General features: G+C 41.9%; 1 protein-coding gene across 1 annotated transcript; it reads left to right on the plus strand.

Annotated features, from left to right (window-relative positions):
- The first annotated feature begins 24,572 nt into the window (after positions 1-24,572).
- Positions 24,573-90,271, plus strand: LOC126485998 (CD63 antigen-like). The gene is made up of 5 exons (XM_050108917.1): positions 24,573-24,726; positions 61,400-61,588; positions 65,872-66,042; positions 88,855-89,079; positions 89,953-90,271. The coding sequence occupies exons 1-5, from the start codon at positions 24,661-24,663 to the stop codon at positions 90,016-90,018; spliced, it is 717 nt and encodes a 238-aa protein (XP_049964874.1). The 5' UTR covers positions 24,573-24,660; the 3' UTR covers positions 90,019-90,271.
- Positions 90,272-144,179: the final 53,908 nt, after the last annotated feature.

A 144,179-nucleotide genomic window follows, 5' to 3' on the forward strand; every position in this document is an offset into this window, starting at 1 on the left:
TGAGACCAAAGAATAATCTAAACAATGGGTTACCAAGGGAGAGTCTGCACCAAAAAAGGCGAAGACCATTCCTTCGGCCGCAAAGTTTATGGCGACTGTCTTTTGGGATTCGCAAGGGATAATCCTCATCGACTATCTGGAAAAGGGTGAAAATATTACAGGTGCATATCATTCCTCGTTATTGGACCGTTTGAAAGACGAGCTGCAAGAAAAACGCCGGCGATTGGACAGCAAAAAAGTTCTTTTCCATCACGACAATGCACCACCACAGACCTCAGCAGTTGTGGTCGCAAAATTAATGGAAATAGCATTCCAACTCGTTTCACATCCCCCTCTATTCTCCAGACTTGGCTTCCTCGGAAGAAATGGCTGGCGGGACAAAGATTTTATTCAAACGAGAAGGTGATTGCAGGCTTGGACAATTCCTATTACTCGGAAGGGATCAACAAATTATAACAGCGTTGGACGAAGTGTATAAGTCTAAAAGGAGACTGTGTCGAAAAATAGAAAAGGTTTACCCCAAACACGTAAGTAGTTTTTATTTTTGCACGGACTTTTCAAACGCCCCTCGTAAATTTTCTGAAAATACTGACACCAGAAGAGATACACGATTCAAATGTCCCCGTTGCTTCCCGCCTCGTACTCTTTCTGAACGATACCGCCATCCTTTGGGACACTACTCAGAGGCCCGAGTAAACTACCAAACTGCTGTCCAGCTCTCCTCGTACTTCACAATTTACACGTAAGGGTTGCCAGCCTCACTTTATTTATTGCTTGTTTAGTCCGACAAGATCAGGGCCTTAAAGCCCTCTCTTATATCTGATCAGGAAACAGACATACACAAAATATTATGTAACAGTCACAATAATAATAATTCGAATTATAAATGAAAATAATAATTGCCTATAATAATAATAACAACAATAATAATAATAGTAATAATAGTAGCACTAATAACGATGATAAAATAATGGAGGAATTAGGAATGATATTAATTAGTTATTACATAACAAACTCAACAATAGTAATTTGCGTTACTAACAAAAGAAATAATTTGCAATAATAATAAAAATAAAATAATGGAGGCACTAAGAATGATATTGATTAGTTCAGCATTTTTGAAGCCTTGTTCGGCATTAGAAGAAGTGGAATAGATAATCAAAGAGAAGAAAATCGAAATGAAAGTCACAATGGTTGCGACAGTAGAAGAGAATTTCTAAAGAGAACTCCGTAGAAAAGGAAAAGGGAAAATTTTTGGAGAGGGAGGGTTGACGAGATTGAGCTGCAAGAAGAGATAGCTGTTGTGATACAAGATCAGCCATTAGTTGTCTTTTGAGTTTGAGAGGATTATAATGTCGCTAATAGCTTGAAGAAGATTGTTCCAAAGTCTGGCTTCTGATGGAGACAATGATTTCGGGAGCTTGGCAGTGTTGTGTGGTGGTGTAGAGAGGATTTTACTTTGTTGGGAACGAGTATTTCTGCTGTGTTGTTCGGTTTGTAGTGTAAGGGTTGAAAATAGCTTGGAAGGATTGCAGTGACTGAGCAGACGATACGGCAAAAACAGGACATGATGATGTCTACGTTCATCAACTCGTAGCTATGGTAACTGTTCAGAGGCAGGAGTGCTATGGTCGAAATAGCGTACATCAGAAATGTATCGCACACAAGCATTCATTGCCAGTTTGAGCTGACATGAGCTCTCACACGAGAGTCCTTGGAGAATAGGAACACCAAAATCAAGGATGGGAAGTATTAGTGACTCTACGCGTCTCTTTTTAAGCTCGAAAGGAAAAACTTTTCTATATTTCTGAAATGAATGAAGTGATGCTTGTAAAGTCCCCCTTCCTAATCGGCCTACTGGATTGCGATATAACTGACCGTGATCGCATATGCCTAATGAAATTTTACAGTGAGTAAGGCCATCGTTACCGAAGGAAAATAACACCGGTTAGTTGGAGGAAAGTGTACAACAGACTCTTCGGAAGGAAGAATCCATTCTAAACTTAAGCTAAATACTGATGATAATTTTGAAATGAGTGGAATATAGTGCAATCGCTGCAAACCGCACACGATGGAAAAAGGGTAGCACGTAATGTTTACTACAAAAACCACTGATAACGCAAAGAAAACACTGATTAGCGAAAAAGCGGCTAATGAAAACCTCTCCAGCATGCTGGGGCAATGACTCACCAGAAACGTGAGAATGGTAATGGCAAAGAAATTTAAGCAAATAATCACTGGCGTGGCAACAGAAGTTTGTCACGCTTTTCCACAGCACTGTCGGCCGCTGTGGCCGAGCGGTTCTAGGTGCTTCAGTCGCGAACCGCGCGACTGCTCTGGTCGCAGGTTCGAATCCTGCCTCGGGCATGGATGTGTGTGATGTCCTTAGGTTAGTTAGGTTTAAGTAGTTCTAGGGGACTGATGATCTCAGAAGTTAAGTCCCATAGTACTCAGAGCCATTGAACCATTTGAACCACAGCACAACAGTTGACGAGAAAGTAAATGAATCAGAAACCACTGAGTTTGCAGTTACTTATTCTGAAGTACTAAATTTTGAAAGTACAATGAATGGCTTAACTTTGACTCTGTTATGCAAAACAAATTACTTTCAGTAACCTCAGAGTAATGTACTGCAAGATTTAGAAAGAGGCAAGCAATTTACTTTTGATTATTGAAAGACTAAATTGAATTTAAGCAAATGAGCAACTGATTTTACTTTTAAAATAACAATAATAAAACACATACCAAGCCAGTAGAAGTCACGCGCTAAGCTAAATACGGAATTAATGAAATTGTGCACTCTTAATTTGTGTTGTATCTTTAGTTACTAGTTTTGCCAGTGAAATTTTGCTTTAAGTAGCCTCTGTGATGCAATACAAGAATGAACAATTACTGAGGCAGAATATTTGGGCTGAAACTGGTCACTAGCAAACACAAAACTGACAGTAAATAGTAAATAAATTTTCGTATACTTACAATACTCTGTGATTGCCTGGAAAGGAAAGGGACCCTGCTTGGTAATAATATCTGAGGTCAATGGCAACACAGGTGCCCTACAAATTTTAACTATTGCAGGTTATTATTCAGCTTAGCCATACTTTGTGAAGGAAATCTGGCTGGGTAATGCCTACGTAAGTTTATAATTTTTTGCTTAGCATTCTTATGATGTTGTAGCTGTGCGGACGATGAAGAATGTAGCCGACAACAATGCTGAGCTGACGTCGTTGCTGCTCCTGCTGTTCGATGAGAAGAACCCCGAGTCGTCTCCAGAGCCACGCATAATTACAGGACAGTCAATAGCTGGAATTGTAGCTTCCTCCTCCTATCCACTCCTACCGTGCGCTCCATACTCGCAGGTTAACGAATCAGGCCCATTGAAGCGAGCATAGCTGCACACCGCATCGGCGGGAGCGCCCAACAAACAGTTCCGCACTCTTTCATAACTCAAGCTGCCATGCCCGCAACGCCACAGACTCTCCATACGCAAAGATAAACAACGGCACAGCTACTACAATTTCGTCGTTGCTATCGATACATTTACATAAAGTTCTCTTGGCTATTACCCAGCAGTTTACAAGATTTTCATTATAATTACAATCAATTATATACAGTAAATATAAAGTACAATCACCCACAATGCGACAATCTTCCAAAGAAGAAGGACCACTAGCCTTCACCCATAAGTGAATGCAACAATCAGAATTTATCTTACAACGTCTACGACAAGACAAAGACAAACTCCCGTGCGGAAAAGGGTAGGAACCCTCACTAGCAATAATAATCTCAGAAACAGGAATAGTACGGTAAGCTAAGATTTCCCGAGTTTCAAAGGATTCCAAACCTGCTCTTCCTGCATTGTTACAAGCAACGACGGTTCAGGCGCTCAGTCCGGAACCGCGGGACTGCTACGGTCGCAGGTTCGAATCCTGCCTCGGGCATGGATGTGTGTGATGTCCTTAGGTTAGTTAGGTTTAAGTAGTTCTTAGTTCTGGGGGACTGATGACCTAAGATGTTAAGTCCCGTAGTGCTCAGAGCCATTTGAACCATTTGAACAAGCAACGAAAGCTACAGTTAGCCATCCGTTACCCAAACTGGAAGAAGAAGAAGAAACTTTCATTAAAGAGAAATTTAACCTCGCACCAAAAAATAAAGTAGGTCCATTAATAAGAACAAATTGAGTAGTCTTACCAGCTCCTCGTATTTCGTTCTTTTTACCCTTCGCAGAAGATGTCGGAGCACCAAGAGTGCCGTCCACATTGACAAGTGATTTGTAAACCAGCTTACAGCTTCAGAATCAAAAGTACAATGCAAGTGAACAACGGATATTAAACGACGAAAATTGTTTGTTGGTGCAGAAGGTATTTCACCTGCATTTTCTATGTTAACACGCTGACACCTTCTTACAGACTGTAGTTGTGTGTTCGGTCCAGTGTAGGTGACGGTCCAGATTTATCCCCAAATTCTTTGCAGAAGACGAAAAGGCGATTTCTGTGCTGTTTGGGATCAACCGTGGAATATGTTCTTTGAACTGAGGATAATACGTCTTTTGTGAGAGACGAAGATTGATTGCGTTTTAGATGGGTTAAGTTTCAAACCTATGTTCTGTGCCTGTTCTGATAAAACAAGTGAGTCAGCATTTGCGTTCTGGATGGCTGTGGCAGATTTGTAGGTCTTGCGCTCAGGTATAATTGAAGGTCATCGACGTATAAATGATACTTATAATGGGAGATGATAGTCGATACATCATTAACATATAATGAGAAAGTAATGAGCAAAATACTGGTCCCTGTGGGATTCCTGATACTACATTCTTCCACTGTGACCTCATTGTTTCGATCATTACACAATGTTGGCGGTATGTAAGGTATGAGTGGAACCATTGTGCAGCACCTAAGGAAAAGTTTTGACTTTTGAGTTTAGCAATTAGAATATCAAAATCTGCAGTGTCGAAAGCTTTGCTGAAATCCAAAAATGTCATAATCGTTGCCTCTTGTTCTTCCATAGCTTGTTTCAGTTCGTCAGTCACTTTTGTAAGGGCAGTCGTCGTGCTCCGATTTTTCCGGAAGCCTGACTGGTATTCATTCAGGAGGGTATTTGAGGTTAAGTAACTGGTACGCTGATCGTGAACTAGCCGTAGATAGTGCCTGTAGACAGTATGTTCTTTGGCAGATTCCTTTTTGGGTAGAGGCTTAATGAGGCTCTTTTCCCTGGCCACTAGGAAAATGCTGAAGGTCAGAGAATGGTTAAAATATACTTTATTGTCTCCAGTAATGGGCTGACGAGGAAACTGATCATTTGTATTGTAGTATTGTCGTGTACTGTAGCAACAGAACGAATTCGGGCAATTGACTTCCTGACTGTGTTAAGGCTTACCGGCTTCCGAAAAATATTTTCTTAAGATGCTTCAAGGTATTCTATGGCTTGCGTCCTAGTGCGTTGGTTAAGTAGAGTTGTAAAACCGTGTTGCAAAAGGATTGGTTCAAATGGCTCTGAGTACTATGGGACTCAACATTTGAGGTCATCAGTCCCCCTAGAACTTCTTAAAGCTAACTAGCCTAAGGACATCACATACATCCATGCCCGAGGCAGTATTCGAACCTGCAACCGTAGCGGTCGCGTGGTTCCAGACTGAAGCTCCTAGAACCGCTCAGCCACACTGGCCGGCTGCAAAAGCATTACTAATGTACTAGACTTCCTTAGGTCCTCTGACTACTTCAGTCTCGAATATCTACTGCTCGTTCTTTGGATCGGAGGAATGATGGGAAATTATCAACTGGACGAGCTCGGCCACAATAAAACATTTAAAAATGGTTAAGGGAATCAAACACGTATACTAACTACAACGAAGGAAAGGCATGAATAGAAATAGAAGCAATAAATAAATTTTATTTATTTTAACCGGAGGAAAGAAATGAATAGAAATAGAAGTACAAAATAAGCTATAGTCATTTTAATACATCGGGACTCTGCTTCCATTTAGCAACATGTGATCAAATTTCAGCACATTTAGGTAACGCCACACCATGACTGGAAGCCGGCCGCGGTGGCCGAGCGGTTCTCCAGTCCGTAACCGCGCGACTGCTACGGTCGCAGGTTCGAATCCTGCCTCAGGAATGGATGTGTGTGATGTCCTTGGGTTAGTTAGGTTTAAGCAGTTCTAAGTTCTAGGGGACTGATGACTTCAGATGTGAAGTCCCATAGTGCTCAGAGCCATTTGAACCATGACTGGAAGCATATGTACACTGCAGTACGTCACTCTCCACTCCGCAATCGAAAACTCTGCTACTCCATTTTCTGTAACTATACAGGTATAGATCCAGGGTTCGATTCTGGATGGCGGCGGGGGGCAGGTGTTCACAGCTACTCTTCATAGCCTACCTCTCTCCTCCTCCGTCAAACAAAACTTGCCGGCACGCTCAGTTTTTATGTGCCACTGATACCTATGAATTTAATAGTAGTAACAATAAAATTTTTAAAATGTTTTATATAAAAATAAATTGTTTAATTACAGTAAAATACATAAAACAGTTTAATATAATCAAAATACTAATCTGTATACTTCAGCTCCTAGTAAATCGCTTTGGCATAGGTTTCAAGAAATTTCGAGTCAGAGAATACAGCATGTAACAGCATTCGTCCGAAAATTTTAGAAGTAGATGAGATGTACCGTGCAGTTTATGTAAAAACTATAACAGCAACTATCTCGAGCAGCCTTGGGAACGTCACAGTTCGCACAACATAAAATCGTATTGTGCACGATCGTAATCGTAAGTTTGCGCGTTACGGCTATGTCACCCTATAGATGATTCTCTCAGTTGTTCCGCTTAAGTTTGGGAAGCCATTCTATTATTTTTCTATTTAGTGGAGGACTTTTTCCATTATGTTTTGAATTCGTGAACATTCTGTTGTTTGACAGTTCTATCTGCGCACCCGCGAACCGTCTCGGATGGGTCGTAGACGCAGGTAGGGTCAGACTGCGAATGGGCGCCTTTCCCTGGCTCGTCACGACCCAAGCGCTGACACTTGGGCAGCCCCTCACACAACCAACTGGAAAGTATCCTGTGCTGTGTTTTACTAGAATTCTTTGCTCACCAAAAGTTAGCACTGAAATTTGTAAATTTATGTACAGGGTGTAACTAAATTCCCTTTACAAACTGAAGACTTGGAGTGCGGACCCTAAGTTTAGCATAGGACTCGTGTCCGGAAACGTAGGTTTTCCCGCTACACACAAATATCATAATACACGATGTTATCTAACTCCTGCTGCTTGTTGTCTGAGTCCGCTTACATGTAGGGTTCGATCTGTACCTTCTTATCGTGTTCCGGTACACACGACCACCAGTTCCTGGTCCTTCAGCATCCTCCAGAGCCATAATCCGGTCTTACTCGAATACCAGAAGGCGTCTCAAAACACAAGGATTTCTTATCACCCCACAGGTAGTAGTGGGCATGAAGCATCAGGTGATCGTTCAATGACGCACATATAGCATAGTCAATGGCGCCGAAAATGCAGGAGAGTTGAAAGGGAGTTGTGGTATTTTGCATGTAGCGAGAAAATGGTACGTTTTCGGATATGAGCTGCTGTCCTAAACCTAAATGCCTTGGTCCCTACTACAAGCCCCCGACGTCTGCAATCGGAATTTAGTTACACACTGTATACATTCAAAGCAAAGGTCAAGATACCCACGTTTCAGTATTTTCAACCCAGCCGCACTCATCCAGCGCAGATGAAATGCATCAGTGTATCTCCTTTTCGCCGGCCGGATGGCTGTTGGCTGCCCAAGCCTGCACTCACCCACCACACATCCAGCGCCTTCTTTCTCTCGTCACTCGTGTCCTCGACTTTTCGTCTGCTTTCCAAGTCCCTCTACTCTCCCCCCTCCCCTCCCCACCCATACGCCCAGCTATCCGACTGGCTGAGTCAGAATTGTTGATTACAAACCTCTGGGAATGGTTTGAGGGTAAACCGAAGAAAAATGAAAATCATAAGGAGTAGCAGTAGAGTAAATTTAACATCAAAATTGGTCACCGCAAAGTAGACCAACCGAAGGAATTATTCTACCTTGGAAGCAAAATAACACATGACGGACGAGGCAAGGAGTACGTAAGGAGCAGACCATCACAGGCGAAGAGAGCGTTTCTGACCAAAAGAATTCCATCTAGTCCGAAACACCGGCCTTAATTTGCGAAAAAAAATTCTCATAATGTGCGTTTGGAGGGCAACATTATATGGAAGTGAGCAAAAGTGGTAAAAACGAAAATCGAAGAACTTAAGCTGCGGTATTATAAAACGATGTTGAAAATTAGGTGGACTGATAAGAAAAGAAATTAGGTTCTCAGCAAAATCGGCGAGGAAACGGAAATGTGGAGAAAAGTTACAAGAAGGAAGGAGCGGGATGATAGGACATGTGTGAAGATATCAGGAACAACTTCAACGGTACTACAGGTAGCTGTAAAGGATAAAACATGTAAGGCAAGACAGAGACTGGAATGCATCCAACAAATAATTAAGGCGTTGTGTGGAAGAGCTACTTTGAATGAATAATTTCTCACAGGACGGGAAGTCGTGGCAGGCCCCATCATACCAGTCAGAAGACAGATGACCACAAGAAAGAAGTTAATGTGTGTGTTATCTATAGTATTATAAAAAGTAACTGTACAGTGTGCGTGCCGTTAAAACTCTGAAACGAATGCCGGTACTATCAAGGGAGTTATATGGTGTGAAAGCCCTCTATCCCCCATTCATGAAGAAGGTTCCCGTTTTTACCTGAAGGGCATGCTTTTGAAGATATAAGGGCTGGGAAGTTTCGCCCTTTAGAAATTTCTGGAGCATTCCACAACATTCTAGAGTATTCGAAAACTTTCCACGACATTCGAGATCAATCCAAAACACACTCGAATGTTGTGGAATGTTCCGGAACATTGTGGAACATTCGAAGCCTTTTTTGTATGTTCTGGAATTCGCCACTGGTAGGGTTATCCATTAGTAGAGGTATACAAAGTAAGACCCGTCGTGGGTTCGAACGACAGTTTCTTATCAGTGACGAAAGGAGAAGTCGAAGAACTATTGCAGTGAGTGAATAAAAACAAATAGTGAAGTGTGAGTAGGCAAAGTGGTACACTGACTGAATATAAATCGAAAATAAAGTGTTTAAAGTTTATTTCTTGATAAAAATTGATTTTATTTATAATTTAGACAGTGCCCAAACGTAAAAGAGGAGGAGATCTTACCAGTCCTGGAGCAAAACGGCGGAAAAAAAAAGAACAGCGAAGAAACGAAACAGACGAAGAGCGCAAGTTCCCAACGAACGGCAATGAGCACCGTGAGAAGTAGAGAAAGCGAGGAACAATGAAATGAACGGATTGAAGAATTAGGAACTGCGACGCAATCTTATAATAGCAGACTGTGAAATTAAACTAGCCACGAAAATATTACACTACGAGAAGCGCGGATGAGGACAAGTAAACAGTACAACCTTACACATGAAGCATACCACTACAACCCGACGAAAGCATATAACAAACACCATTATGTCGTAATCGGAAAAAATGGATAACAAATGCTAATTTTACAACGCGAAAAAATTCAGTAGAGAAACACAAGAATTCTGTTCAATGGAAAAATTGGATTACCGTCACTGGAAACACCTCCGCAGGATTTGTTACATTACATCACCGAGGAAACTGCAGAGCCGAAACACTTTCTTCTAAATATAAAAGCGTGCAATGCCTACTTCCAAATGACTTCTTTCGGTGTCACTTCGATCAACACTAACAGAGATGATATCGATTGTTTTTTTTTATCCAAGCACAGCTCTATCACAACGTGGGATCATTACTATGACTACCCAACAAAAACCATAAATTTCTGCAAGTATATTTCATCGGAAATGAAGAAACAGAAACTTATCAACCTTGCACAAGTATCAGTGGATTGATACGATAAGTAGTCCAAGATGTACAGAGGATCCTATACAAATACAATCATTCAAATATTCAAAACAGCACTAGATCGAATGATTTATGAGACTATAAAGCTAAAATTCGAGCCGACAAATGATCACTTGGAAAAAACGAACGTCTGTTTAATGCACCTCAGATAGACGAAGTCGCCATCGTAATTGTGGACAATGAAAACTCAAGTCGTGACGTAATTGTATAATGGACAAGTGAAAGACTAGAACGCATTGCGCAGACCAACTATTTATACGATGCACTCCAATATCCATTAATATTTCTCCATCGAGAGAACGGATATCATTTTAAGGTGAAACAAAACCAACTTGAAACAGGAGCAGAAAAAAACAAAAAAACAAAATATTTCCAGGGGGGTTTTATGCTTACCGACAACGATCAGAGACAATGGAACATACAGTCTCAACACTCGCCGTTCATTCCAACAGTTCCTGGTACATGTGTATACAAAAATAGAAGCGGAGCGGAAGCTTTAGATAAGAGTGAATCAGAAAAAACTACGCACGGAAGAATACATCCACCTTCGAGACGCGATCATAAATGACGGAAACATTGACGATATTGGAACAGTGGTTATCTTACCCTCACACATGGGAAGTCCGACACACATGCACGAATACATTCAAAATCCTCTTCATGGCATTCGCATGCAATTCGTCGCGGCCGGCCGCTGTGGCCGAGCGGTTCTAGGCGCTTCAGTCTGGAACTGCGCAACCGCTACGGTCGCAGGTTCGAATCCTGCCTCGTGCATGGATGTGTGTTATATCCTTAGGTTAGTTAGGTTTAAGTAGTTCTGAGTTCTAGGGGACTGATGACCCCAGATGTTAAGTCCCATACTGCTCAGAGCCATTTGAACCAATTCGTCGTGGCCAGAAATCAAAGAACAACTAAGATATGGCCAGTCCCCCATGCATCGACATGACATAATACCTAGAGTTTACCACAAAAACAAATGAGATTTACTGAAGTCATCACAAAATACCACCTCTTCAAAATATACTGGCTCACTCAATCTCATATGGGTGCGCGACAGAATTTATCCCACAACAGTCGACAAAACTATCCAAACTGAATTTCCCGAGTCGCAAGAAGATCCGGAACTGTACTACATAGTAGTGAAAAACATGATTCACGGACCATACGGGCCATTAAATCCCAATTCGCCATGTATGAGTGATGGAAAATGTACAAAAAATACCCAAAACCATACTTGGACGACATGCACACCGGTGTTGATACCTATCCCAAATACAAAAGATGATCAGCCAAAAACAGTGGCTTCACAGCAAAAAGTAAAATACGAGGCAGCGACGAAATAAATAATCAATGGGTAGTACCAAAGTGTTGCAAGCACACATAAACGTAGAATGCTGTAACTTCAGTGAACTCCTTCAATTACGTCTGTATGTGGACAAAGACAGTGATATGGCAGTATTCCAAATAGCCAAAGGTAGCGAACAACAAAACTAAAACGACGAGCTCCTCATCTCATCAACAGTAGCGAAGCAGTGTGGTAGATTTTCCGTTCTCCCATACTCGAACACGAACTGTCTGTACAACATCTAGCAGTACATTTGGCGAATGGACAGAGAGTTTACTTCCCAAAAGGCGCCGCCAGAAAAATTGCAAGCGAACCGCCTCAGAACACAACATTAACAGCTTTTTAGGAATTGTGCCAAACAGATCCATTCGTAAAATTACCATATGTCGACGTTCCTACTTATTACACGTAGAACACAATAATAAAAACTTATCAACGACGAAAACAAAGAATTCCAGTAGAACATCATCCAGGAATCATGAAAACTGACGCATTAGGCCGAGTATACAACGTACATCCGAACAGCGCTGAATGTTTCTGTCTCCAGATGTTGCTACACAACGTAGGGGACCAACATGGCTCATGGGCTGTTGACGGTTACCTATGACAGACGCACAGAGAAGCATGATGACGATTAGGATTACTGGAGAAAGACAACCAATGGCAATTAACAGTGCAAGGAGCCTCACTCACAGCCTCACCTGAACAAATGACTTACTCGTCATAATTCTAACAACATGCAACCCATCGAATCCAAAACAGATATGGGACTCCTTCAAAGAGAGTATGAGTGATGACGTATTGTACCAACAAGCTCATCCTGAACTGACCATCGAATTCAATGACGACGCCCTCAATGAAACACCCATCTGTCTAGAAAGTAAATGTTTAGTAATAAATAACCAGACCTTAGTACTACTTGGGATGCGAGCACCAGAAAAAGATGCTACAGTGTGCTTAACTTCGAGATTACAAATGAAAAAAGCAACAACATCAACGAACAACTTCAATACATTATCCACAACAAAACATTCCTCAATGACAATCAAAATGAAATTTACAACTTTATCATGGACCAGATCGACAACACTGGCGGAATTATTTTCTTGGACGACCCAAGCGGCGGCGGGAAAACGTTTCTAATAAATCTACTGCTGGCGAAAATAGTGCTAAACAACACATCGCACTTGCACTGGCATCATCCAGCACTGCAACCAAGCTTACGGAAGGGGGGGGGAGGAGGGGGGGGGGGAACAGCCTATTCCGCCATACAACTACCGTTGAAAGAAGCCAAGAACAATTCCCGGTATGTAAAATCTCAAGAGCATCTCGACAGGGTGGACTTCTAAAGCAAGCTAAAATTATCTTTTGGGACGAATGCACAATGACACACAAGAAATCACTCGAAGCCACTGTCATAACATTACAAAACTTGCGAGGAAACTCTGAAGTGTTTGGAGGAGCCCTACTTATACTCTCAGGAGATTTTCGACAAACACTTCCAGTTATCCACAAATCAACATCAGCAGAAGAGAGCAATGCATGCTTTAAAAATATCACATCTCTGGCCACGCATGCAAATACTGCGACTAACAAAAAAAATGGGAGTTGCTCAACAGCTTTTACAAATAGGCGAAAGCACACACCTTACTGATCAGACGACCGGGCGCATTAAACTCAACAGTGATTTCTGCAACATGGCCTTTGCCCAAAACGAACTCATCGCCCAAATTTATCCAGACATTGTTCATAACTATACCTGTTCTGACTGGCTATTTGAAAGGGCAATTTTGGCACCTACAAATAATATTGTCGACAATATCAGTTTTAATGTTGTTGTTGTAGTCTCCAGTCCTGAGACTGGTTTGATGCAGCTCTCCACGCTACTCTATCCTGTGCAAGCTGCTTCATCTCCCAGTACCTACTGCAGCCTACATCCTTCTGAATCTGCTTAGTGTATTCACCTCTTGGTCTCCCTCTACGATTTTTACCCTCCACACTACCCTCCAATGCTAAATTTGTGATCCCTTGATGCCTCAGAACATGTCCTACCAACAGATCCCTTCTTCTAGTCAAGTTGTGCCACAAACTCAACTTCTCCCCAACCCTATTCAGTACCACCTCATTAGTTATGTGATCTACCCATCTAATCTTCAAATGGTTCAAATGGCTCTGAGCACTATGGGACTTAACTTCTGAGGTCATCAGTCCCCTAGAACTTAGAACTACTTAAACCTAACTAACCTAAGGACATCACACACACCTATGCCCGAAGCAGGATTCAAACCCGCGACCGTAGCGGTCCCGCGGTTCCAGACCGTAGCGCCCAGAACCGCTCGGCCACTCTGGCCGGCCATCTAATCTTCAGCATTCTTCTGTAGCACCACATTTCTAAAGCTTCTATTCTCTTCTTGTCCAAACTACTTATCGTCCATGTTTCACTCCCATACATGGCTACACTCCATACAAATACTTTCGGAACCGACTTCCTGGCACTTAAATCTATATCGGATGTTAACAAATTTCTCTTCTTCAGAAACACTTTCCTTGCCATTGCCAGTCTACATTTTATATCCTCTCTACTTCGACCATCATCAGTTATTTTGCTCCCCAAATAGCAAAACTCCTTTACTACTTTGTGTGTCTCATTTCCTAATCTAATTGCCTCAGCATCACCCGACTTAATTCGACTACATTCCATTATCCTCGTTTTGCTTTTGTTGATGTTCATCTTATATCCTCCTTTTAAGACACTGTCCATTCCGTTCAACTGCTCTTCCAAGTCCTTTGCTGTCTCTGACAGAATTACAATGTCATCGGCGAACCTCAGAGATTTTATTTCTTCTCCCTGGATTTTAATAGCTACTCCAAATTTTTCTTTTGTTTAAATTTTCTAACCTACCTGCCCGGTTAAGGGATCTGACATTCCACGCTCCGATCTGTAGAACGCCAGTTTCCTTTCTCCTGATAACGACGTCCTCCTGAGTTGTCCCCGCCCGGAGATCCGAATGGGGGACTATTTTACCTCCGGAATATTTTACCCAAGAGGACGCCATCATTTATCCATACTGTAAAGCTGCATGCTCTCGGGAAAAATTACAGCCGTAGTTTCCCCTTGCTTTCAGCCGTTCGCAGTACCAGCACAAAAAGGCCGTTTTGGCTAGTGTTACAAGGCCAGATCAGTCAATCATCCAGACTGTTGCCCCTGCAACTACTGACAAGGCTTTCAAAAGAAAATTCGTCGTGAGAGAGAGAGTATGCAAATCGATCGATACGAGCTTGAACGTTGTAGGAAAGTATGAACTTGCCTACAGAGTTTCTAAACTCATTGCAAGTACAAGGAATGCCATTACACTTCCTGCGACTTAAAATTGGATCGCCCATCATACTGCTCAGAAATCTCAACTCATCAAAACTATGCAATGGACTAAGGATGATCGTCAAACAGATACGAAATAACTTCATCGAAGCCGAACTTATGAGTGGAAAGTACAAAGGACATATACTATTTAGCCCCAGAATACCACTGTTTTCTTCTACACTGCCAGTCCAATTTAGAAGAGTGCAATTTCCAATCAAATTAGCCTACTGTTTTATAATTAACAAAGCGCAAGGAAAAACTTCATAATATTTCGGCATCATCCTCAAATTCTTCTGCTTCTCTCATTGTCAACTATACATATTGTAAATAGCTAGAACATGTTTTCAATAAAAGAAATTATCTCTTACACTTCGAAGTTTATCGTTTCATTCGAGCTACCACACAACCTCATATCAACTCCCCGAGCGAAGCCGGGTACCCTAGCTAGTCCATTATAACTGAGCCACGCCCTGCCCATCCCGTTGTTTAAGTCCTCTCGACCATGGGATACCTGCAGTGGCGAGAAAATTCACCTGCTACGGTAATCGTGTTACCCGTGCTACATATTATAGTGTTAGAGCTCACAGAACTCGCTAAGCTCCTACACTAAGCCGGCTGCAACATCCACGAGCCTCCTTGCCCAGCTTATCTGATATTTCCAGTACACCTCCTAGCTAGAGCAGCCACATACCGAAAATACCAGTGTTTCTTCATTTACACTTTCTGTCAATCGTTTCCTTTCGAATTTCTGAGGGCGAATTGCTTCATCTCCCTTATAATAAGACTGAGGTGGTTTATGTTAGCAAAATGAACTTCATACCACAGACGAGGTACATGACAAAAAACGAACGAGTATGTTTACAAAAATGTGTATGATCTTTGAATTTTAAAATTCAGTGCCCTGTGAAGCCATGGTTTTTACAGATATGGCACACAAACTTCGTTGATTGGGGTCTTGTGGCTGTGGCTGTGGCTCTCTTTTTGTCCACTTTTACTTCATAATACGTAATATGGAGATGCTGTTCTGCCGTGAACAAATACAAATTCTTCTTGTTTTAATACCCAAAATATTTAGGAGAAGTTTCTCTATCTTCATTGGGTTTGTAGTATTAGATATCAGATATTGATGTCCAGGCAGGCCGGCCGAGGTGGCCGAGCGGTTCTAGGCGCTAGTCTGGAACCGCGCGATTGCTACGCTCGCAGGTTCGAATCCTGCCTCGGGCATGGATGTGTGTGATGTCCTTGGGTTTAGTTAGGTTTAAGTAATTCTAAGTTCTAGGGGACTGATGACCTCAGAAGTTAAGTCCCATAGTGCTCAGAGCCATTTGAACCATTTTTGTTCAGACAGCTATCTGACATTGCCGCACGGCTGTTATTTTGCTCCAGTTTGTTGTCTTGGAACCTGCTGAAACGGGTGTCCCATCCACTTTCTCATTTTCAACGCAAGCTCTTTCTTTACATTGCATCATTGCAGGTGTAAGCTTGAGTGAACTTGAAAGAATGCTGTACGAAATGTTTATATTAAAAATCATATTGATTTTGCACTCATAAATGTTAATAAAGACAGTTCACACACATTTCTGATGTTTACATTAAAAGTCATATTGGTTTTGTACTCACTGGTATTGATAAAGACAGATCATACATATGTTTTATTCTCATAAAAATACTCTCCTGTAGCACTCGTCGATGAGAATTTAAAATAATTTAGACTCGTGTTTTCTTTAAAAATAATTGTTTTGTCATTTTTGTGTTTTTTGTCGTTTTATCATCCACTCATGTTCTTATGCAGATCGAAGCTACTCAGTTGGTGTCTCACACATTCCTCAAACTAATAACAGAGATGTTGCGTTCCATGCACAGTGAATCTATCCGTGGCGTGGTAACCTCATCAACAAACATGCAAACGTCCGTCGTTCTGATCGGTTAATCACTCATGAGCGACGATTATTTAAGTTTCAGTTTCAGTGAAGTCATAGTAATATTTATTGTCAATATGAATAACCGGATGGTATTTTTCCAAGATTTTTTTAACTATGTGGTATTTCGAAGCAGAAGCTATACTACAAGGGCTTTCTGCTTTAATACAGAAATTTCAGGTTACTGAGTCTTACAGGTAAGTCTCTTGGGAGGCCATAAAACGCAGATAAGCAGATGCTCTGTGGATTCAACCGACTTTCTGTTTCTTGTTGGTGCTTATCCCTAAATTTTCATATCCTCCGCAGCTTAAAGTTTTGTATCTGAAATTACTGGTGCGTGACGCTGTCAAATACAAGACCGGTGTTCTTTGAGAAATTTCTCGCTAAGATATTCCAGCCTCTTGAAATAGCCAGCTTATTGGTATTGTTATAAGTAAATCACCTAGTAATGTGTAATTTCCAGGAAAACGATATCCATGGATTAGAATTAAAGTAACGAGAAAATATTGCTCGAAGACAACTTTCTGTTAATGTAATAAAGACTGCACAGGCACTCCTCGAAAAGAAAAATATGTTCAGTATATAAATATTTCGAAGTAAAGCTCTAACAGATGTACGTTTATAACGTCCCTATATCAATATGTAATAATAATTTTTTTCAAGTGAAGTGACACGTAGAAAAACCATGAGAGAAATAATGATTTATTTGAAAAATAAACGATGTCCTAGTACTGATAAGTATTCATCTGCGGTCTTCGACCGATTTATATATGTAAAGATTCTCTCTCTCTCTCTCTCTCTCTCTCTCTCTCTCTCTCTCTCTCTCTGGTTGTCTTCCGAAGATTTATTACGTATACCGCTTATCAGGTCTGTAATGCAATTTTTTGTTTATTTTGGTTTTAGGGCGCAAAACTGCTATGGTCATTAGCGCACGGTCCGTGACTTAGGAAACGGTAAAAAACCGAAAATGGAAACCAGCAGCAATGGGAACGAAACTCAAAAAATTGGAGAAACTAAAAGCAGAAGGAAGGCTTAAAAATCCACTACAGAAAGGGGTTGATTGTCCCCAAAAAAAGCTTCAAATGACTGACGTCATTTCACTGGCACTAATGAACTCGAGAACGCGATCGGCCGAGCGCGTATCATCTGCTAAAATTGACGATATATCAGGCGACAGCTGTAGACGGGCGCGTAACGGAGTAAAATAGGGGCACTCAAGTAAAAGGTGTCTTGCCGTCCACAGTTGAGAGCAGTGGGGACAGAGTGGGGGAGGATCGCCGCTTAAAAGATGTCGATGGCTACAAAGACAGTGCCCTATCCGGAGTCGAGTTAAAATTACCTCCTCCCGACGACGCGTTCGGGAGGAAGAGGTCCAAGCACAAGGAAGAGCTTTCACGTCCCGCAATTTATTATGGGGAAGTGTCGACCAATGTGCGTGCCATAAAAGAACAACACGACGACATAAAACGCTCCGTAGATCGGCGAAGGGAATCGATTGAATAGCTGGCCGAAGAAGAGAGACTGCAGCCTTGGCCGCTATATCGGCCGCCTCATTTCCACATGTACCAACGTGTCCCGGGAGCCAGAGGAACGCCACCGAGACGCCCTCCAGGTGGAGCAAGCGCAGACAGTCCTGAATCCGGTGGGCCAGAGGGTGGACAGGATAAAGAGCTTGGAGACGGAGGAGAGAGCTGAGAGAATCTGAGCAGATAACATACTGTATCCGCTGATGGCGGCGGATGTAGAGGACAGCCTGGAGAACAGCGTAAAGCTCCGCAGTATCTGTAATGCAATGTAATGTAGTTTACTGAGCTTATGTCAAATAGACAATAAGTTAAAGTGTGAGCTTAGTTTTATTTCTATAAGCGTTAAACGTATGTCAAATAACCCCAGTTTTCAGAATTATAGCACTGTCTGCAGCAGGGAGAAAACGGCAGTGCTGTAACGCTGCTGTCCACAGCCATTACGCGACACATTTGAAATTTACATTCTTGCTTCATAGGCGTGTTACTTCAGCTCAGATTATTTAATAATTTTTCTTCTAGCAAAGCTGAAGACTTGGATCAGGCAGTTTAATGACGAATTTGCCATTCATTTTAAAAAAATTGTGTGGAATTAAGCCTTGGCTCGTACTACGTCTAAAGGACGACGACTTACATTACAAAAAGTTTACATTATATTTGACCTAGCACGTTGGAAAGCAAAGTGACAGCTAAAATCATATTTATTTTCACGAATACTCATCAAGGTGCATTTGCTTCTGTTTTAATGTGTTCGTAAGATATCGATCTTATGTGGCCTAGAATTTGCATAACGTTGCTAGATTGCTTTTACTGTTTTATCAGTCGCAGCAATATTAATCCACATGTAGACTATTTCACCTAAATAATAATAGTAATATTTAATTAATTGGTGATCAGGGGTTCGTACTGTTAGCCAGTCAACAGATTTTAATAACACGTAGAAAGTTCATCTTGTACTAAAATACATTTTTTAAATGGAACAATGCCTGTTGACATTAACAAACTAAAAATAGTTTCTACTTCGACACTTGTAGAGTACCTATGGTAGCACACAAAGAACAACCCAAACAACCCAAGTGCATACACTGGTTATGTGTATTCTGACCACTAACGAGAAAACTGACCATCATAGACTGTGTTTAAAATGATCACCACGCTTCCAGCCTGCTATGGAATAACTGCTGCACGCATGCTAGCATTTCGGTAGAGATGTCCGCGCAGTCTGCAGTAATACGTCGTTCAAAAACATTGACAGAGCACAGAGAAACTGTGTGATCGTGAAACTATTGCGTGCATTTGTTGCAGCTTATGTGACAAAATATGTTTTCATCATTTCCTTGTGAATATTCACATTCGTACGAAGACCTAGATCGGGCAAGGACGCATATCTCACAAACTTACCAGTCGTCAAAATTATATTCTAATCGACGCACATCCTATCATGACACGTACGGTCACCAGATGTGTTTCCCAGTGGAGGATTCGGTTGACTTGTCGCCTTGTCGTCAAACGTTTGCGATTCCCATTCGAAAGCCGCTGCTGATAGAATGGTGATGCAGAATCAGCTGTCATTATAGGTCCCTACCTTATACCTCGCTGTTGCGAGCGGACGTTACACCACGACACAGGCATAAATTTGAATAAATCGAACAGCAAAAAAGAAGTGGCTCGGTGGAGGTTTGAACACGGCTCGCCCGCCGGCCCGTGTGGCCGAGGGGTTCTAGGCGCTTCAGTCTGGAACGGCGCGACCGCTACGGTCGCAGGTTCGAATCCTGCCTCGGGCATGGATGTGTGTGATGTCCTTAGGTTAGTTAGGTTTAAGCAGTTCTAAGTTCGAGGGGACTGATGACCTCAGTATTTAAGTCCCATAGTCTTCTGAGCCATTTGAACCATTTTGAACAATCTTTCTGTGCTACACACTGCTGAGAAAGGAATACAGATGGACCTCCTTGAACAATTAGAAATTTTCATCCACAAACTAAAATCACCCCAAAAAAATTCTGCATGAACAGATAGAGTCAACACAAACTTTTCTTCCAGAATTTCCAGGATATCCCGGCACCAAAACAACAAAACTGACAATAATTCATCTTCCTGCATAAATCTTGTTCTTCTTGGCATGTAACGACTATGGTACTCCGTAATTTACAAAACGTTTTTAATTATGAATTAAATATTCCATTCTAGTTGTTTGCCCTTTGTATAACTTTTAACCCGTATTAAAACTTTTTGCCAATATAAAGACACTCCTGTAACTAGCAACATTTACTTAAATGTAAAATCTGTACTAGTAATATTTGTACCATAATACAATGCATCTCTTGCCAAAGACTATTTTTTAGTAAAGTCATATCCATATTCTTTGTAAAAACATCAAGTATTTACATCCTGTGAACCAGTTGAAAAACCGACTGTAGCTACATACTGTGTTTATTGATGCACATAGCTTAATAATGCACGTTATAAGAAGCCATTTGACGTGGATGCCGTAAGGAAGAGCACTGTAAGTACCTGAAACATAAAAAACTTTCTGGTTCGTAAATGTTCGTCAGCGATTACTAAATTTCTGTCATTCCCGCTAGCAGCACCTCCATCTGATGATGAGCCTGCAGTGTCTCGAAAACATGTTCATGGATGAATAAATCGTAAAAAAGCGACTGGTTGCCTATTTATTACCAGATAAACCCCAATTAACACTGGTTTTATCTCAGGAAAAGGCAGATGTATCACGTCGAAATTTATGTCAAACACTGAGGACTGCAACCCCTTAGTGGCGTAAAAAATTAAGCTTGTAAGCCAATGCAATCAAAAGATACGGCCATTTATTTCACGTATTTTGATACTCCCAAACTCATTCATCAAAACCTATAGATGACCTAGCTAATAATTATATGTAAAGTTTGTATGCATCCCACAGAGAAAGAATTCTACTCGCACTTGTCTCTTTTTTTTTTTAATATTGTCTGTTTTAGGGTTCCGTACCTCAGTCGGTAAAAACGGAACCCTTATAAGATCACTCCGTTGTGTGTCTGTTCCTCCGACTGTTAAAAAACCTTTTTCTCAGCAATATGTGGACGTATCACGTCAATAGCTTCAAAGTCGGTGCAGTCAAACGATACGGCCATTTATGTCAAATATTTTGATATTAGCAAACACACTCCTCGAAACCTATAGGGCACTTTCCTTTAGCCTAGAATCATGAAATGTGGCAAGAACCAAGGTTTCACACTACAACCAAAAGAAAAATTCCTAAAATTGTAAATCTGTAACAATATCGCACGAAAAACATTTTTTGTCACCTGTTATCTCACTGTCTTTCCGTCCATCTGCTAAGACACCTTTTTCTCAGGAACGGCTAGAGCTATCAAGTTGAAATTTATGTCACAGACTAAAGTCTACAGACCCTTAGCGGTGTGATAAATGTAAGGTTCTAGGTCAATAAAGCCAAAAGATACGGCGTTTTATGTCACATATTTTGACACTCGGAAATTCACTCATCGAAACCTATACGGTAACCCCTATGATCTGTTGTTGTTGTGGTCTTCAGTCCTGAAACTAGTTTGATGCAGCTCTCCATGCTACCCTATCCTGTGCAAGTTTCTTCATCTCCCAGTACCTACTGCAACCTACATTCTTCTGAATCTGCTTAATGTATTCATCTCTTGGTCTCCCCCTACGATTTTTACCCTCCACGCTGCCCTCCAATGCTAAATTTGTGATCCCTTGATGCCTCAGAACATGTCCTACCAACCGGTCGCTTTTTCTTGTCAAGTTGTGCCACAAACTCCTCTTCTCCCCAATTCTATTCAATACCACCTCATTAGTTATGTGATCTACCCATCTAATCTTCAGCATTCTTCTGTAGCACCACATTTCGAAAGCTTCTATTCTCTTCTTGTCCAAACTATTTATCGTCCATGTTTCACTTCCATACATGGCTACACTCCATACGAATACTTTCAGAAATGACTTCCTGACACTTAATACTGGATGTTAACAAATTTCTCTTCTTCAGAAACGCTTTCCTTGCCATTGCCAGCCTACATTTTATATCCTCTCTACTTCGACCATCATCAGTTATTTTGCTCCCCAAATAGCAAAACTCCTTTACTACTTTAAGTGCCTCATTTCCTAATCTAATTCCCTCAGCATCACCCGACTTAATTAGACTACATTCCATTATCCTTGTTTTGCTTTTGTTGATGTTCATCTTATATCCTCCTTTCAAGACACTGTCCATTCCATTCAACTGCTCTTCCAAGTCCTTTGCTGTCTCTGACAGAATTACAATGTCATCGGCGAACCTCAAAGTTTTTATTTCTTCTCCATGAATTTTAATACCTACTCCGAATTTTTCTTTTGTTTCCTTTACTGCTTGCTCAATATACAGATTGAACAACATCGGGGAGAGGCTACAACCCTGTCTTACTCCCTTCCCAACCACTGCTTCCCTTTCATGTCCCTCGACTCTTATAACTGCCATCTGGTTTCTGTACAAATTGGAAATAGCCTTTCGCTCCCTGTATTTTACCCCTGCCGCCTTTAGAATTTGAAACAGAGTATTCCAGTCAACATTGTCAAAAGCTTTCTCTAAGTCTACAAATGCTAGAAACGTAGGTTTGCCTTTCCTTAATCTTTCTTCTAAGATAAGTCGTAAGGTCAGTATTGCCTCACGTGTTCCAGTGTTTCTACGGAATCCAAACTGATCTTCCCCGAGGTTGGCTTCTACTAGTTTTTCCATTCGTCTGTAAAAAAACAATCCGTAAATTGTTAATTCATATCTTCAACAAACGAAAAAGTATTTTTCGTTATTTGTTATCTGACTGACTGTCCTCCTGTAAAGACAACTTTTTCTCAGGAATAGGCAGACGTATAATCTTGCTTGTATCGATACCAACCAAAAATGGTCTAGATTCGCGATTCCGGGGATGGATGAACTATCTGCATATATAATTAAGTTTGTACGGAACATCCGGTGCGCGAGTCCTACTCGCATTTATTTGGTGTTACAAAAAGGTACGGCCAAACTTTCAGGAATCATTCCTCAAACACAAATAAAGAAAAGATGTTATGTGGACATGTGTCCGGAAACGCTTAATTTCCATGTTAGACCTCATTTTAGTTTCGTCAGTATGTACTGTACTTCCTCGATTCACCGCCATGATTTCATACGGGATACTCTACCTGTGCTGCTAGAACATGTGCCTTTATAAGTACGACACAACATGTGGTTCATGCACGATGGAACTCTTGCACATTTCAGTCGAAGTGTTCCTACGCTTCTCAACAACAGTTTCGGTGACCGATGGATTGGTAGAGGCGGACCAATTCCATGGCCTCCACGCTAGCCTGACCTCAACTCTCTTGACTTTCATTTATGGGGGCATTTGAAAGCTCTTGTCTACGCAACCCCGGTACCAAATGTAGAGACTCTTCGTGTTCGTATTGTGGACGGCTGTGATACAATACGCCATTCTCCAGGGCTGCATCAGCGCATCAGGGATTCCATGTGACCGAGGATGGATGCATGTATCCTCGCTACCGAAGGACATTTTGAACATTTCCTGTAACAAAGTGTTTGAAGTCACGCTGGTACGTTCTGTTGCTGTGTTTCCAATCCATGATTAATGTGATTTGAAGAGAAGTAATAAAATGAGCTCTAACATGGAAAGTAAGCGTTTCCGGACACATGTCCACATAACATTTTCTTTCTTTGTGTGTGAGGAATGTTTCCTGAAAGTTTGGCCGTACTTTTTTGTAACACCATATATATATATATATATATGCGTAACCCCTGTAAAAACAGAATGTGAGTTTGAATGTTCAGGACTACCCTACAAAGTCTGCTGCATGTTTTCTGTGCAGAAACTAGTTTAGCAGGATTACTAAACCCTCGTAAAATTTACGATTGCAGTTGGATATGAAACAGGATATTTGTACTTAATTTAGTATGTAACATACCACTGAGGATCTAACAATTGTAATTAACTAGTGCATAATCTATAAATTATGACTTCCTTTCAATAAAATGTGGGGTTAGTAAACTTTACGACAGTTTAGTAGCAACGTGACATGCCTCCCCCTTTATTTAAGTGTTCTAGAGTTAAGAAAGAACCCGTTGTTGCTGTTTAACAGGTATTCCAAAAGCAACAGCATTACTGCTCAGCGATGAAATGCATTTCATCGCCAATGTACTCTTAATTACCGACGTCTGTTTCTCCTTAATTTTCGTCACAGTAAAGTGCAGCTTTTTCTAAGTATTGTCGACCGCGTCGAAACAGAGCACCTACCTGGGGACTATCGTCAAGAGAAACAAATGGTGTGCCAACGTGTTCTGTGATAACGCGAGAGCCGTCAAACAACAGCACTGTACGTAGGGACGTGTCAACACGGAGCGGCGCGGCGTGGTGCGCTGCGCTGGCGCGCCGGTCATCCCCTCCACCGCCGCCACCCCGCGGCCCGGCGGCCACGTCGGCTGTGCAAGGCGCCAGTCTCCAGTTGGCCAGCGTGCAGCCGCCGCAGTGGACGCGCAGACAGCGACTCGGACACAGCGACAGCGCAATGGGTCTCCGCGGAAGCTCCGCCTGCGTCAAATACCTGCTCTTCATCTTCAACCTCATCTTCGTAGTGAGTGCTCGCATTTATCTATCGCTCGCGCCGCCGCCCGGACATGAACAGGAAGAAACAGCTATGTCTCGTGCCGAGGTTCATCGGGGTAAGGTGTCACTCGGATTTCACTGCGCGGCATCGTCACGGCCACCTGCACCCGCAAGTTCGTCGGATCGGCCTACTGCTTCTCTTGTGTGGTGTCACTTTAAGCGCGCTCGGCGCGTGGGCCATCGACTTTCCCTTGTCGCCGCAAATCTGCCCCGCCCCTTTCCGTGTCGCCGCTTTCTTCAGAAATTGTTTCCGGTTCTGTGTATAAATCTAGATGGTAAACGCTCTCAAGAGTTTGCTGGTCGGTGATTTGCCACTCTTTATCAGGAACTTTGGAACCACACACCACGCGGAAGTCTTGTCCACCGCTTTTCCCTGTTGCAAGCACGTGAGTGAGCAGCTTGTATCGGGCAGCGCTGACACGTTGGCCCGCCTGAAGTGAAAGTGTCCGTGGCAGCAGACCGCAGCCTCAGTATTACTAATGTCAGACGGTATTCCAATGTAATTGGTTTTCTTGCATGGTAGTGACGAATGAGGCTTCCGGAAAGTTAAAGTTGGATCAGATGGCGTGTTCGAATTATGTTAGCTATAGCAACCTGATATAAACATACGGTTACTTACACTCGTGCATTCTCTTGTTGAATTTGTAGCGACCAGAAGTTTCTTGGTCTTCCGTAAGAGCGTACTGCAGTCAAAATCTTTCAGTGTGTATAGCGTATGATCTGGCTGCAGAACAAGAGCTGAACAGGCACTTCAAACTTTATTATAGTTTGTATCGAGAAACTTGGTTGGTATCGCTTCAAACTCGGGCATTCACTGTTCGGGACAGTTTCCTAACTTTTTAGTCCATATTGTGTCCGGGTAGATATTAATACAACAAAATCTCGTCGTGAATGTCCATTACTTTCTCGTGGACTGACAATGGTACTGCTGTAGTATGCTTCACGACCCAAAATTGTCAATTTTAGCCATTTTATTCAACCGTCTTTCAGGCGACACCCAGAAGGGGAATATTTCAGATATTATGTTCAGTAACCATACTGCCATCTTCAGAGTCGGTGATAATTAAAACCACTTGCTATAATCACTACTTATGAACATGAGGCACTTGCCTTAGTTTGTCACATGTGAAAAATACCCGGGAATGTTAAGTGATGTCTAATTAAAAAATTGCGATGGTACCAAGCAAACTGTCATCTGTCTGGAAATTGCCACTGAATAAAACCTAAATTTCGGTCACGGTTGCAGTGCGCAACGTCTTTGTATTCGGCGAGTGACTTTGACACCTTACAACACTGACGAAAGTTTTATTAACTGCTATGATCGCAAAAACATAGGCATTTACGTGAATGAATTTTCTAAAAGACGAAGCTATTTGCCAGAAAGTTATCCGCCCATTTTATATCCATTAATTCTTCCGCCACTGTAACAAAGGGTATTATACCTAAACGTAATTTAGATTTATCCATCTTTTTGATTTGCAGTTACTTGTATTGGCCGTGTTTGCAGTTAAAATTTTTTGGATTTGAGGTCCGCCAGTTATGCAAAACAGTTTTTCTCAGTACCCAAACATGTTTCGGAACCACTGTGCCATCATCAGTGGGTTTTCGTTTTTTTTTACATTTGGTGAGCATGAATTTCCTGGACCACTTTTGTTATGACAGGCAGCTTGTCATGTTTTCGTGTGTCAAGCACTTCCCTTCTCCGGTTCATGCTGAGATGTTGTGATGCATACGTAGCTATAACATTTATTTTCCACAAATAACGTAGTAAAACGGTTTACACTAAACCAGAATAGTGTTATTGTGGTTTGTGAAAGTGGTCCAGAAAATTCATGCTCACTAAATGTAAAGAAAAATAAAAACGAAAACCCACTGATGGCACAGTGGTGCCGAAACATGTTTGGGTATTGAGAAAAATGGTGTTTTGCATAACTTGTGGACCTCAAACCCAAGAAAGTAATTTAGATTGCTTGAAGCTAATAGACTTAAGGTATCGTTCCTACACGATACCGTAGAGCACGTACAATGCTGAAAGTTTTGTGCTGGCAAGCTTGCATGGCTAGAACAAGCGCTCTACCAACACCTGGCTCTGCGCTTGTAGCCAGGAGCGCGCGCTCGAGGCTCGCCTGTGGCGTAATGAGCAGAGTCTGATGCTAGGTAGGCCGTTTCCACGGAGAGACAGGGCCTGCTTGTCCCCTCACTGCTCTCCATTTCATGGAGGCCACACTGGGTGCTGTTCGTACGGCCGGCCGAAGCAGCTGATAGGCAAAATCCCTGCAAGCGTCTCGACACCAGTGTATACATAGCGAAGGTAAGGACGCGTGGGCTACGGCGTGGTAGTGGACGAACCACGAAGTCTTTGTTATGATTGGTTAATCTGTAGAGTAGGTAAAGGTCTGCCCTAGGTTGGAAGGTACCTGGTTGAGATGAAGCTAACGAATGTGAAATAAAGGATGTTAAGTGATCTGTAGCGTAGCTCAGTGACAAAGTTCACGCCACATTTAACGCACATTTTAGTGTAAAAATTAAACGTGTAAAGCCACAAAAGCTGCATCAAAAATCTGAGTATTTTGATGCTACCGCTACGGTCGCAGGTTCGAATCCTGCCTCGGGCATGGATGTGTGTGATGGCCTTACGTTAGTTAGGTTTAAGTAGTTCTAAGTTCTAGGGGACTGATGACCTCAGATGTTAAGTCCCATAGTGCTCAGAGCCATTTGAACCATTTTTGAACGAAAAAGGCAAGGCGGTCACTACTTAGATCGTACCGACGAGTATAGTCTAGTTTGGAGTTTTGTGAAGCTGTGCCGACTAAAGTAATTTTTGTTGCGTTTGCATGAAGAGTTCAAAGTATTAGAAACAGCTGTGGTGTTTGGGAAGAGCATTCCTCGATGGAAAGCTTTCGGTGAGATTTGTCTGCTATGGCTTACATGGTATGATGTAGACACCGATGACACGGTAACCTAAAGCACACAGGGCAGGCAGGGAGGGGCTGGAGCAAGAATTAAATCTGGTTCAGGTTAGGGCCGCTTTCACCAGCATTCCGCGTCTAACATCGCTGGGTTGCGATTACGAAACTAGCCAGCAGGTGGCGCGTGCTATCAGCTGCCAGCAGGTGCTAACACTTCAATTTCCTACCTGCAAGAACAGCTTACTAATCTTGCCACAAACCAAAAGGCGGTCTAGGACTCGACCAGCTTCGGAAAGCTGGTAAAGTTAAAAGACTGCATAGGGAATAAAGCACTGAATACAGTTCAAAATATTTTATAGAGGTGTTGTACAGCTTCAATGAATGTTAAGAACTGCATTAGCAATACAGACCTGTAACGGTGTAGTCTGTTACAGACGATCGATTTCGGTCTAGGTTCGTATCACCGGGTCCACTGTACCAAAGTACAAAACATGCGTAACATTTAAATATGCAGCTGTTACGCGAAACCTTAATCACATCTTAAATTACTGTACCAAAGTACGTACGTTATGTAGTAACCAAAAAATGCAAATGGTTCGTAATTCAATTATTAATGTAACATGCATTTCGAGTTTACACAAACTTACTGATCATTCTATTCACTAGCAGGTACAGCATTTACAGTGCCTTAAATGCTTCATTGAATATTTGACCTACTTTGTTCAGTGGATGCCTGGGCAGTTAAATGGACGTAATTTCAATGATGGAACAATGTACATCTGACAACTTACTCCAATTACGCAAAAACATAGGTGGTATGCTTTCGTAGGTGTTTTCTTCGTGTAAGTGAAATGTTTAGCAAATGCGTATCTGCAGAATGTGACATACACAAAGGCAAAAATAGGTAAGGTAGTAACATGAATATGTACAAACTGCGCTACAGGTACTCAGAAAAATAAGTTGTATTTTTAATAAAAATTGAATAAATACTTCTATAACCACAGAATTATTCACTAGAATCACCGAGCATACATCAGTTATTAGAAAGAGGCCAGATTTTACAGCAAAAGTTTCATAGCTTTGTCATTTAAGGTATCGCGTAGTAATAACTGATAAGGGTCATTTTTCAGCCTCAGGTCGCTAAAGTGTAGTGTGGAGCGATGTTTTCTTAAGGCAGTATGTCTGTTTCTAAGTAGGAATGTATGAAGTAAAGATGAAATAGCTATGCGTAATTGGTAGAAACTTTCCAGGATAATGGTTAGTTCGAAAACTGATAGTGAAACATTTTTCGTCTGTCGCACGAGATGAAACAATTTTGTTAAATGTTTTTTCTGCAGCGTATATTTTAGGGAAATAATTTGCCCAGCAAAAGCACTGCATTATAAAATAAGAGTAGAACAGCACAGGAAAAGATCCCGGAAAGGAAATAGTGTTCAAGGAAGCTGTTGGTATTTAGTTTTGGCTCCTTGATAGCATGTACTTGCTAATACCTTATATGGCGCAGTATCACACGAAATTCAGGAAAAACTAAGTGCGGTAGGTAGCATGCAGGTACTATAAACTTTCTTTGCGCCGGGAAATGCACCGACAGTTTCTCAAAATTGTTCATGCGCTCTATGGCCAGGCTGGCAAATATAACACGCTGTTTTATTGAGCAGAGAGAGCGCCGGTAAACAGTCGAACACTGAAATCGCTGTGGCAACGAAGCTTGATTGAAGCTAGCCGGCCCTTGACGCCGTATTGGAGCCGAACACTTGTTGGCCGGTTTATGTAACAGGATTCGAGTCAGGAGCATCACTCTTGACGTATTGTCACATGTGCACTTATCGGATTCTTGGCACGAATTGCATTGTTTCTGTAGCTTCAGTGTATATCTCGAAGATACCAATGCTTAAAGACAGCAGAAAAGATTGGTCAGTTAAGTCTGGATATTTTTGTCCGCCCATGAAACAAGTGCAGAATTTGCAACAAGAGTAATATTACATTTTGTTAAAGTTTAGATTTGCGGTTTCGAAGTTGTTTGTAGCATTTTCCAGTGTTACGTTTGGAACATTACTTCACTCGTCTTTCCGAAATCGTTGTCCTGAACATAACAGGGAACTCGTCAGAGAAAGGAATGTGACTTGTGACCTATACAGTAAAGTGGGACCTAAAAGGTGGAAACAATGAGTTTTACTCAAGAGGTAAAAGATGTACTTAAGAGCAAATCATTATTAGAAACCGAACCGTATATTTGAACGAAAAGTTCCCAGTGGCCTTGAGTATGCATCTGAAGTTCCAAAATGCACTGTTATCACTATATTAAAACCGAATAGTGTTTGGTTAGATTAAAATGGTTTACCTGTGCTAAATTGTAGTTTCGTGGTTGTATGGTAGTGTTCTATATTTGTGCTGCCAGTGCGTGTTAAGAACGCGTGTCGTTAGTAATACCTGCCTATTTGTCAGTGCTAATGGTGTTTCGCTTTCTCGACTCTCACGTGACTGTGCTAACAGAGGCACAGAATACGCTGGCGGTACCAACGCCGTGTGTAGCGCTACAGGAAATATGCAAGTTTTCATAACTTACGTGGGGCTCTTGGAGAGGCATCATGCCACTTTAAATATTCAGTAATTGATAAATACACCCTGTAAATGCAATGTAGCTGCTTAACAAACTGTTCGAAACTGCTGAAAGTAATGTTTTAAAAATATAGTATCAGCTTAGTGGTTATTATAAAACGTAAACTTCGTATTACTAAGTTATCTAAGGGTATGCACGGACACAAATCACGTAATGCTGAAAATGCTCGTGCGTTTCAAAGTTCCACATTGGCCAACAGTAATCAAATATAAACGTAGAGAGCAGCGATCAGTCGCTTATGAAACATTGTGATGGACTAGTTTCTTCAGACTGATATTCAGGTGACATGCAGAAACTTGCATATTTATAGCAGGGCGCTGGGAACTCTACATTTGTTCATTGTGGTAAGAAAGGAAACGCTTTCTCACCTCGTATGTTACGTGGCAAGTTGTTAAAAAATAAATTCCTTCACTTGCTGTAGTGCTGTGGGCGACTTGGTGTTAACAGGAGCTACCATTTTGATCACGCCGAAATCATTCTGCCACAGTAAGTAAATAGTTTTTGACAGCCTTCCATGTAACCTGAGGCGATACGTTAGTGTTTCCCATATCGTCGCAGTGAAGAAACCTCCAGTGTCCAACATCGCTGTATAGATATGCAAATTTCTGCCTCATTTGAAGAGTCGGATGCCCATGAAGCTAGTTTATGAAAACAAATATTTCATAAGTAGCTGGTCACAGCTATGTTTTCATGTAGTTTACAGTATCCACAGTGGAGAAGCTTAATTTATTTTATCCGGTGTTCCACGCAACTTGCAGATATTTGCTTATTTGCTATTAACCATAGTGTTTGTGGCAGGGTGAAAAACATCTGGAAATGATTTTTGTTTGTAGGTAACTCCGTTCTGCAGATAGGCATATGCTAAACATGTTACTTCTTACAGGAAGAAAAAGAAACCTACAGATATTGACTTTGTCTGATTTCATAAATATCTTGTGGCACGGTAGATAGGTTTGTAAATGTTAGGAACTTTACAATGCGATACGGAGCTGTAACGGTATATTTTGTTAGACGATCTATTTCGGTCTAAGACCAGGCCATCACTGGCGTCACTATACCAAAAATTGTGTAACACTAAAGTATGCAGCTGTTCCGTGAAACATTAAATAGATATCTTATGTCACTGTAACAGTCATTACACAACCATTTCAGCTAGGCATTTGCGTAATTGGAATAAGTTATAGATGTACATTGCTCCATCATTGAAATTAGTTGATACTTAACATTGTCCGTTTAACCTCTTACATTTGTGTGGTATATTCATCCACTGTAGAAAGGTCAAACATTCAATGTATTGAAGGCAATGCAAAGAGATACAAACTACTGAATAGACATGTCACTTAAGTTTACATGACCATTATTTCAAGGGAGATGTAATCGCAATAAATTTCAATTGCACAGCTACATCGTATTTCCTTGGAATGAGTGACTATGGGTATAAACATGAAAAACTGGCATACTTTATTTTTACTCTTAACTCATATGGTATATTTCGTGGTAGCTCCACAATTTTGCGAGTCTTGTTGATAACTTTATACCACCCCTGCCGATCGGTTCGAGACGAACGCATCCGTTGAATGCCTATACTGACCAAATCAAAAAATGGTTCAAATGGCTCTGAGCACTATGGGACTCAACTTCTGCGGTCATCAGTCCCCTAGAACTACTTAAACCTAACTAACCTATCACACACATCCATGCCCGAGGCAGGATTCGAACCTTCGACCGTAGCGGTCACGCGGCTCCAGACTGTAGCGCCTAGAACCGCACGGCCACTCCGGCCGGCTATACTGACAATTAAGCAGCCCTCTCTCATGATCTCTCCTATACGCATAAGCTGTCAACCTTTCTCCACTCCTCGCATTCCCTCGAGCCAAACTGTCTACTTCCCATAGGAACAGGCAGAGCGAAGTGGCGCAGTGGTTATCACTCGACTCGCATTCGGTACGACGACAGTTCAAACTCGCGTCCGGCCAACCTGATCTAGGTTTTCCGTGATTTCCCTCAATCGCTGAAGACAAACGCTGGGATGGTTCTTTCGAAAGGGTACGGCAGCTTTCCTTTACCATCCTTCCCTAAAGTGAGCTAGTGATCAATCTCCAATGACCTCGTTATTGACGGGACGCTAAACACAAATTTCCTCCTAAATAGAAGCACGAAGAGACAATAGTATGGATTAGAATATGAAAATTCTTGGAGATCTGTTGGGCAGGGAATTTGGTCTATAGTACTTCGCGGAATTAGTGATCACTTGCAAAATATGAAACAGGCGGTCAGGAAGGGAGCTGGGAAATTGTTAAAATGGGAGATTCCGGGAATACGGGACAGTTGGTCACTTTAGCTGGAGATAGCATCTGGCTTAGGACTGCGTTCAATCAAATCGCTGGGAACAGTTTTCGTGCGCATAGTTCATCACCGTTCCATCATTTTGATATTTCATTACAGACGTTTTACTATCTCGGATAGTCTAAACAGAAACAAATTGCAAGTTTGTATATGGACTCTCCTGCCCTTCTGCTTGAGAGTTCTCCCGTTATTTTCCTGTTGAGATTACGCAATGGCTATGGCTGACATGTTTTACGAATTACTGACACGTAGCAGTGTCGATTGAACCCACGCGAACGTATTCAGGTGCCTTCAGACAGAGATGGTTTTCAAGTGAGCTTGGGCAGTAGCGTTTGGCAGCGGCAGCGGGCCTCGGGCCCGCGGCTGCCAAACCAGTTTGCTCGCATAGCAGACAAGGCGAGGCTGCCGCCGCTTAGGCGTAACGTAACGCAGCGGGGCACGCGTCTTGGGCTGCGATACTCCCCGGCACTCGCTCGTCACCGAGAACGCGTGTTGAAGCGCCAGTTAGGAACACAAACGTTCAACCACCACGGTATCCGGAAAAATGTGATTGCACTGGACGTTAATGGATCATCACAGAAATACGTCCTCAAATGTTGCTCACTCAAGGTGGAGCACCAGCTTGAGTCGCAGGTCAACCCAATACTGAAGGTTGAGGGGAAGTTGGCATTAGTGTGTGAAGTTCAGTATTAAGGAGCTAGCAAAGGCAGTTCATTAATGACCAAATGAGATATTAGAGCATGTATGAAGGTGTATAGTCATTGCCCCCTCGCTCAGTTCGCGAATGAAATAAGACAGAAAATCTAAAATACTGGTACTCGGCGAAGCTCTGTGCCGTGGCTTGCGGAGTGTATGTTGCAACCGGACAAGAACAGTGACGCAACTCAGAAATGCAGTACTCGATAAAACTCGACTTGAATTCAATGAAATTGTATTAATAGTTAACCTCCCTTCAAAGTAATTTTGGCAGTGAATTCCATTAATTCTGTAGAACAGTAATATGGACATGCAGTTCTCCCTCGTCGAATGTTACCAGTTAATTATTAGTCCGTTGAGTTGTTACTTTCTTGCCTTTCTAAACGCTTTGACTCCTCGTGTAACAAGTCTTTTTCCACCACAAATACTTTTTACTTAATGTAATGTCATAAGACATTCGAACCTACATCAGACAAAATTAGTACTAAAGTCAAACGAGAAACGTAAGAGTTAAAATGTTCCATTATGAAACAGGAATGTAAAATGACACTGATAAAATTGGACAAGTAACATTAAGTAAAATTTAAGGAACACAGCAAATCATAAATTGCCTAATACCAGATAGCAATAAATTTCGCCGAAAAAGGGTTTCAATGCCAGCTTTCTTTATACCAGAACTTCAGTTTATTGGCTTTCAGACCGTGCTCATCCACCCACCTCAACAGTGTAATGGCAGCTGTGACGATACGAAGGTAGGGACAACACAACAGACCGCAAGTGGAGAAAAATCTCTGACCCGGCCTGAAATCGAAAGCGGACTCCTTCGCTTAGCAATCCGCCGCGTTGACCGCGCAGATACCGAGGCGGACGTGCAAAAATCTTTTACGATGTAAGCACTGCCGTGCAGGGATATTATTTTCTGTTGGTGTTGTTGGCGATGATATGAGCATATGCTTTTTGCTCGTATGTAGTTTACACAAGACTCCTTGGTCTCTCTCCTGCACTTTGCGTACTTTGATCAGGTTGTCCATCTCTTATGCTCGCATTTGCGACTCCGGCACAATTGGAGGAAAAACTTCTACCATTATCGTTTAAGTCTATCGGGGAATCCATACCTGACAATGTGCTTAGTGTCTGAATCTTACAATACCCTTGAGCCATGCATGCCTGAAAAAAGTTTTGACGTGGCATTTAAAGAAAACTTTACCTTGAACAACTCGAAAGTTGTGGTGCTTAGCCAAAATGTCTCCCAGTAAAAATTAAACTATATCAAATTTCTTTCAAAGATACTATTCATTTTTATCTAGGACTAATAGTTGTCATAGGTTCCACGTTCCAGGGTATCGGAAAACAGCAGCTATTAAAGTGGTTTAAGGGGATGTACGTAAAATTGGTAAGTTTTTTGCCAGCGGCTAGTTCTGCAGCATTTTAGAATGTCTCAATTTTTCAGAGTTCAATTCGTGCTACAAATAATAGAAAAGCTCTTGTTTCAACCAATGCGCAGACCACGCCCCCACCCTCCCCCTCTACATAACTCATTGTTTGTGAGATTTTATGTCGTGCCATCAGAGAAGGCATCTGAGAGTAGAGCTGTGAGCCCATTTATTTAAAAAAAATGCGCACTTCACAACACACAACCCAAACGAAAACTTCCATAACATCATTTAGAAGACCCAGACACTACGCTTATGTACTGTCGTTGAAATTTCGTCATGTCATGCTTGTCTGGCGTTCATTGATGGTAACACTGGAAGAATTACCACCCTTACGAAACTAGAATTTGATGCCAGTTGCTTCACTGAAAACTTATTGAAGACTGATGTCCATATTGCTGGTTCCAAAATCAGTGATCAATGCCAAAAGGGCACGCTAGAAGCATCACACTAGAAGAGCTACGTGAGGATCAAAAAGAGCAAATAAATCGGGACGGCTAAGGCTGAAGTTTTTCTAGCATAAAACATAATGAAATCTTTTTACATTTTCCACTGCTCCCATTTCTCAGTGTGTGACGAAAATTTTTTGCTGAACCATTCCAGGTTAAACGGTGAAATTTGCTACAGTCTTTGTGCAAACTGTAACAAAACTTCCTGTGGTACAAAATTTTTCAAAGTACTATATATTTAAATTTTTGTGAAATAAAAATTGCTGTCATATACATAAATTTATAAAATTATTGCGAGAGTTCAAAGACTGATATCAAACTGGTACAGATCTGTTCACCTAATTACTAAGAATAACTTACATTTTGAAAATAAGTAAACTCTGAGAAAATGTTCATCTGATCGCGGGATCAGAAAGTATCTAGCTGCGTCCTTATCATATTACCAGAACAAAATTGAAAAATCCAGATTATAGCCAATAACCCAATAAGTGGGGTTTGGTTTCTCTAATAGTGAAAATTACATTAGCTATTATGTACCAGTGTATTTTCTCATGTCCCACTTTAATGGTATAAAATGTTTCCTGCCAAATGAAGTGGATTGAAAACAAACATTAAATGGGTGTTCCTACTCAGCATTCCCTGTCATGTTCACTAATGTGGGCAGACCAAATAACCTCACCTAGCTACTTTATTTCCACTGGTTAACTAGCTTTTATTTACAAAACGTAAGCAGCTGGAGCGGTCAACTATGTAACACTGAAGAGCCTGTCCCAAGTGTTAGTCAATGTCGGTTTCATTGTCTGACGTGTCCAGAATACTTCCTGCAGCATGAAGAGTATCCACTGCATCACTCCAGCCTCAGCTCTCCCAATACCTGCAGAGACTCAGAGGCAAATTTACTGTCTGCAACAGAACTAGGTCCCCCCTAGGTGTCGTGGAAATTTACATTTCAACGTAAGTCAATGGCTTACAGCAGAGTACTGTTCTAGAGTTAAACATGATCAGTCCTATTCCGCCAGACATTGATACCCACATCGCAATACACGCTGTGGATGCGTGGTAAATGGCGCCACTCATTGCAGCCCACTCTAAAAGTGCCAGGAATTTCTTAATGAAAAAGTTGTGCACTCTACCAGTAACACAAAGGTGAAAGAAGTGCGGTAACTGCTTGGTTATTAATTCGTCACAAAATGACATGGGTACACAGCTTTACTATGCGATCTCAACGATAGACAGCATCGACGTAGTGCACTTACGAATCCTATCAGATCCCCACCAACACTACGAAGCAATGACAAAATAATACTTCCATATGCATTTCGCAGCCATTCTTTAGAGGAACGTAACTCTAAAAAAGTTCACTGAACTGTAAATATGTATTGATTTAATGAACTGAAAATAACTCCTATATAAACATTCAGTTACCTTCCTTTGTCTGCTCAGGTAAGAGAAAAGCCCGGAAAATGGTGGTGGGGTGTAGCCTCCGTAAACTGAAAAGCGAGCAGCAGTAGTTGTGGGGCAAGTTTGTTCCGGAAGAACATTAAAGCTGTCGTACAGGACGACTGAGAACAAATTTCCCCTGCGGCCGTATAGATCAGTGTGCAGACACACTCAGATGTTAAGTTTCATGCAATAGTTGCATTAGCTCAAATGTTCCATGTAGTGCTGACGCACTTCGTCGAAAATGCACCCCAAGGCAAGTCTGCGTGCTGAATCACCAGTGATTTGTAAGTCGCGCTGCGGAGGCTCGGTATAACTTTGAAACATCTTTCAGTTGCTTCTTGTGATGTGATGGGGTAGACGGTGGGGAATCTGCTTGCTTTCTGGTTTGCAGAACGGAGTGGGGAACTGTATGATCACAATCCGGCGACATACCCTCACCTGCCCTTCTACTATTCACCCCAAAACACAAATTATCCCTTAATGACTCTACTACACTATTAGACGTGGTGATCTTTTAATATTTGTTCTTAACCTGATTCATTTAACAATAAACATTAATTTTATACCGTTAACACTTTTAATAAACCGATTTTTCGACCCCTTCAACGTGGAACTATTAGTCCTAGAGAAAAACGGGACTTTTTTTGTAGGAAATTTAATGTAATTTTATACAGTAAAATATTTTCGATAGGAATCGCAGTTTCATTCTTAGCGAAAATGTTCGCGACGCTCCCTCCTTCCATTGGGCGACTAGAAAATGTTTTCCCCTAATTTTGCTTCGTTGACTGGACTACACCGGATAGGTTCAGTGATAGTTGGCCGCTAGCCACGTCATTCAGGTGTCCCCGAACGCGCTGCAAAAGTGACGAAGACGGCAGCACCATCACAGCAGTTCGGCAGTCTGCGGATTGTCGTATTACTCTAGTTCGTGTTTGTACGTTGTGGTGGTTGTAATTTACAAGGATTTTTCACTGTTGCCATTGTTAAAACAGAAAGAGGCAGTTAGGACAACAAACCGAACAAATCGTAATTATTCTGTAACGAGTCGCCGGAAACAGTGGTCCTTTATATCAAATTTGTTTATTGCTGATTTAGCCTGACCAGATAAGGGCCTGAAGGTCCTCTTAAACATTACCAGGAACGACACGTATAAAACATATTAACGTATAAAAAATAATACCTCACAATAATTTGCATTAATAACTAGCTTAGTGCCCATTGTTTCGCACGCGTAGACTGCGCATCTGCAGGTTTTTCTCTAATCGAATTTTCACCGATTGCAACGTCTAAATTTTTCACGCCAATTAAGGTCATAGAAGCATGAGCTGCTCCGAATGTACTCCTGACCAAAAAGGCATTCTGGTAACTGGAGTCGAAGGTTTCTGTTAATCATGCCTGTTGCGTTCTTGTGGTGAAATTTCCATAGAACCTTTAATCACCTAACACATTTCTTTTATATCTAAGGGAGAAGTGTAATGAGTTTTCATAGATTTAGCTTTTTGATATACCGAAATTTTCTTCAAAATTTTCATCACACATTTCACCCCATTAGGGTTAAATTTCCAGAAATGCTGAAACACCTCTTTCTGACCAAGAAACAAAAGACCAGTTTTCATAGGTCTAGCCTCAAAATTGCGTTAATAGCGAAATATTTTCAAAAACTTCCGTTCCCTATTTCACCCACTTAGGGATGGATTTTCAAAAAACCCATTCTTGAACGTCTATAGTATACAATAAACACCCTCCGCAAATTTAAAATTTGTTCTTGATTGTTTGGGCTGGGTGATGTCAGTGTCAGTAGGGACATTGTCTTTTATATACAGAGGCTAACAGTAACATTAAGACAAAACAATCGGGACATTAAGAATATCGATTAGTTTGAATCTTGCGAAGCCTTGTTTGATATTAGAAGTGGTAGGGATAATGAAAGAGTAGATTGACATGAAAATGACTGGCTGTTAGTAAAGAAGAGCATTTCAATAGCGCTCTGTAGATGAGAGGGGAAAAGTGGAGGGCGGGTTGATAAGAGTGGGCTGCAAGAAGAGAGCTATTGTGGTAGGTGAACCATTAGCTGTCTTTCAAAGTTTCAAACGATTTTATGTTCTCTAATCTTTTAAGGAAGATTGTCCCCAAGTCTGGTTCCTGATGCAGAAAATGATTCAGAAAACATGGCAGTGTTGTGTAGTGGTACAGAAGATTTTCTGCTGTGTTCAGATAGTAAAGGTTGAAGAGAACTAAGAGTGTAATGATGAAGGCGACGCGTCAGAGGGCATGATAATTTGTACGCTTATCGGCACGCACCTATAATCGTTCATAGAAGTTTTTCACATTGATTCTACAGCCTGCAATGAAATACCGCATGCTATACCCATTAGCTGAAATCTAACGGGTACATTTCACATATTAGTTTATGAAATTCTACTGTGAGAGACTTCCCAAAAGAAAACCATTCTAAAGCTCGAGGTTATTTTGTCTCCAAAGTGCTTTAAAGGATCGCTTAGACGAAGAAATGAAACGTTAACGTCTTTGATGATCAAAATCAAAGCTAGAACTTGTTAAGCAAACAGCGTGGGATAATTTCAGATTTCCGGATTATCTGACTCTTCAAAGCATCAAACGGTAGCCGTATGAGTCCTACAGCACCTGTATACTGCGTGATAAGGGACATACTGTTCAGCTACCATAGTTTTCTCGCAGCTATACCAGATTCGCTCAAGGGTGCGCTGATATTGTGGTTCACTCCGTGTTTGTATTTCATCCAAATACACAATGTATCAGGCTAGCGTCAATCGTGTTTACAAGTATTTCTAATGTAATGTCGCGCGAAACTAGTGTTATTAGGTATAATGTAGGAACACTCCATTCTCTGCCGATAGTTTCTAGGCTTATTTATCAAGTATTTCTTTCAACTATTAAATAGCATTTTTGATGTGTTAAGAAGTGATCAGGTGAGTCAGAAACGAGCAAAATTTGTTTGTAGGAGCTTGAGGGAAATGTAATAGATTTGCAAAAGATGTGAACGTAAAGGCTCTCAACGCCAATTCGTGAATGCTGTACGCCTTCCAGATTTAGACAACGCGAGGTGCAACCGAAACGGTTTACCATGCGTAATGGGATTGTCAGTTCTGCATCTACGGTTGAACTAATATGGTAAAATTTTACAGTGAGCTTTTCACGTAGCTAGTAAACAACATATTCATGATACTTTTATTTCTGATACAAATAATTCGGTCAGAACGCGTTCGAAAACTGCCATTCGCTCCTAAACCACACAGCTGCTTACGGTCGTAGCATAAGGCCATGCAGTGCTGTGTAGATTAAAAGTTGGCTCATTCAGTAGCCGGACAAGGCAGTCGCGATTTTCATTCGGCCCTCTGTTACGTGACGATTCAGTCACTTGTTCAATACATCTCTACCCCCACCCCCGTCATTTCCTCGTCTCGTCTCAAAGTATTTTCAGGAATATTAGAAACGGATACGATGAGCAACCATTTATCGTCATATCAGAGCATCCTCAATTAAATTTCCGGTACTATTCCTATGAAGCAGACTGTGAAAAAAATTCCTTAGATACTGCAAGGTGTGCGCCGAAGCTGAACCGTGCCTTACGTAACTAAATGTACCACTGCAACTTGGAGGGTAAGTCAGATGAGATGTCAAAAGAATTGCGCGCTGCATCCAGTAGATCCATCCCTAGTAAATTACCAACGTTGTGGTTGAGGACAGCTTTGCCCTTTTTTGCTGGTTTAAGTTCGTGCCAACATTGGTTAAATCCCTTGGATACTCCAACATAAATATCACTGAACTTTATCAGGATAGACAAATTTAATTAGCGGGCTGACACGAACTTGCCAGTTATATGAAACGTAATTTTAATATCGAACAATAGTTTAACGGTAATTGCCTAAGAACACAGGTAATGAATCTCTTACAGTATTAGCTGTTCACTAAGATTTTGGGATTAGATTTTGTGTAACTATCAAATTTCGTTGCCCAACTTCGGCATTGGGGTCGCACACAAAAAGCTGTCGCTTGAATATTTAAAACAATTTCCTGTAGCACGAAGTGCTACGTTAAAACTGCAGTGATTGAGCTTTTCAGCGTGAGCTGGTACATGTTCATTCCAATGTAACTTTTTATATCTTTCTCTGGTAAAGTTGCCGCCATATATGGAGCCAGTACTTGTTAGACAATGGGAAACTGCTCTCCGTTTCTTGTGCAATGACTGCAGCAACCGCTCACACTACGTGTCTCAGAACGCGTTTGCCGTACTAATTTCAGCAGAAGACCTAACCTCGCAGTATTTTTCGAGAACAAGCACGGATAGAAAGTTAGGATGTTACACTCTCTTCAAAAATAGTCACCTTTGAAGCCTTGAGCGGTTCTTTTAGTGTTATATACTGCCATTTTTCTTTTGTAACCCACTAAAAACAATAGTTATTTCGTTAAAACTAGGGAGAAATGATGTAAAAGCCTATTTTCAAAAAGCTGACTCAAAATTGTGTAAAGTGTTTTAAAGTTTGCGGTTCTTGCCGTGACTGAAAGGCTTCCTTGTAGCTGTGAAAGTTTAAAGCCGTGTTATGTTTGACAACCTTTCTTTATAAAACGTTCTATAGTTACACACTGTTTCAAAAAGTTTCTGTAATTGCCCTCGTACAAAGTACGTAATTGTTGGGTTGGGGAAGGGAACATAAACTTCATTGTTACACAGCCCATTTTTGAATGGGAGATACTCTCAACATTTGTTACACGTAGCACAAATGTATTAACGCTATTTTCAGTTTTCTAGTGTATGGTCAAGACTACAGTGAAAATATAGGATTCGCCTTGAAGAGGAACCAGCTTAAATTGGCCGAGGTGTAAGTAGTTCTTAAAGAAATTGTCTTCGTTGCTGAAAGGGCAAGCACAAGTTTATCACTAACAGCTATATTATTCGCCCAACGGGAATCTCTCCCTATTTACCGAAAGGCTGCCGACCTGTAGCTGACAGTATGAAATTTACTGCAAAATTTTGTTCCTCAGGTGAATTGGGAGATATGCATTGACGAAGCTTTGAAGGTTACTGTACTGGATTAAAATGTTGCCTTTCGGAATCCATTCAAATAACATTGCTTATCCTTCAGCTGTCACAATTCTGTGGGGGGAAAAGCACGGCTTTTTTTGCCCGACAAAAATGACGTATAAGACGTGGGAGTTCACGGAGTGCTGTGACGTCTCACTATTGTTGGCAATGTAACTCCAGGTTAGTAATAAGTGAGAATCGTGCTGCTGGTACTTGTTACACCAGTCGTTCTGGTACATTGGAAAGTGTGACGTGTGTGTTGCCAGATTCAGATTCACTAATCTTAATAGAGCCGGCCCAATTTCGGCATCAACTGAATATTCGCCACACTGCATTTTTCTGACAACTAGGAACCATTGCGATACGTCACTTCTTGAACTTGTCTCCGATGGAGAACATTAAAAATAATTTTTCTGTTAAGAGGATAATGCGTGTTCTTATATGGATATGGTGTCTGATCTTTCCGACATATCCATATAAGTACATAGTTCTGGCAACACCGGCCATGACCTTCTGTGCGGATGCACACACATTCCCCGACCTCTTACGGGACTTGGTAAGAACGTTTTCCACTAGTAATGAGCGTTCGTGTGGGACACTGCGAGTGTAGTGTGTGGACATAAAAGGTGAGAATGTGGGTCTCGCGGGGGGCGTGTGCGAGATATTCCCTAGTCGCGCTATCCTCTGTGCCCTCGGTGGCTCAGATGGGTAGAGCGTCTGCCATGTAATCAGGGATCCCGGGTTAGAGTCCCGGTCGGGGCACACATTTTAAACTGTCCCCGCTGACAAATATCAACGCCCGTTGGCAGCTGAAGGTAGTAATGTAATTCTAATAATGCGTATGTCTGAGTCCATACGAGGTCATTGTCATTCCATCGGCTAGCATTCTGAACGAATATGATTCAAATTCCCGTAATTTTTTTCTGTTCTGAGACAGCTATTCCTTCTAGCATTAGAAACCGCATGCTGGGAAGTTTATTACGGTTGCATCCCGAATGAGCTCAGTCCCTAAGTTCACTACTGGTACTGACAATTTCTTTCCTCCTGTCGACGAATGTGACTTCTCTGACGTGAGAAACAATTTCACGTATTTGTAATAGACTGAAAGATGTTAGTGTTAAGTCGACAGAATTCTATCAGTAGAAACTAGAGTTCTTGGGAGCAGTCCAGAGAGAAAGCTGTCATACTGAACGAAAAATACCAGAGTGTTAGTCTTCCTAATTGATAATAGTTAAAAATTCTTGGATGTTCACATACTTATTGCGACTGGATGAAAGCTGAGTTTCATATCAGGATGTGCATCTCATTTAGTCAAGTTTTTTCGACAGCAAAAGTTGCTTTTTGATAGCGAGCGTTAATGTTTGCTTCATACCTGCAATGTTTTAAGCTCCCGAAAATTCTGAGATAGTTTGGCTCTCTTCAGTATCTAGTCTCAGCAGTCATTAATTTTTGGGCACGTTGACCTCGGATGACCGTTGAACAGGACAGCATGAAGGGCATGCGGGACACGTGTGTGCCCAATCTGTTTTATTAACCTCGTAGCTAGTAAACGTAGCTTGTTAGGACCGCTCGTGCAGTGCAATGGAGCCAAGATTGCTATATATCGTAGCACCGATTTGCGCACACAACTTACGTGATGTCACAGTTCTCACCACGGTCTTCCCAGTGAATGTTCCAAAATACTTAATAAGGACCGATTTAAACTAGAGGTAGAAGCACTAAATACGTGAGCAGTTTCTCGTCTTAAGCCCAATACGCAGACGCAAAGATTTTAGTCCAGCGAAGTAGACACTGGACGTGGACGTCTTTTTCACGATTTCTGACGGTCTCCGCACATTACAGGATAAAGTGAAAATTTCAAGGCTCGGCAGAAATAGTTTGCTTTGTGGTCACATAATATTCTTTCGAATGCACTTTGCCCAACTGTCTGTTTAGGGAGTATGTTCCAAGCCTGAAAAGCAGAATCTGTCTGCAGCATATCCATCTGCGGCTTCCATGACCTCTTCATTGGCCTCAGTTTTCCTGCCACATGTTTGAAAAAGTTGGAAGTAAGAGTATCGCGTATGATGCAGCTGGATGTTACAAAAATGCGAGCATTGAATGTTTCCCTCACTGCCAAAGCATTTTCCTGGTGATGTATCTTCTTTCCATGTATTTTAATGCAATTAATTCTGAGTACTTCAGTAATATCTGCAAGTTGTTTAAAGTGTTGCTATGTAAGGAGGTAGCCATAAAACTACAATCTTAGTTTTGCTAGCATTTTTGTCACACAGTTTAAATTCTGATTTGCTACTGATAAAAATGCGAAGTTACATCGTAGTTCGGAATCAAAATTAAACCGTTGGTTCTCTTAGAAATGGCCGGGTATGGCAGTTCAGAGGCGTAAGGCAGGGACACACTGTCGTAGCCATTCCAGGATCATGCATAGCAAAGCACTTACTCAAACCAATCTTCAGACTGCAAGCTTTACGTATTGCATTCCAGGGAACTTTGCTGGTAGATGAAATCGATTTTTGTGTGGACCGCCGATAAATATCAAGATTAACAAATTGGTGTGAACGTTGTTTCCATTTTAAAGTGGTTCAAACTTTGGTGAAAAACTTGTTTCAGCATATACTATGGGTCAGTGGTAAATAAGTGGGGTGCAAATCCTGCAACCCACTGAAGTGAATGGCAAAGAGTACTTAACATTTTACCACAAGGTTTCTTCCACTTGCAATTGCATAAGGAGCATGGGAAGAAAAACTGCTGAAATGACTGCTGTAATGAATCTGATGTGGGCTTCATGGTCTCTGCAGGAGCGATACGGAGAGGGCTGAAGTAACGTCTGATTCCTTCACATAATGAGGGTTCCTGAAATTTAGTAACGATCTCGTGGGACAACTTGCATCTGTTTTCGAATGTTAGCCATTACAGGTTTTGCAGGATTGCTATGGTGCTGTTCCGTAAGGTCAACCTGTGACATTGACTCCTTCACTTCTTCGAATACGTTCAATACACCCTATTAGTCATATTTGGTATGCGCCCACACAATTCAGCCATTGGGACACGTGTATTTTGTAAGCAGTCTCCTTTGTAGAATGACTGCACTTCAAGTATGCCAATGAACTTAAGTTTGAAACTTCCTGACGGATTAACTGTCTGCCGCACTGGGACTGGAACCTAGGACTTTTGCATTCTGCAATATCCTTTCTTCCAAGCGTGGTACTGTTGAAAGATCTGTCTGTGAATTCGGAAGGTGGGATATTAAATACTGGCGGAAGTAAATGTGTGGAGCATGTGTCGTTAGCTGCGCTCAAGTAGCTCAGTTGAAGCACTTGCCCACGAAAGGGAAAGGTCCCAGGTTAGAGACCCAATCAGGCACACAGTTTTAATGTACCAGTAAGATTATCAATGCACGATCCGCTGCAGAGTGAAAATGCACCCTGGAAATAGAACTCTACCACCTGTTTTACCCAAGACTGGGTTTGTGTTTATTGCACTTCATACCTCTACAAATTGTTATAACCAGATATCAACAGGCATTGATTGTCTAAGAGATGGTTCTTCTTAGGCCACTAGATAAGCTTGGATATTTGAGCATATTTTCTCAGCTAGTACTTCATTATAGACAAATGATTAATCAACAATGTAAGAGGTTACATTAATATAGATTGCCAGGCCAATATTTGTCTCAAGACCTTCTGTCTGTTATTGTTTAGCAGGTCGTACATTGTGCGATATGTTATGCTACATCAACAAATTTATTTTTTTTACAAGAAAACTTTCTGTTGAAAATTTTAGAAAAGGATAAAATTAAAAAAGCAAAGTATAAATGCTTATACACGTTTTGTTTAAACTTGTTGCCATCTTAGATAATAATGATACATAATAGGTTGTGGATGTTTTACATTGAAGTGTATTTAATGGAAGAAACAAGACAGAAATTTTCTTTAGACATGACAGTTCTCCCCTTCATACCTTCTGCGTGTGTGGTTACATGTTATATTGACAATGGCAATAATTTAATGTATTGATCAGTTAGGTTATGAGTTTCCGAACTTAAGTAACAGTGGAGATTGCGAGTTTATTTAAAATGTCAGCTGTATCAGGTGCGAGGGCACGGTAAAACTTCAAGCCAGTCACACCTGATCCAGCGAAAGAAAGTCACATCTTCAGGTGGTATTACAAGCTACGAAATCGTACAAAAACAGCTACATAGTTAAATTTTCAGAGTTATTCGATTTAGAGTTGTAGAAGCTTCGCTTACTTTTGCTATGTTTGTATGTTCGTTTTCGCTTCCTGTGTGTGACAGCATCTGATTCCGTGTCTGTGTCGTTTACTGTCTCTTGGTGATCTCTCATGTGGAGCCTGTTACTCTAGCATACGGTCTCCCCTGTTTGTGTGCTGCATATGGTGCGTGAGATACTTCGTCTGCTATGTTGCTTATAGAGGTTGTGACCTTGTCGGGCGTGTTTCCTAAACTCAGTCTTGTGTGTCGTAGGACCAGTAATGTAAAACATAGACTCCTACATTTTCCTGGGGCACAACTGAAGCAACTTCATCTGTCGATGACTTGTAATATGCTGTGTCCTCCCTACCAAGATATCCTAAAGCCAGTCATAAGCTTTGTTTGATATCCAATACGATTATACACCCCCTCCCTTCTGCACCTCCCCCTGTGGGTCCGGGGGTAAGAATAGACCTGAGGTATTCCTGCCTGTCGTAAGAAGCGACTAAAAGGAATCTCACACGTGTCCCCTGTAGGTTTTGACCTTAATTTTTTAAAGTTTTCCCGAAGAGCGAGCCAATTTGGGAAGGATGCCCTACATGGTGCATCGTGTCCATCATGCACAGAGACCTGTCGCATCCTTCGTCGACTTGGATCTGCACTTCCGCTCATTCTCCAACTGATGGCGAGGTCACCGTAATGGGTGCGTATTTTTCCATCAACTGGGCGGTATCTTTTTCTACGCTGACGATAATGGACTTTTGCTTGTTTGCACCTGATATCCAGCACGGTAGCCAGTCTATTGTGGTGGGGCTGCCGTGTACCCTGTTGGTTGTAGCCCCTTCACCACACAGGGATCACTCTGCTGATGACTGCACTGCAAACTACCCATGTATGCCAAGGGGTAGATGCCCATTCCCCTGGGGCATCGGGACTCCCGGCAATGGCCATCCTGCCAGGTGGCCTTTGCTGTGGCTGAGTGGCGCCTGTGCAGAGGGCCCCTGGTTGGAGTGGGTGGCATCAGGCTGGATGACACAATGAAGCGTAGGAAATCATCTCATGTTGGTGGCCAAACAGTGTCTCTAAGTGATCAAGGTCTAACTTCAATGCTAAGAAATACAACCCCAAATCGTCGTCCACCCCTCCCTCTGGCCACACCATGGGAGGAATGCCAGGCTAAGGATGGCAACGAAGCTTGTTCAACCTGGTGTTGATGGAAAATATTTCTTGTTAATCAATCCTCAGTTTTTTTGGAGCATTTAGAGGACAAGTTTGGGGAGGTGGAGGGATTAGGGTCAGTCTTGATCAAACCAGCATCCTCTGCCCAGTTGTGGGCACTACTCGCATGTGATAAGCTGGGGATGTTTCCATCATGCCCCATAAGAGCTTAAATATGGTCCAGGGTATCATATTTCACAGGGACCTTCTTTTGCAGTCTGACGATGAGCTGTGTGCCAATTTAGAGTGGCGAGGTGTCCATTTCGTCAGACGCATCCACCGGGGTCAGAGGGATAATCACGTTGCCACTAGTGCCTTCATATTGGTCTTAGAGGATGACGGATTACCAAAGGAGGTCAAAGTGACGTCTACCACTGCGACGTAAAGCCATATATCCCTCCCACAATGCAGTGCATAAAGTGCTGGGAGTTTGGCCATGTCTTCCTGCTGTACTTCCAGTGTCACACGCAGAAATTGTGGATGCCCATCACATACCAACATTCCATGTGCCCCGCCTCCCATCATGTCAACGGCGGAGAGCACCATTCGCCTTGCTCGCCTGACTGCAGGATTCTTCAGAAAGAAAGAAAAATAATGGAATAAAAGATCCTGGACAGACTGACCTACACTGAAGCTAAGAGAAAATGAGAGGCTACATCCTTTACATATGACGTCAACCTATGCCGCCACTATAATGGTTCTACCATCATCCATTCTGCCGTGTACATTGGCTCTGAGCTGTCAGATTCCACCTGCCCCCTTGATGGTGGACGGCACTTTCCTCGCTGTTCCTCCTGCACGGAGAAGTGAAAGTCTTTTTCGGCTCTTCTCACCAGGAAGGGATCACCTGGGTCACTCCCTTCCCAGGTTCCTACCAGTGGCAATGCTGACACCTCCAGTGGCCGAAGCAACCACATGTAGCTGGTTGTAGGGCTTCACGGTCCTCCTCAGTCTCTGAGACTGAATCAGTGAAGCCCTCCCATCTGGACAAACCTAAGGAGCAGCGAGAGAAACCTAAAAAGAACAAGACCCCAAGAACCAAGGCACTGCAGTGGCACCCATACCACCACTACCTACAAGCTTTGCTTCGGAGGATGAGGTGGAGATTCTGGCATCTGCTGATGACCTGGCTCTCACTGGACCTCAGACACAATGGATGTCGATTGCACAGGTAATCATCTTGTGGCAGCAGATGACCCTGAGGCATAGACTGCCTCATTGTTTCATGCCTTAGCAGTCTTACAATCATGTAATCCTCCAGTGGAATTGTGGCTGTTTTTGCCACCACCTGGCTGGGCTACGGAAATTGTTAAGCTTTACACCTGCTTTCTGCATTGCCCACGAGGAAACCTGGTCCCCAGCAATGCAGACCCTACCCTCCGCAGCTATAAGGGATATTATAGGAACTGTAGCGACTATAATAGTATCAGGTGGAGTTTGCGCCTATGTCCTGAAATCAGTATGTGCCCCTTTGAGAGGGGTTTGAAGCTGTGGCTGTCAGGAAAAGGACGACACAGTAAATAACTGTTTGCAGTGTATATCTTCCTACAGATGATGCAGTACCCCTGAACATATTGGCTGCACTGATTGATCAACTCCCTAAATCTTTCCTACTTCTGGGAGATTTTAATGTGCATAGCCTCTTGCGAGGTGGCGCCATGCTTACTGGCCAAGGTAGGGAGGTAGAAAGTTTACTTTCACAACTTGACCCCTGCCTCTTAAATACAGGTGGCCCCACACTTTTCAGTGTGACACATTGCACATACTCGGCCATTGCTATCTCGGTTTGCAGCCCTGGCCGTTTCGTATCTATCTGCTGGAGAGGACATAACCTGTGTGGTGATGACCACTTCCCCATCTTCCTGTCACTCCCCCAGTGTCATGCCCACGGACTCCTTCCCAGATGGGCTTTAAACAAGGCAGACTGGGAAGCCCTCACCTCTGTTGTCACCACCGAATCTCCCCTGCATGGTGCCATCGATGGTTTCGTTGAGCAGGTCGCTACAGCGATAGTTTCTGTGGCGGAAAACCCAAACAGGTGTCCGTGGTATTAACACCAATGGCGTGTTATATACTGATGCAACCGAGATTGCCAAGCACTTGGTTGAACATTATGCTCGAGCCTCTCGGTCGAACTACCCCAACCTTTCGCACGCTCAAACGGCGGACGGAAAGTCCTCTCGTTCACTACACGCAGCAGTGAACCGTATAACGCCCCATTTACAAAGTGGGAGCTCCTCAGCGCCCTTGCACATTGCCCCGACACAGCCTGGGCCGGATCGGATCCACAGTCAGATGATTAAACATCTCTCGTCTGAGTACAAGCGACATTTCCTCTTCTTCAACCGGATCTGGTGCGATGACGTCTTTCTATTGCAATGGCGGGAGAGCGTCATTCCAGTGCTCAAACCTGGTCAAAATCCGCTTGATGTAGATAGCTACCAACCCATCAGCCTCACCAACTTTCTTTGTAAGCGGCTGGAACGTATGGTGTCGGCGGTTGGGTTGGGTCCTGGAGTCACGTGGCCTACCGGCTCCATTTCAGGGCGGCTTCCGCCAGGGTCACTCTACCACTGATAATCTTGTGTCCCTCGAGTCTACCATCTAAAAATCCTTTTCCAGAGGCCAACATCTGGTTGCTGTCTTCTCTGACATATGTAAAGCATACGACACGACCTGGCGTCATATCCTTGCCACATTGTATGAGCGGTGTCTCTGGGACCCACTCCCGATTTTTATTCAAAACTTCCCGTCACTCCGTACTTTCCGTGTCCAAGTCAGTGTCTCCAATAGTTCCCACCGTATTCAGGAGAATGGCGTTCTGCAGGGCTCCGTATTGCCTATTTTTAGTGGCTATTAACGGTCTAGCAGCAGCTGTAGGGCCGTTGGTCTTACATCATCTGTATGTGGATGACTTCTGCATTTCGTACTGCTCTTCCAGTACTGGTGTTGCTGAGTGGCCTACAGGGAGCCATTTGCAAGGCGCAGTCACGGGCTCTAGCCCATGGATTAGTTTTCAGCCGTGAAGTCCTATCAGGTATTTTTGTTGGCGTCACACCGTTCGTCCAGAACCAGAACTTTCCCTTAAAAACGATCCACTTGCTGTAGTGGAGGCATATAGATTCTTAGGACTGGTTTTCTACGCCCGATTCACTTGGCTACCTCACCTTCGTCAGCTTAAGTGGGAGTGCTGACAGCACCTCATTGCTCTCCGCTGCCTGAGCAACACCAACTGGGGTGCAGATAGCTCTACACTGCTGCAGCTCTACAGAGCCCTTGTTCAATCCCGCCTTGACTATGGGAGTCTGGTTTACGGTTTGGTGGCGCCCTCAGCATTGCGTTTACTCGACCCAGTGCACCACGGCGGTGTTGGCATAGTGACGGGAGCTTTTAGAACGAGTTAGGTGACCAGTGTCCTGGTGGAGGCCTGAATGCCTCCATTGAAGGTCGGGCGTGCACAAGTGCTCGCCAGTTACGTTGCACACGTTCGTAGTCCTCCCGCGCGTCCGAATTACTCTCACCTTTTGCCAACCATGGCGGTTTCAACTCCCTGCATCGGCGGCCCAGGTTAGGGCTTATGATTGCGGTCCGCGCCTGGTCCCTTCTGTCTGAACTGCAGTCCTTGACGTTATCTCTCCGCGAGGTCCACTCACGTACACCTCCATGGTGAACACCTAGGCCGCAGATTCTTCCGGACCTTTCGCATGGCCCTAAGGACTCGTCAACCCTGCAGCTCTCTGCTACCACTTCATCTCGATTCTCGACATATACTGGGGCCATGAAGTGGTTTACACAGACGGCTCGATGGCTGATAGTCACGTAGGCTTTGCGTGTGTTCATGGAGGACACATTGAGCAGCACCCCGTGCCAGTTGGCTGCAGTGTTTTCACTGCAGAACTGGCGGCCATATCTCGTGTTCTTGACCACATCCGCTCATGCCCCAGACTGCCTACTTTTAGAAGCTCTGCAGTGGGCTTTTAACTTCCCAGCACCCTACCTTCGGTGTTGGGCGACAATGCCTCAGAAGCAGCTTTAGTTCATGTTTTATTCGTGAGGGTGGATTTATCATTTGATCTGAGTTTTAGCACATGTCCTTCGTCCCTCTGTGTCCTCCATCCTACTGCTTTAAGGGTGGAGGTTTTAATGTGTTGCAGAGTGGCTGCCTTCTTATTCTCATGGTCAGCCAGCCATGGTAATCTGCTCTCTTGTTTTGATCTCTTCTACATGTTTCTTGCATCTCTGTGGTTTTCTTGTCCTATTTTGTTCATTTTAGTGTTTGTTGCCCTTCTGTCATTCTTGTGATTTTTCTCTTTTCTTCTAGCTGTTCTGTATGTCTCGATTATTTTATTCCCACCATTGTGGAATTATTTTAATTGGAAAAAGGGACTGATGACCTAGCAGTTTGGTCTCTCTCCCTCTTTTAAACCAACCAACCAGTTTTTGTTACTCTTTTCTGTTTAACCTTCCCTTTCTGGTATTTTGTTCCCCATCTGGGCTTTGACCCCTTTCTAAATTCTCTTTCTGTAGCATGATCCAAAATATAGAAAAGTCAAAACAACCTTTGGAGAAATTAAAATGTAGGGTGGTAACACTGAGTGCACTGGAAATGACTGTTAATTGCAGAAGACAGTGGATAAGTGTAAAGTGGACACTGAAGTCCTCTGAGCGGAAGACTTGTAAGATGTGATAGAAGAAACAGGAGTCGAGCTAGGGATCCAGTATTAGAATCAAACATTAAAAGCTTTGGAGACAAGGGACAGATAGCATTCCATCAGAATTTCAAAAATCACTGGGAGAAGTGGCAACAAGACTTTTAGTACACAGAATGTGAGATTCTTGCAATACACAATCTACACAATTGCGAAGACTGCAAGAGCCAAGTGTGAGAATTAAGGCACAAAGTTCTTGACAGCTCATTGCAACAAAGTTGCATAAAATAATATGCAGAAGAGTGGAACAGAAAATTGATAATGTGGTAGATGATCAGTTTGACTTCAGGAAAGGCAAATGCACCAGAGGCAGTTCTGACACTGTGGTGGTAATAGAAGCAACACTCTTTCGTAGGATATGTCTACCTCGAAAAAGCATTAGACAGTGTCAAATGGCGCAAGATGTTAAAAATTCTGAGAAAAATAGGGGTAAACTGTAGGGAAAGAATGGTAGTATGTGTGTCAAGAGGGAATAAGACTGGATGACCAAGAACGAGGTGCTCAGATTAGAATGGGTGAACATCTATGCAGTCTTTTGCCCCTACTGTTCAGTCTCCATCAAAGAACCAATGACACATAAAAGAAAGATTGAGTGGAATTAAAATTTAAGGTGAAAGAATATCACTGATAAAATTTACTGATGGCATTGCTATCTTTAATGAAAGTGAAGAATTAAAAGATTTGCTGGATGGAATGAAGTCTGAATACAGAATATGGATTTCGAGTAAATCGAAGAGGCGAAAGTAACGAGAACCAGCAGAAATGAGGACAGTGACAAACTTATCAGGATTGGTGGTCAGAGTAGATTAAGGAACTCTGCTGTCTAGTCTGCAAAATAACCTGTGATGGGCGGAGTGAGGGTGACATGAAAAGCAGACTAGCACTGGCACCAAGGACACTCCTGTCAGAGAAGTCTACTAGCATCAAACACAGGTCTTAAAAGAAGAAATTTGAGGAAGTACATTTGGAGCACAGCATTGTATAGTAATGAAACATGAATTGAAAAAAGAAACTGGAATAGAATAAAAGCATCTGAGATGTGATCTTACAGAAGAATGTAGAAAATTGTTGACTGATCAGGAATGGGCTGGTTCTCTGCAGAATTGGCAGGGAAAAGAATACATTGAAATCATTGACAAGGACAGGATGGTAAGATATCTGTTAAGACATCAGGGAATAACTTCCATGGTACTACAGGGAGCTGTAGGAGGTAAAAACTATAGGGAAAAACAATGGAATACATCCAGCAAACGGAGGATGTAGGTTGCAAGTGGTGCTCAGATGAAGACTAGCAGAGGAGAGGATTTCGTGGCAGGTTACATCAAACCAGGCAGAAGACTGACAAAAAGCAAACAACTGGGCTGGAACACCTTACTTAGTGTCTTAGCCGTGTGGCCAGACTGCCTTCCATCTCCTACTCAACGGCGTTTTCATTCAACGTTAGATAGCCAGGGCATTAGCCAGTCTACGTGGTGGAGTCATGCCCCCTGTATGCTTAACGGTTGGCTTGTCAGTCCTGTCCTGTTCACAAAACAGAGCAATGGGAAACAGTATCTGCTTGCTTGTCTGAGCCCTGATCTCTAGTTTTTTGTGATAGAGTGAAAAAATATTGACTTGAAAAGATTAGCATTTCAAAGCTTTTATAACTTTTTTGTACAGTTTGCATTGCACAAGAACAAATCTGGCAACAATCCTTTGAATTATTTGTGCCTTCTTTTAATGTAACAGTTGAAATACTTGAAAGATGTGTATGTCTGGACTGGGTGACACGAGAATTATACCAGTAAACCAATCAGCCACTGTCATACATAACTGATTGGTCAAATTCATATCATTTTGCAGCTTTTGTAGCTCATTTACGGGTCTGAGATAAACAGGAAGCCAATAATGCTGATATTACATTTAAATATTATAGAAATTTTACTTCTACCTATGTGCTCTAACTCTGATATATCTGCATATACAGCAAGCTGCCATTCATTGCAACAAATGACAATTCAGCCCTGTTTAAGCTAGTCTTAAGTCTGTAATGGCTGTGATATATACCAGACATTACATGATACTCACCCCTCCCCAGGGGACTGACTGCTCTTTGGTGGGTTTGATTTCTGTGGGGCCTCAGCCTTTGCAGCATCTTTTCCCTTCTGTGCTGCACATTTATCCTCATGCTATTCTTTATCCTCTCCCCTGGGGAACTTGTATTGGCTGTTAACGAAAATGTATTCTGCATTTTCAGTGATCAGTAAAAGAATATTCTCCACTGTTTATCATTACCTTCTTCTTCATTCGTCTTCTATCACTCACTTGCTTCGACATCTGAGATTCTTCTTTTTCTTCCTCTTGGTGCACTCCTGAAGCCTGGCCCACACGTCTGATGCATAACAGGTGACTGGGTAATGCATAATTTTGAACCTTGAGTCGACAGGTAGGGTTTGCACATACTGCTGGTACAGGCCGGGCTCAGGGAGGGGTGATTGCCTGAGCTGCTACTGTCCCAAACTGCTGATTGATCTGTTGTTAGGGAGGTTTGAGCCGATATGTGAAGTCACCTAAGGAAGGTGCAGCCCCTTCTGCAGCCCCCCCCCCCCCCCCCCCCCCCCAGTTGGAAGGAGCACTCCATTGGAGGCACTAGAAATTGTGAGGATTTTCTCACAATGAGCCAATCTTCATTAAACGTCTACTACACGTAAATGGAATTACACTAACAGTTCAGACCCTCCCAGCTGAACCATGGTTCCTTTCCTTAGGGAGGAAAGAGAATTAGGTTGATAAAGTGTTAGTTGTGCTGGTAGGTAACTCAGTTAGGGTAAGAGGTGTCCACCTGTTTGTGAAGCTAAAGGGTGAAAAGATAAAGGAATCAGAATAAGATATAAAAGATGATACATGGATAAGCACTGTGGCAGCCTGTCCACATGTGTAAGGGTGGAGGGAGAAACAAATATGGACATATAGGCAGGTAAGTGGAATGCATTGTGCAATTAAAAACTGAGGAAAGGGTGAAAGATAGGGAAAAAGTAGTTACCCCTACACCAAGATACTCACTGTTGCAAGTATTGCCACATAAACGTGCTCTATGCATACCTGCTACCACCTTCTTTCAGTTCCGCTACTGATAAATTCTAAAACATAAGACAGACGAATGTGATATAATAAATGTTATTCACAAATTAACACATGTTCACTGCATGGTGTCTTCTGTAGGAATGATAATCCCTAAACTGGCTGAGGGCATGAAAGGAAATAGGCCTTGACTCGGTACCTCACTACTGATATTGCTCTGCAGTGTGACTGAATGGACCTGAGTGCCTGGCCAGTGATACAACAGTTCCCTGAAGTTTGGTGATACGCTGTTGGCTTCATTCTGGTTTGATGCAGCTCTTCATACTTCTCTATCCTGTGCAAGCTTCATCTCCAATTAACTACTGCAACCTACATCCTACTGAATCTATTTAGTGTATTCATCTCTTGGTCTCCCTCTACGATTTTTACCCTCCATGCTGCCCTCCAATACTAAATTGGTGATCCCTTGATGCCACAGAATGTGTCATACTAACTGATCCCTCCTTCTAGTCAGGTTGTGCCACAAATTTCTCTTCCCCTGATTCTATTCAGTACCTCCTCATTAGATACATGATCTACCCATCTAATCTTCAGCATTCTTCTGTAGCACCACATTTTGAAAGCTTCTATTCTCTTCTTGTCCAAACTATTTATCGTCCACATTTCACTTCCATACATGGCTACACTCCATACAAATAATTTCAGAAACGACTTCCTGACACATCTGTCCTCTGTTAACAAATTTCTCTTCTTCAGAAACACTTTCCTTGCCAATGCCAGTCTATAGTCATATCCTCCCTACTTCGACAATCGTCAGTTACTTTGCTCCCCAAATAGCAAAACTCCTTCACTACTTTGTCTCATTTCCTAATCTAATTGCCTCAGCATCACCTGACTTAATTTGATAACATTCCATTATCCTTGTTTTGCTTTTGTTGATGTTCATCTTATATCCTCCTTTCAAGACACTGTCCATTCCGTTGAGCTGCTCTTCCAGATCCTTTGCTGTCTGACAGAATTAAGATGTCAATGGCGAACCTCAAAGTTTTTATTTCTTCATGGATTTTAATTCCTACACTGAAATTTTCTTTTGTTTCCTTTACTGCTTGCTCAATATACTCCCTTCCCAACTGCTGCTTCCCTTTCATGCCCCTCTACTCTTGTAACTGCCATCTGGTTTCTGTACAAATTGTACATAGCCTTTCACTCCCTGTATTTTACCCCTACCACCTTCAGAATTTGAAAGAGAATATTCCAGTCAACATTGTTGAAAGCTTTCTCTAAGTCTACAAATGCTAGAAATGTGGGTTTGCCTTTCCTTTATCTTTCTTCTAAGATAAGTCATAGGGTCAGTATTGCCTCACGTGTAACAACATTTCTATGGAATCCAAACTGATCTTCCCCAAGGTCCGCTTCTACCAGTTTTTCCATCCGTCTGTAAAGAATTCGTGTTAGTATTTTGCAGCTGTGACTTATTAAACTGATAGTTCGGTAATTTTCACATCTGTCAACACCTGCTTTCTTTGGGATTGGAATTATTATATTCTTCTTGAAGTCTGAGGGTATTTCACCTGTTTCATACATCTTGCTCACCAGATGGTAGTTTTGTCAGGACTGGCTCTCCCAAGGCTGTCAATAGTTCTAATAGAATATTGTCTACTCCAAGGGCCTTGTTTTGACTTAGGTCTTTCAGTGCTCTGTCAAACTTTCCATGCAGTATCATATCTCCCATTTCATTTCATCTACATCCTCTTCCATTTCTGTAAATATTGTCCTGAAGTACATTGCCCTTGTATAGACCCTCTATATACTCCTTCCACCTTTCTGCTATCCCTTCTTTGCTTAGAACTTGGTTTCCATCTGAGTTCTTAATATTCATACAAATGGTTCTCTTTAGTTTTCCTGTAGGCAGTATCTATCTTACCCCCTAGTGAGATATGCCTCTACATCCTTAAATTTGACCTCTAGCCATACCTGCTTAGCCATTTTGCACTTCCTGTCAATCTTGTTTTTGAGACATTTGTATTCCTTTTTGCCTCCTTCATTTACTGAATTTTTATATTTTCTCCTTTCATCAGTTAAATTCAGTATCTCTTCTATTACCCAAGGATTTCTACTAGCCTTTTTATGTACTTGATCCTCTGCTGCCTTCACTATTCCATTCTGAAAAAGCTACCCATTCTTCTTCTACTGTATTTCTTTCCCCCATTCCTGTCAGTTGTTTCCTCATGCTCTCCCTGAAACTCTGTACAACCTCTGGTTCTTTCAGTTTATCCAGGTCCCATCTCCTTAAATTCCCACCTTTTTGCAGTTTCTTCAGTTTTAATCTACAGTTCATAACAAATAGATTGTGGTCAGAATCCACATCTGCCCCTGAAATGAAATGTCTTAAAATTTAAAACCTGGTTCCTAAATCTGTCTTACCATTACATAATCTAGCTCAAACCTTTCAGTATCTCCAGGCCTCTTCCATGAATACAACCTTCTTCCATGATTCTTAAACCAAGTGTCAGCTGTGATAAAGTTACTCTGTGCAAAATTCTACCAGGCGGCTTCCTCTTTAATTTCTCATCCCCATTCCATTTTATCCACTTCATTAATCTCCTCACATTCATCAATCTCTTCATCTGTGGAGTTAGTTGGCATATAAACTTGTACTGCTGTGGTAGGCGTGGGCTTCATGTCTATCTTGGCCACAATAATGCGTTCATTATGCTGTTTGTAGTAGCTTACCCGCACTCCTATTTTCCTATTCATTATTAAACCTACTCCTGCATTACCCCTATTTGATTTTGTATTTATAGCCTTGGATTCGCCTGACCAGAAGTCTTGGTAGACCTGCCACTGAATTCCCACTACATCCAACTTCAACCTATCCATTTCTCTTTTAAAATTTCCAACCTACCTCTCCAATTAAGGAATCTGACATTCCACGCTCTGATCTGTAGAGCCCCAGTTTCCTTTTTCCTGATAAGGTCCTCCTAAGTAGTCCCCACCTGGAGATCCAAATGGGGGACTATTTTACCCTTGAAATTTTTTACCCAAGAGGATCATTTAGCCGTACAGTAATGCTGCATGCCCTCAGGAAAAATTATGGCTGTAGTTTCGCCTTACTTTCTGCCGTTCACAGTAATGGCACAGCAAGGCCGTTTTGGTTAGTGTTACAGGGCCAGATCAGTCAATCATCCAGACTTGTTGCCCTGCAACTAGTGAAAAGGCTGGTGCCCATCTTCAGGAACCACACGTTTGTCTGAATCCTCAACAGATACCCCTCCATTGTGGTTGCACCTACGGTATGGCTGTCGCTGAGGCATGTGAGCCTCCCCACCAAAGGCAAGTTCCATGGTTCATGGGGGGAGGTGATAGGATACTGTTCTTAAAAAAAAATCCTTGAATCCCACCACTGTCCTGGACTAGATCTCCATTAACATAAAATCACCCAATCCTATTATTTACTCAGTTATCTATTTTTCCCAGTTTGAAATTGCATTATTATTTTACTTCATGCTTCCCTTTATCTATTTTTTCTCTCTCTCTTTATATCATCTCCAGAGTAAACAGAGCATTTATTTCACCATCTACCCTCTGATATTTCCCCGTTCATCTTTGTTTCCCTCATCCAAACAACAGGTGGGTTCCTTTCATTTTGGTTTCTAATATTCTCAGAATGTCACTCTTTCCTCTGAGGAAGGAAGAAATTGTTCTGAAAGCTAGGAACAGTTGTTTCTCTTCCAACTGTCAGCATTATTGAAATTTTCACTTAGAGCCAAGTATTGGCCATCCATTGTCTTTGCTTTTGTTCTACAAAAGTTGGATTTAATCATTGAACACCATTCCTGTAGGTTGAGTCTAATAAATGTAAATCTGCTGTCAAAGTACCTTGTGTGAGAAATAGAAGAGAGCTTTAACACAGTGTAATTCTAATCACAACTTAAACAGGCACTATGAGCAAAAAGAAAATTATCCCCAGAATAGGTGTTCGGTGCAAATCATTGGCTGCTAAGTTAAATGAATTACACTTAAAATTAGTTGAAAATACAAGGACAAAAATGGGCAATTGGTGGTAGTTTATGTAGACACACCACATGCTCTAACAGCACACACATCATATATGAAAATGAAGGAAGCTGCAGAAACTGTTTGCTGGCATACCCATGCATGTAAAACTGCTCATTTTGTTTCTTCTAGTGAATGTTTCTTTTTGCAGGTATTCAAATTTGCATTTAGGTCATATAAGGTGAGTCAAAAGTTGCAACTACATTATTTGTGGAGATGCTGAAAAACAGAGGGCAGAGTTGTTGCAAATGGAATTATACATCATGTACTTAATTGTTGTGACACACAATTCACCATTTGAGGTGAATGACAAACTGAAACAAATCAATGTCATATCTGTACACCATTTAAGACTTAATAAAACTGACAATTGCAAAAGCACTTGCAGAGTGGCAAACTGAAACAAATAGTTAAACTTCTATGTCCTGCAGTTGCACTGCTTGGACGAAACTGGAGGAATTGTTAAATTTGGTTGCCATCTTGTTGAAGCCACATCCAAATCAGATTCACATAACTCTTCTGCACTTCATGTAATACTGTAGATGTTATTGCTGCACAGACTTGTCTGATGTTTCCCTGTGGTGTGCTTCTGTACACTACAGATTTGAGATGGCCCCAGAGGAAAAAGTGGTGTGAAATCTGGTGACCTATGTGGCTGTTCCACTGGATCCCTTTGACTTATCCAGTGCTCAGGTGAAACTTCATTAGGAATTAGTGTTGCTCATCTGAAATGTGGCGGAGGCCCATCTTGCTGAAAGAAAATACTGTTGATTTGATACGGGGTACATCATACATATAGGGAAGGGGTAATCTCTCTAGATGCAATCTGTACAGTCCAGCAGTGAGCTGTTCATTAAATACAGGATCTATGACATCATTCCCATGTATGCCACATCACACATTTACCCTTGGTCAGTCTGATAAGCATCTGCAACAGTGAATAGGTTCACAGTGGCCAAATAAAGAGGGTTGTCTATTCAGTTCCATTCAGATGGAAATAGGTCTCATTACTTAAATGAATGAAAGTTTAAATGTGTGGCTGGTGCATTCATCTTCCTGTAAACAACTCACAGGACTGTGTCTTTGCCATATCCATGAAGCTCCTGGACAAGAGTGCCTGTCACATTCTTGAGCTACTTACCGTGTTGACTGTGTTGGACTGTCAGCTAGTATGCTAGCTGAGATTGGATGATCTGTTGCTGTACATGGCTGCCCAGACCATTGTTTGTCATGGATAGTGCTTCTTGCCTTGAACAGCTTCAGTAAATGACCAATGGTTGTGTAATGTGGGGGTGGTTGATAAGGATGCTGGCTGATATTTCTCCACAGATTTCTGTAGATTGGCAGCATAGAAAAGAACAATTTCCAACCTTCCCTGCCGGCCGTGGTGGTCTCGCGGTTCTAGGCGTGCAGTCCGGAACCGTGCGACTGCCACGGTCGCAGGTTCGAATCCTGCCTCGGGCATGGATGTGTGTGATGTCCTTAGGTTAGTTAGGTTTAAGTAGTTCTAATTTCTAGGGGACTAATGACCACAGCAGTTGAGTCCCATAGTGCTCAGAGCCAACCTTCCCTGAATTATGTAGTGACATTGTTGGGTAGTGGAAAAAAAAAAATCAACTGCGAGGTCATGATTTAAAACACTGAAAATTTTGTCCTCTATCATTTTTTTTGTATCTGCACAAATGAGTTGTGGCATGTTGTGACTTTTGAATCACCCTGCATTAAATCATGGATAAATATCAATGTGGTCATTGAAAAATGTCAGTTATGTATCTGATGAAGTAGTTCTTTGCTTTTTGTTAAACTTAAGTTGAATAAGCATGAGTAGTTCATAGCAATTGACAGCCAATTACTAATACAGAGCACAGAATTAAGTTTCTTTGTGAATTGACTAGCTAAAAATGAAGCCCTTTTCCATGGCAATCAAATGGATTGTGATGAACTATAATTCTTTTTATTAAGTTCTGTTATTTTAAACATTCAATGACCACAAGCTGAAATTCACTTACAGTAACAAAGGAAATAAGAAACCTTAAACTATTATTAAATCACAGCTGGGGAAAGATTTTAATATTAAAGTTATTGAAAAATATCTTTACGGAATTTTACTCTAGGAACATGACTGATAGTCAGCTATAAATGTTTGAATTTTTGCTTTGTTAGCTAATGTGCTGAGAGGTTATTTTCTTAATGAGGCATTTCACTTTCTTTCAAATTACTTGATTTATACATTACTGAAACTTATCTACAGATCATGACAGCGGGATGATTACAGAGGCATACATCAAATTAATTCCAGCATTCTCACTTTGTATTGTTTAGGTACAGCTTATTTGAATTTACTTACTCTTGAGTCAGCTACCTTGGTCAGGTGTAACACAAATCTTGTTAAGAGGTGTGTAATTCTTTGTGTGTTCTTTTCTTTTTCAGATTACAGGAGTAATTATCCTGTCAGTTGGTGCTGTCATTCAGGGAGTTTACTACAAATATGAACACTTTCTGGATAATAGATTCTTTTCTGCACCTGCACTGCTTATTGCTGTGGGAACAATTGTGCTGATAATATCATTTTTTGGATGCTGTGGTGCTGTGAAAGAGAACCACTGTATGATACTTACTGTAAGTTAGAAATTTGAAAGTGACTTTTTAAACGTTAGTTATAGGGGTTGTAATACACTCCCTTTTAAAACAGTAAACTGCTCAGTTTCTTTCCACCTGTATACCTATGAATTTAGTGGTGCATAGATTAAAGGGCTGAGATAATGAAACTAATAAATAACTTTACTGTGAAATAAAAAGAACCAAAATAAAGGCAAGGTGGTTTTCACATCTGTGATTACAAAATCTGCTGCTTGGTAAGTTTGAATAGTGTTGCCCTACATTGTGCATTGTAATGTTTGGCTGTTCCTTGGTACGTTGTCTGAAAGCTGGTACACACATTGCTGCTGAAGTATATCCCATTCTGATTGGCCCTCAGGTCATCCATTATGTAAGCAGGCTTACTGCTATGACAATGCACATTTCAACTGGTATTATGTTCTTTCAGGTTTGTCTGGTGATACTGCAGACATTCCATTTGTTCAACTCCTCATGGGAAGTGTTCACCAGGAAGGTGTAGTTACTCCAGCATTCATCTTGAAAGATGAATCCACTGTCAAAACTTTGGTGGTAGCTGGACAGTTGGTTGTAGGATTCTTTCCTGGGATTGTGCAGCCCTCAAATTACCCTTGATGACATTGGACATCCATATGTGATAAGATAAAGTGACTAAACAGTCTCCCTGTTGAACCCATGGAACTGCATGCCTGGCAACCTACTCTTCTCCATTAATTGGGTGCTGCATACATCATGCAGTTATTGGTGACAAAATAGCAATTATATTGTTCCAGGTTTCTTTGCAGGTGCTTCCTGCCCTCTGGTCTTCTTTCCTCATGCACCCGTGCTGAGCAGATCTCCTGTTCATAATGAAGCTACATTGATTGTGTGGAGAGGGTTGTGAACTTTCTGGGTTGAAAAAGCCCTCAAATTACCTTCAAGAAGGTAGCACACAGTTCTGTTGCATTCTTATGGAGTACCTGAAAGCAATCAACTAGAATTATGAACCATAATTGACCATTGCAAAGTAGAACTTCACTGCTTTGGCTCATGGTAATGGCTGAATACTTAACTGACAGCACTGTGGTGGGCAATGTACTATACTGATAACCTCTTTCCAACAATGCCCAACTATCTAACTTCAGTGACCCTTAGACACATACCAATAGACTGAAGTGTATACAGGCTGCACTCAGATAAGTTTTAAGAGGTATTTATAATTTTTGTGCTTTTAAAGAACTGTTATTAAAATGAACAGGGTGAGTAAAGTTCTAGTATACTGTGCTTAATAAGAGCTTGTTCAGTATAAACCTATTTAATAGAGCCTTAGTGTTAAGCATAACTTCTGGCTATGAAATCTTCATGTAAAAGGGTACTGTTTATCTGGCTCTTCAGTGAATTACATAAATATTAAATCTTGCTATTTTGCAGAGCCAGTTGTGTATTAAAGTAGTGGATTGTATATATAACTGTCAAGTGAGAATAAATAAAACTGAAACTGCTTTTGAGAACTTCATTAAAATTTATTTAGATTTGTGGTATTCTTGTTCTCTTATAAAAATTAATCATAAAAGCCAACATATAAAGAAAAACATTAAGTGGTACACAGATGAACTTACCAATATGAGGGAAAATGTTATCATTGTACCACATGTATAAAAATTCTCTTAAATATGGAATGGAGCAGAAATATGAACTGTACAAAGTGTATCTTGAATGTAAGAGAACCTACAGAACTAAGCTTAGAATGGCAAAAAGAACAGCATATGAAAGATTCATTGAAGGGGCTCCTAATAAGTGCAAAGCTGCATGGAATGTTGTGCAAGAGCATTGCAGGAATGGTGAATTTAGCATTGCTCTTGACCTGGATAAAGTTGTTTTTTCATGGACTCTTTAAGTGAGATTAGGAACAAAACTGAAACACACTAATGCAAGTGATCTACTTAAGCAACAACCACCTGCAAACAATACCTTTAAGTGGAGATTACAAAGATAGTGGCAAAGTTCTCAAACTCTAAGAGCATGGACTACTCTTATTATCCAGTTACATAATTAAAAAAACAGTGCATATAATTAGTGAACCATTGGCTTTTCTGTTTAATAGGTATCTAGAGTTTGGAGTCTATCCTACAACTTTAAAAATATTAAAAGTTATCTCAATGTATAAAAAAGGGACAAACATGATCTCAAAAATTACCGACCAGTTTCAATAGTTCCCATTTTCTCGAAAATATTTGAATCTCTTATAACCAACTAAACTACTACTTTGAGTCACGTAACTTACTCTCTAATAGCCAATTTGGCTTCTGCAAGGGAAGAAATACCACCACTGCTGTTCTTTCAATTGTGAATAAAGTAATAACGGCCTTCAAGAATAAAAATAAAGCCTCACTTCTTTTATGTGATTTAAGTAAGGCATTTGACTGCATTTCTCATATCATCTTACTTGCTAAACTCAAATTCTATGATGTGCAAGATTCTGCATTGGCAGTAATTGAATCATACCTAAACAATAGGAATCAGTTTACCTCTGTCAGCAACTCTTCAATTGCTAGAAGTAAAGACAAGAGTCCCACAAGGTTCTGTCCTTGGATCCTTCTTTTTTATAATTTCAGTCAATGATTTACCCCATTGTATCCCCAATACTGTTATTTGTTATGCTGACACAACTTTGCTTGCTCAGCATGAGAACATCAGTTCTGCAAGATATGATGCAAGATGGCCTGGAAACAGCACTAAATTGGTTCTCATCAAATACACTGCTTTGTAATCCTGATAAAAACCAACAGATTATACTAGCGTTGTCAAGAGATTGAGGTGAAAGCAGTTGAAATTCTAAGAATTCATGTAGACTCCAAGTTAATGTGGGAAACACACCAACCATACCTGCACAAAATTGCCTCTAGTTACGTATTTCATGTGGAAACTGAGAAGCCTGGTGACAAAAGAATATTTAAGTGTTATTTATTTTGGACTCTTTCAGTTACACATAAAGTATGGAGTGCTGATATGGGGACATGCTCTTAACATCCCTGAAGTTCTAAAAATTCAGAAGAAAGTGATATGGGCAATGAGCAATTCTGGTAGATCAGAGCACTGCTGGCCATTGTTCAGTCAGCTGAAAATATTAACAGTTACTAATCTTTTTATATATGCCTCAGCATTGTATGCAAAAAACAATATAACAGATTTTGAAATGAGGGAAAACATACACCACAATAATACCAGAGCAAAACAAAATTAGATGTACCTAGGCACAGGCTGACAAGAACAGGGAATTCCCATCTAATCAATAGTTTAAAAATATTTAATAAACTTCCATTTTCTTCTCGGTCACCTCACATAAGTAGATTCAGGAGCAAGCTACTAAACTGGTTACTATAAATCCTTTTTACAATATAACAATTTATGAATATAAAATCAATTGACATTAATTTTTAAGGATTTCATTATGTGATGTCACTGAATGTATTTCTTATGTTAGGGTCTATGTTATCATCTATGGGCACTATTTGCAATGCTCATTTAGCTTTAAGTTACTGTTCAAGGAAAATATTAAATTATCAATGTAAATTGCCTATTCAACCTCAGGTGGTCAATGGTGAATAAAGAATCTGAAATCATTGTTCATTAAATGTAAACAGCTAGTTGGTCAAAGAATGTTACTCTTAATACATAATTATATTTATTTAAATTAAGACTACAGTACTACTAACAGCCTGCACTGACTGGGTGAGAAGAAACTCCTACAGGCCTTTCCAAAAATAATTCCTACAAATTTCAAACATTCTGGCATTCCAAATAAAATTACTGTGGAATTAAATGTTAAGTTTGTTCTTATGAAATAATGTACTCAAGAGGGGAGACAAATACATGCTCCATGGATACACACTGTGACTGAGAGCTCAGATTTCTTGTGGAACTAATCTGCTAATATCATACCTTCAGGCCTGAGGTACTATCTAAGAGTTTACAATGATATTGTAATGTTGCAGAGCCAATAAGAAAAAGGACAGAAAGATATATTGTGGATTCATGAGTGTGACTGACTTCGGAAATGAATACCATGACTGAAACAGTATTGTTTTGAAAGAGATTAAACTTTCCCCTCAAATAATTAGTAAATAATGATCATTAATCCATGCAACAGTTACCCAACTGTGTGTATAGAAAAAAGTAAGAATTATGATGTTTAGTTAATGGGTATTTCAATATCTAATACCCTCACAAATATTACACATATTCATACATATGCAATGTTTCTCAAGTGTAAGATTACTGTTAACTTTGTATACAATGTTTTCCAGTTTTCTGCATTGTTGGGAGTTATATTCATCTTAGAATTGGCAGCTGGAATAGCTGGTTATGTTCTTGAAGATGCAGCTGTGGAAGTAATAAACAAGAGAATGAATGACAGTATGGTGCATTATAGAGATAGTCCAGAAATAACTATTGTATGGGACAGCATTCAAAAAGAAGTAAGTACTCTGACTTTTACACTACTGTTGCAATTTTGGTCACATTGACTTTTCATTTGGAATTAAAACATATGGTTTTCTGGGGACATAAACCACTGGTTCTACTCTCCCCCGCCCCCAATAATAGCACTAGTCTACTGCAGGAACACCAACTGTATCTTCGCCAGATCAGTTATCTGTAGTATGTGCTCTATGTGACAAGCACTGTGTATATGTTGCGAGAATAAAAGTATTCATAGTGACAGGAGTGAGTGATTATTTATCATCGTAATTATTATGCCCACTCCCCACTCCGGTGATTTGTTGATTTGATCCTTTGCTTCTGTGTACAAAAAATATCATTCAGCATATTTAACCTCTATTTGTCTGGAGTAGTGATCTGTTCTTTCAGTATATTTTCATTCATAAAATTTCTGATTACTAGTAACACAAGTAATGTTGTGCAGAGCGTCTATAATACAAGCAGCAAAATATAATATAGTTGGGTGATACACAACTGTTCTGATAGTTTTGTGCATTTCTACATTATAATTATAATGATGATGAAAACAATATTTTCATAGAAATTGACCAATGATCAAAGTCAAGCAGAACCTAAATCCTTAGACTAAGACAAGTACACAAAGTAAAGCTTGTGTAAAGGGTATCACAGTACTAAAGTATATAACTCCTGTTTTCATATGGTACATGTTTAAGAAGCAAATTTTAGAAAAGAGAAAAGAAAAGCTGTATATTAAGACTAACATTAACAAAGCAGTTCTGGCTGTCAGCAAAACTGGGTGTACCTTTGGAATGTTAAATTTGGGGCAAATCCAGATACTGGATGGTAGTACTCATGGACCAAAATTTTTAAATCCATTTAGTATTAAAGTACTGACACTGATATGGCCATAATTAAAATACATAGAAAAAATATTTAATGTGCAAAAGATAACAACACTACCAGTGTTCAAATACTGGTGCTGTAAGGTGGTGTGAATGTAGACCAGTCAAGGTGTGTGGCTGGTGGATACTTTAACCAGTGGCAAGTCAAGCATCCAGGCTTGCACCTCTAGTCTCACTAAAATTACTGCTGTAGCAGTCTAAATTGAAATATTCACTCATTTGAAAAGAGAGATATTTACCTCTTCCTTCTTGGAGATGCAGTATCATCCAGCTTTGTGATAAAGAATGCTGTGTAATAAATCATGCCACAATGGCTTCCAAAGTTACCATATTATGGTATATCCAGGTATCATTTTCAGAGGATGTACTGTAAAGACCTTTATGCAAGTATGTATGCAAGTATGTATGAGAAATTCTGCCGAAATTTTTACAAAGGTACAGACGGTGTTTAGAAAGGATAGATTGTATGCAACCGGTGGTGGAGTGTTCGTCGCTGTTAGTAGTAGCTTATCCTGTAGTGAAATATAAGTGGATAGTTCCTGTGAATTATTATAGGTGGAGGTTACACTCAACAACCGAGCTAGGTTAATAATTGGCTCCTTTTACCAACCTCCCGACTCAGCAGCATTAGTGGCAGAACTGAGAGAAAATTTGGAATACATTTCACATAAATTTTCTCAGCATGTTATAGTCTTACGTGGAGATTTCAATTTACCAGATATAGACTGGGACACTCAGATGTTTAGGACAGGTGGTAGGGACAGAGAATCGAGTGACATTATACTGAGTGCACTATCCGAAAATTACCTCGAGCAATTAAACAGAGAACCGACTCGTGGAGATAACATCTTGGACCTACTTATAACAAACAGACCCGAACTTTTCGACTCTGTATGTACAGAACAGGGAATCAGTGATCATAAGGCCGTTGCAGCATCCCTGAATATGGGAGTTAGTAGGAATATAAAAAAAGGGAGAAAGGTTTATCTGTTTAGCAAGAGTAATAGAAGGCAGATTTCAGACTACCTAACAGATCAAAACGAAAATCTGTTTCGACACCGACAATGTTGAGTGTTTATGGAAAAAGTTCAAGGCAATCGTAAAATGCGTTTTAGACAGGTACGTGCCGAGTAAAACTGTGAGGGATGGGAAAAACACACCGTGGTACAACAACAAAGTTAGGAAACTACTGCGAAAGCAAAGAGCTTCACTCCAAGTTTAAATGCAGCCAAAACCTCTGACAAACAGAAGCTAAATGATGTCAAAGTTAGCGTAAGGAGGGCTATGCGTGAAGCGTTCAGTGAATTCGAAAGTAAAATTCTATGTACCGACTTGACAGAAAATCCTAGGAAGTTCTGGTCTTACGTTAAATCAGTAAGTGGCTCGAAACAGCATATCCAGACACTCCAGGATGATGATGGCATTGAAACAGAGGATGACATGCGTAAAACTGAAATACTAAACACCTTTTTCCAAAGCTGTTTCACAGAGAAAGAGCGCACTGCAGTTCCTTCTCTAAATCCTCGCACAAACGAAAAAATGGCCGACATCGAAATAAGTGTCCAAGGAATAGAAAAGCAACTGGAATCACTCGACGGAGGAAACTACACTGGGCCTGATGGGATACCAATTCGATTCTACACAGAGTACGCGAAAGAACTTGCCCCCCTTCTAACAGCCGTGTACTGCAAGTTTCTAGAGGAACGGAAGGTTCCAAATGATTGGAAAAGAGCACAGGTAGTCCCAGTCTTCAAGAAGGGTCATCGAGCAGATGTGCAAAACTATAGACCTGTATCTCTGACGTCAATCTGTTGTAGAATTTTAGAACATATTTTTTGCTCGAGTATCATGTCGTTTTTGGAAATCCAGAATCTACTGTGTAGGAATCAACATGGATTCCGGAAACAGCGATCGTGTGAGACCCAACTCACTTTATTTGTTCATGAGACCCAGAAAATATTAGATACAGGCTCCCAGGTAGACGCTATTTTCCTTGACTTCCGGAAGGTGTTCGATACGGTTCCGCACTGTCGCCTGATAAACAAAGTAAGAGCCTACGGAATATCAGACCAGCTGTGTGGCTGGATTGAAGAGTTTTTAGCAAACAGAACACAGCATGTTGTTCTCAATGGAGAGACGTCTACAGACGTTAAAGTAACCTCTGGCGTGCCACAGGAGAGTGTCATGGGACCATTGCTTTTCATAATATACATAAGTGACCTAGTTGATACTGTTGGAAGTTCCATGCGGCTTTTCACGGATGATGCTGTAGTATACAGAGAAGTTGCAGCATTAGAAAATTGTAGCGAAATGCAGGAAGATCTGCAGCGGATAGGCACTTGGTGCAGGGAGTGGCAACTGACCCTTAACATAGACAAATGTAATGTATTGCGAATACATAGAAAGAAGGATCCTTTATTGTATGATAGCGGAACACTCTGGTAGCAGTTACTTCTGTAAAATATTTGGGAGTATGCGTGCGGAACGATTTGAAGTGGAACGATCATATAAAATTGATTGTTGGTAAGGCGGCTACCAGGTTGATTCATTGGGAGAGTCCTTTGAAAATGTAGTCCATCAACAAAGGTGGCTTACAAAACACTCGTTCGACCTATACTTGAGTATTGCTCATCAGTGTGGGATCCGTACCAGATCGGGTTGACGGAGGAGATAGAGAAGATCCAAAGAAGAGCGGCGCGTTTCGTCACAGGGTTATTTGGTAACCTTGATAGTGTTACGGAGATGTTTAACAAACTCAAGTGGCAGACTCTGCAAGAGAGGCGCTCTGCATCGCGGTGTAGCTTGCTCGCCAGGTTTTGAGAGGGTGCGTTTCTGGATGAGGTATCGAATATATTGCTTCCCCCTACTTATACCTCCCGAGGAGATCACGAATGTAAAATTAGAGAGATTAGAGCATGCACGGAGGTTTTCAGACAGTCGTTCTTCCCGCGAACCATACGCGACTGGAACAGGAAAGGGAGGTAATGACAGTGGCACGTGAAGTGCCCTCCGCCACACACCGTTGGGTGGCTTGCGGAGTATAAATGTAGATGCAGATGTATTCTCATACACATTCAATACATCCACCCAGAATCATGGTCAGGGGAAGAAAGTTAAAGATTGAAAAATTTGATGTCACCTTACAATAACATTAGACTACAGATATGTTCATCTTTCCTTCATGCATCTCTCTTTTTTGGTTTGGCTATGTTTATATTGCATCTTTGCCCTGCACAGTGTTCAGTTACTTATTAACTGACATACTGTATGGATAAACCAAACAGCACTGCAATGTAACCCCTTTGCTGTGGATAATTGTTGAAAAAATAAGTCTTTACAAATGTTAATTTTGAAGGAGATAGCTGAAATAAGCTGCACAGATCTGATTGCTTAAAAATAAATGTTTGTGGGAACTTAATTTCTCATTGCTCTGCTGCAGTTGACTCTTCTAATAAATTTCTGTAGTTGTTGTGGTCCAGAGAACACCATGGTTGTCTGATAATGTGAGAGCAATTCAGGTGTGTTTAGATTTTGAACACTGAAAGTTGCTTTCTGTGACTTGGCATTACATCACACAGAGCAGCTCAGTCTTTAAGGTACTGGCCCTGTCTCACACACATTCTCAGGTCTCATAATTGCTGACAGTAAGTAAGTTAGTAAAAGTTAGTTAGTTTTCTTCACACAAAATAATTTTTTACGGTTACTACTTCACATCTAAGAATTCATCTATTGACTAAGAGTTCTCATTCAGAAATTCTTTTAATTTACTTTTACAAGTTGGTTAGTTATGTCAGATTTTTAATACTATTTGGCAAATGACTGAAGATTCTTGTGGCAGCATAATTCACCCTATTCTGTCCCCCCAGGGGATCCACAACTCTTTTGTGGATACGTGTGTAGCGAGCACGGGACCCCGAGCTAATGTGGCCTTCCTTCCTTTCCGGGCTGCATACCTTCCCTTTCCGTATCCTTCCCCATCCCCCATCTTCGCCCCCCCCTCACCTCTGGCTCTTTCCTTCCCTTTCTCTCCCTCTGGGAGTATGGTTTGTGCCTACGTCCGGAGACGGACGCTTGTAAATGTACCGCACTCTTCGCCTTCCTTGCTTGTATGTCTTCATCTTTCTTCGTCCTTCTCTTTTCCTTACCTCTTCTCTTTACCCTTTTCTCCGCTGCGGCGTTTGAGACCTCTCTTCTTTCCTTTCCCTGTCTCTTTCTTCCTCCCTGTGCGTGTCTGAAGGCCGACCCACGCACTTCCATGCGTAGCCGGTGACGGGGTAACGCGTAATTCCCCGCCCCGGGTAGACAGGTAGGACACGTACGTACCCCCTGGTAACGGCCAGGCCCAGGGAGGGGTGATTACCCGAGCTGATACCTTCCGAAAGTGCCGATTGGTCCCTCCGTCCGTTTGTCGGGAGGTGTGACCTGAGGTGTGAACAATCACCTAAGGCGGGTGTGCCCTCGGTGAGGGCCCCCACAAGGGAGGAGCGCGCCATCGGAGACGCCGGTAATCATGGGGATTCTTCCGCAATGGTTTCCTCACCTTCCACTATGTCTGCTCACAAACGTAAGTTCACCGAGTCTCAGCCACAGACGGTTCTTCCATCGTTACCACAGTTCCTTGTTGTTTCTCGGTCTGACGAAGGTCACGACTTTTCCACGGTCAACCCTTTCATTATTCAGAAAGGTGTCGACGCAATTGCGGGTCCTGTAAAGTCTTGTTCCAGATTACGGAATGGCACCCTGTTGTTAGAAACACACAGTGCCCTCCAGGCTCAAAAATTGCTGCGTACTTCTCTGCTCCACACCTTCCCTGTCCGGGTGGAACCGCACCGTACCTTAAATTCCTCGCGTGGAGTCGTTTATACACGCTCCCTCGATGGATTGTCTGACGAAGAAATTCAGCACTACCTGTCTGACCAGGGCGTCACCGCTGTTCATCGGGTTATGAAAAGGGTTGACTCGAGCATCATTCCGACCCGCACTGTCTTCTTGACATTTGACAAAGTTCAACTCCCATCAAAAATCAAAGCAGGCTATGAGATAATTTCCGTTCGCCCTTATGTCCCAAACCCTACGCGTTGCTATCGGTGTCAGCGGTTCAATCACACCAGCCAGTCCTGTTCCAATCCGGCCAAATGTGTTACGTGTGGCAGGGATGCCCATGAGGGTGCTTGTCCACCTGCATCCCCTCGCTGCATCAACTGTATGGGTGACCACGCTGCTTCCTCTCGAGATTGCCCTGTTTTTAAGGACGAAAAGCTGATCCAGGAACTAAGAGTGAAGGAAAAGGTGTCGACCTTTGCTGCTCGAAAGTTACTCGCCAGTCGACAGCCCACCGTGCCTCAGAAAGGAACATACAGCACTGTCCTTGCTTCTCCTCGGCCAACAAAGGAGGCGGCCATGCAGACTTGCGACCTTACATTTAGTACCACGGTCGTCAGATCGGCCAGCGCAAAGATCGCCCGTTCAACCTCACCACTTTCGCCTGCCCACTCTATGGCTCACCCTTCGTCGGGTTCTGCTAAATCTCGAGCCCAAAAGTCAGACGCCAAGTCTTCAAAAAAAGAGCATTCTCGTGAAGTTTTTACGTACTGCAACTTCACAACCATCGGTTCCTCCTTCATCTAAACATACCTCCAAGAAGGCTACGAAGAAACACAGTTCCTCTCCTTCTCCGCCAAGGCATGTCCCATCTACAGCACCACCTGGCGGAAATCGCCCTCGGCCATCTTCTGTGTCGCCGAGGCGCACTGTTGGTGGCCGGTCAACTGGCCGATCGTTGGTGGCAGGAGCTGCTCCTGACCAACCTATGGATCAGGATCTTCTGCCTTCGACTGAATGCCATTCCATGCTGTCGGTCGCAAGCTCTGAGCAGTCGTTGAGTTGACAGCACCCTTGGTCACGTTCCTCCATTTTCTGTTCACCCTATGTCCATTATCCACTGGAATATCCGCGGCATTGGCGCCAATCGGGAGGAATTGTCGATCCTCTTACGATCCTACTCGCCGGTCATCTTCTGTCTTCAGGAAACAAAGCTGCGTCCCCATGACCGCTTTGTTCTCCCTCATTTTCAGTCCGTCCGATATGACCTCCCCTCTGTTGAAGGCACTCCAGCCCATGGAGGACTCATGATTCTGCTCCATGATACTCTCCATTATCACCCAATCCCCTTAAACACTTCCTTCCAAGCTGTCGCCGTCAGTCTTTCCCTTTCTGGATACACGTTCTCTCTTTGTACGGTATACATTCCATCGTCTACACCAATGGCACGAGCTGATCTCCTTCATCTTCTTGATCAGCTTCCACCCCCCTATTTGCTGGTTGGGGACTTCAATGCCCACCACCCGCTTTGGGGGTCTCCACATCCTTGTCCACGTGGCTCACTATTGCTAGACGTCTTCCACCAAGCGGATCTAGTCTGCCTCAACACTGGGGTCCCCACATTTTTGTCTGCCTCCACGGCAAATTTATCTCATTTGGACCTTGCGGTCGGTACTGTTCCGCTAGCTCGGCGCTTGGAATGGTTCGCCCTTGATGATACACACTCGAGTGACCACTTTCCATGTGTTCTTCGACTGCAGCCTCAACTGCCATATATGCGCTCGCGACGCTGGAAGTTTGCCCAAGCCGATTGGACACTTTTTTCATCTCTAGCGACATTCGATGACCGTCGCTTTCCCAGCGTCGACGATGAGGTCACACATTTTACCGACGTTGTTCTCACAGCTGCGGAACGTTCAATACCACGCACCTCCGAATTGCCCCGGCGCCCCCCAGTTCCTTGGTGGAACGAGGCATGCCGTGACGCAATACGTGAGCGGCGACGTGCTCTTCGCATTTTCCGTCACCATCCAACTTTGTCCAACTGTATCCGATATAAGCAGCTCCGTGCGCGATGCCGTCGCGTCATCCGCGATAGCAAGAAGGCAAGCTGGAAATTCTTTACTAGCTCACTTAACAACTTCACTCCCTCCTCGGAAGTTTGGAGTCGGCTTCGACGGTTCTCAGGCGCGCCTAGTTTCTCCCCGGTCTCTGGGCTCACTGTCGCGCATGATACCTTAGTGGACCCCGTCGCAATTTCTAACTCATTGGGTCAGCACTTTGCTGAGATTTCGAGCTCTTCAAATTACCCGCCAGCGTTTCTCCCGAAGAAACGTGCAGCGGAAGTGCGACATCTTGCTTTCTCCTCTCAAAATCGCGAAAGCTACAATACTGTTTTCTCCATGCGCGAACTCCAACATGCACTCTCTTCTTCTCGCTCCTCCGCCCCAGGACCGGATGGTATCCATGTCCAAATGTTGCTGCATTTATCAACCCATAGCCTGCGTTACCTCCTTCGCCTTTATAATCGAATTTGGACCGACAGTACCTTTCCCAGGCGATGGCGGGAAGCTATTGTCGTTCCCGTTCCGAAACCTGGAAAGGACAAACATCTCCCCTCTAGCTATCGCCCCATTTCTCTCACGAGTAGTGTCTGTAAGGTTTTGGAGCGTATGGTGAATTACCGTTTAGCTTGGTGGCTGGAGTCCCGCAGTCTTTTAACACCAGCCCAATGCGGATTCCGAAAGCATCGTTCTGCTGTTGACCATCTTGTTGCTCTCTCCACTTATATCATGAACAATTTTCTCCGGAAACGCCAAACGGTAGCAATATTTTTTGATCTGGAGAGAGCGTACGATACCTGTTGGAGGACAGGCATCCTCCGCACACTGTTCTCTTGGGGCTTTAGAGGCCGGCTGCCCCTTTTTCTTCGCGAATTTATGGCAGAGCGCACATTTAGGGTGCGGGTGAACACTACTCTCCCGTACTTTCTCCCAAGAAAACGGGGTACCCCAGGGCTCCGTGCTGAGTTTTGTACTGTTTGCCATCGCCATTAATCCAATTATGGATTGTCTCCTTCCTGATGTCTCGGGCTCCCTCTTTGTGGACGATTTTGCGATCTACTACAGCTCTCAACGGACCAGCCTTCTTGAAAGACGTCTTCAAGGATGTCTCGATCGCCTCCACTCGTGGAGCATCGAAACCGGCTTCCGTTTCTCACCCAGTAAGACCGTTTGTGTTAATTTTTGGCGACGTAAGGAGTTTCTTCCGCCCTCCTTACATCTAGGTCCTGTCAACCTTCCGTTTTCCGACGTCGCTAAATTCTTGGGTCTTATGTTTGACAGAAAACTGTGCTGGTCCTCCCACGTTTCCTATCTTTCGGCTCCCTGTCTGCGTTCCCTTAACACCCTCCGTGTCCTGAATGGTACCTCTTGGGGAGCGGACCGAGTGGTCCTTCTCCGCCTCTATCGCGCCTTAGTGCGCTCGAAATTGGATTATGGAAGCATAGTCTACTCCTCTGCTCGGCCGTCTATTCTTCGGCGTCTCGACTCTATCCACCACCGTGGATTACGTTTAGTGTCTGGAGCTTTTTACACCAGCCCTGTGGACAGCCTTTATGCTGAGACTGCTGAACCTCCGCTGTCCAATCGGCGGGCAGTCCTTCTGAGTCGTTATGCTAGCCATCTGTCTTCCATGCCTGCTAATCCAGCCCATAACCTTTTTTTCGACGCCTCCTTTGATGTCGGGTATGCAGGCCGCTCCTCCTCCCTACTACCCCCGGGAGTCCGCTTCCGTCAACTGCTCCATTCTCTTTCCTTCCGCTTTCCTAAAACCTTCTTGACAACTTGGGGTACAGCACCGCCTTGGCTCCGTCCCCGGATCGACTTGCTCAGAGACCTATGTCAATTTCCCAAGGATGGTACCCCTACACTTGTTTACCGTCGGGCATTTGCTGCTCTATGTGCACAAATGACGGAAGCCACATTTATTTACACCGACGGCTCGAAAACATTAGGTGTAGGGAGTGCCTATATTGTTGGCAACACCCCAAATCACTTTCGGCTTCCCGACCAGTGTTCAGTTTATACTGCGGAGCTTTACGCTGTTCTCCAGGCTGTCCACTACATCCGCCGCCATCAGCGGATACAGTATGTTATCTGCTCAGATTCTCTCAGCTCTCTCCTAAGTCTCCAAGCTCTTTACCCTGTGCACCCTCTGGTCCACCGGATTCAGGACTGTCTGCGCTTGCTCCACCTGGGGGGCGTCTCAGTGGCGTTCCTCTGGCTCCCGGGACACGCTGGTATCTGTGGAAATGAGGCGGCCGATATAGCGGCCAAGGCTGCAGTCTCTCTTCCTCGGCCAGCTCTTCAGTCTCTTCCGTTTACCGATCTACGGAGCGGTTTATGTCGCCAAGTTACTCATTTATGGCATGCGCATTGGTCAACACTTCCCCACAATAAATTGCGGGAAGTGAAAGCCCTTCCTTGCGCTTGGACCTCTTCCTCCCGAACGCGTCGTCGGGAGGAGGTAATTTTAGCTCGACTCCGGATAGGGCACTGTCTTTTTAGTCATCGACATCTTTTAAGCGGTGATCCTCCCCCACTCTGTCCCCACTGCTCTCAGCTGTGGACGGTCAGACACCTTTTAATTGAATGCCCCTATTTTAATCCGTTACGCTCCCGTCTACAGCTATCGCCTGATCTATCGTCGATTTTAGCAGATGACACGCGCTCAGCTGACCGCGTTCTACAGTTTATTAGTGACAGTGAAATGACGTCAGTCATTTGAAGCTTTTTTTTGGGGACAACCAACCCCTTTCTATAGTGGACTTTTAAGCATTCCTTCTGCCTTTAGTTTCTCAAATTTTCTGACTTTGTTTCCATTGCTGCTGATTTTAAATTTCGTTTTTTTCCTGTTTTCTACGTCACGGGCTGGGCGCTAATGACCATAGAAGTTTTGCGCCCTAAAACCACAAACAAAAAAAAAAAAAAAAACCCTATTCTGTGCCAAAGTGAAATTTAATCCAGACTAGTGAATATCATCCTTTCTTCTAGTGTTGTAGCTATGCGCTTCACTGTTATTTTTGAATTGGGATGGGTTATTGACGAATTTCATAAGTGAATATATGTATTTTGAAGGTACTGTGAATATCCTGAGTTCCTTAAATGTCTGCAAGGCAATCTTGGGTGGGCTTCGGCTATTATTCTGATTACATGCTTTTGTGCTATGAATAATTTCTCTTAATGACAAATTGCCCCAGATATGATGCCATAAGAAAGCAGTGAATAAAATGGGCATAGTAGGCTAATTTACTGAAATGTATATCACCAAAATTTGCAATAACCCTAATAGCATAAGTAGCTGAACCTAACCGTTTCAGCAGATCATCGATGTGTTTCTTCCAGTTCAATTTCTCATCAATGTACACACCCAGTAATTTTGAGTAATCTACCTTGGCAACAGACTTCCATTCAGTCTATATTTATCAATGGTGTTATGCTATTTACTGTACAGAATTGTATAAACTGTGTTTTCTCAAAATGTAGTGAGTCCATTTGCACAGAACCACTTAATAATTTTCTGAAAGACATCATTTACAATTTCCTCAACTGATTCTTGCTTCTTGGATGTGATTACTATACTTGTATCAGCCAAAAGAACTAACTTTATATCTTCATGAATATAGAGTGGCAAGTCCTTAATATATATTAAGAATAAAGGACCCAAGACTGAACTCTGTGGGACACCATTCTTGATACCTCCCCACTTAGAGGACTCTGCTGGTTTTTGTAGCTATCTGTACTGTTAATTTCAACCTTCTGCATTGTTCCAGTTAAGTGTGAATTAAACCATATGTGCACTGTCCCATTCATACCACCATACTTAAGCTTATCTAGAAGAATTTTTTGATTCACACAATCAAAAGCCTTGGAGAGATCATAAAATATCCCAATGAGTGATGGTCGGTTATTCATTGCATTTAATATTTGATCAGTGAAAGCATATATAGCATTTTCTGTTGAAAAGCCTTTCTGAAAACTAAATTGACATTTTGTTAGTACTTCATTTTTACAAATATTTGATGCTACTCTTGAATACATTACTTTTTCAAGAATTTTAAATAAAGCTGTCAGTGAGATTGTATGGTTGTTTTTAGCATAAGATCTATCCCCTTTTTTATGCAATGGTTTAACAGTAGTGTATTTCAGTCTACCTGGAAAAATTCCCCGTTTCAATGAGCTGATACATATGTGGCTTAGAATCTTAGTTGTTGGGAACAATCTTTTAGTACTGTATTGAAAATGCCATCAATTCCATGTGACCTACTTTAGAGTAAATTTATTATTTTCCTGATTTCAGTAGGAGAGATGGGTTGAACTTCAACTTTATCAAATTGCATAGGTACTGCCTCTTCCATATACTGCCTTGCATTTTCTAATGAATAGCTGGAACCAGTTTTAGAGAAAACACTTAAATGATTTTTTATGTTTTCTACTTCTGACTTCTTGTTAACAAACTTTCCATTGTGTTTGATAGTGTCTTCCTGATGCCTTGGTTGCCCTGTTTCCCTTTTTACAATACGCCAAATTGTTTCAATTTTATTATCAGATGTGCTAATCTGACATAATGCTCGTACTTCTGGACTTTTTAATAACTTTTCTTAATACAGTGCAGTAGTTTTTATAGTGTTTCGTTGTTTCAGGATCATTACTCCTCCTAGCTATAAGATACATTTCCCTTTTCTGTTTACAAGATATTTTTATTCCTGTAGTAAGCCATGGCTTTCTACATGGTTTCTTCAATTATATTTCACTGTTTTCTTAGTGAAACTGTTTTCAAATATACTCACAAAGGTATAATGAAATAGGTTAAATTTTAAATTAGCATCACGTTCCCTGTACATCTCATCCTAGTGTAGTTGTTGCAAGTGTTCGCTAAAATTTTGAAGTGTTAAATCGTTAATGGAATGCACTATTTTGGAGGAGTGTTTTGCATTACTGTATGGAGCTATATCATATACTGTAACTAGCTGTGTGTCATGATCAGACAGACCATTCTCAACAGGAAAAGTTTTTATTTGATTAAATTTATCTTGGTCTATGAAATCATTATGTGTGCTGCTTTCCTGTACCACCCGTGTAGGAAAATCAATAACTGATGCCAGGTTGAAAGAACAAAGTAATACTTCAAGGTCAAGCTTTCTATTGGACTCTTTCAGAAAATCTGCTTTGAAATCCTCACAAACAATAATTTGCTTTCTTCTGTCTGACAAATAGCACAACAAAGAATCAGTTTTTCAAAAATAGTTGAAAATTTCCCAGTGGGGACCTATACACAGCTACAATTATAAAAGTGCCTTTATTTAGTTAAAGCTCACATGCACAAGCTTCTGTGTGTTGCTCTATGCAAAATTTTTTAGTTTCCAAATTTTTCACACTGATTTCAACATATATGGCAACTCCTCTCCATAGTCTGTCCACTTAAATCTGCTGAAAGCTTCTATCCACCCACATTTACCATTTCCATACCTGAGACTACATGATGATCACAGGCATAGTACATCTATTCCACCCTCAGTTCCTAAATCTTGTATACAAACAAGAAACTCATCTACTTTGTTTTTTCAATCCCCTAATATTCTGATGCAATATATTAACATTTTTTACTGTGCCTTTAAGTGAATCTTTAGACATACTATTATTTTTAACTGTACTGTTATGAAAATCTTGTGATATTTTCGCATCAGTAGTACCTGCCTGCCTGAAATTTTCATTAAGCTTAATTTCAATCAATGTAGGATGACTGGATACTGACTTTATCCTAAAAAGTACTCCCATGAGTTTGTGGCCCCCATTAAAGATTTTGCTATCATCCCAATTGAAACACTTCCTCAAACAATTTTTGTCAATTACACTCAGTGGTTAAAAAATTACAGAAAATGTTACCATTCAGTGGTTCCAATTGAAATACATGAGGTAAGATAAAAGATAAGACATATTATGTTTTATTGATAAATCAGTGAAATAATGTGAATAAACAATGCTGATTGCATTGTTTCAACTTCAGACATGATACTTGTATAGTTGGATAATAGAATGTAAGTGGCAGACGGCTTACTTTCTAAGACTTCAGTTTGGCCAAAAAATAGTCTCAAGGCCTAAAGAACAGAAAGACATGATAGGACATCACTGTCACCCTACCTGAAGGGAATGCATATGACCAATTGAACTTGAAACTGATCCACTGTATTTCTGCCTCTCAAGAGTAGTGCATTAGACAGGTACAGATCCAAGACTGTTGGCAACTGAAGACTGTAACAGTACTTGTAGCATCTTGGAAACAAAATTGGCACAGTTAAACATACATAATCAGCTGTTGTGTACTATCTAAAGCAGCTGCTTGCCACCCTCTCTCAAGGTGATTATTGCAATTCAGAGATCACTAGGTGCCAAGGCAGAACTGAGTACTGGATGCCATATCACCTGTGCCTATCATGGTATCAACTGCGTAGTGCAAGATACAACCACCACAGTAGCATGTGCAGAGTACAAGCATTAGTGGTGAAAGTTGGCCAGCTGATGCTGTAGATTAGCGAGCTGGTAGTGTCTTGCAGCATCAGTGGAGACTGCAGCTGGTGAAGGGTAGAAGGTGCTCCCGCAGAGGTGCCGCATCTCACTCGCCTATGCAGACATATAACATGCAGGGTGTTGTCTGCTGGTAGCATCTGTGTTTCAAAGAACATGCGCAATGCTGTACCAAGATGTATGTGTACCCAAATGCCGATGACAATCGACCATAGGCACTTCGTCAGATTGCTGGCTAATGCCACAGTGTCTATTCATCAGGGATTGATCCACTGTCTGTAAATACCTGATACACTAGCTCAGATTTATGCATCTACCCACACACCCTGTCTACATTGGTGCCAACTGCATATGACGTTCTGCCCGGCATCTGCAAATAACACGGCTATTTTCACAGAGCCACAGAGAATGAGGATCTATATTTCGGCCTCAGCTGTCTCTTCCCATGGAATTTCACTATGGCAGACATTGGTGAACCAATTAAGGCACAGATATCTTGGCATCTTTAGCAAGACATCTCCAATACCTGCCTTGCAGACTGGACCACTGGGCTGACAACCACAGGCTTCCAGCACCAGACACCCACCCAATCTGCCCAGATGACCACTGTGATCTGTGAATATGCCACACTACTGAAAGACTTTATGGCTTTAACAAAGCCACCAGGCATACTGAGGGACATCATACACTACACTGTCCAACATGAGGGGCCACCAATCTCCTGCCAATATCAGACTGGTGTCAGACCAGTTGAAGATAGCAAAAGCAGAGTTTGATAACATGGGTCAAAGAAGGCATTATGCATTTATTTGATAGACCCTGCTCTTTCCTCTGCACCTCATTTGAGAAGTAGGGTGCGTGGGCAGCCTTGCAGAGACTAGAGCTTCAAACACCTGCACAGGTGCCCACCAGCTCTGCTCTGCTCTGTGACTACAACTACGCATTGACTGATGCTTGTGTATACAGTGTACTAGATTGTGCCAATGCCCACACAGATTCTGGTAGCAAATGACATCCCAATGACATATCAATGATATCTATTACTACACACTTTCGCTTATTTGAAAGTTGACGACTTTCAGCCTCCAGAATGCAGCACATGTGACAGAGGTTTGTTGAATCAGTGATGCATGGTCTGGTGTTTTGCTTCACATACCTGGATGACATCTGTCTTCTCAGCACCATCAGAACAATGCTGTCAGCATCTCTAAGTTTTCCAGTTACTTATTGAACAAGGAATAATGCTGAATGTGAAGAAGTGCATCTCAGAGTAGCCACAAATAGACTTTCTAGGCAACCACATTACCCCCTCACTCTCAGTACCATTGATAAGCAAGGCGTTATCTGCCAGCTGCCCCAGCCAGCCACATGCAAAGAATTATGGTGCTATTTAGGGCATATTGAACCTTTGACAGTATATGCTGCATGCAGTTTAGTTAAAGCCACTGATATCCATTCTGGTGGACTGACCTGAGGACATCGTTATTTGACTAAATAAATGAAATAAATAAAACCTTTAAACCAACAAAGAAAATAAATTTAAAGATACAGGTAAAGTTTTCAATCAAAGTATATCAACTTACCAAACAAAACTGTGGTAAAGTACCTCATCCTGAGGATGTCAGTCCATCAGAGTGGCTATTAGTGGCTCTAACTAAATTGCATGCAGCATATACTGTCAAAGGTTCAGTATGCCTAAATAGCACCATAATTCTTTGCATGTCCTAAAGACTTCCTGTCTAAACAAGTTATAGTGGATGTGGCACTGATGGCACATCCTGAGCCAAATGCACTGTTGGCTGTGGTGGTAGATGCGAATCAGACTACAGTGGGCAGTGTTCTCAAATGTCAGTTAAACCTGGCAGCTGCTAACTTTCTTTTGTAAAAAGCTGACTCCCTCATAAAGAAATGGAGCACATATGAGAGGAAATGACTGGGGATTTACGAAGCTCATGCCTTCAAAATATTTACTGTTCCCAAGCTGCTGACTATTATTATTATTATTATTATTATTATTATTATTATTATTATTATCTTTCCTTTCTCAGACCTTAGGTCTGGTTCGGAATGAAAGTGACGCGGACCTTGATCAAGCGTCACTTCGTTTTAACTGTACAGTATATGCTACATTGCGTTTAGGAACTTTCGGGTAATTGAACATGTATCAATAATTACGGATTTCTGAAGTTGTATATATAAGTTTGGATGTAGCTGTATTGCATTGATATACTGGTGGATATTGCGTGGTATGACTTCTGTAGTTGAAAGTATAATTGGTATAATGTCAACTTTATCCTGATGCCACATGTCCTTGACTTCCTCAGCCAGTTGGATGTATTTTTCAATTTTTTCTCCTGTTTTCTTCTGTATATTTGCTGTATTGGGTATGGATATTTCAATTAGTTGTGTTAATTTCTTCTTTTTATTGGTGAGTATGATGTCAGGTTTGTTATGTGGCGTTGTTTTATCTGTTATAATGGTTCTGTTACAGTATAATTTGTATTCATCATTCTCCAGTACATTTTGTGGTGTATACTTGTATGTAGGAACGTGTTGTTTTAAAAGTTTATGTTGTAAGGCAAGCTGTTGATGTATTATTTTTGCGACGTTGTCATGTCTTCTGGGGTATTCTGTATTTGCTAGTATTGTACATCCGCTTGTGATGTGATCTACTGTTTCTATTTGTTTGCAAAGTCTGCATTTATCTGTTGTGGTATTGGGATCTTTAATAATATGCTTGCTGTAATATCTGGTGTTTATTGTTTGATCCTGTATTGCAATCATGAATCCTTCTGTCTCACTGTATATATTGCCTCTTTTTAGCCATGTGTTGGATGCATCTTGATCGATGTGTGGCTGTGTTAGATGATACGGGTGCTTGCCATGTAGTGTTTTCTTTTTCCAATTTACTTTCTTTGTATCTGTTGATGTTATGTGATCTAAAGGGTTGTAGAGGTGGTTATGAAATTGTAGTGGTGTAGCCGATGTATTTATGTGGGTGATTGCTTTGTGTATTTTGCTAGTTTCTGCTCGTTCTATAAAGAATTTTCTTAAATTGTCTACCTGTCCATAATGTAGGTTTTTATGTCGATAAATCCCCTTCCTCCTTCCTTTCTGCTTAATGTGAATCTTTCTGTTGCTGAATGTATGTGATGTATTCTATATTCGTGGCATTGTGATCATGTAAGTGTATTGAGTGCTTCTAGGTCTGTGTTACTCCATTTCACTACTCCAAATGAGTAGGTCAATATTGGTATAGCATAGGTATTTATAGCTTTTGTCTTGTTTCTTGCTGTCAATTCTGTTTTCAGTATTTTTGTTAGTCTTTGTCTATATTTTTCTTTTAGCTCTTCCTTAATATTTCTATCATCTATTCCTATTTTTGTCTGTATCCTAGATATTTATAGGCATGTTTTTTCCATCGCTTCTATGCAGTCGCTGTGGTTATCCAATATGTAATCTTCTTGTTTAGTGTGTTTTCCCTTGACTATGCTATTTTTTACATTTGTCTGTTCCAAAAGCCATATTTATATCATTGCTAAATACTTCTGTTATCTTTAGTAATTGGTTGAGTTGTTGATTTGTTGCTGCCAGTAGTTTTGGATCATCCATGTATAGCAAATGTGTGATTTTGTGTGGGTATGTTCCAGTAATATTGTAACCATAATTTGTATTATTTAGCATGTTGGATAGTGGGTTCAGAGCAAGGCAGAACCAGAAAGGACTTAATGAATCTCCTTGGTATATTCCACGCTTAATCTGTATTGGCTGTGATGTGATATTATTTGAATTTGTTTGGATATTAAGTGTAGTTTTCCAGTTTTTCATTACTATGTTTAGGAACTGTATCAATTTAGGATCTACTTTATATATTTCCAATATTTGTAGTAACCATGAGTGGGGTACACTATCAAAAGCTTTTTGGTAATCGATGTATGTGTAGTGTAGCGACCTTTGTTTAGTTTTAGCTTGATATGTCACCTCTGCATCTATTATCAGTTGCTCTTTACATCCTCGTGCTCCTTTGCAACAGCCTTTTTGTTCTTCATTTATAATTTTGTTCTGTGTTGTATGTGTCACTAGTTTCTGTTTAATGACTGAAGTTAATATTTTGTATATTGTTGGTAGGCATGTTATGGGGCGATACTTAGCTGGGTTCGCTGTGTCTGCTTGATCTTTAGGTTTCAGATAAGTTATTCCATGTGTAAGTGTATCAGGGAATGTGTATGGGTCTGCAATGTAACTGTTAAATTTAGTTAGATGTGAATGTGTTGCGGTGAACTTCTTTAACCAGAAATTTGCTATTTTATCATTTCCAGGGGCTTTCCAATTGTGAGTAGAATTAATTGCTTGGGTGACTTCATGTTGCAAAATTGTCACTTCAGGCATTTGTGGTATCATCTTGTATGTGTCTGTTTCTGCTTGTATCCACCGTGCATGCCTGTTATGTTGTACCGGGTTTGACCATATGTTGCTCCAGAAGTGTTCCATGTCTGTTATGTTTGGTGGATTGTTTATTTCAATGTGTGTGTTATCTATTGTCTAGTAAAATTTCTTTTGGTTTGTGTTGAATGTTTGGTTTTGTTTCCTTCTATTTTCACTTTTTTTGTACCTTCTGAGTCGTTTGGTGAATGCTTGTAATTTCTGCTTCTTTTCATCAAATTGCTCTGTCGCTTCTTGTTGTGAGATTTTACCTAACCTTTTTCGTTTTTTTCCGAGATTTCATTTCTTATAAATTGTCAGCTGTCCAATGTCTTTCCTCAGTTTTTCTATTTTGATCTGTAGCCTGTGTTGCCATGCTGGTTTTGTGGGTTTCTTCTGTGTGTTGGTTGGTTCTGATCTCTGCCTAGTGTGTATATTTAGTGTAGTGAGTGCTCCTATATATACCAGTAGTTGTAACTCTTCCATAGTTGTGTTTTCATTTATTTTGTTGTGTATGATTGTGTTGATAGTTTTTATTGTTGTTTCGACTTGTGGGTTTTTTGGTGGTCTATGTAAGAATGGTCTAATGTCTGTATTTGTGTCTTTGTATTCTATATATGTTAGCTGAAATTTTTCTTCTATATCTAATATCTGTGTCACTTTGTGTTCTATTTGTGCTTGTTCTGGTGGCTGCCTTAAGATTTCGTTTTCCTCTGATTGTTTAATTGGTGCGTGTTGTTCTTTGTTTGTTTGCTCTGGGATGTTTGAGTCCATTACTGTATTTTCTTCTTCTTCTGATTGCACATTATTTTGTTCCAGTATTTGTTGTACTTGTTGTTTGATGTTATCTAAGTCTGACTGGGGTATCCTGTTATTTTTTATTATTACACGGATCTGATCAGCTAGTCGTTGTTCTGTTAAAAATTTTAATTCTGGGTATCTGGTAATAAATGTTGTGTATACTTGTGATCTGTATCCAGTTGTGTTGGTTCCTAGGTTTGTTGCTTGGTAATAACAGAACAAGAGGTGTCGATTAACTTCATCTGACCATCTCATCCTCTGTCTTTGTTTTCCTTCTAGGGTGGTTGCAGGAAGCATATCCTGCAAAACACCTCTATTTGGATTTAAATCATTTTCCAGTTGGCTAGCAGTGTCGTTACCATTGTGGGTGGGCATATGGTTCAAGCGTCGTCCCCGACCATGACGGCGCTTGTCCGAGGCTTCATTAGTTCTGTCCTGAACCAACTAATCACACTAAAAGGGGGTTAGCCCTATTAGTGGTTTGTTCTTTTCATCGCCTTTTACGACTGGCAGAACATACCGGATTCCTATTCTTTTCCCGGGCCTACACGGGATTTATTATTATTATTATTATTATTATTATTATTATTATTATTATTATTATTATGGCAAAAAAATAACCTGAACCACTTGCTGAGACAATACTTTGAGCTGCTGTACATAGCCCAATTTACCACAGATGTCCAGCACATCTCAGGTATGGACAACATTATGGCAGAATGCCTCTTGCATCAGAGTAGTCTCTACAATGGAATATATGGCACTTACAAAAGTGTAGAAGTTTGATCAGGAGTTTAAAGGCCTGTGAAGACATGCAGTCATCATTACAACAGCTTGTGAACATTTCTGGAACCTGTGTACAACTGTATTGTGATGCATCAATAGCCATGCCCATGTCCATACCTGCCTCCAAACATCTGTCAGCAAGTGTCTGAATATCCACATAACCTGAGCCACCCAGGCAGAAGATCTATGCTCCATCTAATTTTAGCTCACTTTGTGTATCCAGGGGAAATGGAGGACTGCAGAGAGTGGATGAAATGTTGACTGCAGTACCAAATCAGCAAGATTAGGAGGCATGTTCATGCACTAGTAGGTAATTTCCCAATGTCAGTGTGCTTTACACATTTCCACACCAATATCTTTTGATCGCTATCACCCTCAAATGATCAACATTACCTGCTCACCATTTTCAACAGATTTACTTGTTGGCCTGAAGCAGTCCTAGTAGCCAATCTTAGTCAAAACCTTGACACCTTCAAAAGGCACTGGATTTTGCAGTTTGGCTGCCCTTCCCATGTCACAACAGATAGAGGCAGTCACAAAAGTGGCAGCACTTTGCAGCATGAGCCATAATTGGATGACCAGCTACTATCCAGCCAGGAACAGAATCATGGAATGATGGCACTGCACCCTAAAAGTGGGTCTGATATACTCTGTGGTCAGGTGGACTGAGGATCTACCAGTTATCCTTGGGCTTCACAACACCTACAGACCAGACCTGGGTGGTTCCTTGGCAGCTGGTACATGGAGAAACACTGAGAATATGCTGCAATTTCATAGAAGCTGCCACACCCCGGTCCCCCATCAAGAGACCTATCAACACTTATTGGGCATCTTGGAGAGATACACCCCCACAGCTATCCAGACGTGGTACTGGTCCACTATTCACACACAAAGGACTTCAGCTTGTTCTTATAGGATGCAGTGTAGTGTTGTGTGGTGACAGACTGGCTCTCCAGCCACACTACGTAGGGCCACACGAGGTTGTCAGCAGGAGAAACTGCACCATGGATATTATGTTAGATCAAAAATAGACAATGGTCAGCAGACATGAGTCTATGTATTCCATGTGTGGGCTGACAACCACTACCTACTCTGCTGCCTGGTCCAGCTTCCACCTGTGCCCCAGAAGCAAGCATCCTCTGTACCACAGTGCACAAGATCTGGCAGTCACGTGCACTTAGCAGTGTACTTTCTAGACGGCACTCTGCTCCCACTGAGGGGGCTGTTGTAGGGACCGCAGATGTCATCTGGTACATGTTGTTAGTGCACAAGTCTCAAGTGTCAATTTCATTTGTGCGCTAAGTAGTTGGGCACATTCCACTAGGGATGCTGTCTTTGTTCTCATGACATGCAATGCTTTCTTTTGTTACATTTTGTATGTTTGTTGTTCTTGGTTTTTTACTTTGTCTTGTGTGGGTTCCTATGCACAATGTATTTAGTAATGCAGGCAAACAGAACTCACAGTGCAAGTGATCTGTTCCCACATTCCTAGTCCGCGAGTTCAGCATTGTCTGAGCTCTGTATTTGGCATTCTATGAACAAATAAACTACTGTCGTTGTGTTAAAGATATTCTAGTGTACAGGTTATTCCTGTAGCACACACAGCAGTCGAAAGGCCTGATTCTCATACATAGAGGCCAAGCTCTAGATGCTGACTGACACATTCAAGGGAATGATTGTGCTGATATGAGCTGAGGAGGCATCCACAGTAGGCATGCTGCCATTGCAAGTACCATAAGGTGACTTAAGGCACATCTGACATTATACCTTACAAAAGTTGGAAGAAACCTGGAATTTAAAAGCCTTCACCAAGGAATGGATAAGAAACTTTGCTCCTATTTAAGAGAAGCTGTTGGCTTGTTGCATTTATATTTGTCTACCTCACACACATGCAAATAAGAGAAGCTGAGTGCTGTATTACTTTGTCCATTTGGAGAAAAATAACTAATCTGAAAAAATTACGGCTTTTATGCTTAAGCTACTTAGCATTTGTTTCTAGACACTAATAACATTTACGTAACACTAAACAGAATATTGTCATTAGTCTGTAAACGGACAATTGAGATCTGTTTAATGAGAGTTGAAGGTTCTCATGAACTAAAATATTTTCAAAATTACACAAGTTTTCATTAACAAATTCCTTTAATTTGTTTTGAGTAGCCAGGAATTGAAGGGGTCACAAAAAGTGCTAACTCTCATTTAATAATGATTGATCTGATAAAGTTATGTACTGAATGTAACAATTAGTTCTTTAAGTAGGCAACTATCAGAAAATATTATCTCCTACATAAATTGTTTGGTATCATTGTATGTCCTTGCCTTTTAAGACATCTTCTTTCCTTAAGACAGTAATGCAAAATATGCTGTTTGTTTATTAGTACTTTCTTCTGCTGACCCTCTTTAGTTATCATTTCTATGCCTCATATCTGCCAATTGTCATTTAACTTAAAATGTCTGTTTCACAAAGTGTGCCTAATTCAGTATGTACTCAATTAGTATTCATCTTTTCCAGTTCAGTTGCTGTGGGACCAACAATATTACAGACTGGGGTGTTGTATACAAAAATGAGTCACTACCAGACTCTTGCTGTGCCAGTTTCTTACATACACAGTACAGCTGTAATGTCACAATGGCAGAAGAGCATCACATTAGGAGCTGTCATGTTGCAGTTCAAGAATCTGTAATAGCAAATGCTGTTACACTGGGTGGTGTTGGTGTTGGAATAGCATTTATTCAGGTTAGTGTAAATTAAAATTGAGGTTTGTGGTAAAGTTGTCACTTGTGAGCAAAGCACAGATGATTTCTTCAAAAAGGAATCATACTATGCCAGGCATAGCGTGTGGTAACTCTAATAGTGCCTTCATTGAAAGGATATTACCTTATATCCAATCATTTAGTCCTGACTGATGGTTACCAAAATTTGTCATGTAGCTACTACAGTAAACAATCTTCCTCTGAACCTTAAAAGTATTGTAACACAGTTGTGGTGCTGCCTTTGGATAAATAATGAAATGTTTGATATGGCGATAGTTAACGTAAGTGTTTGAAATACTTTGGTGAGGAGGCAAGGGAGATAGTCGGCCCCTCTTCCATTTAAATTGCTGATTAATGTATTGCTTTACAGCCAAGAAAAGGTTTCACACTCCATTTCTTACTGTGTGTGAACTGAACAATACTTATCATTAAAAAGCTTCACGCATGTTCCACACTGTGCTGCCACAGGTGTTAATACTGTAAAGTACATGTAAATCACCACCACTGCTACTACCACTACATTTGCTGCTAAATGCTATAAACCACAGGCTACTAAAAATGCTTACATGTGCAACTCAACAAGGTGCAAGGTACCTGACACCTGAGCATGTTCAATGAATGGTGTGGGAAATTAAAGCATTTAACAGCATTTAAAGTGGTGCATTACATACTTCCTGTGTTTGATAATAGATGAACTACTTTAATTGTGATAACAATAATTCAAGGGGAACTAGTACACCCTATATTTTTGGAAGGATTTAAAATTTTGTCTGAATGTTTCCTGTTATGAACAGGTACACCATACGTTCCTTTCTCACAACACCTGCAATGTACTATTGTGATATTTTTGTTTCAGCTACTGGGAATTATTCTGTCCTGCTGTCTCGCCAAGTCCATACGAAAACACTATGAATCTGTGTAACATTAGAAATTCCTCTAAGTAAGGCAAACATGTACAAGATTCATCAACTGCAATTTTCGGACTGATGCATGTTAAATGAAGTAAAATCATGTTGTGCCATACTCAAAATTAAAAGCATTGAAAGTTATTACAGTTGATCTTGTTGGTCAGAGACAATTACTGAGAACTGTTGTGTAAATAAATAATGGCTAATTCTGTGTTCCTTTTGTATTAAAACTACAATTTTAACAAATAAAATTGAGCTCAAGTTTGATTATAGTGAAAAACTTTCTACTCTACCTTCCAACTTAGTTACAGTGAATTAATATTACTGATGGGATTATTGGTCTGGTCTACAAAGACAATGTATGGTGACTTTAGAAAATTTAATTTCAAACTTCCTTGTTTCACACCAGTAAACAAAAATTGCTAGTGTTGCTGAACGACAAATTCAAAAATGTACTGGGTCTGGAGAGATCAATGTATTCTAGTTGCCACATTCCCTGGTGATATAAATACTTCAATTATGTGAAGGACTGTGTGTTGGAAGTGGAGATTAGTACATTGAGAGCATATATTGTAGATTCCTTCAGTGATGCCAAAATTGCAAAATTTTCTTGTTGCCAATAAATAATACAGCTGAAATGTTCATAATTTGCAAATCAAATGTTGTTACATAATAAGCAGCTGTGGATTCAATGTCTGTTCCTTCAGGCAGGCACACATCTCTGTAAGAACATTGTTCAAAGTGAACTGTCAACACATTGTACAATTACAGAAATTGCTGGGGTTGGGAAATGTTAGCATAAAAAGGTAGTATGGGCAAAAATAACTTGAAGATGCAAAGTAAATGTGTTACGTAATGTCCCCACATTTGTACTTCACTTGGATAATATGAATAAACATTTGAAAGCTTCTTTAGAAAATCGATGTAGACTTGTTGCACCGGTGTGCATGCTACACAGCACTTCAGAACAACTCAGTGGTTGCCAACAGATTTGAAAAGCTACTAAAATATGTGTGGAATGCTACTGGACTTCGTCATCTGAAAGTGTTCAAAGATTAATGGGGTAAGCCTTCTACTAAGAGATGTGATGTCTTTCAGATCAGACATGCTTTTATGTATTTAAATAGTTTAAATGGTTCAAATGGCTCTGAGCACTATGGGACTTAATTTCTGAGGTCATCAGTCCCCTAAAACTTAGAACTACTTAAACCTAACTAACCGAAGGATATCGCACACATCCATGCCTGAGGCAGGATTCGAACCTGCGACCATAGCGGTTGCGCGGTTCCAGACTGTAGCTTCCAGAACCACTCCGCCACTCTGGCCGGCAAATAGTTTAAAGATGAATAAATTTCAGAAGAGAAATTTTGACCATGTGTTTATGGAATTCTAGAATACTGGCAACTTTATCAAAGTTCAGAGATGATTGGAAGACCCTTATCTTTCTTCACCAAATGAGATTATTACAATATCTTACCTACAATTTAAAAACAGTTGACTTGTGCTATCAATGACAAAGTTATGATAGCAAACTACAGACATAACAGCCAAACAAGTAATGGGAAATGTAAAAAGAAAATTGGTCCAAGAGCTTACACTAACGTGGAATCACAGGAAGTTCTGTGCCAAAAATCACAGCAGAATTATTTCTCAATTTTTGGTGAAGATAGTGATTTGAAAGTAATACATGAAATGATTTCAGGTGATGTCTTTGAAGGTAGAGAATGTAGTCTGTCAGTGGCCAGTCTTTGAAAACAAACGATTTCTGATGAAATGCTTGAAGAATTGTCCTGAAAATAAATTTGAAATAACAATGTACATACGTATAACAAAGTGGAGCAATGAATGTGACTGGATTATTCATAGATTCTTAATCACAGGTGGTAATTGTTTTTATTCATGTAAATAGAAATTCTGAATAAATATTTTTGTTCATGGACAAATCTGTATTGGTTATTAATCACCCAAATGAATTATGCCAAAATCTGGAGGTAATGGCTGCATGTTGCATGAGCTCACACTTCAAATTCTCATTGTCTGGGTGTGCAACGACTGTGTTGCTGCCCTCATTAGGGAGTGTGCAGAGGCACACTCGCAAGAAACACGTTCTCCCAAGAGTGCACCAATAGACTGAAATTGGTGGTGGGATATTCGTACATTTGGGAACCATAAAACAGCTGTAATGTGACGTGTACAATAATGCTTAGACGTGAACGTGTAAAACATATGTATTTTTCCATCTATACTTTCAAAACGCATGCAGTAATGTTTTGTGAAGGTTGCGCATGTTAAACCTGACAATGTGTTGCATAATACAGAAAAGTAACAATGTACATTACATGTTTTAGTTCAGAAACCACTCTGAATATGGCATGTCCATATGAAGTCTTCTACTTCAAATGATCATTCCTGTCATCTCGTCAGATGTTGACCATTCCTCCCAGGACAGCTTATAAAAGCAGATTCTTGAATTTTCTTTTGAGTGCATATGCCAGATAAGTCAGATCCGAAAAATCTAGACTGATTTTCTGAAATACTGCTCGTGCTGTTTTCACCGAGTCTTTCATTGTCAACACTTGCGTGTTGATGGCCGTAACATGGGTGGTGCCAAACAAAATACTTTATCATCAGTCGCAACTTTAATTTGTGCTTTCTAGAAACTTAGGGACACAACATCCCTGTTCAAAACCAGTCTTTTACTAATTTAGTCATGTATTTATGTGAAAGATATATTTTTGAGAATTTTTGGATGCTTGCAAAAGTACTTTTGTGAATTTTAAGTTGCAAGTTTTGTGCATAATCAGTTTCATGGTAAACCAGCATTTGCAGTTTAGTTCCTACAGGTAAGTAAATAAGTAAAATATCATGCCACACTATTTTTCCCTTCTTGAAAGGAATGTATACTGTCTGCAATTACCATAAATTAATGCTGTTGTCAAATTTGTTAGTGACAATGACCTGGAAAACATTTAAACTGACGACTGCTGGCGGCACTCAGTAGGGTGAGTGGTGGTGGTGATTGGACCCAGTAGATACAATGATGACTGATAAAAAATGCTACAGAAAAATGTAATCCTAACATGTCCCACTCCACTGATTCTGGCTGGCAAAAGCTCACAGATGAAGGCCTCAGCCTTGGCAAAAACTAACAGAATCAGTGTCCTCAAATGCTTATATTGGGCAGAGTGATGTCCAATGGCCTGGCAGTGGGCCATTGTTCATTCTGATGTTTGCATGCTCCATGGCGTGCCGTGATGGTGTTCTGCAATGACCGACGCCCGCACGTAGGTGGCTTAGACCCGGTGCTGTCCACTGCAAAGGTGAAGAAAGAGTGCCATGCATGAGACACAACTGGCTTCCCCTGGCAGGAGTTGGACGGTAGCAGATAGCTGCTCTGTGGCACCAAATCCCACAGGGAGACTCACTGACAGTGGTGGTGGTGGTGGCGGCGACGGGCCCGAACTGATATTGAACCTGTTGCTGCAGCTGGTGCTCTCCAGTTGTCCTGTCACCTGGTGTGGTCCTGGCATCACGGTGCTGCTGCTGGACTCTATATCTACTACTACTATATGGCTCCGGTGTACACCTGTTACACTAAAAGCTTGCACCCAGTCGCATTGCTAACAGGATTATTGTATTGGTGTAACGACACAGTCATGCCCATTACCACTGCACAGAGTAGATTTCCACTTATTTTGGCTAGCCTGTCCTGAAATCTTTTAGCATACACGTTCCTATGACTCATATGTCACACTATGCTACTGCCCAGCAGTAGTTTGGTTCTACCAGAATTAGGTAGTGACACTATTTTGTGTGGCTGAGACCCAGCCCCTCAGGCTTTGCTTAGGACTGGTTCTCCACAATGACCACTTCCACCTTTACACAACGCTATCAACTTTAGACATAATACATTCACTATACTAAAATTTCATGGCTAGCTTCTCTCATCTTTACTCTTCAAATTCACTGTCGATCTTTTGCTCTTGGGATCCAGTCCACTAGAACCTGAATTACTGGTAGAATACATTTTTGTACAGCTCCTCTCAGATAAACAAAAGCTCTGCAGAGCAAAGTACCTCATCATGGCACTAGGAATTGCAGTGTTAAAGGTAATGGAGACTTGTCTACCACCCTGATACTGCTCCACATGCTGCATTACCTGCTCCAGTGATCTGCCCTTCCTTTGCGACTATCATCTGACCCAGTGAATGAACTAGGCATAGTTACCAGGTATTGTCTAGAAAGGGTAATATTTTGCTTAGGTAATACTTTAAGGGCTCAGCTGGCCAATGTAGCTGTTGTTGTTACGTTTAACACAGTGGCAATCATCACGGTAGCTGTTAGATGAGAAGTTGGTCCTGTAATATCACACATCATAGTAGTTCGTTTATAAACAACTGACTTCTTCTTAGTTCTGAGCATCTGACACCCATGAACTTTTGTTGCTCATAGCAATGTGCAACCACTACTGTGTTGTCATACACTGAATATACCCTGTGTATCCCAACCCAATGGAAGAATTTTGGTTTCATCACCTCCTTCTGCATGGCAGGAGTACTTCCATCTAAATCTCATAAGTAGGACATATAGTAACTTCCCTGCTTTGGCATTGCTGAAACTCTCCCGCAGTCATAAACATGTGGTGACAACTGAGGGAGTTTCAGCAATGCTAATGTAACATGACAGGCCCTTTAATCTGTATAATCTACCCCACTGTTTGTAGCCTCACCAGATGGGTGTACATTGTGTAACAATTGACAAATGCATGCTCGTCTGAAACTGGTACTTTCACTGATATGTGCAACCACTTGTTATGTTTCCACTTCTGCTGAATGGCTGAAGAGACACCCTAAACGTATCCCCTTCTCTCCACAACCTCCATATTCCATACAGTAACTACGTATATTGCCTATCCTAACATACAATAGCTACCCCCAACAATCTATACCACACACAAATAAAATAACCAAATTCACAAGAACCATAACAAAACACAATATAGATTAACTACTTCAAACTTTAATGCCTATGCCATAAGATGTATATGTACCATCTCCTACCGTTCATTCTTCCACAGCTTTCTCACTTCTTTCCTCGCTTCCATTAATACTCCAACTGGGATTGCTTCTGGGGCACCTTTGAATTTTAGCAGATGCCCTACATGTAAAATTGTTGACATTGTTGGGATATGGGTTCAATCACTTGGTACAGACCCTGGTGCTCTGTCACAAACATCTTTCCTTTTGTTGTATGCAGACTGGTTACCACTGGCCCACCTCGTACTGAATTAAAATTCCCCCAGGGGGGTCCACAACTCTTTTGTGGATACGTGCGTAGCGAGCACAGGACCCCAAGCTGTGGCCCTCCTTCCTTTCCGGGCTGCATACCTTCCCATTCCGCATCCTTCCCCATCCCCCATCTTCACCCCCCCCCCCCCATGGCTCTTTCCTTCCCTTTCTCCCCCTCTGGGAGTATGGTTTGTGCCTACGTCCGGAGATGGACGCTCGAAACTGTTACAAATTCCTTGCTTTCTACACTTGCAAGTCTTTGTCCTTCCTCTGTCCTTCTCTTTTCCTTACCTCCTCTCTTTGCCCTTTTCTCCACTGCAGCGTTTGAGACCCCTCTTCTTCCCTTTCCCTTTCTCTATTTTCCTCCCTGTGTGTGCCTGAAGGCTGACCCACGCATTTCCATGCGTAGCCGGTGATGGGGTAACGCGTAATTCCCCACCCCGGGTGGACAGGCAGGACACGTACGTACCCCCCGGTAATGGACGGGCCCAGGGAGGGGTGATTACCCGAGCTGATATCTTCCGAAAGTGCCGATTGGCCCCTCCATCCGTTTGTCGGGAGGTGTGACCTAGGTGTGAACAATCACCTAAGGCGGGAGTGCCCTCAGAGAGGGCCCCCACAAGGGAGGAGCGCGCCATCGGAGACGCCGGTAATCATGGGGATTCTTCCGCAATGGTTTCCTCACCTTCCACTATGTCTGCTCACAAGCGTAAGTTCGAGTCTCAGCCACAGACAGTTCTTCCATCGTTGCCACAGTTCCTTGTTGTTTCTCGGTCTGACGAAGGTCAAGACTTCTCCACAGTCAACCCTTTCATTATTCAGAAAGGTGTCTACGCAATTGCAGGTCCTGTAAAGTCTTGTTCCAGATTACGGAATGGCACCCTGTTGTTAGAAACAGTCACTGCCCTCCAGGCACAAAAATTGCTGCGTACTTTTCTGCTCCACACCTTCCCTGTCCGGGTTGAAGCGCACCGCACTTTAAATTCCTCGCATGGAGTCGTTTATACACGCTCCCTCGATGGATTGTCTGACGAAGAAATTCAGCACTACCTGTCTGACCAGGGCGTAACGGCTGTTCATAGTTATGAAAAGGGTTGACTCGAACATCATTCCAACCTGCACTGTCTTCTTGACATTTGACAAAGTTCAACTCCCATCGAAAATCAAAGCAGGCTATGAGATAATTTCCGTTCGCCCTTACGTCCCAAACCCTACGCGTTTCTATCAGTGTCAGCGGTTCAATCACACCAGCCAGTCCTGTTCCAATCCGGCCAAATGTGTTACGTGTGGCAAGGATGCCCATGAGGGTGCTTTTCCACCTCCATCCCCTCGCTGCATCAACTGTATGGGTGACCACGCTGCTTCCTTTCGAGATTGTCCCGTTTTTAAGGACGAAAAGCTCATCCAGGAAATTAGAGTAAAGGAAAAGGTGTCGACCTTTGCTGCTCGAAAATTATTCGCCAGTCGACAGCCCACCGTGCCTCCGACAGGAAAATACATCACTGTCCTTGCTTCTCCTCGGCCAACAAAGGAGGCGTCCACCCAGACTTGCGACCTCACCTTTAGTGCCACTGTCGTCAGATCGGCCAGCGCAAAGATCGCCCGTTCAACCTCACCACTTTCGCCTGCCCACTCTCTGGCTCACCCTTCGTTGGGTTCTGCTAAATATCGAGCCCAAAAGTCAGACACCAAGACTTCAAAAAAGAGCATACTCGTGAAGAGTTTTTACGTATCGCAACCTCCCAACCATCGGTTCCTCCTTCATCTAAACATCATACTTCCAAGAAGGCTACAAAGAAACACAGTTCCTCTCCTTCTCCGTCAAGGCATGTCCCATCTACAGCACCACCAGGCGGAAATCGCCCTCGGCCGTCTTCTGCTGGCGGCCGATCTACCGGCCGATCGCTGGTGGCAGGAGCTGCTCCTGAACAACCTATGGATCAGGATCTTCTGCCTTCGGCCGAATGCCATTCCATGCTGTCGGTCGCAAGCTCTGAGCAGTCGTTGAGTTAACAGCAACCTTGGTCACATTCCTCCATTTTCTGTTCACCCTATGTCCATTATCCACTGGAATGTCCGCGGTATTCGAGCCAATTGGGATGAATTGTCGATCCTCTTACGATCCTACTCGCCGGTCATCTTCTGTCTTCAGGAAACAAAGCTGCGTCCCCATGACCGCTTTGTTCTCCCTCATTTTCAGTCCGTCTGATATGATCTCCCCTCTGTTGAAGGCACTCCAGCACATGGAGGACTCATGATTCTTCTCCATGATACTCTCCATTATCACCCAATCCACTTACACTTCCTTCCAAGCTGTCGCCGTCCGTCTTTCCCTTTCTGGATACACGTTCTCTCTTTGTACTGTATACATTCCATCGTCCACACCAATGGCACGAGCTGATCATCTTCTTGGTCAGCTTCCACCCCCCTATTTGCTGGTTGGGGACTTCAATGCCCACCGCCCGCTTTGGGGATCTCCACATCCTTGTCCACGTGGCTCACTATTGCTGGACGTCTTCCACGACGCGGATCTAGTTTGCCTCAACACTGGGGTCCCTACATTTTTGTCTGCCTCCACGACAAATTTATCTCATTTGGACCTTGCGGTCGGTACTGTTCCGCTAGCTCGGCGCTTCGAATGGTTCGCCCTTGATGATACACACTCCAGTGACCACTTTCCATGTGTCCTTAGACTGCAGCCTCAACTGCCATATATGCGCCCGCGACGCTGGAAGTTTGCCCAAGCTGATTGGACACTTTTTTCGTCTCTAGCGAAATTCGATGACCGTCACTTTCCCAGCGTCGACGATGTGGTCACACATATTACCGACGTTATTCTTACAGCTGCAGGACGTTCCATACCACGCACCTCCGAATTGCCCCGGCGCCCCCCAGTTCCTTGGTGGAACGAGGCATGCCGTGACGCACTACGTGAGCGGCGACGTGCTCTCCGCGTTTTCCGCCACCATCCTACTTTGGCCAACTGTATCCGCTATAAGCAGTTCCGTGCGCGATGCCGTCGTGTCATCCGCGATAGCAAGAAGGCAAGCTGGAAATTCTTTATTAGCTCATTTAACACCTTCACTCCCTCCTCGGAAGTTTGGAGTCGACTTCGACGTTCTCAGGCGCGCCTAGTTTCTCCCCGGTCTCTGGGCTCACTGTCGCGCATGATACCTTAGTGGACCCCGTCGCAATTTCTAACTCGTTGGGTCAGCACTTTGCTGAGATTTCGAGCTCTTCAAATTACCCGCCGGCGTTTCTCCCGAAGAAACGTGCAGCGGAAATGCGACCTCTTGCTTTCTCCTCTCAAAATCGCGAAAGCTACAATACTGTTTTCTCCATGCGGGAACTCCAACATGCAGTCTTCTTCTCGTTTCTCCGCCCCAGGACCGGATGGTATCCACGTCCAAATGTTGCTGCATTTATCAACCCATAGTCTGCGTTATCTCCTTCGCCTTTATAATCGAATTTGGACCGACAGTACTTTTCTCAGACGATGGCGGGAAGCTATCGTCGTTCCTGTTCCGAAACCTGGAAAGGACAAACATCTCCCCTCTAGCTATCGCCCCATTTCTCTCAAGAGTAGTGTCTGTAAGGTTTTTGAGCGTATGGTGAATTACCGTTTAGCTTGGTGGCTGGAATCCTGCAGTCTTTTAACACCTGCCCAATGCGGATTCCGAAAGCATCATTCTGCAGTTGACCATCTTGTTGCTCTCTCCACTTGTATCATGAACAATTTTCTCCGGAAACGCCAAACAGTAGCAATATTTTTTGGTCTGGAGAGAGCATACGATACCTGTTGGAGGACAGGCATCCTCCGCACACTGTTCTCTTGGGGCTTTCGTGGTCGGCTGCCCTTTTTTCTTCGCGAATTTATGGCAGAGCGCACATTTAGGGTGCGGGTGAACACTACTCTCCCGTACTTTCTCCCAAGAAAACGGGGTACCCCAGGGCTCCGTGCTGAGTGTTGTACTGTTTGCTATTGCCATAAATCCAATTATGGATTGTCTCCTTCCTGATGTCTCGGGCTCCCTCTTTGTGGACGATTTTGCGATCTACTACAGCTCTCAACGGACCAGCCTTCTTGAACGACGTCTTCAAGGATGTCTCGATCGCCTCCACTATTGGAGCATCGAAACCGGCTTCCGTTTTTCTCCCAGTAAGACCGTGTGTGTTAATTTTTGGCGACGTAAGGAGTTTCTTCCGCCCTCCTTACATCTAGGTCCTGTCAACCCTCCGTTTTCAGACGTCGCTAAATTCTTGGGTCTTACGTTTGACAGAAAACTGTGCTGGTCCTCCCACGTTTGCTATCTTTCGGCTCGCTGTTTGCGATCCCTCAACACCCTCCGTGTCCTGAATGGTACCTCCTGGGGAGCGGACCGAGTGGTCCTTCTCCGCCTCTATCGCGCCTTAGTGCGCTCGAAATTGGACTATGGAAGCATAGTATACTCCTCTGCTCGGCCGTCTATTCTTCGGCGTCTCGACTCTATCCACCACTGTAGATTACGTTTAGTGTCTGGAGCTTTTTACACCAGCCCTGTGGAAAGACTTTATGCTGAGACTGCTGAACCTCCGCTGTCCAATCGGCGAGCAGTCCTTCTGAGTCGTTATGCTAGCCATCTGTCTTCCATGCCTGCTAATCCAGCCCATGACATTTTTTTCGACGCTTCCTTTGATGTAGGGTATGCAGGCCGCCCCTCCTCCCTACTACCACCAGGAGTCCGCTTCCGTCAACTGCTCCATTCTCTTTCCTTCCGCTTTGCTAAAACCTTCTTGACAACTTGGAGTACAGCACCGCCTTGGCTCCGTCCCCGGATCGACTTGCTCAGAGACCTATGTCAATTTCCCAAGGATGGTACCCCTACACTTGTTTACCGTCGGGCATTTGCTGCTCTATGTGCACAAATGACGGAAGCCACATTTATTTACACCGACGGCTCGAAAACATTAGGTGTAGGGAGTGCCTATATTGTTGGCAACACCCCAAATCACTTTCGGCTTCCCGACCAGTGTTCAGTTTATACTGCGGAGCTTTACGCTGTTCTCCAGGCTGTCCACTACATCCGCCGCCATCAGCGGATACAGTACGTAATCCGCTCAGATTCTCTCACCTCTCTCCTAAGTCTCCAAGCTCTTTACTCTGTGCACCCTCTGGTCCACCGGGTTCAGGACTGTCTGCGCTTGCTCCACCTGGGGGGCGTCTCAGTGGCGTTCCTCTGGCTCCCGGGACACGCTGGTATCTGTGGGAATGAGGCGGCCGATATAGCGGCCAAGGCTGCAGTATCTCTTCCTCGGCCAGCTATTCAGTCTCTTCCGTTTACCGATCTACGGAGCGGTTTATGTCGCCAAGTTGCTCATTTATGGCATGCGCATTGGTCAACACTTCCCCATAATAAATTGCGGGAAGTGAAAGCCCTTCCTTGCGCTTGGACCTCTTCCTACCGACCGCGTCATCGGGAGGAGGTAATTTTAGCTAGACTCCGGATAGGGCACTGTCGTTTTAGCCATCGACATCTTTTAAGCGGTGATCCTCCCCCACTCTGTCCCCACTGCTCTCAGCTGTGGACGGTCACACCTTTTAATTGAATGCCCCTATTTTAATCCGTTACGCTCCCGTCTACAGCTATCGCCTGATCTATCGTCGATTTTAGCAGATGACACGCGCTCAGCTGACTGCGTTCTACAAATTATTAGTGCCAGTGAAATGACGTCAGTCATTTGAAACTTTTTTGGGGACAACCAACCCCTTTCTATAGTGGATTTTTAAGCATTCCTTCTGCCTCTAGTTTCTCAAATTTTATGACTTTGTTTCCATTGCTGCTGATTTTAAATTTCGTTTTTTTCCTGTTTCCTACGTCACGGGCTGGGCGCTAATGACCATAGAAGTTGTGCCCTAAAACCACAAACAAACAAAAAACCGTGTCCTGAATGGTACCTCCTGGGGAGCGGACCGAGTGGTCCTTCTCCGCCTCTATCACGCTTTAGTGCGCTCGAAATTGGACTATGGAAGCATAGTATACTCCTCTGCTCGGCCGTCTATTCTTCGGCGTCTCGACTCTATCCACCACTGTGGATTACGTTTAGTGTCTGGAGCTTTTTACACCAGCCCTGTGGAAAGACTTTATGCTGAGACTGCTGAACCTCCGCTGTCCAATCGGCGAGCAGTCCTTCTGAGTCGTTATGCTAGCCGTCTGTCTTCCATGCCTGCTAATCCAGCCCATGACATTTTTTTCGACGCTTCCTTTGATGTAGGGTATGCAGGCCGCCCCTCCTCCCTACTACCACCAGGAGTCCGCTTCCGTCAACTGCTCCATTCTCTTTCCTTCCGCTTTGCTAAAACCTTCTTGACAACTTGGGGTACAGCACCACCTTGGCTCTGTCCCCGGATCAGCCTGCTCCGTGACCTTTGTCGATTTCCCAAGGATGGTACCCCTTCACTTGGTTATCGTCGGGCATTTGCTGCTCTATGTGCACAAATGACGGTTGCCACATTTATTTACACCGACGGCTCGAAAACATCGTTAGGTGTAGGGAGTGCCTATATTGTTGGCGACACCCCAAATCACTTTCGGCTTCCCGACCAGTGTTCGGTTTATCCTGCGGAGCTTTATGCTGTTCTCCAGGCTGTCCACTACATCTGCCGCCATCAGCGGATACAGTATGTTATCTGCTCAGATTCTCTCAGCTCTCTCCTCAGTCTCCAAGCTCTTTACTCTGTGCACCCTCTGGTCCACCGGGTTCAGGACTGTCTGCGCTTGCTCCACCTGGCGGGCGTCTCGGTGGCGTTCCTCTGGCTCCCGGGACACGTTGGTATCTGTAGAAATGAGGCGGCCGATATTGCAGCCAAGGCTGCGGTCTCTTCTTCGGCCAGCTATTCAATCGATTCCCTTCGCCTATCTACGGAGCATTTTATGTCGTCGTGTTGTTCTTTTATGGCACGCACATTGGTCGACACTTCCCCATAATAAATTGCGGGACGTGAAAGCTCTTCCTTGTGCTTGGACCTCTTCCTCCCGAACGCGTCGTCGGGAGGAGGTGATTTTAACTAGACTCCGGATAGGGCACTGTCTTTTTAGCCATCGACATCTTTTAAGCGGCGATCCTCCCCCACTCTGTCTCCACTGCTCACAGCTGTGGACGGTAAGACACCTTTTAATTGAGTGCCCCTATTTTAATCCGTTACGCTCCCGTCTACAGCTGTCGCCTGATATATCGTCGATTTTAGCAGATGACACGCGCTCAGCCGACCGCGTTCTCACTTTTATTAGTGCCAGTGAAATGACGTCAGTCATTTGAAGCTTTTTTTGGGGACAACCAACCCCTTTCTGTAGTGGATTTTTAAGCCTTCCTTCTGCTTTTAGTTTCTCCAATTTTATGACTTTCGTTCCCATTGCTGCTGGTTTCCATTTTCGGTTTTTTACTGTTTCCTAAGTCACGGACCAGGCGCTAATGACCATAGCAGTTTTGCGCCCTAAAACCAAAACAAAAACAAAAAAAACTGAATTAAAATCGTACTTATTTTCATTGCCTCCTCTTGTTTTTCCAATGCCTTGTTGTTTGCTTGCTAATCCTTCCTCCAGATCTCTCACTATTTCCGCAATTTTCAGACTGACTTTCCATTCCTGCTCTGTTTCTGCTTAATCATACTGAATGGCGGTAGCATAACCTTATTGTACATCACTTCCAACAGTGAGAATCCTGTACTAGTATGCACTTTTGAATTAAAAGTACTCACCACAAAAGATAAATGTGTCCCAATCTGTGTGGTGGGAGTTCGAATAACTAAGCATTCTCCCAGTTGTTGAATAAACTCACTCTGTCCTTTCGTTTGACTGAGGATGAAGTGGAATGGTTTCTAATTTCTACGACTGACCCAATTCCTTCATGAGGTCGGACATAAAGTTCATTACGTGAGCAGTTATTGTTATGGTAACTTCAATACCCATTCGCCGTTGTTTGCGTCACTGTGACTGCCTGCTTGTCCAGCATCGGCATCATCTTGATATAATGAGAAAAATGATATATGATTAACACAAACCTGTTTCCTGCGGTCATCCAGATGATTAATGGTCCTAACACATCCACCTCCATGAAACTAAAAGCCATTCAACGTATTTTCAGTTGCAAATATGGGCAACCATAAACTGTGTAATGGAATGACAGTGAAAATTACCATCGGACTGGGACTTGAACTCAGTTTCCACTTACTATAAGTGGTCTCGCTCACTTGGTATCCAAACACGACTCACAGCCAACCCAAACCTCCACATGCTGTCGACCTTTGCATCATATTTCTGAATAACACAGGCACTGCAATATCATAAAACTAAAATGTTCCATTGCTTCTGGCAACTTCTGCAATAGTTTATTTCTGACTCAAATCAGTGCTGTGCACGCTGTATACAATTCCTGACATACTGATTGATCTCAATTTTCTGTTCTCTCCTCTAGTATTTCCACCTCACCCTCTGATTCATCGTTCTGCAACCTTCATGGGGAGATGAAACGTGATCACACATTTCCCCCAGGACTTCTTTCCTCAACTTCGCTGGTACATCCACTCATGGTCCTAATTTCATCTCCATACACAATAATCAGGCATACGTGCTAAACTGCTGCTTGCTATATTGCTTACACTGTCAGCATTCTGTCCTGCTTGCCACTCAGCAAGATTTAAGATTCTGACCTAGTGCTTGTGCCACTGTTCTCTTGCTGTTTAGTGTGTCTGCATTTCTGTGCTGTTTCCTTGGTTTGTAGAATACTTCATACTCCCATTCACTGAGTTTCAATACCTAACTTGTCAGTTTATTGTGTGGGCCCTTCAAACCTACTAACCACTTCAAAGAAGCATTGTCTGCCACTACCTTAAACTTACTTCCATACAGGTAACACTGGAAGTACGTTACTCTGTACCCTAGGATCCCAGGCTAAGCCCCCCCCCCCCCTCTCTCTCTCTCTCTCTCTCTCTCTCTCTCTCTCTCTCTCTCTCTCTCTCTCTCTCTCTCTCTCTCTCTCTCTCCATAAAGTTGTCTTGATGAAAAAACAATACGATGTTCCTGTCCATTGACTTCCTAGCTCAAAATGCGCCTGAGAGCATGGTTTGATGTCACATAATAATATAAATAATTACGAAAATCTGAGAACACCAACACTGGATTCAGAGTTAGCACCTCTTTTGATTCAACGAACGCTCTGGCGCTCTTTAGGCCAGACAAACTTGATGCCTTTGTGTAGTAACAGTATAACCAGCCAAGCTATATCTGCAGATTCTCTCACGAACTTTCTATCATAATTCATTAAGCCCAGAAAAGACTGCAACTTCTAGCTCATTCCCCATACTGGAAAATTTCACACTGCCTCTATCAATCTCGGATCAGACCTCACAACAGGAAGTACATCAGTCACTCTCAGTGCACCACATATTTTAGCCCTTACTGGGAAGAAGATATCTTGGTAGTGGGAGGAGCAATATGAAAATGAGTTCTGTAGGATCGAGACAGAGCTGACTTTCAGTTCATCCGTCTTGTTTCATCTTGCAAATGACAGTTCCTGTGGGAACCAGTGCAGTGCTCTATCAAGTAGTGTATGACAGGAACACAAGATGGGGAGACGTCTCGAATGGGGCTGATCTTCAATGACGTCCTTGCTCTCTCGAAATACTTTCACCCATCTCGCCACCATATGACATGACAATACTGCATTACCACTCGCCTAATGCAATCTCTGAAAACACTATTGTGCTCTTTCACTCTTGATCCTTGCATGTAGTGTTCTTAAACATGTTGTTAGGGCGCCTGAACTGTTCTGCCACACTTTCAGGGAGTACACACTGCAACCGATTCGAATAGACATTGCCGCTCACTGCATTAGTTCAACTGAACTGCTCTCAGCTACAGACACTGCCCATGCCACTGGATGTACGTCCTTCATGTTACAGCAGTATTGCCACTTTTTATTCAACCCTAGTATTTTTAATGATCTGGTATGGATCAGTAAAATTAAGTCAGTTATTCAACTCAGGAAAATTTTGGCGTAATTTATGTAATAGTATGTATTATACGAAAATAAAGGTCACAATATCATAATAAATATTTTATTTCTGTGTCAACAATCCCCTCAGAATTTGATAATATTTCTTTTAATACCAACATTTAGTATTTGCTTTAAGACACGGGTCGTTCAAACCCCTCACGCATTTTTGTTAGTCCAGCCACTCATGCGTCCAAGTGTTAAATGAGACGACTTACAACAGAATGACAGGTGATGGCCACCAGCTGCTGGCAGTGTGTTCAGTTTGCTGATGCATCACCACATTCCCATGTTTCCTGACTGTGGCTGGTGGTGGCAGTTATGGGGACGTCAGGCTGTAACACACTTGAGCTCGAGGTGTAGTCGTCTTTTATTGGCACTCTGACAAGAGCAGAGATAGCTGGATCCCAGCTTTGAATTCCCAGGATGGTGGCAAAGTGTGAGATTCCCCCTGGGGCTTGGGCAGCTGGCAGAGTTCATGTTCAAACTGAAGCAGAAGCGTCTGTCATTGGCGCAACGTGGAGTAGCATAGGCTCGACGTCACATCATTGGCTGGCTAATCGACGACGATGGGCTGACTCACACAGTCTTAAATACTTCTTCCCTGCGCTGATTTCTGCTGTTTACATTGCTGCGCTGAATCATCTGGAACGTGTTGGTGACCATCTGGCTGTCTTAATTTGGTAGGTATAGTCCTGCAGAATGTCACAGAAGCATTATGAAACTGCAACCCCTCAAACACCTGTGACCGGCTTGGCGGTGGCCCGGTTTCGTCATGACGATCCTCTGCTAGTTCCAAGACACTTTTATCACTTTACCCCTTCACACTGGTCACAGTGAATCAACGAAGTAAGCCACAAGAAGACAAACAAGACAGCCATATGGGGGAAGTGGGATAGAGAACTGAAGGGGCAGAAGTAGTGATGCCAAGAATACAGCAGGAAATCAAATGCAACCTGTGTGAGGCTACGGAATAGCTGAAAACGAGCAACTGTGAGGTTATGACTGAAGTTATAAGAAATGTATGTGAAGGAACAGGCAGTATGTGCCTGGTTCCCGTCTTGGAAATAAGGAAGTGCAGAATTTACTGAGGTTCAAGGAGCAGCAGGAGAGTCTTAATTGAAGATGGAAACAATGAGAAGAAATGATGGGAGAGATAGGGATTTTAAAAGCGAAAGCTACATACTGGGGGCAGAGGAAAGCACAGGTGAGCTAGTCTGCAATGTGTACGCATATGGTGGCTGCATGTCATATTGCCTGGAGGTAAGGTGTCATTTTGAAACTTCAAGTCATCCCAAGCTTCAAACTTGGCAATCTCATCAATGACATGTTCAAAAACTGTTTCCAAGTACTAATGTGCAACAAGATGTATTTAGAGATGAGCGCTTGAGATAGGATATCAAAAATAAAAATAAAAAATCGATTTATCAAAAATATGTTCGCTTTGTAGTGCACATCTTTCTGAAGAGTTCAAGGAACACAAGACATGCTATGTGGTCCTAAATGTGCCAAAGTGCAGCACCACGCCACTTCCCACAGCATTCTTCTATCGCACAGCACTGTATTTTGCTCTGAGGAATTCAGACGTGAGTAGTAGGACAAAGAGAGCATGGCCCCACATTGCATTGTTGCCAAATTTATTCAAGATGGCAGATCCAAGATAGCTGCAACATGTGTGCCAACATCACAATGACGTAATGGTGGGAAGTTCAAATTTTAGTGGGAAGATAGGTCAGTTGGGCTACCTCCACTAACCTAACCCCCTCCCCCAGAAAATGGTGGAGGTTCAAATTTTGGTGGAAAATAGGTCAATTGGGCTTCCTACACTAACCTAAGAAAATTGCAGGAAAATAGGTCAGTGGGGCTACCTCAACTAACCTAAGTCATCCGACTGCCACTTCCTTCTTGGAATTGGACTCAACCTGTGCTGGGCTGCTGGATAGGACAGACATAAGTATTTATTTTGCATGCAGTCTCTATTTAAACAATTTGAGGCAGTAGCTCCATCCAGTATGTTCACTATGAGGTCCAGAGTCCAACTGACCAGGTGCACAGTGCTGCCATCAGAGGGCACTGTTGTCCCATGGTGGTCTGGGGAAAAATGGTGGAAAAAGGACTCGTTCTGTGTCCAGCTGCTGGAGAAAGGAAGGAATGTACTTTATTTATTTTGGAACAATTTATTTAGGCACACATTTCACGTAGCTTATTTATTACACTGATACAAAACACTAACCCTGGCGTGCTTGAGGTCACAGTAAATAGTCTACAGACCTGCAAACTATGCAGTACATTGATGTACAGACACGAAAGCAACTCGTAAATTGTCAAAATAATGCATGTAAATGGCTCTGCAACCATGCTTGCTAATCAACTGTCTAAATTATGCACTGCACAGCCTGCACATCTGTTCACAAAATAAATCAACAGAAACAACTCTTAAACTGTCAAAAGATAATGCATGTTAACACTATGCAAACACACTCACAATACTTAAACAACGAAAATAATGCTGTGCACACTCACTCATTGCACATAAAAAAATGCTTTCGAGCTGTTGTCAACCACAATGTATCAGCGAACTTTTCCCTACAAAGGTCGGAAGGCAGGCACACGGGATGGTGTGCTCACGCCGGTCCCATACTCGAGACACCTCCAGGCCACATGCACATGTTTACCACTGCTGGCACGATGCCACTCTACCTGTGGTCCAGCGAAGACCTAATTGCCAAGCGTCTCACCATTGTAGGTGCAGATAAAAGGTTGTCAGTGTTATACTGACGTCACAAGCCTATGTAAACGTCAGCAAGGTCTCTTTCTCTCTGAACGCGCTATAGCAATCTGTTACAATGCTTCCCAGAGCAGCACAGGGTGCATTGTTCCTAGTGATCCTAATGGGACATGCAAGATGCGTATAGCCGTGCACAGGTTTACCTGCCCAATGTGGTTCATGTGGTGTCACCACCAGACACCACACTTGCTAGGTGGTAGCCTTTAAATCGGCCGCGGTCAGTTAGTATACGTCGGACCCGCGTGCCACCACTGTCAGTGATTGCAGACCGAGCGCCACCACACGGCAGGTCTAGAGAGACTTACTAGCACTCGCCCCAGTTGTACAGCAGACTTTGCTAGCGAAGCTACACTGACAACTATGCTCTCATTCGCCGAGACGATAGTTAGCATAGCCTTCAGCTACGTCATTTGCTACGACCTAGCAAGGCGCCATAGCATTTGATTTAACTTGTGATGCCTGTACCGTCAGACCGATGTACACCACTTATGGATTAAAGTTAAGTATTCTACCAGTTACCTCCTGTTTTGCTAGTCTTATTTCTCTGACCTGTTCCAGACCTCACGCCAGACTGCGTGAGCTTAAAAGTGTGCATTTCGGCCTCCTCTAGTAAAACGGTGTTGGCTCTTCTGCCAACACATCAGTTCAAATGGCTCTAAGCACTATGGGACTTAACATCTGAAGTCATCAGTCCCCTAGACTTAGAACTACTTAAACCTAACTAACCTAAGGACATTGCACACATCCATGCCCGAGACAGGATTCGAACCTGCGACCGTAGCAGCAGCGCAGTTCCAAACTGAACCGCTTGGCCACAGCCACCGGCCTGCCCAGCATAGATGTCACATTGCCGTGGATTGTTCGCATAGCGACTCACCGTTGCAGGCACAGCTAAAAGGTTCTCAGTGTTATACTGACGTAACATGGCTATGTAAATAAGAGCCAAGTCTACCTCTCTGAAATTGTAAAGTGCCATAGAAATAGTTAATGGACGCTTTTGTAGGAACTTTTGTGATGTATCAGCTTGTCTACATTTAAAATCATCTTTCACAGTGAAAGATTCCTCATATTGAAGTCATGTATGTGATCACAGTTTCAGTGCTAGCCATCCCCAGAAGGTGCTGCCCCTCCATCAAAGCTGTTCCTCCATCTCAAAAAAGCAATGTCAGTCAGTCATTACGTGGTAACCAACAGCATGCCAGCAGACAGATGTGATGGAAAAGACACCATCGATGTATGGTAATAATAAGCATCACAATCGATAGTGCGAACAATTTTAGCAATTTTACAGTAATTTCAACACCAACCAATGATGCAACAGCATGTTTCTCATGTAATGGTCTTCGCACATGGGATAAGTTTCTACTTAATGGTTTACAGCACGCTCCATCACCCTAAGGTTTCAACTTTCTGGAGAACTGATTTCGAGTCTGTATCTTCAGAATTACACAGTGTGAGCGATACTGCTATGCAAGCGATATTGCTGTGTGCTTGATATCAAGAATCATCGTGTAAATGGTATAATATTCGGGCAAACCATGTGAAAATATCTGTGTTCTTGTAATCCTGGAGTCTAGAGATGGGTGTAGAAAGCAAGCAAGCAAGCAGGTCATGGCCAGAAAGAGTAACACGTTTGTGCCTAGGGGATACAAAACTTACTCTGTACAGCAGTTTGGAGAGAGACTTCATTGCACTGATGGCACTCTGGTCATGCATTGGGAGTGGATGACTTGTGACCATTGGCTGCAGTGGATGACTGCCCGACCTCATGGGAAATATCTAGTGCTGCGAGGTGTCTATATGGTGCATACGAGGGGGACCCAAAAGTAACCGGAATCGTAATGCTGCACATCGTGTACTTGTAGTAGCAGGTTGCACCTCCAGAGGGTTGTAGTAGGAGTTCTGCTGAGTCATTCTGCCACGCGGCATCAGCCAACAGCGAGAAATGTGGTTTCTTTGGCAGTTCTTTGAGTGTGCGTACAGTGCATACGTGACACGAGGAAAGGGCTAATTCTTACGAACAACGTGCAGCAGTGAAGTTTTGTTTCTTGCTCGGCAAGAACGCAGCAGAAACTGTTGCAATGATTCAGACAGCCTACAAAGACAATTGTCTTAGTAAAATGCAAGTGTACGAATCGTTTTCTCGGTTTAAAAAGGGAGAAATGGTGGTTGAAGATCGGCTCCTTTCTGGTCGACCTTCAACTGCTCGAAGCGAAGACAACATCGACAAAATCCGTGATCTCATCAGTGAGGATCGACGCACGACACTCGACCAGCTCGAGAACTTGTTCGGGTTGTCCTCGAGCTCAATTCAGCGCATCTTGACCATCGTCTTAGGGATGCGAAGAGTGGCAGCAAAATTCGTGCTGAAGCTTCTTACCAGAGATCAAAGGGATCGTCGCGTTCAAGCCTGTCTCGAAATGAAGGAAGCGTTCAAAGATGATCCACCTTTTTTCAACAATATCATTACAGGTGATGAGTCATGGTGCTATGGGTACGATCCAGAAAGTAAACAACAGTCATCACAATGCGAGTCACCTGGCTCACCTCGACCAAAAAAAGCTCGACAAGTGAAATCGAATGTGAAAACGATGTTGAACTGTTTTTTTTGACATCGAAGGGATCGTACACTCTGAATTTGTCCCTCAAAACCAGACAGTAAACCAACAATTCTATTTGGAGGTTACGAAACAGCTTCACAGAAGTTTGTCGCAAAAACGTCCAGCTTTGTGGGATTCTGGCATATGGTTCCGGCATCACAACACTCCCACACACACAACTCTCAGCGTTCGCCAGTTTTTGGACTCAACGTAGATGACTACCTTAACCCACGCACTCTATTCGCCGGATTTAGCACCCTTGGACTTCTTCCTATTCCCAAGGATGAAAAGAGACTTGAAAGAGAAGCGTTTTGAGGATGTGGAAGACGTAAAACGCAATGTCATGAAAGTGCTAGCAGGTATCAAAGAGGACGAATGCAAAAGGTGCTTTGAACACTAGAATGAACGTTTGGACAAGTGTGTTAATGCTAATGGAGAGTACTTTGAAAGAGATTGAGGTTGTATTTGAAAATAATGTATATGCTTTCTAGAAAGAAATTCCGGTTATTTTTGGGACCCCCCCCCCCCTTCATATGCTTATGCTGTCTGTCTTTGCGGTATATGTACGAGTGTCTGGTGGTTGATAGCTATATGTATGATGCAAAAGCGGGCGATTTTGTATGGCACAGGATAGGAATTGTATGTTTACTATATCGATATGGTATGTGGAGATCGGTTTCATGCTGAAATAGTCAAGCTTCCATATTCAGTGGCAGAGCAGTGTAATTGAGCAAGTCTTTCTGTATTTGCCGATCTGTGGGTCACTTTTGCAGGGTTTAACTGTGAGTGCAGTATGGCGCTCTGTAGAAAATAGTTTTACTGCTGAAAGTCTCGTCTGCAGAAAAAAAAAAAGGCGCACAGTGCGTCCAAACCAGCAGCATCAGTAATTTGTAGGGTAAATTCAGTAAGAACCAATCAGAATGCTCCATTCATTCGCAAGACATGCTTTGTTCTGGGACATAGGAGCCCCTACATAGTGGTGAGGACGTCTGAGTTTCGGAGGAGATAGTTGAAAGCAGGACTTAACGATTTCCAGGAAGGGTAACATGTGATGAATTGGGTGCCACATTAGGACAATCAGGAGGAATGCATTCGGTGTTATTCTGGGCTATTTTCGTAAATAGGTTCTATTAGGACAAGAATTTCCATGCAGACAAGCTGAGACATCATGAAAGTTCCTATGAAAGTGGACGTTAACTATTTCTATGACACTTTACGATTTCAGGAAGGTAGACTTGGCTCTTATTTACGTAGCCATGTGGCGTCAGTATAACACTGACAACCTTTTATCTGCGCCTACGATAGTGAGACGCTCATCAGTTAGGTCTTAGCTGGACTGCAGTTAGAGAGGCAATGGTAAACACAAGCGCATGACCCATAGGTGTCTTTGTGTGGCATTGGCGTGAGTGCATCGTCCAAAGTATGTGACTTGAGACCTTTATATGGAAGAGTTCGCAGATATGTTGCAGTTGACGATAGCTCGAAAGCATCTTTAGACAATTTACAGTTTTTTTTCGTGTCTGTTGCATTATTTTGTGAACAGGTGTGCAGTCTGTGCAATGCATAATTTCGACAGTTGACAATTAGCAAGTGTGTTTGCTGGGCCTTTTACATGCATTATTTTGACAATTTACGAGTTGCTTACACGTCTGCACATCAGTGAATTGCATTATTTCGTTAATTTATGAGTAGTCTGTTGGTCTGTAGACTATTTACTGTGACACCAAGCACATTTGGGCGAGTGTTTTGAATCAGTGCAATAAATAAACTACGTGAAATTCGTCCCAAAATAAATAAAGTAAACTCCTTCGTCTCTCCAGCAGTTGGACACAAAATGAGTCCTTTTCCTGCCATTTTTCCCAGACCACCATGGGGCGACAGTGCCCTCTGGTGGCAGTACTGTGTACTAGGTCAGTTGGACTCCAGTCCTCGTGGTGAACATACTGGACTGAGCTACTGTGTCAAATTGTTTAAATGAGAACTGCATGCAAAATAAAAACTCATGTCTGTCCTATCCAACAGCCCAGCATAGGCTGAGTACTTTTCCCACCAGTTCCAAGGGAGAGGTGGCAGTCAGATGACTTAGGTTAGTGGAGGTAGCCCTAGTGACCTACTTTCCCACCAAAGTTTGAACTTCTCGCAAAGACATAACTGTGACATTGCAACATCTATCGCCACCGTCTTGGACCCGCCATCTTGAAAATTTGGCGACAGTGCAATATGGGCCATGCCCTCTTTGTCCTACTACTAACGTGCATATTTTGTAACAGAGGCCATCAAACCTACAGTGTGACAATTATTGATCTAGAGGAAATAAAATCGTCATAACTTATGTACGGTTGTGTTAGGCTGTTCAAACTGCGCGGTTGGTTGCCAGGCATGATGGGAATTAGCATGTGCATCAGCAATGAAGTCCGCTCTCATTAGGATGGATTTGTCAACAAGCAAAATTGGCGCATGTGAGGGACTGATAACCCGCATTTCGCGATCGAGAAGTCTCTTCACCCTCAACAGGTGACTGAGTGTTGTGCAATGTCCAGTCACGGAGTAATCGGTGCAATATTCCTTGATCATACCGTGAATACCGAATGGTATGTGAAGGTTCTGGAAGATGATTTCACCCCATTATCGAAAGTGACCCAGATTTCGACAAGTTGTGGTTCATGCAAAACAGAACTCAACCCCACTGAAGCTGGAGAGTCACATCCTGGAGGAGAACTTTGGGGACCACATTCTGGCTCTATGGTACCCAGAGGCCACTGACATGGGCCTCGAATGGTCGCCATATTTTCCGGATCTGAACACATGCGACTCCTTTTTGGAGGGCTATATTAAAGACAAGGTGTGCAGCAATAACATGAAAGGTCATTGCTGAGCTGAAAGCAGCACTTCAGCATTGATGTTTCAGCACGTCAGTGGGTCATGCACAATTTAGCTATTCGTCTGTGCCACATAATCGCCAATGATGGCAGGCATATCGAACATGTCATAACCTAAATCCGAATTTTTGTAGTGATGCTTACATGTTGAACAAAGTGTGTGCACACCATAGTTGGTAACTAATTTACGTTTTTTTCATATAATTCAATTACAATCACCCTGTATATTCAGGATAGTGGAAATTAAATAGTTCTGTGGTGCCTCTCCTACTCCAATATGGTCAGTTTGACATCTAACCCCCTAAAACAAAACAAAAAAATATTAATACTGGATGGGATTAATTGTGCATAGGAGAATAACACTCTTCAGAAAATTTTCAATCTTTATTATCTATTAGCTAGTAACTTTCTCTTCTGTGTGACATAAAATTAAATTCATGAAATTTGAAACCAGTAAAAACAAAAGACTATGAAGCCAGTACACATTTCTTCCATCCTTCAAATGGTTCAAATGGCTCTAAGCACTATGGGACTGAACATCAGAGATTATCAGTCCTCTAGACTTAGAACTACTTAAATCTAACTAACCTTAGGACATCACACACATCCATCAGATTAGATTAGATTTGTTTTTCGCTCTATGGATCCATGCTGAGGAGATCCTCGTGGATGTGGAACATGTCAAAATTTTTTTAAGCTGAAATAACAATACTAATAGCATGAATATATACAATACATCATTTGTTTCTATTAAAAAATTCGTCAATGGCGTAAAAGGAGTTGGCCACCAGTGAGTCTTTCAGGCTCCATTTAAACTGACAGGCTCCATTTAAACTGATCTTTATTTGTAACTAAATTTTTTATGTTTGCTGGCAAATTATTGAAGATGAGTGTTCCTGAGTAGTGGACCCCTTTTTGAACTAAAGTAAGTGCTTTTAAGTCCTTGTGCAGATCACATTTGTTCATGGTGTTCTATGTATGAACTGAGCTGTTTGTCGGAAAAAGAGATGTATTATTTAGGACAAATTTCATTAAGGAGTAAATATACTGAGAGGCAGTAGTTAGTATGCCCAGTTCATTGAAGAGGGTTCTACAGGACGTCCGTGAATTTACTCCACTCTGAAAACTGTTGTTTGACTTGAAGAATTACCCCAAAATATTATACCATATGACATTGTGGAATGAAAGTAGGCAAAGTATGCAAGCTTTTTCATTTTTATGTCGCCTATGTCAACTAACACTCGAATTGCAAATACAGATTTGAAAGGCGTTTCTGCAGTTCTATGATGTGCTCCTCCCAACTGAATTTATTATCAAGTTGTAATCCCAGGAATTTAAGACTGTTAACATCTTCTATCTGTTCTTCTTCATATTTTGTGCAAACGCTGGGTAGATACCTCTTACAGGTTCCGAATTGCATATAGTGAGTCTTTTCGAAGTTTGATGTCAATGAGTTGGCTTTAAACCATTCATTAATATCTATGAAAATATCATTAGTAGATCTTTCTAGAACTACACTCGATACACTATTTATTGCAATACTTGTGCCATCTGCAAACAAAACGAACTCTGCTTCTGGCAGTGTAACTGATGAGAGATTATTAATTTACAGAAGAAAAAGCAATGGCCCTAAGATGGATCTTCAATCCTTAGTCCCAGCTATCTTTTACAACTTTACACAGCGTGCTTTGTTTTCTGCGAAAGAATCTAACCTCATCAAGGTTAGTCAAACGTTTTGCTACATGAAAAATCAAAATGTCGTTATCTAATACTAAAAAAGCTGTTAATACGAATAGTACCCAAGAGTGGTGTGGTTTCTCATTCTGATTGCGTCTATTTTGTCACTGTCTGCTAGATAAAACGAAACAGTCCTTTTTAATATTGCAGCAGTTGCAACACACGGCAAATAAGCGAGATTGTTTTGGCAATAATGGTCATTTTTATTTTATTTTACATAAATAACACGGCAGAATATAGTTCACGAAGTACCGATATAAAATGCCTGTTAGGCCTATTACAAGCAAAAAGTTTTACGTTAGGAAATAGTTTCACATTTCATTCATATGCTCCAGTTTCTCAAGCATGAGATCGTAAACTAGCAGTAGTAGTAGTAGTAGTAGTAGTAGTAGTACGAAATTTTCATATAAATTTGGAATTGTCACATTCATCCATATAATTTGTGAGATGTCCTCGTTTCTTCTTCTTCCTCTTCTTCGCTCTAACAATCAATCTTGTCATCACCAATTCTGTAACTAATCCTGTCATTGTCAAAACTTACTCTCCTGTTAATATCACTAACCCCACCAGGATCACCAGTTCAGTTATCTCGCATTTATTCTCCGGTTAGGCGTTATTACGAGTTCATATAACGCGTTCTCCACGCTATTCCAGATATACAACCTAGCGGCTGTTAACCGGGGACTGTACAACTGGCCCTTTGTAGTACAGCGATCCGGCAAAAATTTTCTATCGAAATTTCATTTTCTTAGATACACTGAGAAGGTATTTTGTAATCTTTCGTACCTGTTATTCCTGTTAGTTGTTTATTTCCGCTCTGGTAGTCTGAATCTACGGATTTCGCTAATAATTATAATAGTGCTAATCATTTGCACACACAGTTAGCCAAACAAACAAACAGCGATTGGTATTCACATGTTCAGGTTTGTTGAACTCAGATCTTATAGCTCCGTCCCGTTTTCTTTTTGGGAAAGTTCATTTTTTGATGCTATGGGGATTCCCCTAGCAGAGAAGTCACTACACTATGCACGCATTCAAAAATCGACCTATGATTCGCTCAGAAAGCAACTCAGAATGTGTTCACAAATGTTCATAAACCAACAGGGATGCGTTTCAAAATCGTATGACTAATCGATCGACCAACGTGCGCTGGATGCTAGGAGCGTTGTGAAACAAGGTTTTTTGTCTTCAAGAATATGAATTTAGCGCCCCCTGAAATTGCCGCCATGGATAGATAGCCTGGTTTGCCAACCCCCTAGATCTGGACCAGCATTTGTCGCCATGTCAATCTGTAATCCCGCCGATTGTGCAGTGCGCATGGTTATTTGCTTCTTAAATGCAAAACAAGTTCGTCCTGCTGAAATACACCGGCAGCTTGCTAAAGTTTATGGTGCATATGTAATGAATAACGGAAATGTGCGTAAATGGTGTAGAATGTTTCAGGGAGGATGTAACGGAAAATGTAAAAATTTATTTAAAAAAGCATTACAGCCATATTTATAAATGTACTAATATAAAATTTTGCATGTGTAAAGCAAAAGTGCTGTGTTTTAATGGAAAATATAATAAAATATGCAGGATTAATACTTTGCCAGAAATTTGAATTTTTATTGTCTTTTTTATAAATTGCCATTACTCAAATTCTAATCATGCAATTAATCTGAAAATTTTATTGTAGTGTCCTGAAGAGGTTATAATACCACTGAACTATAGTTATTAATTTATGGTATAAACTGTATCATTAACAGAGTTATTAATTTTGCACATCCAAAATTAACTTCTTTTTCTTCATACAATCATCTAAAAATCGGAATGTAATTACAGGATCTCGTATTTTTTAGTACCAGGGAGACAGCAACACGGTGGAAACAGTTCCTGATAATTTCATAGCATTAGCGCATTTACTTTTTGAGAAAAAGCTTCTAATAACGTAAAAACTGTAAAATAGAGAAAATGAGGTTCTAAGATTTTCATCTCATGCTTCTACCTGTAATAAGCTTACCTCAATTTTAAAAATCCTCGATTCTGATACTCCTCATCCTCCAGGTTTTCTCTTCTCTTCTCTTCTCTTCTCTTCTCTTCTCTTCTCTCCTCTTCGAATCTGCCTGGCCTGTATTTGCAGGTAAGACACAGATCTGTTAGCTTTCTTGACACTGCTCTCGTCGATGGTGTAAAATGCTTTTGTTGTAAACACATCAGGATCTATACCAACTCTCTTCAGCACCAATTCTGCCATTATTTCCATTATTGTAACATAAAACTGCATCATAGACACCTATTTTGAGTACTTCGCATTTTGTGTCTTTCCATGAAGACACCTCCTCAGTAAATCAGTGTTTGCAAGAAACCTGAATGTGGGCTTAATTGCATTGATAACAGGTTCTGGTAATGAGTGTTTATGTGAATACGTCTGATTTCTGTTGTTGAACTTACACCAGTCGTCTTTTGGACACAGATTGATCATTGGTGTTCGGTCAGTGAATAGTCTGTGGAAAAAAGTTGCCCACACAGCACGCCTCATTGCCTCTAAATTATGTATGATTTTCCTGATAGCTCTCCCATAAAATAATTGAAGAGAATCAATTTCTTTTGGAGTAAGCCTGTTTTTTCCTCCTAGTGGTTTTCTATCCACAAGTATTTCGCATTTCTTCTCTTTTAGCAAGCGACGAAGGCTGCCACCAAGCCTCTTTTGGATGTGGCCAACACATTCCAACTTTTCTGTTGTATTTTACAGAATTTTATCTGTTACAGCTATGAACAAAGAGGAGTAACTGTCACCAAGGTATTTAGCATATCTAACACCATACTGGTCATCAGATCTGGAGAACATCCTCACAACTGCAGCAACCTCCATGCCCTCGCTTGAGCGACTATAATTTAGAGGATTCTACTGCATGCAAGCAGTTTCCCAAATGTCGGAAAAGGTGGGAGTGGTCGCCAGTGCAGAGTTAATCAATTTAACAATTTAAAGGCATTTCTAAAGCTGATATCACGATTAAATTCACACACAACATAGATTAAACTGTGTAGATAAAAAAATGATATTTTTGAAAAATCAGTTTTTTGGACCAAAATCCATTACATCCCCGCCTTAATGATGGAACCAGAAATGTTCATGGTGATGCATGATCTGGACAGCCTACTGAGATGAACGAAGATTTGACACAAAAGGCTGATGAGGCAATTCGCGAAATCAGGCACTTCACTATTGATGAGCTGCATCTGAAATTTCCACACGTTTCAAAATCAATAGTTCATCACATTGTTACTGATAAAATCCACTAAAAAAATGTGTTAGAGAGGTGGGTGCCGAAAATATTGACATAACAAGACAACACAAAAAAAGCGAATGGCCCATTCTTTGTCCACTTTGGGTCGATATTACAAGGATAATGACCAGTTCATGTCACATTGTGACCGGTGGTGAAACGTGAATTCTGCACTACACTCTAGAGAATGAATGTCAGTCCAGTGAGTGGCATCATTCAAACTCTCTGAAGAAAAAAAAAATCAAGAAAATTCAAACAAGAACCTTCAACACAGAAAATCATAATCACGCATTTTGGTACCAGAAAAGCATTTGCCAAGAGGAAAGGCAACAGATGTTGATAGGTAATTGAAACATCATTAAAGCTTAGGTGTGGTATTCAGATTGCTGGCGGGGACTGCTCTCTAGTGGTGTCGCTCTGCTTCATGGCAATGCTCGGCCTCATGTTATGGCAAGAACAAAGACGCAACTAGATAAGTTTCATTGGGTATTACTGCATGTCCATCATACAGTCCTGACTTAGCACCAACCGACTTTAATCTGTTTCCAAAACTGAAGGAATTTCTTGGTGGAAAGCACTTGGAAAATGATGACTTCTTTAATGCTGGGATTCAAACGCTGTTGCCACGGCTTGACAAATGTTTAAATGTTCATGGTAACTATGATGAATAGTGAAGAATGTGCGCATTGTAGTTTGTGACACAAATAAGATCTTACTTTGAAAATGAACCTCGTATTTGTGGTTCTTTTATATCTGAGTAGCCTTCTGTCAAACTAGACTTTGAGTTCTTTGTTGGGCAACTTGTTGTTTAGATGAAACATCGAAAATTCTGTCTTAGCTACAATGGGCTGCAACCTCAATTTAAAGAAATTTTAATAGTGAGACAACCTTCATGTCACCTAACATTGCAGGTCGCCTACATCAGGGGCAAGCATACGTTCCAAGGAAAACCTATTGCTCTCTTTAGATTGACAGGTCCTTAACCAATTGTTCTGCCAAGAGGATTATGACCCTCTGGGAATAATCTATCCTTTTGATTGATAGGTCCTTAACTTGTTGTTGCCCTCCCCCTCCCCCTTACTCTCCCCATCCTTCTGGGAACTCTCCTCACCAGTACAAGCATACATTTGATATCAATTTGATAACTAATTAATTAAATCGATCAATTAAATATATTCGCCGTCTGGAAAGCGCCACACAGCCCTCCCCCTACGCTACTTCTTCCGGAAATTGGCAGGAAAAAGACTCAGTTGATCAGTCATTTGGAGGGGAATCGATTGCAGTGTATGGAATATTATTTAAAGAATTTGGTGGGAAATCAATTGCAGTGTATGAAATATTGTTTAGACAATTTAGACAACGTGTAGAATATTGTTTAAATAAACAATTCACGGAATAGAACTTGATGTACGGAATATTTAAACAGTTGCGATGCTTCTTCATTCTGATTGCACAAGAAATACCATTGTGGAACACCCATCACGTGTAATTACACTGATAAAAATCTTTCGATCGTTAAGCATGCACTGTTCCCCAACCCACACCCAGTGCTGCCTCGCGGCACCCATGCAGGCTGTCTGGAGCTGGGGTGCGCCGGGACCTCAGAAGCAACATTTCCGTCAGCGATCACGCCACGTGCCAGTGTCCAAGAGGGGTCTACTCGGGCCCCGTGACTGCCACACTGGATGTCACTCTAATTCCCGAACAAAAGCATCAGGAGGCGGCAACCCTTTGATACTGGATACCTGAAAAATTCCTATCGAAACATGGCCTCTTTCTCCTCCTGTAGTGTCGCATTGCCAGGGCTTTACGCGCCGTCGGTTATGGTCGGCACGAACTGCAAACACCCGGTGAACCCCTGCGGAATACCGGCACACACGAGAACTCCTTCCAAGCCAAATGCCTGCTATGGGCTCTAAGTTGCTGTCTGTGCTGTAGAGGAAGGATCTCACAACAGGAAATTCAGTTATGTAGCATAGGATATATACTTTTTATTTACAAAACTCAGTTAGCAGGGATTTTTATTTGGTGGGTAAAGCTCACATACAGCAACTACATGTCCTAATTACATAATTACACTGCTGTAGATTGGTGGTGTCGTCTTATTGCAAAAGTTTTCATGTGTGTGCTCACCTTGACATGCAGGGATCGACTGTGCTAGTGCACAGTGCCACCACCAGAGGACGTCCCATACCCCTAACCCTCGCGCCCTCCCTCCGCACCCAGTCCAGAAAAAATTGATAGGAAAGAGACCACTCTGTGTTGGACGGGAAGGATCTCACGATATGAAATTCAAATCAAGGTCAATAATATGTTGATACATATTCTCTATGTAATCAGTTAGTGGGAGACAGGGTTCCCCCACTTGGGTAATCATCTTCACTGCATCCGCCCCCCCACCCTCATCCTCCTTGATCCCCATGACATAATAAGTGTAATCACTAGGGAATGGAATGAAGTGTGGGTCTCTTGCATGAGTGTGCCTATCGTCAGGGAGCCGCCACGAAGGTTAAAACAGCCCAATGTCCTAATTACACATCGCATTGCTAAATATCAGCGACCAAGAACTGGATATTCGCGTCCTTTGATCTCGCAGCCCCCAAACAAAGCAACAAGTGGCGACATACCGTTGATCGGCTAATTCCAGACTTGCTTCCTGTCTCTCACAAGAGACCACTTTCAGCTTTTCTGTGTGAACTAAGGTCTGCAAACACAAAGTTGAAGGTTTTCATCTCTCCTCAGAATACTGTATTTCTGTGACTAATGCTGGAGACAAAAGGAATGCTGACGCAATTCCGATATCAAAAATAGAGTGAAATAATCCACTTATACTACCCTGTCAAATTAATTGTTTAAGCATTTATAGGAGTCCAATATATCACTCACATATACATTACAAAGATCCTTATTCATAATAAAACATATTTTCAGCGTTTGAGTACAACACGCAAACATTACGCAAATCAAGCAATGAAATTTCCATCACAAGTACATTGTAACACAAAATATATCTGATGTCTTGTATGCACTGATGTCTGAGAGCATAAACATCCTCCTACAATACAACGTTCCCACTAAACATATCAGGTGAAAAAAGAAAAAAATTCTAATGATGACACAAACTGGCTATCACAAAGGGCGCCATTTAATGACTGCAGGATAGCCCTGTCCGCCCCACCTGGGAGAGAGCCACACCCGTGCCGGCCATGGCCGCCAGTACCGAGCTCATGTCTGCACGCAGTACAACTGTCGGAAACAATAAATTGCTCAATCGGGAATTTGACGTTGCGACTGGGGTTTTTGAAAGTACTATAGACTTCCTAAATTGGTTGTCACCGCTACATTCGGGAGACGGGAGGAAGGTTCTGTTGTGTGATAGGATAGAGACAACAGCAAATACCACTGCAAGACAGAGTTCACTGCGATGTACTGAGAGGCGCTAAACACGACACACTTAAACCACGACCCAGTCTGTAGCAGTCATGGAGGTAGAATAAGGGGAGATGGCGCTACAGACTTACGCTGTACGTTGTTTTGTAGCCAGTGGGCGGGTCCTGCCGCCATCTTGGATCCCCCAAAACATTAGCAGACGAATGTTTACAATTGCGTCTTGGTCGTTATTTCTGTCGTCTGCACGCGGTACTTGTTTCATATAGTAAACGTTATACTGTTTTAGTGACACAACAGAGCACAAGGAACGCTACTTCAAACGTTTTTCTGGTCTTAAATGCGTATTCGATACAGTAATACGAGACGAAAATATGACGCTTGTGGCCTCAGTACTGCAATTCCGTTTTGTTTATACACTTCGAATAACCGAGAAGAGAAGTATGTGCTATGAAAAGCGTGCTTTCGTAATCCATTTCTATTCACTTTCATTGTGTTTGTGTCGATAATTGATAAAGCCAGAACTCCAAAAGCAATGATTGATAGTTTAGAGGCACCGATTTGTATTTGTTGCATTTTCAAGTCATATGCAAATTTTAAATGTCCACGTTTGCAAGAAACTTACCTTATTTCCTTTGGTGTCTTACAGATGTATGCAGGGACGATGTAAACAAGCCAGCTGTCATGTCAACAAAATGAAAGATTTGCTAAATTACAAAGGAAAAGAATTGAAGTGAAGATTGTCAGACCCATTGTAGTTTACACATCTGCTTTGTTTTTAAATTGTACCTACCAAGTGACATTCAGTATGGCAAATAACAGCAATTTACAGGGTAGCTCGAAAACAAAGAGATTAATGTAATGATCTAAATAGCCTGGACTTAGATATGGAACTTCGCTTTAACAAATACGTAACCCTTTAAGTACTTATAATTTAACCACTGTAAAAGGTGTTCCACACATTTTACTTAAGATTTAATTAACTATATGTAATTAATTTTATATTAAATTATTGTATTTTAAAACATTAGTCCCTATTTCCAGGATATATCTTGCCAGAACTTTTCAGTTACTTGGGGATAACCTAACAATGAAAACCAAGTGTATTGCTCACCTCTAGACAGCTCTTCGCATTGGACTGATAGGAAATGTAAAGTCCAATCACAGAAATAATACCATACTGTAGAAGTTTACAGTGCATCAGAATTTCAAGTACATATAAGAAAACAGCGCTTAAATAAGCCCACTTACAAATGAAATGTGATTTGTTTAAACTTTAGACTACAATCAGGACGATTAGTGCAACCGTAAGCGGCACAAGCCGGCATTTTTTAAATCAAAACACTTCACGACTACACAGAATCAAACCACCAGAAGTGAATGTTTTGGGGTAGCTAACATGGCGGATCTTCACTTGGGTCGGCTTCAAGTTTGTGACGTCATGACAACTCCTCTTATTTTTACCTCCATAGTAGCAGCAGCTCCTGTGGGTAGATGTTGGAGATCGCTGAAACATTCGCACATCCCGCGCACCCGCCTCGCAGACGTCCACACACAGCACGCCTGTCCACTCGACACAGCCATTGTCGGCGGGGTAGCATTCATCTCACGCTAGGTGAGGAGAACCCTACGTCATAGTGACGTAACACTACGTCATCGTGACGTAAATAACCTAAATCGACTACATGAGTGCTTATATCGATCTTTGCGGTTGTACCGATAACGTCAAAGCTAAATGTAAATACATGTGTGTACACGAAGTGGCAGGAGTTATCTGTTACGCTCATCCCACTTGAATTAATTATTAAGCTGTAATCCCAACAATTTGGGATGGTATTGTGTGTTTCAGGATCATAATGACTGTCTGAACGAAGGAACCATAAAAAAAAAAAAAGCTTTCAGTCAATTTTTTTTAAATCCGGTGAATCGTGCATAAAACGTGTGGATAGAAACGTGAAATAATTAATTATTAAGCTGCAATCCAAAGAATGTGGGATATTATTGTGTGTTTCATGTACATAACGAATATTTGAATGAAGCAATCATAACCATAACGAAAGTGTCTAGGCATTTTTTAGTCCGATTAATCGTACTTAAATCATGTGGATAAAAACGTGAAATAGGAAGAAATTAAAGTGTTTCGTATTTTTATAAAAGTCAATGAATTGTACGTAATTCATGTGGGCAGAAACGTTAAACCGAGAAACTGAAGTTCGCAGTAATTCCGAATGTTGCTGGAAATATTAACCATCTAGTTCCATTTAATTTTGCCTTCATGTTGTAGATTAACTAAGAACAATGACCAGTGCAGATTCAAGACGCACACAACAGTCGATGTATACAGAATGCACACAACAGGACAACTCGTGAAACTCATGATGGCGCGTGCCTACGTCACGTTGACGTAGGGCTCTCCTTACCTAGTGTGAAATGAATGCCACCCGTGTCGGCGTTCAGGGACCGGAGGAAACTGCATCTGCGGCATCCGGGGATGGTTACAGTTTTAGGAATTCGGATGTTATCAATACGTCCAGTGCATACATCAATCATTTTGAATCCTTTCTCGTGCACACACGCTCGTTCCCCATTGTCGCGCTCACTCAGCACGCTGGTCATCTCGCCAGCCCTTGTTGCCTGTGGGCAAGATCAGACAGGTCGACGCATTCTTTGTACCCGGCCCAGACTAAGCTAATCCGTTACTTCCGGTTCCCAACTCCTCGTGACCGCCGCTGCAGCCAGCCACGTTGCACTGCGGAACAAGCAGCTGCAGTTTGGACGTATACATTAAACAGTTCCACAACGAAATAGACCCACCAGTTTAAAAAAATCTCCATTACCCAATCTGAGGCAGCGATACTGTTGACAATACACGTCCAATTTCTCACGCGAAATGTAAATTTCTCCCTTTTATACGAGATATTTTCGAAGATAGAAGGAATCGGACCACACACGCGTTTTCACATCGATAAAGTGTTGTTACTCGTTGTGGAAATCCTGTACAGGACTGTGGCATAGGCTATATTACCTTCAAGTATTACCTCATCAGGCAGAAAAATATCTTTTCTGATCCGTCATGTCCTGCATCGCAGGACTAGAATATTACACTAATTTTTGGCTCATGCTGACGTGCTAAGATCTACTACTGTCACAGGACGCCCCTCACTGTCAGACTCTCTTAAGGTAACAGCACAGAGAAGTTGAAGATAAAAGATTTATACTACGTATCACTTCGTAAATTCGGTACTAGATCTGATTTTATTACGATGGTCGTCTCTCCCTGTGTAGGCGAGAGATTCAAATATCGTTAAAGGATATCGTCCCAAAGCAGAAAACTCCTGTTTTCTATGGTGAGGCCTGATCATTGTAAATTGAAATAAATGAACGTGTTTTTCCATTACAGGGCTAGACATTGTGTACGATTTTTGTCGCTTGTATTAATTTATAAGATTTGTTCGTTCCAGTTCATTCGGTACTTATTTTCGTTCTTAGTGGATTTGAGATATTGTGGAAGAATTGTTTTTCATTCTAGGCAATTTTTACTTTTTCATTTTCGTTTGTAGCTACGGATTTATGTATTCCTATGAATATGGAAGACTTGAAGCAAGTAGAATGCATAAAAACTGCATATGAAACATGGAACAAAAATTTTACAGTTGTCGCTTTTTTTCATCTTCGCCAGCACTAGTGTTGCTATATTTTTCAGTCAGTACTAATACTATCGAAGGCAAAAGACCGACTTGCAAAAATGACCGACATAGGTGAGCTGAAGAACAGGACACCAGTGCTAGCAAAGACGAAAAACGCGGCATACTAACATTGGCATCCTGTACCTGTGCTTCAGTTGACCTACACTATGTCATCAAAAGTATCTGGACACCCCCAAAAACATACGTTTTTCATATTAGGTGCTGCCACCTGTTGCCAGGTACTCTATATCTGCGGCCTCAGTAGTCATTACACATCGTGAGGGAGCAGAATGGGGCGCTCCACGGAACTCACAGACTTCGAACCTGGTCAGGTGATTGGGTGTCACTTGTGTCAAACGAGTAAACGTGAGATTTACACACTCCTTAAAGATCCCTAGGGCCACTGTTTCCGATGTGATAGTGAAGTGAAAACGTAAAGTGACAGGTACATCGAAAAAGCGTACAGGCCGACCTCCTCTGTTGACTGACAGAGACTGCCGACAGTTGAAGAGGGTCGTAACGTGTAATAGGCACACACCTATCCAGACCATCACACAGGAATTCCAAACAGCATCAGGATCCACTGCAGGTACTATGACAGTTAGGCGGGAGGTGCGAAAACTTGGATTTCATGGTCGAGCGGCAGCTCGTAAGTCACACATCACGCCGGTAAATGCCAAACGACGCCTCGTTTGGTGTAAGGAGCGTAAACAATGGACGATTGAACCGTGCAAAAACGTTGTGTCTAGTGACAAATCACGGTACAGAATGTGGCGATCCTATGGCGGGGTGTGGGTATGGCGAATGCCACGTGAACGTCATCTGCCAGCGTGCGTAGAGCCAACAGTAAAATTAAGAGGCCGTGGTGTTCTGGTCAGTTGGTGTTTTTCATGGAGGGGGCTTGCACCCCTTGTTGTTTTGCGTGGCACTATCACAACACAAGCCTATATTGATGTTTTAAGCGTCTTCTTCCTTTCCACTGTAGAAGAGCTATTCGGGGATGGCGATTGCATCTTTCAACACGATCGGGCACTTGTTCATAATGCACTCCGTTTGGCGGAGTGGTTACGCGACAATAACATCCCTGTAACGGACTGGACTACACAGAGTCCTGACTTGAATCCTACAGAACACCTTTCGCATATTTTGGTAAGCCGACTTTGTGCCAGGCCTCACCGACTGACATCGATACGTCTCCTCAGTGCAGCACTCTGTTAAAAATGGGCTGCCATTCCCCAAGAAACCTTCCAGCACCTGACTGAACGTATGTCTGCGAGAGTGGAAGCTGTCATCAAGGCTAAAGGTGGGCCGAAACCATATTAAATTACAGAATCACCGATGGAGGGCGCCACGAACTTGTAAGTCATTTTCAGTCATGTGTCCTGATACTTGTGAACACATAGTGTACATAGGTACACATAGTGTACAGGATCCAAATTTTATATATGTCAATCTTTTCACCTTCACTAGTACTTGCATCAGCTGAAGAATAGGGTGTTAGTAGTAGCGGAGGCTTAAAAAGCAACACCTATGTAATCTGTATTCCGTATTTCAGTTGACCTATACAGCTCAGCTGAAGAATAGGATACCGGTGACAGCAAAAGCGAAAAGTTCGACATACATTAAAGATGTATCATTTACTGCAGTTAACCTATACAGATCAACTGCAGTTCGGGATACAACCCATACATGACACAATTGAGGTATTGCATGCTAAGGTTTCTTCTGTCCCTTTTTTTCCCCACTAGTATCTATTCTTCAGTTGAGCTGTATAGGTCAAAGGACTCAAATAAGCCATATACTTAACATTATTTTCTAAATATTAATGTATGTGATATAAGTCTACCATATGTTTTCTCTGTCCTGCATTCCTTTGTTTCTCAACATTGGTCTTTGCTCTTAGCTATATGCAGTAAATCATCTCTGATAGCTTCTGATGGCATTGGCCAAAGCTGAGGGGTTGTACCTCAGTCCTCAGTAATACCCAGAATTTTCTTGATATTTTGTATTCTGTTATTTTCCTTCTCTTGATTTGTTAGTTTTATATCCTTGTTGTGATTTGTCTCGTTCATTGGTAGATACACGAAAAAAAGACACCTAACAGAATTATTGGAAATGAATTTTACAGTCCATATACGATACATATTCTCATAAAATTTTTTATTTACTGGCAATCCTCGTCTGAGGTTGCCTATTATAACATTACCGCCTGCTACTCTTTTCATAATAATAATAATACTGTGAACTCTAATTTACTTTTGAAATGGAAAATAGCTAAAGCCTACAGATTGGAAACAGTTCATATAGTATTTTACTGACTAATACACTCATAATAACTGCACTCAGAAAAATTATCAGATAACCTGTCAATGCTCAACAGTTACAGTTCTGATGCCTCAATAAAACTTATCCATATTGACATTCTATGGTGGCTACTTCAACTAAAAGCAATAAATTCCTCTCTGTGTCCACCACACACCCTTGTTCGCAGTATAGGATTCACTTTAAACCCATCCAAAACAATACAATACACTGCCTAATGTTACTCTTACCACAAGTTTCGATTTTATTCTAAATTACACATGAACACGGGACACATGCACATGGACTGTATGCTTACTACATACAAAGCAACGTAAAGAGAAAAAACAAAGCAATCCCCTCTACTGCAAACGTACACTTTAAGCATGATTACATCTACTACATCAATTCTGAAAATACAAAACATTTCTGGTTCACTGACTACTCCGCTCACATAAAATATTCTTCTAATGCTGTAAGTTTAGTTGTTCTTGGCTGTTAATTTTTCCCATGAAATGCTTTGTCGCTAAGATGGTCACTGCTGGGCTTTATTATTTAGTAAAGAATGAAAAAATGTTCAGGTGATCTTCATATCAAAATCCAAATAATCAAACAGCGAAGATGCTCATCTACTAATGTGTCATGATGATGGTTATACCATGACATATCGAAAAATATTAGTTACCAGTAAATAAAATACCTTTTTATTAATTTGTATGTGCTACCACACTTCGAATGGAATATGTTAGTCCGTCAATGCTGTGCAGCCCCTGTTGCACGTCGTCATCCATCAATCAAGCTGCAGGTTTCCGTCAAGAGTCAAGTTCTGTCCCATGGCTTTTAGCAGATTGGTGTTCATATTGCACTCAACTGCTCACTTTCAAACTGAGTCAATATGGAACACCTGATCCCCTCATCACAAACCAGGTCTCTTCTCCTTGTTACAGAACACTCACGTTTTATTACTTTTAACTCAATACACATGTCTCCTATTAAGATGAATCCTTATCTTTCCTTTTACACTTTCTTATTAAACCAGGTCGTTCACTGTGCTAATCACTTGTAATTTTAGGACTCATGACTTCACTCCATGGTCCAGTCTCACGATACGCTGTCCATTTGAAACTCTCACACCACTTGAGGGGTATTTTCCAGGAAATAGTGGCTCCCATTCAACAAAGGATTTCTAGAGAAAAACGCCTCCAGAATGCACAACCCTGGAGACGATCATAAATTGTTCTTGCCAGACTATGCGTGCCCCAAGCACATCACGTGATCTTTTTAATTCACACAACCTCTTCATCTGAAGTATTCTCAGTGTACCAATTCCAGCAAGGTATTGTGTGCAGTGTGAACCTCTCTCTCTCTCTCTCTCTCTATCTCTCTCTCTCTCTCTCTCTTTCTTTCTCTCTCTCTCTTTCTTTCTCTCTCTCTCTCTCTCTCTCTCTCCCTCTCTCCCTCTCTCTCGCATCTGTGATCGACCTTTCTGTGGCCACCAGAAGATATGAGACACAGCCATACAAAGAGAGAAAGCCACAAGGCAATGCCAGCCTCCAGAGAGACACAAAATAGTTGTGGTCAGATGCTGTAGGCACCATTCACAAGCACTGTGTTATAGAATTTGGCGAGGAGGTGGTGTGGGATGACGGGCAGGGCGGGCCTTGGACAAAGGGTGTCATCAATGAGTTATAGGCTTTCCCCCTTCCCTCCCCCATACCCCAATGACAAAGGGCAATTGTCCTACCTATAAAATGGCAGGAAGTCAAGTTTTGGTTGTGGGATATTTAAAAAAGTAGTCCAGATGTGCTAGTGAGGGAGCAGGGCTGTTGTCCTATATTGATACTGATAAATTCAAAATGGTTATTTGTCAGGCTGGTTGACTTGGTATATTGGGACAGGGAATCTGAGACATGGAATACTGGAACGGGTTCTGTAACGTCAGAATACAAGATGGCGATCCAAGATAGTCAACCTAGATAAAATATGGCTGACACAAGATAGCTTACTTGGAATACAGGAACAGGTTCTATGATATCACAATGGAAAACTTCGAATACTGGCACAGTCTTGCTATGATGTCATATATAAGATAGCGATGCAAGATGGCCGACCTGGAATACTGTGGGAATAAATCGAAGACGCTGGATACTGCGACTGGCTCTATGACGTCAGAATCCGAGTTTTGGAATACTGCCACTATGAGCTCTGAGACAAAGGATGTTTGTGCAGGTACGTCCCTGCTTGCTGACCTACTTCACATCTTTTCCTTGTCTACTATTCACTCACTGCTTCTCCTAACTCTAAGATTGGTTCTTTCCATTTTATATGTATGATACCACATTGTGAGCGAAATGCTCTCCCTCAGAGGTATATGGAGAATTCTTGCACACTGCTTCTCCAAACTCCAATTACTCAGTCGCACTAGTGACAATTGGGTGCACAGAAACATCACATGTGTGCTGTTGCTTCAGATGCCTAAGCCAAGCCAAGGCTATTGATGTAGCGACACCACTTGCGCTAAGCTTAACTCTACAGATGATGTGTTTAAAATAAATGCAGTGAGTGGGGTAGTAACAATCCACGTTTGTTTAAATAAATACCTGGACAGGCAGAAGCCCCCCTTTCTGCGATTGCTGAGAAGTCCGCCACAGCCGTTAAAAGCTGTGTCACTCCGTACATCGGAAGGCAGGGACGCTGCGTCACCTGCCCTAAGAACGTTGGGCACTGTTGCCAACTGCTGCGTCGCTGCACCGCCCAATACATAACCTATCGCTAAGATGGACATTTATACCGTTGCTCTGAAGCTGAAAAAAAAGTTAAGGTGCTATTCTCATAAAGTTACGCAAAAGTAAATTGTGTGTGGAATGGACTATGTCTCTTTACCGATAACAACAAAACCAACATCACGGAACAATCAAACACAATGAAGAAGCTGAGTAACATCGACAGTTGAGAATGAAAGACGCCTCTACTTAGATACCACTTGAATCGCAGCCACCAAAACGTGTCAAAACAGACGATGAAAAACAGTGACTTCTTACGAGAGTAATGGTGTACAACATATTTGTTTATCACATTTCAAGATGAAAAACTGAACTGCCAGCACCAACATAGTGTAGCGACAACTAATGGTAGATTACAGTATCAAACGCTAGACCACAGTACACCCTGTCGATATGGTCCAGAAAGTACAAGTGAGTAGAGGCCTCACTCATTAGTTTAATGGGAAGTATGAAGCTCCCGTCCTACTGAGGTTATGAATCACTTGGTATAGCAGGCAGTGCTCGCGGCGGGCGCTGATGCCTGCTGTGATGTCACGGGATTTTTACGGTACATAATTAACATCAGTCGCCACCATAGGATTTTTAAATGGCGACAGGTAACATGCATATAGCTAGTCATTGAATTTTATGGTGAAAACAACGAATAATGTATTGAATTTGATGCTACTGAGCCTCAGTCTAGTAGTTCTGTCATATAGTAGTACTTTCCATTGGATTATCACGTTAAGGTATTCGCATTTCTACCACAGACCCAAAACCACCACAACGTGGAAGCTCCATACACATTTCTGACGAGCAGAGAAATTTTCAAATCGGTAGACCATTTTTTGGTCTTTCTTGAGAATGAGGTGTATGCACCAAGGTGATGATGCAGAACAAGCAAATTGCGAAAATGCTGATGGTGAATTAACGCCATCCAACAGCTCCTCAACACACACCCAGCTAGCTAGTTCCACACACTATGATCACAAACATTGAGTGGGTGAAATTACTACCTTGGACACTCAATACGAAATTGATTCTGTGTGACACAGCCCATTTATAAGTTCCAGAATGTGTATAACAGCAACTGTTTAAGAAATTCGTATCCAGTTGCATTTCGGAAATCGTGTTATGTTCACACCATCCCCTATAAAATGATCGTCAGTGATGATAAACATATGTGATGTATCAGTGATCTTGTACGAGTGTAATAGTCTGTTCCCTCCTTATCCATTACATTTCAACACAAAAAATATCACCAGTGCTAGATCACACAGATTTAAAAAAAAAACAGTCACCAGATCACAGCATACCAGGAACACTAACTTTGTATTTCAACAAATACTTGACACCAAAATCGAAGAGTAGTTGTAAGATATGTCCACCATATACTGAGTCTCCCCATAGCAATCCATATTTCAGGGTACAAATCGCACAGTTTCATTGAAATTGAACTCTTAAATTTACTTGAACTCTGTATACTGGCCCCAAGCACAGCTGAGAAAGGAGGATGGGGAGGAGTAAAACCTCTTTAAAAAATCTTGGTTCACCTAGCCCAGGTGATAGGATAGTACCTCATGAGGACCCTTACCAGGCTAATAGTGAATACTTCAATGGCGGTGAGGGCAGAGATGAATATCATTGGTATGGCGGAAATGGCACAAGAGGAAACCCAGCATCCACATCGTAGGGAATAGTCAGCTGGTGAACTACGCAGAATGGTACCGTGCAGCAGATGCTTGAGATGAATGAAGATCGAAGACTCATACAATTATAATCTGGTTCTTCAGAAATGATACTGCTATATTGAAAGTAAATTGAAAGACTACCACATTATCACATTTCCTGAATGGTGGAAGATGGGGAATAATGATGGCAGTTCCTGGAGTAAAAAATTCCAGGGATAAATTATTCCCCTGTTCAGATTTCCGAGTTAGAAGTACTTCAGGGGATGTCATCAAAAGAGATGGCTATTTCAGGGTCGAGACATGGAACACAAGAATATTTCAAAGAGCAGTAAAACTGCAAAATCTGAAGAGAGAAATGGGCAAATGTGGAGTAAACATAATGGGTTTAAGTGGGATGCACAGATAGTGGTGAAACAGTGTCAGACAATTATACAATGTTTTATTCCAGTGGATAAAATTTTGAAGATGGTGTAGCAGTAGTGACGGCAAATGGAATAGCTCAAAATGTGACTGAAGTGGTGTGCTATAGTGATTGTTTAATGTTTATGAAAATAACTGGAGAACCAGTGGACATTCTTATAGTTCAAGTCTATATGCCAACATCAGACCATGATGATGAAGATGTGGATAAAATGTATGATGAAATAGAAGACATTGTCCACTCTGAAGACAGAGGAAGAGCAAACAGCATAATCATGGGCGACTGGAATAGTGTGATTGGACAAGGTATGGAAGCAGACATTGTGGTGCAATATGGATTAGGAAAAGTAAACGACAGAGGAGAGATGCTAGTACAATTATGTCAGAGAAACAAGTTGGTGATGATGAGCGCTTGGTTCTTAAACAGTAAGAGTAAATTGTACACATGCAACAGCCCAGGAGATGTTAATAGATAGACTACATCCTAGCCAAACAGGGGATTAGTGGCAACATGAAAGATGCCAAGTCTATGCCAGTCCCTGATGTCAACTTGGAAACGAAGGTTTGAAATTCATCAACACAATCTACGAAACTGGAGAATGGCCGAAGGACTTTTTGGATGGCACAATGGTTGCTCTCACGAAGAAACAAAAAGCCAAAAAATGTAGTGATTACAGAATAATTAGTCTTATCTAACACGTGGCAAAGGTGAAGATCATCGCAAGAATGCTTAAAGGATGACTGGGACACAAAATTGGAGTAATTATGGAGGAGGACCAGTTTGGATTTTGTAAAGTAAAAGGAATCAGGGACACCATTGGCATGGTGAGAATTTTGTCAGAGAATTTTGACTGTTAACGAAGAAGTTTGTGCCGGCCGGAGTGGCTGTGCGGTTCTAGGCGCTACAGTCTGGAACCGAGCGACCGCTACGGTCACAGGTTCGAATCCTGCCTCGGGCATGGATGTGTGTGATGTCCTTAGGTTAGTTAGGTTTAATTAGTTCTGAGTTCTAGGCGACTGATGACCTCAGAAGTTAGGTCGCATAGTGCTCGGAGCCATTTTTTGAAGAAGTTTGTGTTTATTTTATAGACTGGAAGAAGGCTTTAGACAGAGAAAACTGGAAAAAAAACTGATGAATATCCTCAAGGAGATAGGAATCAACTGGAGAGAATGGAGACTTGTCCTCAACTTGTATCTGGGACAAAGAGTGAAGGTGCAACTGAACAACAGAGAAACAAACAGCGTGGAAATAGGAAGACGAGTCAGACAAGGATGTTGTCTATCGCTTAGTTTGCTCAACCTGTGTCGAGAATGGCTGGCGAAAGAAACTTTGAAAGGTTGCAGAAACTTCAGGATAGGAGGACGACTCTTCAATGCCATCATGTATGCAGATTATCTGGTAGTACTCACCAAAAATCAAAGAAAACTGCAACTCACGATGAACTGGAAGTCAACATCGAGAAATCAAAATTGATGCAGATATTGAAACAGGAGAAACTGTTGAGGATAACTGTAGAAATTCGAGAGTTGGAGAATATGATGCAGTTCAAGTGCCTAGGAAGCTTGCTGACAAAAGATGCTCACTACACAAACGAAATTCAAGCAAGAATCGCCATGACCAAAGCCACGTTCAACAAGAAGAGGACTCTTCTGACCAGCAAATTGAGCTGGGAATTAAGGAAGAAACTGCTAATGTGCTACATGTGGAGCATTGCACTGCTCACAGCTGCAAGCGGCGCTGACTTCAGTCGCGCAGCTTGAGGCTGTTGCCAATGGGCACCACTGTGGGGAGACGGACTTGGGTATCACGGGGATGTCAACCTCGTCCCGTCTGTCCCCAGATCGCTCTGCCGCTGTGGTTGCCCTGGTTGCTGCCCGCAGTGGGGCTGAGCCCTCGCCTGTGGTTGATTGGGAGGTCGTTCCAAGGCGTGGCAAGCAGTGAAAGACGTCCCCGAAGGCTGATCAGAAAGCCTCCCTGGTGCGTCTGACAAACAGGTTTCAGGCACTGTCTCTGGCTGAACCAGATGCAGCTGCCTGCCGTGTTTCAGAGGATGATTCTCAGCCTTCAATGTCTGGGCAATCACAGAGGGTGGGCTTATTGGTAGTTGGGAGCTCCAATGTTAGGCGCGTAATGGGGTCCCTTAGGGGCATGGCGGCTAAGGAGGGGAAGAAATCCAGTGTGCACTCCGTGTGCATTCCAGGTGGAGTCATTCCTGATGTGGAAAGGGTCCTTCCGGATGCCATGAAAGCACAGGGTGCAGCCAGCTGTGGGTGGTGGCACATGTCGGCACTAATGACGTGTGTCGCTTTGGATCTGAGGAAATTCTCTCTGGATTCCAGTGGCTATCTGATTCGGTGAAGGCTGCCGGTCTTGCTTACGAGATGAAGGCAGAGCTCACCATCTGCAGCATCGTTGACAGAACCGACTGCGGACCTTTGGTGCAGAGCCAGGTGGAGGGTCTGAATCAGAGGCTCAGACGGTTTTGCGACCGTGTTGGCTGCAGATTCCTTGACTTGCGCCATAGGTTGGTGGGGTTTCGGGTTCCACTGAATAGGTCAGGAGTTCACTACACTCAGCTGGCGGCTACACGGGTAGCGGAGGCTGTGTGGCGTGGACTGGGCGGTTTTTTAGGTTAGAAGGCCTTGGGAAAGTACGGGGTGGGCTGCAATCTCAAAGGGTGCATGGCAAATACAGGACGTGTTTGGATCAAGGAACAGTCGGAATTGTAGTTGTAAATTGTTATAGTTGTGCTGGGAAAGTCCCTGAGCTTCAAGCGCTAATAAAAAGCACAGAAGCTGAAATCGTTATAGGTACAGAAAGCTGGCTAAAGCCTGAAATAAGTTCTGCAGAAATTTTTACGAAGTCTCAGACGGTGTTCAGGAAAGATAGATTAGGCAGAATTGGTGGTGGAGTGTTTGTGTCTGTCAGTAGTGGTTTATTTTGTAGTGAAGTCGAAGTAGATACTCCGTGCGAATTGGTATGGGTGGAGGTTATACTTAACAGCCGAACTAAGTTAATAATTGGCTCCTTCTACCGACCCCCAGACTCCGATGATATAGTTGCTGAACAGTTCAGAGAAAATTTGAGTCTCGTAACAAATAAATACCCCACTCATACGGTTATAGTTGGTGGGGACTTCAACCTTCCCTCGATATGTTGGCAAAAATACTTGTTCAAAACGGGTGGTAGGCAGAAAATATCTTCCGAGATTGTCCTAAATGCTTTCTCCGAAAATTATTTCGAGCAGTTAGTCCACGAACCCACGCGAATTGTAAATGGTTGCGAAAACACACTTGACCTCTTAGCCACAAACAATCCAGAGCTGTTAGAGAGCATCATGACTGATACAGGGATTAGTGATCACAAGGTCGTTGTAGCTAGGCTCAATACCGTTTCTTCCAAATCCACCAGAAACAAACGCAGAATAATTTTATTTAAAAAAGCGGATAAAGTGTCACTAGAAGCCTTCCTAAGAGACAATCTCCATTCCTTCCGAACTGACTATGCAAATGTAGACGAGATGTGGCTCAAATTCAAAGATATAGTAGCAACAGCAATTGAGAGATTCATACCTCATAAATTGGTAAGAGATGGAACTGATCTCCCATGGTACACAAAACAGGTCCGAACTCTGTTGCAGAGGCAACGGAAAAAGCATGCGAAGTTCATAAGAACGCGAAATCCCGAAGATTGGCTAAAATTTACAGACGCGCGAAATTTGGCACGGTCTTCAATGCGAGATGCCTTTAATAGGTTACACAACGAAACATTGTCTCGAAATTTGGTAGAAAATCCGATGAAATTCTGGTCGTATGTAAAGTACACAAGCGGCAAGACGCAGTCAATACCTTCGCTGCGCAGTGCCGATGGTACTGATACCGACGACTGTGCCGCTAAAGCGGAGTTATTGAACACAGTTTTCCGAAATTCCTTCACCAGGGAAGATGACACGAACAGCTGCTAGCATGAGTTTCTTAGAAGTAGATACCTTAGGGGTTGCGAAACAACTCAAATCGCTTGATATGGGCAAGTCTTCAGGTCCAGATTGTATACCGATTAGGTGCCTTCCAGATTACGCTGATACAATAGCTCCCTATTTAGCACTCATATACAACCGCTCGCTCACCGACAGATCTGTACCTACAGACTGGAAAATTGCGCAGGTCGCACCAGTGTTTAAGAAGGGTAGTAGGAGTAATCCATCTAACTACAGACCTATATCATTGACATCGGTTTGCAGTAGGGTTTTGGAGCATGTACTGTATTCAAATATTATGAATCACCTCGAAGGGAACGATCTATTGATACGTAATCAGCATGGTTTCAGAAAACATCGTTCTTGTGCAATGCAGCTAGCTCTTTATTCGCACAAAGTAATGGCCGATATCGACAGGGAATCTCAAGTTGATTCCGTATTTCTAGATTTCCAGAAAGCTTTTGACACCATTCCTCACAAGCGACTTCTAATCAAGCTGCGGGCCTATGGGGTATCGTCTCAGTTGTGCAACTGGATTTATGATTTCCTGTCAGGGAGGTCGCAGTTCGTAGTAATAGACGACAAATCATCGAGTAAAACTGAAGTGATATCAGGTGTTCCCCAGGGAAGCGTCCTGGGACCTCTGCTGTTCCTGATCTATATAAATGACCTGGGTGACAATCAGCAGTTCTCTTAGGTTGTTCACAGATGATGCTATAATTTACCGTCTAGTAAGGTCATCCGAAGACCAGTATCAGTTGCAAAGCGATTTAGAAAAGATTGCTGTGTGGTGTGGCAGGTGGCAGTGGACGCTAAATAACGAAAAGTGTGAGGTGATCCACATGAGTTCCAAAAGAAATCCGTTGGAGTTCGATTACTCGATAAATAGTACAATTCTCAAGGCTGTCAATTCAACTAAGTACCTGGGTGTTAAAATTACGAACAACTTCAGTTGGAAAGACCACATAGCTAATATTGTGGGGAAGGCGAGCCAAAGGTTGCGTTTCATTGGCAGGACTCTTAGAAGATGCAACAAGTCCACTAAAGAGACAGCTTACATTACACTCGTTCGTCCTCTGTTAGAATACTGCTGCGCGGTGTGGGATCCTTACCAGGTGGGATTGGCGGAGGACATCGAAAGGGTGCAGTAAAGGGCAGCTCATTTTGTATTATCACGTAGTAGAGGAGAGAGTGTGGCAGATATGATACGCGAATTGGGATGGAAGTCGTTACAGCAAAGACGTTTTTCGTCGCAGCGAGATCTATTTACGAAATTTCAGTCACCAACTTTCTCTTCCGAATGTGAAAATATTTTGTTGAGCCCAACCTTCATAGGTAGGAATGATCATCTAAATAAAATAAGAGAAATCAGAGCTCGAACAGAAAGGTTTAGGTGTTCGTTTTTCCTGCGCGCTGTTCGGGAGTGGAATGGTAGAGAGATAGTATGATTGTAGTTCGATGAACCCTCTGCCAGGCACTTACATGTGAATTGCAGAGTAGTCATGTAGATGTAGATGTAGCTGTATGAAGCAGAGACGTGAACCACAACGAGAATGGAGAAAAAGTACCTGAAAAATTTTGAAATGGGATGCTGGAGAAGAATAGAGTGAATCAGGTGTACAAATCAGGTGACAAACGACGATGTACTGAGAAGAACAGGAGAGAAGAAATCTGTGCTAAATAGAATTCTTCAGAAAAGGACAACTGGACTGGACACATATTTGGGCACAAGGGGCTCATATATGACGTCATCAAAGGGAAGATCAAAGGAACTACAGGCTGAGGAAGAAGAAGAATTCAACATTTGGATGACATGAAAGATGGGAAGAGGTACAGAAGACTAATGGAAAAAGCTGAAGACAGGGAACATTGGTGTCAGAAATTCTCTGTAGGAAGACACAGACCTGCCTCTAGGCAGAATATCGCATAATAATAAATCTGCTTGACATAGGCACATTTTTGTTCTCCCCCTGCTCCATATGCATGTGGAACAGCAAGAAGGTTAGACCATTTCTCTCTCTCTCTCTCTCTCTCTCTCTCTCTCTCTCTCTCTCTCTGTGTGTGTGTGTGTGTGTGTGTGTGTGTGTGTGTGTGTGCATATTGAGGAAATCAAGAGTTGCACCTTCATTCTCCTGGAAGTGGGCTGTTTACTTCTTATACACGACATGCCAAAAGACAGAATACAGATTTATAGAAGTACTTGATACATAACATATCACACACATCATAAGAAAAATATCTACTATACAAGTCATAATTTTTACATATACCAGGAAATGGCTTTCAGATTTTCAGACCTGAGGAACATTCTGCCACAAGACAATTGCTAAAAAATCGAAACTACAACATTGCAACGCTAAACTATATAAATAAATACAGAGTCAATGTAAATTACTAGAATTATGAATTGTAAGTTTACATCCATAAAATAAAACCTTTAAATTGGTCAAAAGAGAAGAGAAAAAATTCAGAGCCTAAGTGTATGACAACTGAGCCGACTCGAATAACTCACAAAAAAGGGTACAGTCTAAAATAATATACTAAATCATGAGTAGGAACATAACACAAAATCAATCAGCCATATGAACCAGAGTATTTAAGGATATTTTGATGCATGAAAGGATAAAATAATGAAAAAATATTTGGGCATAAGTTTACAACGTGGGGACCATCCCATGAATCCAAACTACATCAGATACAAAGCAGCAAAAAAAAAATTTCGACACAACAAAATGAATGACGTTCATAATCATATCAATAAATTCAATCATATGTCAAGAATAATTATAAGAAGCATATAGCCTCAGACAATAGTTGCACACTCTCCTTGAGTACACATACACAGTCATGATGACCAAAACAGAGTTAAGCATGAGCTTGCTCACAACTCAAGTTTCAGTCAGATACAATATTGCCGTACTCAGGATAAATAAATGTAAACAGAATCATAACATCTTTCAATGATGATAACATGGAGTAGTTTATGCCAGCTGCTGTGGCAGAGCAGTTCTAGGTGCTTCAGTCTGGAACCGCATGACTGCTATGGTCGCAGGTTCGAATCCTGCCTCTGACATGGATGTGTGTGATGTCCTTAGGTTAGTTAGGTTTAAGTACTTCTAACTTCTAGGGGACTGATTACTTCAGCTGTTAAGTCCCATAGTGCTCAGAGCCATTTTTTTTTTGGAGTAGTTTGAGGACCAAAATCAGTGTATGAAAGCAGACATGTATACATCTTGTTATATTGCCTATACTAGTAAATGTCTTCCACTTTATTTTCTAATTGGCCACACGAACTGACCTACATACAAAAAGGCCTAGAAGATTAATTTTCAATTGATTAAAAAAGATATTGATTTAAAGTTATATAGTGTATTGGGAAGTCAGTCCCTCTACTTGTAAAAAAACATACATTTATGTGGAATAACACTGTCTTTGGCATCCTTGGCTAACAGTTTACAAATCTCGGTCACAACACTTATGTAATTGGCAGATGCTTGAGTACATTACCCAGCACCTATGATCTCTTGTAAGTCGACTGGCCCATCTGGTTACAGCCATTCAGCAGTGTTGGGAGTTTCCTTCCTAGAGTTCTCATAACATAATCCAACTGATAAGTAACTTCCTGTCTAGCATTCACATCAAATCCTGAAACATTGTTTTGTTTACTAAATTTGCTGCTCAATACCTTCTTCATGTCACACGGCATATGTTCTCCTTATTTATACTCCAAAAGCAAGTATAAAGGATTTACATCAGATGAGATTTAAAAGTGTTCACGTATGAAACCTTAATTAACTGAGTAAAATGCAATTAAAAAAAGAACTAACAAAATGACACACACAGATATACTAAAATACTATTTCTAATTTTTACAGTACAAAGTATAAACATTGTCCCATTTCAAAATTTTAAAAGGATCAATTCATTTAGCCTCAAGGCATATATCCATCAAATTCCAAAGCACAAATATATTACAAAACATATTTATATGGTGTATCATAGATTTAACCTCATTCAGCAGCTAAGACAGAACTTTAATGATCAAATTGTCTTACATACTATATTCGTGACAGTGGAAAAAGAACAAACAAAAAAATTTAGATTCTTATGGATCATGTCTATATGCTTTCAGATCAGTGAATTGCGTAATCCAGACAACTTCTTAGATTTAGGATACACAAGTCTGTATGCATTTGGATGTGGATTTTGAAGGGTTTCGACTGGTCCAATATAAATATCGAAAAATTTCTCTATGTCAATACTTTAGATTTCTTTTGGCTTTCACCAACACAAGATCTTCTGCCTCAAACTTAGAAAATCAGCCTTTACCATAACGTCTTTGCTTTCTCCTATTCTCCTGTTTTTTCATCATCTTTCTAATGCACTCTTCCCTCTCTTGCGGTAACAGAATTTTACATGGTGTAAGCTGAACACTCTCAGAAACAAGGTTAGCTGGTCTGCGATTAAACATGATTTCAGATGAAAAAAACCTGTTGAAGAACATTGTAAGCTGTTCATAATATCCTCAGAATCACTGACGTAATCTATCCAACTGGTATGATTCTTACTACAATGTTCTAATCTCTCACATATCTTTCTGCAGGGTTAATCGAAGTATATGGCACACCGAGCTTAGAATATGCCTTATTTTTGTGTGATCAACAAAATCTTTCCAAGCTTGTGATGTAAACTGAGAACTGTTATCAGATAAAATTGTTTTAGGAATATCCACCTGATGAAAATATGTGTTTCCAACTTAGAGAAGATTTGCTTACTTATAGCTACCCTATCCACTGATCAATCTTAACCTTAATGTAAGGACACCCAAAATCTGGATCATCGTCTCTGTTATTAGACACTTCATGTAAAAGATCACTTTCTATTCCATCAAATGGTACATCCTCACTGCCTTTACAGGGTTTTATCAACTTTATTAGTATCATAGCATTACTTTGGTTACTCATGTATCCGGATATAGATTGAACACAATGAATGTATTCCGTAGCACAAATAACATCACTTATTACAGAACGAACACAAAATACATTACTGTCAAAGTCACACTTCCTACTTAGATCTTCTTCCACTTGTTTCCACCAATTTCTATACAAATTTTGACTAACCACAGCTAACTTATTCGAGAATACACATTTACCTATGTTATCTCAATCTGGTCCCAAACAAACTTCAAAAAGTTTTCACTTTTATTCTCTAGGCTTGCAGATAACTCACTTTTACTCTTTGGATCATTACTCTACATGACATTAATGCAAAACTGCTTTGACTGGACTGCTGTTCCATGACTCTCACTTACATCATCACATACATTAATTACCTTATCTGTAGTGCCAACATCATTCACAAATAGCTCTGAAACTTTGCTATTCTTAAACTCCACAAATACCTGCTACTCATCATCATCATCATCACCATCATCATCATTATCATCATCATCATCATCATCATCATCATCATCATCATCATCATATTCTTCCAAAATTACTACATCAACAACAACATTAACAACACAAGTATCATCTCCCTCAAAGTCACTTACCTCACCCACATTCCTAAGCAATAAGCTACAAGTCTCAGACTTACCAACCTCAGTTATTTCACATCTCTCACATCTATATAAAAAATATCACCTAGTTCAGATCCAATACAGCTATCATCTGATTTATATTCATCAATAACACTGTTTTCTGACCAAGAGAAGAAATCATTAGTATATACTACACCAAAATTCTCACTACTTTCACATTCTGGTTTGCAATTAGTACCTACATCACTATAGTATCCCAGTACTTTTCATCAAAATATAAGCGAGAAATCTGATATTCCTTCTGTTCAACTTCAGATACCTGTGTCATATCACTAACACTGTTATTATTGTCTAATTGCAAGTGTAAATTGGGGGTTCTGTGCTTGTTGTGTTTTCTCACTCCAAAACTGTGGAGGTTCATTGAGGTGGACTTCCAGTTTCCAATTAGTTGCCTCTATGATTGCTTCTTCTATTAGATTAGTAATTTTGGAAGAATATGATGATGATGATGATGATGATGATGGTGATGATGATGATGATGAGTAGCAGGTATTTGTGGAGTTTAAGAATAGCAAAGTTTCAGAGCTATTTGTGAATGATGTTGGCACTACAGATAAGGTAATTAATGTATGTGATGATGTAAGTGAGAGTCATGGAACAGCAGTCCAGTCAATCAGTGTTATACCCACTATTACTGTCCAGCTGATGTTCAAAATTTCTCTCTCTATTAACATTTTGACCCTGATTGTAGTTAGTCCCATTGTGAACTCTATCATTCCAATTGTTATGGTACATACTTCTTTCTACTGCCCTATACCGCCTGTCAACAAATCATAAAAATTTTTCAAGACAGTCGTCAGGTCCGTGTACTAAATCCCACTACAACCTTTCTGGTAATCTCCTGTTAAATATATCAGTCAATGTCATTTCGTCAAATGGTTTGTCAAGTTGTGTTAATTTCTTAAGTTGGCATCTACAAAATTCTTTCAGACTACTGTACCTATTTCTATAATTAGGACTATTCAGAAATTAAATTCTCCCCTGTTCAGCTTCTGACCAAAATTTATTTAAAAAGCTTTTTTCGAAACTTTTATGTTTTTTGCTGACTTAAATTTAAATTTACCCAAGACAAAGCTTCGCCTTGAAGACATCTTTTAACAAATTTAATATTTTGATTGTCACTCATGCCTAACACATAACTATCTCTGTAGTAGCGCAGAAAACTCACTGGATGTAAATTGTCTGATGGAAAACTTTTGGTAGGAATGTTTGATCACGCAATTCCATTGTTTTAAGACGGATTTTTGTGAATGCAATTTTTCTGAAATGCTGGAATTTTTTGATCTAAAATATTTTCATTAGTTTGTATATTGTTTTCAATGTTTCAAATTTTTTGATCTAAACTAGTGATGTTTTCTGCCATTTTTCCCCGTACAGACTTCTGTTCAACTCTGACGTCATTAACATTCTTCAACTGTGTTGCTGATTTGACAACTATTTTTTTTAAAACAATAAATTCATTTTCTAAGGCATCAACTTTTTCATTCATACTTTTTAACCCCTCTGGCAACCCATTTTTTAGCTCTGAAATCTATTAAATTGGTCTATTTGGTATTGTACCCTATCCATCTTACTTTTGTTTTCAGTTAACAGGTCATTTAATTGTCCTTGTAGTGAAGTAAATTTTTCGGTTAACTGATCATTAACTGCACTGAATTTGGTATTGTTATCAATCTTCGTTTCCTCTAGTTTTGCCAAAATATCAGTATTTACCGTTTCTTTGCTGACTACAGTTTCACTCGGCTTCAACATGTCC

Source organism: Schistocerca serialis, chromosome 1 (assembly GCF_023864345.2).
Source record: "Schistocerca serialis cubense isolate TAMUIC-IGC-003099 chromosome 1, iqSchSeri2.2, whole genome shotgun sequence".
Classification (NCBI taxonomy): domain Eukaryota; kingdom Metazoa; phylum Arthropoda; class Insecta; order Orthoptera; family Acrididae; genus Schistocerca; species Schistocerca serialis.

Excerpts from the sequence above, each read along its gene's own strand:
- LOC126485998 (XM_050108917.1), top strand. The coding sequence starts at position 24,661 with ATGGGTCTCCGCGGAAGCTCCGCCTGCGTCAAATACCTGCTCTTCATC. Across the intron at positions 24,727-61,399 it reads TCTTCAACCTCATCTTCGTA|ATTACAGGAGTAATTATCCT; the intron begins GTGAGTGCTCGC and ends TTTCTTTTTCAG. Across the intron at positions 61,589-65,871 it reads ACCACTGTATGATACTTACT|TTTTCTGCATTGTTGGGAGT; the intron begins GTAAGTTAGAAA and ends AATGTTTTCCAG.